Source organism: Microcebus murinus, chromosome 3 (genome assembly GCF_040939455.1).
Source record: "Microcebus murinus isolate Inina chromosome 3, M.murinus_Inina_mat1.0, whole genome shotgun sequence".
Lineage (NCBI taxonomy): Eukaryota > Metazoa > Chordata > Mammalia > Primates > Cheirogaleidae > Microcebus > Microcebus murinus.
Window position 1 is genome coordinate 100,697,050 of NC_134106.1, and position 111,258 is coordinate 100,808,307.

General features: G+C 48.4%; 1 protein-coding gene and 2 pseudogenes across 4 annotated transcripts; 1 reads left to right on the forward strand and 2 right to left on the reverse strand.

The window, feature by feature from the left end:
* Nucleotides 1-35,725: 35,725 nt before the first annotated feature.
* On the reverse strand, nucleotides 35,726-37,109 carry LOC105856045 (leucine zipper transcription factor-like protein 1 pseudogene; annotated as a pseudogene).
* Nucleotides 37,110-38,499: 1,390 nt separating this feature from the next.
* Nucleotides 38,500-39,404, reverse strand: LOC142870083 (CCR4-NOT transcription complex subunit 7 pseudogene; annotated as a pseudogene).
* LOC105856044 (sodium-dependent phosphate transport protein 2B-like) lies at nucleotides 38,928-91,274 on the forward strand. 4 transcript variants are annotated; one of them, XM_076001147.1, is made up of 14 exons: nucleotides 38,928-39,093; nucleotides 57,991-58,078; nucleotides 74,529-74,628; nucleotides 74,723-74,857; nucleotides 75,856-75,984; nucleotides 78,040-78,183; nucleotides 79,577-79,688; nucleotides 81,634-81,829; nucleotides 82,527-82,622; nucleotides 83,358-83,478; nucleotides 85,080-85,247; nucleotides 86,302-86,418; nucleotides 86,512-86,636; nucleotides 88,071-89,510. In XM_076001147.1, the coding sequence occupies exons 2-14, from the start codon at nucleotides 58,052-58,054 to the stop codon at nucleotides 88,698-88,700; spliced, it is 2,100 nt and encodes a 699-aa protein (XP_075857262.1). In that variant the 5' UTR covers nucleotides 38,928-39,093; nucleotides 57,991-58,051; the 3' UTR covers nucleotides 88,701-89,510. The 4 variants fall into 4 exon arrangements, 3 of the variants coding, with proteins under 3 accessions (XP_075857262.1, XP_075857261.1, XP_075857260.1); XM_076001146.1 differs by lacking the exon at nucleotides 38,928-39,093 and adding an exon at nucleotides 50,862-50,957; XR_012918644.1 differs by lacking the exons at nucleotides 38,928-39,093; nucleotides 57,991-58,078 and adding exons at nucleotides 63,465-63,523; nucleotides 89,546-91,274 and having other exon boundaries at nucleotides 88,071-89,438.
* Nucleotides 91,275-111,258: the final 19,984 nt, after the last annotated feature.

A 111,258-nucleotide genomic window follows, 5' to 3' on the forward strand; every position in this document is an offset into this window, starting at 1 on the left:
GGTTTCAAACTCCTGACCTCGAGCGATCCACCCACCTCGGCCTCCCAGAGTGCTAGGATTACAGGAGTGAGCCACCGCGCCCGGCCGAAAAGTAATATTTTATTTTAATTTCTTTGGTTATTAGGTTAAACACTTTTTACATATTTCTGTTCACCTTTTGATATTTGTAAAAGATTTATAAGATAGTTTCAAAGACTTATTTTTATTCTCTCAGAGCCAGTAAATCATATGAGAAAAAGAGTTAATATATTCTACAAGGGCCAGGTATGGTGGCTCATACCTGTAATGCCAGCACTTTGGGGCGAGGCGTGGGGGGTGGGGTAGGTAAGAGGATTGCTTGAGGCCAGGAGTTCAAGACCAGCCTGGAATATATCCAAGTATCTGTCTCCTAACTGCTGACATCCATTCTTAGGGCTGTGCTGCAATGTCACTTATCTGTGCTGCAGTCTTTAGCATCTCACACTCTGTTCATTCCTGTTGTTGGTTAACACTTATATCATTTTAGTCTATTAAGATTAGGCTAATCTTAATAGTAATACTAATAATAGTATACTACAGCCATAATGTTTTGTGCTCACATAGTTTGTTTCCTAAGAAATCAAAGTACTGTGATGGTATTATTTTAATGAATCATCTCTGCTAACCTGCCTGTTATTCCATTGAGTGGAGGTATATGTTTATACTAAAAAAAAAAAAATCATTCCTTGTGTATCTGAAATTGGAATTTAACTGAGAGCTGGCTCCTCGTTACTGGTCCCTGCGTTTGAACTCTACGTGTCTGGCTCAGGAGGTGGCGTGTCTGAGGGTCCTGCTGGTGTCCTGGAGGCTGAGTGGGCACAGCTCTGTCACTCCTGTCCCCTTATTCCATCCACTGAGATGTCTGAAGCAGAAAGAGTTTTGGAGGCACAGTCTTGGGTTCAAATCCCATCCCTTCTTTTCATGAGCGTCAAGATTTGTGGCAAGTTGAGCTTCCGTTTCCTCGTTTGTGACACGGGAAAAAACTGTACCCAAACTGGGGAGGTTGTGAGGTTTGCACGAGATGATGTGCGCAAAGCTCCTCGCAGGTTCCTTTTGACTTTGCAGAAGCCAAAAGCTGAGCGTGAGCCTGAGGCAAGCGGGCGACTACTCTCCAGTTCATGTTAGCGTCACGGAAGAAGTGACAGCAACAACAGAGAGACCGGGAATTCTAGTTTTTGGTGGCACAAGATTTGAAGCCCTCTAAAGGAAAGTTATTTCTGGTTTTTCTCTGTCTGTGTTTTTCTCTGGGGACAAAACTAAGTCTGTGAAGGTGACGTCACAGGCCTGCGGCTCCACGTGGGCAGCTGCGGGAGGCCGTGCTCCGTGCACACCGCGGCCCGGCCGGCTTCCCAGGCAGCCCGGGCAAGAGTCTGAGCCGCCCGAGCCCCCACGTGCTTTGCTTCAGGGGGAAACACTAGCCCAGAGCAGGGACTTTTTTTTTTTTTTTTTTTTCAGACAGAGTCTCGCTTTGTTGTCCGGGTGAGACAGTGAGTGCCGTGGCGTCAGCCTAGCTCACAGCAACCTCAATCTCCTGGGCTCAAGCAATCCTCCTGCCTCAGCCTCCCGAGTAGCTGGGACTACAGGCATGTGCCACCATGCCCAGCTACTTTTTTCTATATATATTAGTCGGCCAATTAATTTCTTTCTATTTATAGTAGAGATGGGTTCTTGCTCTTGCTCAGGCTGGTTTTGAACTCCTGACCTCAAGCGATCCACCCGCCTCGGCCTCCCAGAGTGCTAGGATTACAGGCGTGAGCCACCGCGCCCGGCCCCAGAGCGGGGACCTTCACAGATCTGCCAGAGCCTCCGCGGTGCCCGTGACTCAAGATGTTGAGTTAATGCTGAAGTTAACTTTTGGTAAATATTTTCAAGGCAGGTGTAGCCAGCCCTGCCAACCCCTTCCTTCTGTCTCCAAGAGCTCTAGCCAGCAGCTCAGGGGGCTTTGCCAATTTCCCGGAGAAGGGGCTTGTTACCAGTGAAGGGGGGATTGATCTTAAAGGGTCAGAGCAGCAATTAGGGCTGCAGGCTGGCACGGCCCTGTCATTACTGGCACAGGTAGTGTCTCCTCGCTTCGTTCCTCACCCGGGTGGCAGTTATCACCTGCCCACCTGACCGGCGCAGTCTAGGGGGAGCGCCCTCCGCCCACCTCCAGATCAGGGTGTGGGAAACACACCCTTGGCCTCGTCCTGAGGCCACGGCCTTGGCCCCTTGGCCGGGAAACAGCCTGAGCTGGAAAGGACAGGCTGGTTTCAGGGAGGAAGTAAGTCGTGCCCAGCCGACCTCTTTCTTGTCTGCCGGACCCGACAGAAGTGGGCTCATGTCAGGGAGCTCAGCAGGGAGAAGACAGCCACTTAAAAGCAGACCCTATTTTGGCTGTTTGGGGTCTATGGCAGTATCTCCCAATGTTTGGGCATTTACTTTCCACCTTTGTGAATTTTGCTGAATCTCTTCAATACCTACGTTATTATGAACGTAATTCTTTTTTTTTTTTAATTGACTGTATATTTACTTAAATGCCATGCTTATCCTCAAGTCAGGCAACAGTATCAATGAAATCATGGACAAGGTGTATGATTTCTTTCCCATATGCATTTATTTTTATAAATGCACATCTCTGGACCTAAAAGTGCTGTGCGACCTTTAAAATCACCTTATGTAATACTAGCTAAGATGTATTGAGTGTTGTGGGCCAGGACCTGTTCCAAGTCCTTCCTAGGCATGAATTTTGTTAATCCTCACAGAGAGGAAGGGAGGAGGAGGAGGATGGTAGTGCTGACTTCCACTATCGCCGTGTGAGGGTTAGCCGGTCAATATATGCAAAGTGCCAGAACTGTGCGTGACGGGGACAGGACAGACACAGTGTTCGGGGTTGTTGTCGTCATTATCGACATTTTGCAGATGGCAGATGGAGGCAGCACTGGGATGTTGACTTGCTAAGGACCCCAGGTGGTGGGATCAAACCCAGACACGGAGCCGGGAGCCCAGACTCTGCTCCGGGATGCTGCTCACCTGCCACCTCCTGTAGACACCACCTAGAGACCAGGTCCCAACTCGCCTGAAAGACGTGCAGACTGCACCTGGATGCAAAGGAGTGGGCGTGGCGCCAGCTTCCCTGGCCAGCGAAAGAGAAGTGGGGTGTTCTTAATGAACTGGGGGATGGAGGAGCAGATGTCTACTGGGAGATCCCAGGATCCCACCTGCCACGCTGCCCCACTGAGCCTGGTGAGGGGCATCCAAGGAAGAAGCTAAGTCTTTGTCCACTCTGGACACGGTCTCTAAGGGAGGGGCATCCTGTTGCACTTCCCGCTCCCTCAGTGCAAACCGCCTGTTCCAGCTTTGAACAAAGGCACCAGATGTGGGTTATTTGCTTGAATATTCTACACACCTAGCTCTGAAGGAGCCAAGATGGGCCTCTGGAATCCAACCTGTTCCGTAAATGTATGACATCTAATGGCTCGAAAGAGATTGCAAAGGAAGTGTTTGATCGTTCTGAGAATAATCTGGTTTTGACCACCCCAGATGCCTTCCTTTACATGACAACACGTTGATCTGGTGAATAGAACCGTCCCATCTCTTCCTCACTGCAGATCCCTATAGGATCTCAACCTGGCAAGTGGACCCAGTTCCAGGGCACCTGAAAGTGCCTCCCTGCCCCTTTCAGAGAGTCAGAATTTGAGCTTTCCATCAATTCCGATTTCCAGACCACCTGAGACAGTGCGCAGCCCATGCCGTGTGTATCTTTTAACCATTCAGAAAACGCTTTTGCTGTTGGAAACCTCTGCCTTCTCTCCCCTGCCTTTCAGAGAGAGGGTCGGCTGTAAATCCTCATTTAGGACACGATTCTAGGACAGATTCATCTCAGCCTGTTGAGTGGATCATGTCGCCGGCTGCTCCAAGCGGGGCTGTGGCACCGTGAGGCTCGCCGCACCCTCCGCCTTCTTCCCAGAACGTCCGAGGGCTGGCCCGCGCCGGCGTGCTGCGCAGCGGCTGGTGGGAGCAGCCTACCCTGCCACCCGGGCGCCGTAGAGGAGCCACGCTAGTTCTCTCCAGGGGCCTGTGATGAGGGTACTGTCTTCTCCTTTCCCAAATAGGAAACTGAGGCCCTCTGCCACCCAGCAAAGTGAGAGGCTGAGCTCAGATGAGAACACACCCAGCCCGGAAGCTCTAGCTCCTGCCTTGAGGTCTCTCGGCCCGACGTGGTGAGAGTCTGCGAAGGGGATTCGTGAATCCTTGAGAAGCGCCCTGCGCCGGGACTCGGAGGCCGGGCCTCTGCTCTGATCTCACCAGTTAATCTGCTGCCCGGCTGGGACAAGTCCCCGCATCCTGTGGCCCAGGATAAGCACGAACACTCCCCTGATGGCTTCCTGACAACGGATTCTCGTTTCTGTGTCTAATTTATTTTTTTTTTTAATTTTTATTATTATTTTTTTCATAGAAATGGGGTCTCACTGGTCTTGAACTCCTGGTTCAAGCGATCCTCCTGCCTCAGCCTCCTGAATAGCTGAGATTTTTGTGTCTAATTTAAAAATGCGACCCATGGTGGGACCTGGAGCTCAGGTAAGAGGGCAGGGTGGCCCAGTGGGAAGCTGGTGGCACAGAAGGTTGTGGCAAGTGGGCCTCCGGGGAGGTCTTCCAGTCTCCCTGCCTTTCCTGATGCCCAGAAACCAACACCCCTGCCAGTGTCTCCGTTTAGGGGATGCAGCCCGGATCTGGAAATCTTCCTACAGGTGCCACCCTGTGGACAACTAGCTCTCCTCCTGGCTTTGGTGCCTCTGAATTTGCTCGCTAAGTGCTTTTTGTTTCACCCTATGTACATTTCTCTATTTGCACTTGTCTCAGCTTTCTTCCTTGCTTGGAGTGAGCACACAGTTCTCTGGGCAGAAGGACCCCCTTCAAGCCAGGTGGAAGAAATATGTGCATGATGCTTAAGACCAGAGTTGTTGTCATGTGCTTTTTTAAAGCCGAGTTTACCGAGGTATAATTTTCTGGCATGTACAGTTCTAGAGTTTTGACAAATGCAGGCAGCCATGCCACCCCCACTGCAATTAAGGCACAGACTATTTGAATCATCCCCCAGAGTGGCCCTCTGTAGCCAGTCTCCTCCCCATCTTCAATCTCTGGCAGCCACTGTCCTGATTTTTGTGTCTTTCTTAGAGCAGGTATTTTTTACTTTTAAATGGCAAGGTAGCTGTGACTTTTTTTTTTTTTTTTTAATCACACTTTCACTGTCTCTACTAAAGATGTCTGGAAAGGAGCTGCTACTTTAAAATTATCGACACTCCACACTCCTTATTCCAAAAAGAACATAAGGCACTAATGAAGTCACACGGGGAGAGAAAACACTGCAAGGACTTCTGGGCAGAGGAGACTGGTTCAAGGATCACCCCACCCCAGCTTAAAAAAAAAAGTGTTCAAATCTTCAAATAAATTGCCAGAATAGGACAATGAACACCCGTATACCCTTCACCTAGACGTACCAGTTCTTAACACTTTTGCCACATTTGTGCTCTCTATGTATACGTGCGTACGGGCTCTATTTATGTTTGTTCGGCTTTGCTAAAACATTTGAGGGTTACTTGCAGACATCATGATAGCGGCTCCCTAAACTCTTCAGCACTACCTCTCCCCGACAACGGAGGCGTTCTCTCTCGGAACCATAATACGGCCGTCACTCTTAGTAAATTTAACATTGATAGGGTGCTATTACCCAACACAGAGTCCATAATCGCTTTTCTCTAAATGTCCCAACGGTGTCTTTTATAGCTGTTTTGTGTTTTGTTTTGTTTTGTTTTGTTTTAAAAAATATCATCCAGAACCCAGTGAAGGTTCAGGCGTTGCATTTTGTTGTTCTGTCTTTTCAGGCTCATTTATTCTTGAACGGTTCCCCCAGCCTATGTATTCTTTTGTGATGTTAACATTTTCAAAGAATCCAGGCCAGCTGTGTTGCACAGTGTCCCTCAGTTTGGATTTGCCTGGTCGTAGGCCCATGGTTAGACACAGAGCAGACATTCCTGGCAGGGGAACGGCAGAAGAGAGGTTGTGTCCTTCTCGGTGCGTGACATCAGGAGTCACAGGCAAGGCATTTCTGAAAGGCTCCTTTAGCAAAAGGAAAACAAGCCCCAAGTTTTTCTTGCAAGAAGAAGATTTTAGCTCTGCATGTCTCCATAGCTGCCACCATGTGTAAAATCTCTTTAGCAAGGTGTTCTCGGGAGGGACTGATTAAGAATTATTGTTCAGATTTTAGTTAAATGCCGTTACTTAGATTTAAACATATGTTTCCATCTTCCTTGCATCAACTATGATTTCTTTTTTATTATTCTTTGAATCACTGTTTTCCCTCTTTGGGGACATATATCTTGTTATCACGTAACTTGGTGGGAAAGTAGAATCAGACTCATAAAATGCGAGTCACGTGCCCACTTTTGATAAGTCTACATCAGTCCTTCCCCCTGGCGCACACGTGGCTGACCCGTTACAGCCCCCAAGTCTAAATGCTCTCTTCTCGACTGGCGAACCCCAAGTTCCCTCCTAAAAACACCAACCCCTCCCTGCCTGTATTCTCAATCCCTCTCACCCCACATATTTATCCACCATCTCCTTTTTAATTCTTACCGCTTGTCATTTCCAACATCCTGTATATCGTATTTAATTTATTGTGCATGTATTACTGGTCTCTTCCTGATGGCATATGGTCCCCGTGCGGGTAGTGATGTCTGTGTGTCCGTGTCCACCGCTGTAGCCCCAGCACTGAGGACAGTGCCCGACACGTGTGTCGTAGGATTGCTGTGCATGTTTGTTGAGTGAAGGGAAAGATGAATGGCTCCTTGTCCAGTGAGCAATTGTTTCGTGTTTAGAATGAGAGAATCACGAAAGTTATCGATCTTGTAGGTGTTAAGAATATCCAAGCACTTGGGTTATCGACTTTTAGTGGAGACCGTTGCAGAATCTCAGGATTAAGTGGCAACGAGGCGTGGTGCTAAGAGGCCCGAGAACGCTGACCTGGTGTCGCGGCTCCACATATCACAGCGTTGGCAGGCTCTGTCAAACTGGAGGTCTCTTCCCTTGCCTTAGACCCTTTTTGATCCCTTTCATTTCAAGGAGATGGACCCAAGAGATAGGGAAGGGATTTCTCTTGTCTTTTTTTCGCTTTCATGCCCAAATAGCACCTTCACTGCTGTCATCCTTCCTACTGAAGTTCCTTCCACCCAGCACTACTCCTGAGTGTCTGGGGTGACCATGGGGGGCCTTGCCTCCTGCCAAGACCCAGTGCGCTCCCACAGGGCTGAGGTTTGACGCCCTCGATTGCTGCTCATGGGACAGAAATGGCGGTGGGGCCGTGCAGTCACAACTCTCTCACATCTCGCTCAGGTGTCAAGGACAAAGGTCTTCTTGTTCTTTACTAGAAATAAACAAATCCAGCCGGAGAGATTTCTAAACAAAGAGCGAGCTGTAACGTGCAGTGCGCAGACAGACCACGTCCTTTGCCTTTGCTGCACTGTGTGGCCTCTCCCACCTAGGGACACACCGAGACCTCCACACACCTTGCTTGGGGACAAAGGACAACAAGAGTCACAGACTGCTACCCACACGTGCTCCCCTGGAGAAGGGAAAGAACTGTGAGTGCAGTCCTGGGGACCCGCAGCCCTTGCGAGACTTTCCTGGGGCTGCCGTTCCTCTTGGACAAGTTCCTCAGCTAGGCCGGGCGCGGTGCCTCACGCCTGTGATCCTAGCACTCTGGGAGGCTGAGGCGGGCGGATTGCTCAAGATCAGGAGTTCGAAACCAGCCTGAGCAAGAGCGAGACCCCGTCTCTACTATAAATAGAAAGAAATTCATTGGCCAACTAATATATATATATATAGAGAGAGAAAAAAAATTAGCTGGGCATGGTGGCGCATGCCTGTAGTCCCAGCTACTCGGGAGGCTGAGGCAGGAGGATTGCTTGAGCCCAGGAGTGTGAGGTTGCTGTGAGCTAGGCTGATGCCACGGCACTCACTCTAGCCTGGGCAACAAAGTGAGACTCTGTCTCAAAAAAAAAAAAAAGTTCCTCAACTAGTCCAGCTGAGGGGTTTTTCCCATCTGTATTTGGAGATAATAACATGGTTCTTGTAATGGATAGAGGTAATATATGCAAAATGTTGGGTAGAGAGTAGGTATATAATATCAATAATAGTGATAATAATATCATAGCAGCTACCATTTATCTGTTCTGTGCAGGGATGCTGCTAAGCACATTATCTTCATCATGGCAACCCCATTCCATAGGAACTGCTGTTAGTTCTGTTTTGCGGATGTGAAAAGTCTTTTTTTTTTTTTGAGACAAGGTCTCACTCTGTTGCCCAGGCTAGAGTGCAGTGGCATCATCACAACTCACAGCAACCTCCAACTCTTGGGCTCAGGCGATTCTCCTGCCTCAAGCTCCCAAGTAGCTGGGACCACAGAAGCACACCCCCACACCCAGCTAATTTTTCCTATTTTACTAGAGATGGGGTTTCGCTCCTGCTCAGGCTGGTCTCGAATTCTGACCTCAAGGAATCCTTCTGCCTTGGCCTCCCAGAGTGCTAGGATCACAGGCATGAGCCACAGCGCCCAACCTTGAAAACTAAGTCTTAGAGGAACATGTTTCTACCTAAGCCACACAGAGACAGTAAGGAGGGTTCAGGCCAAGGGCTGGGTGTCTAATTTAAGAACAGAGTTCTTAAATTCTTTTTTTCCTTCATTTTGTTTTTATTCTAGCATGTTTGCTTAATTTACAGGAAGTAGAAAATAAGCTAGGTCTTGTTTTGATCCAAACATGGATGTTTTAAAGGTTATACACAACATTTGTTAAAAAGAACGTATAAAAAGTAACTTTTTAGAAGCTTGTGTAAGAAAGAAAATACAAAGCTTAACCCCACAACTTTCTTCTTTGCTAGAACTGCAAACTACTGCTACAGTTTTAAATAGACTTTTTGTTACATCCAGGAAAATCTAAAAAAAAGTAATGAAACATGCTGTAAGCATCAAAAATCAGTTCTTTGACACTAAGCATAAACACACAAAACCTATTTTGAAACAATTTACTTATTTCTAACAGCAGTAAGAAAACTAGGTAATATATGTTCAACAAGTTTCCTAATTTTCATATAAGTACATCGGAACATTCTTTTCCCCTTAAAATTATTTCTGCCATGGTTGACCTGCTCAGATTTTTTTTTGAGACTGAGTCTTACTCTGTTGCCCTAGCTAGAGTGCCATGGCGTCAGCCTAGCTCACAGCAACCTCAAAGTCCTGGGCTCAAGCAATCCTTCTGCCTCAGCCTCCCAAGTAGCTGGGACTATAGACATGCACCACCATGCCCGGCTAATTTTTTCTCTATATATTAGTTGGCCAATTAATTTCTTTGAATTTATAGTAGAGAAGGGGTCTCGCTCTTGCTCAGACTGGTTTTGAACTCCTGACCTCAAGCAATCCGCCTGCCTCGGCCTCCCGGAGTGCTAGGATTATAGGTGTGAGCCACCGTGCCCAGCCAGGGGCCTGCACATCTTGACAACACATAAATGTCCACCCTGAACTTAAAAGTGAGCAGTCAATGTTGTACTGTGACTACAACTTCATTTTTGTATATTCTATCTTATTAGCAAACTACATTTCTAGGTTAACAGTTCTACCAAATATGAATATGAAAGTTGATTTTCAATAAGACAATGTTGCAAATTTTGGTCAGCCGACATCTTTTGACCAAATACTTTAAGCAAAAAAATGAGAATCTTGGCCATGTGCAATGGCTCTCATCTTTAATCCTAGCACTTTGGGAGGCTGAGGCAGTAGGACTGCTTGAGGCCAGGAGTTCAAGACCAGCCTGAGCAAGAGTGAGACTGCATCTCCACAAAACATAGAAAAATTAGCTGGCTGTGGTGGTGCATACCTGTAGTTCCAGCTACTCAGGAGGCTAAACCAGGAATATTGCTTGAGCCCAGGAATTTGAGGTTACAGTGAACTATAATGATGCCACTGTACCTTAACCCAGGTGACAGAGAAAAACCCTGTCTCAGAAAAAGAAAAAAGAAAATAAAAGGGAATCTTTAGAAAAATATACAGACACTGCAAATTAGTAGCTGCCCATAACACTAAACAAACTGGACTCTTAAGAGTAGCTTCTCAACAGCATATCATTTTAATTATAACCATTGCCTGGTACAGGGAAACTATTAATATTAATAGCAAGTATTTTTTAAGCATCATGGCAACACTGTATTCCTGATCATTTAAGTAAACCAAACTATGAGTAAATGAATGATATAATAATTGCCTGAAAATTATCACGGTTTATACTATCAGTGGCCACTGGACTTAGGACTAGTCCAAGACCTTTATCTAGATGTTGACCTAGACCTAAACTATGATCTTGACTGAGATTTGGATCTAGGTGATTCTTTTTTCCTTCCTTCCTTTTCATATTTGAGCCAGACTTACAATGTGTTTTGGAATCTGTTTTAGAGATGTCTCTAGTTTTCGTCTCTTCTTGGGCTTGGACTTGGACCATGATCTTGAACTGTATTTAGATCTTGAAAAAGAAACTGCCTACAACATTCGGTACAGTTACGTGCTGCTCAGGTCTGTAGCCTAGGAGGATCAGCTATAGCATATAGCTCAGGTGTGTAGTCGGCTGTGCCACCGAGGTTTGTGTAAGTACCCTCTGTGATGTTTGCACAATGACAAACTTGCCTAATGATACCTTTCACAGAATGTATCCCTATCATTAAGCAATGCATGACTGTGTGTGTGAGCATGTGTGTGAGTGTGTATGTGTGTACCTACATAAATACCTCTTCTAGGCAAGATGAACAGAGGAACTAGGCATAAACTATTGAGATCTCTGCTCATTCTGATAACTTGGGCAGGTCATTTTCTTCTTTGAGTCTTGGAATTTCCATCCATAGGATGACTCAACACCCTGCTTAGTCTGGGACATATTCTGTTAGTCTTTTTGGTTTTTTCTAAGACAGAGTCTTGCTCTGTTGCCTAGGCTAGAGTGCAGTGGTGCCAGCCTAGCTCACAGCAACCTCAAACTCCTGGGCTCAAGTGATCCTGCTGCATCAGCCTCCTGCGTAGCTGTGACTACAGGCATGAACCATGATGCCCGGCTAATTTTGTCTGTTTTTAATAGAGACGGGGGTCTCGCTCTTGCTGAGGCTGGTCTCGAACTCTTGACCTCAATGGATCCTCCCACCTCAGCCTCCCAGAGTGCTAGGATTACAGGTGTGAGCCACCAAGCTCAGCCAATCTGGGACATATTCTGACTGCTCTTGCCACTTCATTTCTTCTGGGAAGTCCCCTTGGCTCCCTTTGAGACAGTCTTTGGCAACAGCATCAAGAGGCACCTGTGGAGGAGGGTCCAGAGGACCCCGGCAGGCTCTAGGCCCAGGGGACAGTGACAGTGAGTAGAGAGAAGATGAACTAGGCTTTGAGTACTGGATTTGGACGTACAAGCAAGTTTATTCTTGGCTTATGTGACCTTAGGCAGTACACCTGTGTGACCACGCACCCGTATGACCTTGGGCAAATCCCCTACTTCTATTCACCTCAGTTGTTCTTAAGGTGTTAAGGGGCGCAGTCTTACCTCACCAGATTGTGAGGACCCATGAGATTGCATATGTAGAAACACTTCCTGACTACAAAGTACTATATAAATACAAGCTGTTCTTAATCATGTAGACATTATTTTCCATAGGACAGAAAAACCAGCTGGGTCTGCCCTAAGTCTGGAGAGCCACAAAGGGACTTTCAAATTCCTTATGACTCTGATTTGATCTCAGCAGAATAATTTGTGCTCATGCTGCAGACTCACAGACCTCTTTGCTCTTGCTCTTATTTGAACTAACCTCAGGGCCTTTGCACAGCTGCCTGAACACTCTTCCCCCAGAAATTTGCATGGCTTGTCCTCTCCTTTCATTCAGGTTCTGCTCAAAGATCTCCTTACCAGAGAGAGGCTGTCTCTGAGTACTCTATTTAAAATCCACCTACCCACCCTGGCCCCTCTCACCCCAGCCCTCTAGCTCTAGTTTTGTGTTTCTTCATAGCAGTTAGCCCCACCTAACACATTATAAACTATCCATCACTCCCCTGATCCTCCTCACTGGAATGTAAGCTGCATGCGGGCAGGGGCTGCATTGGTGCCTTTGCTTGTTCCCAGTGCCCAGCGTGGAGTGGAATTCTCTCTCAGTAAATGCTTGTTGGATGAATGCTTGATGAGACAAAGGAGCCGATTCAGCCCTTCAAAGGCATCAGAGCAAACAGGCAGGGCCGGTTTCTCAGATCTGGTAGGACCGCTTGGGCGCTCTTCCCTCATTCCCTCCCTCCCTCAGCCTCGCTTTCTGAAACCAGATGGCCACACTGCACTTGGAAAACCGCGGCTTTTGCTCCAAAGGCGTTGACCCTGCACTTGCTTTTGAATGTCCCCGAGACATCTGTGATCTCTGACAGTTGGCCAGGCCCTCCCGGCTGACTGCTCACGCAGTGACTGCCCACTTAGTAATCAGTCATTTCCTCGCCCTGGCAACCCCTCCTCCCCTTCTGTAGTTACCAATTAACACAATATTTGTCGGTGTCCTGCTGTGTCCGTGGCACTATACCAACAGCTGGGGATGGTTCGCAGGAACGTATAGTGACTCTTCACCCTCAGGCCGGGCAGAGGCAGAATGCATGCGCAGCAGGTGAGGTGGGGCTGGTACTGATGACAGCAAGTCTGGGTTCAAGCCCCGGTGTTACTGTTTCCCAGCTGTGTGACTTGTACAAGTCACGAAAACTCCCTGTGGCCCAGTTTCTTTATCTAAAAAATGGGGATAATAACAGTACCTACTGCGTAGGGCACCATGAGTTTATTATGGTAAGCTCCCCAAACCACGCTAGGCACATGGCCACCACTGGGCGACCTTCAGCTGTTATTGTTGAATCGTGTTACGAAGAGCAGTGGTGCATCAGTGAAAAGTAAAACACATGGATCGAGTGACTCAGTGCAGTGTTTATATGCACTTATACTCAGGGTGCACCCGGTATAACAGAAAGGACACGTGCTCTGGGCCAGGCTGACCTAGATAGGAATGCCCACCTAGCTTTTGCTCGCCGTGAGACCTTGAGCTAGTAACCTTACTTCCTGGAACCCCAGTTTCCTCATTTGCAAATCATGGACCTGAAGTTTTGCTTATTTGGAGTATTTGTGAAGATCCGCTGAGACGCTGCTTCCCTTCCCTAGCGATGCCCTTTGCTGTCCAGGAATCGTGACGGGAAGGCAGAAGCGGTTCTGACTGAGTTGGGAAATGGGTATGAAGTCAGGACCTCCCTTGGCTAATCAGAAAGACTCCTTGCGGTAAGAGGGATTAAGGAAAATCTGCTCTGCCAAAACAGAAAAAAGGAGGATAATGACTTAGTCAAGGAATGTGGTGACCTCAGCAATACGAAGACACTGTCTTGCAATCCATGTCACAGAACCCTAGAAACCGACCTCTGAGGGGTGCAGGGTGCTCCGTGGCTTATCGCAGAAGCCCCTCCATAGACAATGTCTCCCCAAAGCGGGCATCCTACCTCTACTCAAATACTTCCAGGATGGCCAATTCATTGTCACATGAGGCTGGCAATTTTGTTTTTGATCAGTTCAGCTCTTTCTAAGGTTTGTCCCAAATTCTTCCTGCAGCTGACCTCCACAAGCCTCTAGCAAAACATTTCCCCACCTCTTCCCTCTGTGATTGGGCAGGGATTGGATTTTCATGGTTATCTACTGAGCAGAGTACAGTCCTTGATAACAGCCCCTTGTTCAGGCAAATCAATACTAGTAACAGTTTTAATGAAAAAAATTCACAGGACACCTATCTAGGATGGTTTAGCAGCAGGGCATTTGTAATTCCCACCATAGCGTGCAATGCGGAACGGCAGAGTTGGTGGTGAATGCTGGCACTGATAACGGTGATAATACATTTTGTAGTTAAGATAAATTTCTTAGTATTGCATATCAAGTCCAGTTCATTTCATCGGCGTTATTGATCCTCTTACCAGGCTGTGCAAGGCACTAAGTCTAACAGAAACCTGCAAGTTGGTCTTCTCTTTCAGCTTCTGTCATCATTGTTGAGAACCACATTCATGGCCTCGCACAGTGGCTCATGCCTGTAATCCCAGGACTTTGGGAGGCTGAAGTGGGAGGACCGCTTGAGGTTGCCAGAGAGTTTGAGACCAGCCTGAGCAAGAGCGGGACCCCGTCTCTACAAAAAATAGAAAAATTACAAAAATTAGCTGGGCGTGGTTGTGCATACCTGTAATCCCAGCTACTTGGGAGGCTGAGGCAGGAGAGGATTGCTTGAGCCCAGGAGTTTGAGGTTGCAGTGAGATATGATGACACCACTGCACTCTAGCCTAAGGTGACAAGGCAAGACCCTGTCTCAATAAATAAATAAATAAATAAATAAATAAATAAATAAATAAATAAATAAATAAATAAATAAATAAATAAAAGATTGATGCTTTTAACAAAGCCATGGAAGGGGCAAGGTGGTGGGGCAGGGAGCTTAAATGTATGCTAGGAAATGTGGCCAGGATAAGAATGAGGAGAGTGAGTCTAAAGAGGTTGTCACTCTCAGGCCCCTGTCCCCCTAGTGTGCACTCTGTCTCCATGGCTCTGCTACGTCTGGCGTTTTGTGACTTAGTGCACACGAGTGAGGCATGTGGTTGTCAGAGTCTCTACCCTGGAAAGCTTCACTATCAAACAGCGTTTCCATTGTTCACACCTTAGCAAATGCTCTTGAGAACGACCTTCACAGCCTGCAGTGCGTTTTTGATTTCAGGTACATCCTTGGGGTTGGCAAATCTTAATCTTTTTAAGGTAGATTTGATTTTTAGAAATAGACACACACCATTCCTGGCTAAATCTGGGGACTAGCATGCAGTAGACAAGTTGTGGAACGCTATTAGGAGTCAAAAGTAGATTTTAACTTAAGTCCTGTACATTGGCCTTGAAGGCAACCTTGAAAGAGGAGTTGCAGAATGTATTTGGAGCTAGAGCAACACTTTCCAGGTTGGAGCATACTCTCTGACGGTAACCACTCTGAAGCCATTACTTGTTCTATTATGAAAGTGTTGGAGTGTTTATTCTAAAATTCACCTTGATTACTTTCTAGTTAAACTTTGTATTATTGAGTTACAGTAAATAGAAACCATTAAACTTATCTCCTACTCTTTGGCTTAAAGGTTGGAAGTCTGGAGAAATTACATAAGAATAACATATTATAAAATACAGATATATTTGCTTTATAATTCCAAGAGTTGACCCTCAAGAGAAATCGAATGGAACCGAGACGTCTTAAGTCCTCTCTTAACCTCCCAAACATCTCAACCTCTCTTCAGGTTCAATTCAAATATTTAGTGTTGCGGAAATCCAAAGTAGAGAGTCTTTGATGAATCATCTTAATCAAAGAATTGGCTCAGATACTCTGAAGGATCTCAGAAACAGCAGGGAAAAGGGTCCTTCCAATATTTCCACTTCTGATTCAAAAAACTCTTAGCTGGCAAAGAAATGAGGGAAGAAGGCCTTGCCATTCAGATTTGTTGGCTTCTAGTGTGGCCATGTGCCTTGGGCCAAAGGTTTAAAAACGGAAATCTTGGCTTCCATTCCTCAAGACCATCCTGATATTGTACTGGGCTCTTTTTTTTTTTTTTTTTTTTTTAATTTCACAATATTATGGGGGTGCAAACATTTTGGATACACATAATGCCCTTGCATCACCCAAGCCAGAGCTTCAAGCGTGCCCATCCCCCATACAGTGCACTGTGCATCCATTAGCTGTGCGTTTACCCACCCTGACCACCCCTCCCACCTGCCCGGCACCCAGTGAATATCACTCCCATGCGAGCACCTAAATGTTGATCAGTTACCACCAATTTGATGGCAAGTACATGTGGCGCTTGTTTTTCCATTCTTGTGATACCTTACTTCAAAGGATGGGCTCTAGCTACACCCAGGATAATACAAGAGGTGGGCTCTTAGTCTCTGCAGATTTCCATTTACCCACTTACAAGTGCTTGCCCCTCCAACCGTCCAGAGAGCTTTTGTCCTGATGAGAAACCAGCAGCTTCAGATGTCAGTCACCACAGTCCAGTCTCGACTTTTTCTGGCCCAAGTCCTGTTGGCCACTTCCTGGTGACTTTGCCTCCAGGTAGAAGTGGCCTCCAGCTGTGCCTTCCAGCCACTGGGTTTCCAGGAAACCTTCAAGGAACTGAAGACTTCTAAACTCTCCTATTGGTCTGCAAGTTGGAACCTTGAGCACACATTTACACTCCCTGGTAATTAATTGTTTGACAGCAGAGTTATTACTAATTGTTTTATGGTTTTGCAACTCTGTGTGGTGGCTTAGAATTGGTTCTCAGTCAAGATCAAAGAATCATATGCCTTCAGGATATCCTTAGACAAGGAATTATCCTTGAATGGAAGGAGTGATAGAAGGAAGGTCCAAAGGTTTGTGCTTGAGAGGGAGAGAGGAAGGGGACAAACACCCTCTGAGCACTCCCATGAGCTGGGCACTGTCGCGCTGTTGGGTGAACTTCTACATTATTCTATTTGATCCACTGCTCTAAGAGGTTAGGGCTACCAGCTCCCTTTTAGCAGATTAGAAGGTGGAGACTGCGAGAGGTTAAGAAACTGCACGAAGTCACAGAACCAGTGGGTGGCAGAGCCACAGCTTTGACCCAGCGTACAGCGAGGCTGGGAATTGGGGGAGAAGTTGGGAAGGAAAAGAACCGGGTGGTGACGGTGGACAGAGAGTGGAAACGAAGAACTTCTGCTGAGGCAGGAAGTGTCCTGGGAGACAGGATGCTTGGAGGGAGGAACCAAAGGAAAAGGTGAACAGTGAAGGAAGATAGGCTCCAGAAAACTCCCGTTCGGTCACTACTTCATTCAACAAACACTTGCGATTCAAGCAGTCAGCTCTTGCTGCAGAGCCGCAGCTGCACAAAGAGAGAACTGTGGAGGCAGCAGTCCACGCTGCTTAGCACGCAGGCCCTCCCCAGACCCTGCTTTCCCGGGGTGCTGTCAGGAGGCCCAGCTGTGCTGAGACATGGGCTACCCAGAGGGACTTGCAGAGATGCAGTCCTGACCTCTAACCCTTGACCTCTAGGGGCAGAGTAGAAGAATCCACATCTCAACTTCCTTACTTCCTAGCTGGGTGACTTTGGACGAGTTACTTGACCTCTCTGGGTCTTGTTTTCCTCATCTCCCTAAGGGGGTAATAATGACAGCACCTTCCTGGCACACTGCACGTGACGCCCGGATCTCTTTCGGGCGCAGGTTGGGTTCTGTGTGCTGTGGCCTAGGATGGTTCCTGGGCCAGCTTCCCCTCGCTGGCCTGCTTCCCCTCGCTGGCCAGCTTCCCCTCGCTGGCCTGCTTCCCCTCGCTGGCCTGCAGCGCGAACCTCCGACATTTACAGTACACACTCGGCCTGTTTCGCTCTTTCCTCCGAGGCAGGACGAGGGCGGAGCGTGCGCTGGCCACGCCCACGGCGGTGCAGGGCAGAATCTGAACCCCCTGCCACGCACCTCTTGCAGCATGTGAAGTCCAGATCCCGTGTCCCCCATTCTGGGCTGGCAGGGTGTGTGTTCCCCGGAGGTACATCGGGGAACTTGGTGGAGGGAAGGCCCCTGGGGCAATGTGCCATTGCCCCTCTTCTGGGGGACTCTCGGGGTCCCTGGCCTTGCTTTGATTCCTGACCAGAGATTCCCCGGGCTCAGGATGGAAACGTAGATCCACTCTGAGGAGGAGGATCCGGACTGCATTCTGGGCCCCACTTAGAACCAAGGCGTCCGTGAGTTAGAGGGAACCTGGGAGTGAGTCTCGTGCCGTCTCCCACGGGGCTTCTCCGGGCCCTGCGCGTGTCTCACCCTCATCTGACCACTCAGGGCCCTCTGCCTGGCCTGGCCTCTGCTTGCTCGTGTGCTCGCTCTGCCTCCGGTGCCCTGCTGCCTGCTCCTTCGGCCTTCCTCCCCGCCAGCCTCAGCTTCAGTGCCGCTGTCTGCAGGAGGCCGCCAAGACTTCCTTAAGACAGGAATTGGCTTTGCCTGTTCCGCGGTTCCCTCCACCCACAGTTTCCTCTCTTAGGCCACAGAACATCATAATGTACTTGCTTGTTTAATCGTGCATTTCTCCTTCTAGACTGTGACTCTGGAAGGCCTAGCTCACAGCAACCTCAAACTACTAGGCTCAAGCGATCCTTCTGCCTCAGCCTCCCCAGTAGCTGTACGATAGGCGCGTACCGCCACGCCCGGCTAATGTTTTCTATTTGTAGTTACCCTTCTATTTTTCTTCTTCTTTCCTATTTTTAGTAGAGACAGGTTCTCACTCTTGCTTAGGCTGGTTTCGAATTCCTGGCCTCAAGCAATCCTCCCACCTCGGCCTCCCAGAGTGCTGGGATTACAGGTGTGAGCCACCACGCCTGGCCGGGTCTGTCCTATTTATTCCTGCAGTCTAGGGCATTAGGCTCCTAGTAGGCACCCAGCGAATATTGAATAAATGAACAAATGGCGAGCCAGGGGAGGGCGGGTCTCTGGGTATACACGATAGAGGTGGCCTAGAATAGTGCAGAAATCTGGGGAGAATAAAAACAAACGAGAAAGGACTCCTGGCTGCTGCTCACCGTGACACCCACCTTGCTGTGGCACTCCTGTCTGTCCCCTCCAAATGCTGTTTTCTCTAAGCAGACAGAGCTTCAAGAGCAATGGGTTGCTTTTGTAGTTCACTACTTGGGGTTCCCAAGCCTTGGCCACTGTGAGTTGGCTTCGTCAGGGTTGGGGTTGGGCGTGGTGGTTCCAAGGAACAAGGACCCCCTGGAGCCTGGAGCTCCCTCACAACGAAAGAGAGCTGGTCTCAGGGCTAGGATTCATGGATCTTCATGGATCCATGGAAATGGAAATTCATGGAAATTCATGGATCTTCACTTGCGGGTTGCACCATCGGTGTGCTGGGGCCCTTGGCGTGTCTGTCATCTTGTGTCTGGTGTGGTGGCGAGGGGAGGAACTCTCTCCCAAGAGGGGCAGGGCGTTGGTCCAGATCATAATCATGCTATGCCAGACGTAGACACGGGCCTCAGGGCAGCCAACAGAGTGACTCTTCTAGGATGGGGTCCCCTCTCGGTCTAACTGGCGAGGGGCATGCGAAAGGAAGCAGGGCCATAAGACACAAACCATCACCCCACAAGCAAACAGGAGCTGAGTCTGGGTGGGCCCGGGACCCCTGCCCAGGGCAGCCTGTTAGGCCAAACCATCTCCCTGCTCAGGGCTCCCCTCAGGGGCCAGAGCTGCAATTTGAAGTTCACTGACATGGCCCTTGGTCCTGCATCATAAACAGCAGAATGCAATATTTATTGCCCTCCTTCCAGACTGGTGTCAAGATGAAAAAGAAATAATAATTCTAAATCTCACACAAGGGCTTTGGAGATCAATGAGGTAATTTATATGAAATCGTTTTGGCTTCCTGGGAAACAAAGTATGGCATAAATTTAGGCTTTTCCACTGGATGGACCCTCTTGCCAATAACTCATCCCAGTTAATGAAAAGTTCACTTGGCTGCGTAGACAGCAGGACTGTGCAGGCTGCTGAGTTCAGAATGGGATATTTGGACCAAGTGTGGACTTGGTCTCTCTGGTGCAGGCATCTGCCTCAAGTTTCTTTCATCACAGGGCAGAGTCTAAATAAATGGTAGGCACCCCTTGTCTGCGGTCTGCAGTACAGTGGCCCGTCTGAATGGTGCCTGGGGAACACACCATCACATTCAAACCATATTTTCGTGGCTTCTAACTTAACTCTAAACCTCAAGTTTCTGTTTTTCTTGCAAATCCAAACAACATGAGTTATTGAAACAATATGAAAATGCTCAGGTGCCGTCACTGAATGAGGCCCAGCACCCCACACCGGTCTCGTAAACTCTGCAGTCCTATAAAATAGCAGGGCCAGTGCAGTGGCTCGCAGCTGTAATCCTAGCACTTTGGGAGGCCAAGGTGGGAGGATCCCTTGAGGCCAGAAGTTTGAGGCCTGCCTGAGCAAAAGTAAAAACCCAATCTCTACAAAACACAGAAAAATTAGCTGAGCATGGTGGCATGTGACTGAGGCAGGAGGATCACTTGAGCCCAGGAGTTTGAGGTTGCTGTGAGCTATGATCATGCCACTGCACTATAGCCTGGGCAACAAAACAAGACGCTATCTCTCACACACACACAAAATAGTAACAGCTGTATCATTGATCCACTGCAGAGAAGGAATTACCGTTTACTGAACACTTTCTTTTTGCCAAGAACCAAAACTCTTTGAAACAGCTGTTTATGCCCATGCTTTTTTGAGCCTAGTCTTATTGGGCCTTTGCCTTAACCACTCCAGTGAAAGTGCCCTTGTTAAGGCCATTGATGATCTTTGTGTTCCCACAGTCAAATGGCTGATTCTTTTTCTTCATCTGACTCAGACTGTCAACAGCATTTGACACCATGTGTCACTCCTCCTTGCAACACTTCATCCACTTGGTTTCCAGAGCATCACGTTCTCTCGCCACATTGCAGCGTCATGAGGAGCCATTTGCTTCCCCTGGAGTTTGGCAAACTACAGCCCCGCGGGCCAAATCCAATAAAGCTTTATGGACACACAGCCACATCCATTTGCTTCCATGTTGTCTCTGGCTGTTTTTGCTCTATATGGCAGAGTTGAGGGTTGGCAACAGAGACCACATGGTCCATAAAGGAAAAATATTTACTATAGACCCTTTATGGACAAAACTCACCAGCCCTTAGCACAGTCCCCTTGGGGACCTGGTGTTCGCTCCCCGACTGGGCACTCCTAGTCTCCTTTGCTTCTCCTCATCTGCCTGACCTCCAATCCTGGAGTCCTTGAACTCTTCTCTTCCCCTCTATCCTAGTCCCCGCTGAGCACATCCAAACCCATGGGTTTAAAAGCTTCTCTCTAAACTCCAGGTACATGTGTCTAACTGTTAACTCAACATCTCCACTTGCATATGCATTAGGCTTCACCAACCTAGCATTCCCAGACTGAACTCCTGATTTCTTCTCTGCACTCCTACCCCTCCTGTGGTTTTTCTCATTTCAGTGAGTGACAACTTGGTCCTTCCAGGTGCTCAGACCAGACACACTGGCATCATCCTCGACTATTCTCTCTCGTACCGCAGCAAACCCTCCAATAAGTCTCTTGTCCTACCCTCAAGATATATCCCCATCCCATTCACATCTCAGTATTTCCATCCCTGTCTCATTTAAGCAACCCTCATCTCTCCCCTGGGTTATCTCAGTAGCCTCTAACTGGTCTCTCTTTGGAGGCCTTTGCCCCTCCCAGCCTCTCCTCCTTGCCCCAGACGAAGCAATCTTTTCCAAACAGAAGCCAAGCATACTCTTCCCTGGGCTTTCCACCTCACTCAGGGTAAAAGCTGTCCCGCCTTCTCTATTTACACCTCTGCCCTCTTCCTTGCTCCCTGAATCCAGCTACAATGGTCCCCTTGTACTTGAGCAGCTTGAGAAATGGGTTTCTACCTGAGGCTTTCTCTGTCTCTGTTCCTGCTGTTCCTTCTGCTGGGAACCCTGTTCCCCCAGATAGTTGCAGGCGTCACTGGCCCATGTCTCCTTATCAGGAGCTTTCCCTGATCACCCCAAATAAAAAAGCAGCCTCCCCGGCCTCCCTCACCCCCTTCTCACCACCATCTGACGTCCCCTGCCTTTGTGCGTGTGTGTTGTTCATCTTGCCCTTCGGTCATGAGCTCCACGAAGGCAGCCCGTGTTTTGTTCACTGCACGGCCCGTTGCTTACACAGGGCTTGGCACATAACAGGTGCTCAGTAAACATTTAAATCTCTTTTCTCCCTTACAATTCTGTGAACTCTATTTTACAGTTGAGAACACGGGGCCTTAGACAGGTAAAAAGCACTTGCACAAGGTCAAATTGGAGGTGAGGCCAACTTGGAATTTGTGCCTGGGACTACCTGACTCCAAATCCAGTGCTCATTCAGCAGCTGTGTGTTGTTCTCAGTCTCTATGGTGGCTCTGAGGATTGTTTTGTGGAAAGGTAGTTGTTCCCGGGGTGTAAGATATTCTCAGGATCCATCAATAAGTCATTATGGATCTATGTTTTGCTGTCATAGGCTTGTGCCAACGCCCCTGGGGGTTTTGGATACGTGTGTGACTTCTCTAAGTTTATCTTCCAGTGTATTAAGGAGACCTTTCTTTGCTTTGTCCTAAAACACAATCTCCATCGATTCACACCATCATTAACTCTTTCCCCTCCACAGCAACCTGCGCTACCCTTGTGCTGCTTTGGGATTCAGCAGTCTTTCATGGGTGACCAAATGCCTCGAACTTCAAGTTTCTCTGTCCTCTTGCCCCTCCATACTGGAGTTCAGGAGCGCTACACAAATGCTTAGGTGAAGCGGAGTGCGTTCCACGACTCCTGAGGACACCAAAATCTTGCTCAAGTTCCTGATATAAAATGGTATAACCGATGCACGTTCTCCCGTATGCTTTAAAGCATCTCTAGATTACTTACGACAACTATGCAGTGTAAATGCTATGTAAATAGCTATTATACTCTCTTGGTTTTTTATTTGCATTTAAAAAAAATTTTTTTGAGTATTTTTGATCTGCTGTCAGTTCAATCTGAGGACGCGGAACCCGTGGCTATGGAGGCGGCCTGTGCTTTCTTTCTAGTTAAAGCTGTAGAAAACGTGAGCCATTTCTTTGTAGAAACTAACTGCTAATTGATTTTATTTCTAAGCTAAGGCCTTCCTTTTTCCTTCCTCGTTCCCTCCCTCCCTCCCTTCCTTCCTTCCTTCCCTGGTTTCCAGAACTGCAGGAGATTTTTCTGTTGCAATGTTTTTCTCCTGGTTCCTACATAACAGTGGGAAAAGCCTCCTGTTTGGCGCGGCCTAGAGGACCAGGCCCCGGGGGCCCGAGAGGCGAGAGGGGCTGCCCGAGGTCTTCCTGAGCACCCAGGCTGCGTCAACCAGCAGAGGCTCGGTCCTTAGCTCCCGTCACCACTTCCGGTTCCTGCGGTCTCTGTGCAGTTTGGCCAGACTCCTTTCAACCCCGTCAAGTCCATCCCAGTAACTCCGTCCCCTGCTGTCCAGACCATTGGAGTCCTGGGCTCACCGCAGGGAGCCCAGTGCTGTCGCCCCTTGCGGGCAGGTTTGCTCTGTCCCTCACCCCCTCCCACTCAGGAGGCCCCTTCGAGTGTGTCTGACCCAGGGACACCGCCCGAGCAGGCACACCGCCCTTCCAGCCCTCACGCCGCTGGGCCGGGTGCAAAGTGCCCTGCACGAACAGGCTGTCACCGTCAGGCATTTGAATTCAATCCTCCGGCCTTGCCAGCTCCACCCGCTCCCGGCCCGCAGACTCTGCTTTTGCTTTTAATCCGATTGCAAAGCATTTGACTTCTCTGGAGAGTCCCAGAGATCACGAGGATCACATGGAAAAGCAGGATGCCAGCGAGAGATGAAGCCACCGTTGAGCACCTGACTGCAAGTCTCCTCGCTGGTTGTCATTCGTTGGCGCCTGCCCTCGTTTCAGAGCCGGCGTGGAGGATGGAGAGGCAGCTGCTTATTGCACCATTCTTGGAGTGTCCAGACTTTCCTCCTCTCCTTCTTGCTTTCCCTGGCCACGTTTCTGCCTCTGACCCTTTGGCTGGTGTTGGGCATGTCGTGTGGTCGAGTGCTCGCGCCCCCCCCCCCCCATGCAGGCTTGGGTTCGAGTCCCGGCTGTGCCACACACCTACCTGCTCTGTGACTCCGGGCAAGGTGCCTCCAAGCGCCAGGATCTGAGGATGGAGACGGGGAGTCACAGCACCTACTTCAGAGGGCGGTGACGGTTCGGCGAGGCCACGACCACCCACCGCACGGCCCAGGTCCTGACAGCGGCGTCATTTCTGTTGGCGTGGTTGACGTCTTGGTTGATGAAATTTCGAACTTCCCTCCAGGTTAGCAGGTAGAGAGCAGGACAGCCTCCTGCAGGGCCTCCCATGAGGCTGGGTTTGAACGTTTGAACAGAATCGAAGCTGCTTCTGGTTGGGAAAACGCCCCGGCCCAGGGGGAGCAGTTTATTTATTATGTATTTTTATAAGGTATTTTATGTGTCATCATTGGTCATAATCACACGTCTTCTTTTCCTTCTTTCCCTTTTCCTACCTGGAGACTGGAACCTGCAATTATCTTTTGATTAATGACTTCATCTGGAAGTCTTTATTTTTTATTTTATTTTTTTGAGACAGGGTATTGCTCTGTCGCCTGGGCTAGAGTACAGTGGTGACATCATAGCTCACTGCAGATCTAGAAGTCTTATGCTCCCTTGTTCCTTGAGTTTTGAGCTATCCAGAAACACAGGGAGTCCTGGCCCATGGATATGTTATGGGTCACTCACCTGTGCTAAGCATACTACATTCATGATTTCATTTGGTCTCCAGGCTCAGAGAGATCAAATAACTTGCCCAAGGCCACACAACTTGCATAGGCCTGCATCGAGCCCCAGGTGAATGGAAGGGGCTTGGGCCCTTACTCTATTCCACCGCTTCCTGCTCATTCCTCAAGAAGCCCCCAGGCTTGTGCCTGTATTAAATTGGATCACACCCTACTGTCATCTTACAGCCAGGACATATACAAAACATCACTAGAGGTAGATCACTTTTGCATCTTTTTCTTTTTATAAAACACCTCCCAACAAATTCCTCTCAGATCCTTTTTTTTTTTTTTTTTTTTTTGAGATGGGGTCTCACTGTGTTGCCCAGGCTGGCCTTAAACTCCTAGACTAAAGAGATCCTCCCTCCTCAGCCTCTGGGGATAGCTGGGACTAGAGGCATGCACCACCACACTCTCCTCTCGGTCTTGTGTGCTCACACTTTGCTTTGGGATTACCTTTTCATGCCCACCTCAGCATTCCTGTTTTTGGCTGGGTCACAGTACCCTCTTGGGGGGAGGGGAGCCACAGTCTAGGCCCTGGCGATCCCTGGCTGTTCTTGCCCAGACATTGACCCCTCTGGGTGCACACATCTCCCTCTGGTACCCGCCTCGGGCCACCCATCATCACATCTTGAGAAGGAGTGTTGGGGGGAGGGGTTGCCACATCTAGAAAAGGTGCCAGCAGTTACTGGCCCCTTAAATATTTTGCAAGAGAGGATCTCAGAGAAGTATAAGAGCAGCCCCTACATTTTCCAGATGAGAAAAGGGCAGTTCTGGGAGACAGGGTAGGAGGGATTGGAGAAGAGGGCCTGGCAAAAGGGAGGAGGAGACAGAGAAAAAATTACACACAGATTATTTGGAGACAAGACCCGAACCCAGGGCAGGCTGATGCAGCGGGCAGCTTGGCTCAGGGGACTCTCCTGGGGGTGAAATGTCTGCTCAAAACAGGCAGAATTTGGCAATGTGGGGTGAGTTTGTGCTCCAACCAGGAAAGGTCTCACTACTGTGGGCGGGTTCTAGGAGAGGGGCCAGCCCTGGGTCTAGAGATGCGGGGAGAAGGTCCCATGAACGAGCCCATCCTTCCCACGCTTCCCCCGTGCTGCGCGGGGCCTGAACACAGGGGTCTCTACCTCTGCAACATGAGAGCCCCCTGGGCGCTTGTAGCATTCAGATAGCTGAGCTTCTTCTTCAGAGAGTGGAATTTAATACTTTGGGGGCCAAGAAATCTGCATTTTACTGAGAGCCCCTGGCGGTTCTGAAACGGAAGATCTACAGACCGCCTTGGAGCAACACTGGCCTGGAGTGAACGGGCATGGCTTAAAGAGACTTTGAACTCGTTCCTGGCTACCAGGGCCCTTGGCGCTGGGCCAGTCAGCAGTCCCCGTGGGTCACTGCAGGCTTCTGCCCCTGCTGTGTGGGAAGTGGACGAGCTCATCCCTTGCGCTGGCCGCATGCCCGGATGGACAGAGCGTGGTGGAGAAGGCTGGAATGTGGGGAAGGGACACCCCGGGGAACAGCGTCCGCCTGAGGAATGGCCCCTCCTTTCTGGTCTTGGGAGCTACAGCAGGAGGCCCCCAGCTTGGAGACCTCTGATTCTTCCACTCACCTGCCCAAGCCTTCACGTCCTTATCCGTACAATGGGTTGACATATATTTTTAGTTTAGAGGGTTGTTGAGAAGATTCCATAAAGAAGTGTCTGGATGTGGCAGGCACTGCAGCCAAGTTTGGCAAGGGGAAGCGGGGGCTCCTGGTGACAATGGCAGACACATCGGGGCCCTCACACATGCCGGGCAGAGCTCCCCATGCTTCACAAGTATAATTTCCTGCAATCCTCGCAGCATCTCTGGGAGGCGGCTACTGCGCATTATCCATGGTTTACTGTCCAGGAAACAGCACAGAGATGTGGGGCACCTTGCCCAAGATCACACAGCTCAGAGCCAGGTCATCAGTCCCTAAGTTTGTGTTTCTTCCCAGTATGCTGTTCTGACCTTGGGAGACCCTTTTTCATCACTGTCCCCAAACTGTGTTTTGCAAACGCTTGCAAGCCACCAAAACCTTCTCTTCAAAGGAAATCTTTTAAGGAAATCTAATATAAAAACAGGTCCCTAGGAGCGGTCTGGGTTGAAGTGGGGGTGCTGCGAGCCCCTGCCCGGCCCCTCCCCACCTCTGGCCCGAGCTGAACATCTGGAACCTGGAGGGCTAAACAGGACACTGCTTGAACAACAACAGCAGCAGCACCTGAGTGATAACTAATTTGAGCTTTGGTTTAACAAATTCCTGGGATGTGGGATAGAGACACGTGGTGTCTTCCTGACCTCAGGCTGGGATCTTATCTGTCCACCCCAGGAATGAAAACAATCTCTTTTTCAATCCCTAACCCTTTCTTCTCTCCATCCTCACCCCGCTCTGCCCCACTGCGCCCTGCTCCTGTCCGGTCACCTAGGGCCCACGTGGCTGCCAGCAGGGCCCGTGTCCCTCAGAGGGGCGCGTCAGCATCCTGCCGGTCACAAGCCTTTTCATCTCAGGAGCTCTGCAAACAAGCAGCCTCATTAAAGTCCATTTCGCAGATGAGGACACCCTAATCACTGTGATGACATTGCATAGAGAGTGGCCTTTCATCTGCGGATCACAAAGGACTCCTTCCGCATACTAATTAGAAGTCCCGGTGGAGGACGAGGACATTCCTGCCACGTTGCAGTCCTAGAAGGAGGAGGTGCAGGAAGGAGACTTAGGGTCGGGACATTAGAAATGTGGACGTGGCCGTGTCTCAGCCTGGTGGGCCGAGGGGCCACGCGTGTCCATCAGTAACTGGACAGCTGAGCACAGGAAGGGATTTAGGCGCTTGTAATAGCAATACTCGGGAGAGCTGCTCTGAGTAGATGTTTCCTGCAAGATTAGCACAGTCCCTGGAGAATGGCAGGAGGGGTGAGGGAACTGTGAGGCATTTCCCAATGCCAGGGCGCCGGGGCTTATTGCCCCAGGTCCCGGTTTAGGCTTGGGGCTACCCAGAGGGGGCCTATTTTAGGACAGGGCAGCAGCAGTGGAAAAGAAGGTGGCTGTAGAGCTCTCATAAAGCAACCACCAATGGGACCTCACAGTAGCTAGATACTGGGAACATGGGCAAGAAAGGAGCTACGTTTGCTTCCAAGCTTTTGCGCCAGGTTTTCCAGGCATCTGGAAGGCAGGTGTGCCTCCGCTATCCATGTTCTGGCTGCACCTGGGGAGATGTCTTGATTCAGTCAGCCTGGAGTGGGGTCAGGTGTGGCCTCTTCTGTGACCCCAGTGGACGGCTGGAGCTGAGAACCTCTGTTCTAAACCCTGGGGTGTGGCCCACGGCGCCCAGCACGGCACCGTGAAGGCCTGCTGGGAGTGCAGGTCCTCAGGCCCACTGGCCCCGGACCTGCACCCTAGTGCTTTCCCAACTCCAGCGTCCCCACGCATCACCCGGGGATCTTGTTAACAAGCAGATCCGCATTCCGATTTCGATCTTCCCGAATCCTAAATCTGAGATCTGTCCCTGCGCCCAGCAGGTTGTCAGCACGCTAATGATTGACATTTCCACAGTGATTTAGAGCTCACCAGACTTTTGAAGTGACCTTGCTGTACTTCGCCTAACCCCCAACCTCCTCCCGCCCTGCAGAGCTGGCTGGCCAGGCGTCATTAGCACCGCGTTAGTGGTTCTGTTTGGCAAACTGGAGACTGGGGCGCCCTGAGCGACCTCTTGCTCAGACATCCACAGCTAGTGTGGGCCGGGTGGGGACTCGTGACGCCACCTCTCTGGCGCCAGACCGTATGGATTGGAGCCTCCGGGAACGACTTCCTAGTTGAGTGACAGCTTACACCTCCGTGAAGGGGGACGATGATTAGCTTGTGACTTGTGGGAGGGGAAGACTGGTCCCGGAGCAGTGGTTCTCAACCTTGGCTACGCACGGTAGGGAGCTTTAAGGAAACACTGAAGCCTGTCCAGCCCCAGCCCTAGGGACTCTGTTTTAACAGGTCTAGATGTGGCCTGTGCTTTGAGACGTTTTAAAAGCTACTCAGGTGATTTTAACGTGGAGCGGAGGCTGCCAACCGTTCTACCTGCTGCCCCCAATGACACAGTCTTGTCCTTTGAGAGAAGACAGCCCTCTGGCTGCTCAAGTCCCTCTCCCCACGGCCTGGAACTGGTCCGTCATCCCTGGGCAGTCTTGCCGTGGGGATGCCTGCTGAGAAAGCATGTTCTTTCCTTTTTGTTTTGAGCAATTTGGGTGACATTTGAAGCATGTTCTTTCAGACTCCCAACCTGCATCCTCATTTAGCATTGCCACACATAGAAAAAACAAAAAACCCAGAAAATCAAGATGCTGAATTAAATTTGAATTTCAGACAAACAGCAAGTAATTTTTTCTTCTTCTTTTTTTTTTTTTTTTAGACAATGTTATAATGGCGCAAGCAAGTAATTTTTTAATATGAGTGTATCCATTGCAATCTGTTAGGTGTACTCATACTAAAAATGTATTTGTTGTTTATCTGAAATTCAAATTTAACTGGGTGTCCTGTGTTTTTCTCTGGTACCCCAAATTCTCGTTCCCTGTTCCCGTAGTATCTGATATCCAAGTATCTGAGGCCAGGGTGTCTTGACATGGTTTGGGGCATCCAGCTTTGTCAGGCGAAGTTGCCAAGGGTGGTTTGTTTTCAGGTTTCTTTGTTAAAACTTCCCCAGATGGACAGACACAACACCCGCCTTGTCTTCCTGGCTGCGGAGTCAGTTTTTCCTGAATACGTCTCATGTGAGTGAGCAAACCGGTTTCTCCTCTCCCTGGCACCAGACAGTGTACACCAACCATGTAGTCCAACTAGAGGCTGGGAGCCCAGAACTTGAAGATGGAAAGATTTTTTCCCTGGAGCCATGTAACATGAGCCAAACAGTATACATAAAATTCGGTAGAAATGTTGCAGATAGCACATTCTAAGAAGGTTGGACATGAGTGAAGGTCAGGAAGGGGTCTCTAGAGGAAGACCTGAAGCACAAATGGGAATTACTGGGGAGAAAACGATGGGAGGAACAGAGAGTACTCCAGGCAGAGGAAATAGCAGATGCCAAAGCTGGGAGAAGAGAGAGAAAGTGCAAGTTGTAGGGTGTAACTGAAAGGCATGAGATGGGCTCTAAGCAGGGGCCAATGAGGACATTGGTAAGCACAGAGTTTGTAGCAAAGGAGGGGTCTTTAAGCAGAAGAAGGACATGATCATATATATTCTGGCTGTAGCATGGAGGTTAGATTGGAAGAGGCAAGGCTGGCAGCAGGGAGACCAAGTTGAAGGCTGATGTAGGCAACCATGGGAGAGCGAATGATGGACCTGTCTGGCTGGTGACAGAGGTGGAGAAGAGTGGGTGAGCTGGAGAGACATTACTGAGAGACGGTCCGCAGGACTTGGAGAGTCCATAGGATGTGAGGGGTGAGGGCAGGTTAGTGTCTGGATGGCTCCCAAGACAGAAGACACACCTGGCAGTGTACATCATCAAGACAGGAGATGTACCTCCAGACCCAGGCTGGCATCTGAGCCCCAGGTTCAAGGACCCAATTTCTTTCTTGACCATTGTCATTGACAGCTAATAGGCTTTTCCAACTGGGTGTGACTACAGGGGAGACAAAACTTTTCTCCCTACTCTTTTAGGTTCTGTGATAAGGGCCCTGCAAATTAAACTGACAAATGACAGATTAACAGGAGAAAAGGCATCTGAATTTCATTTGATGTCAATATTTTCATTTTTATGTGTACCTGAGGGTCTTATAAAGGAATTGAAAATCCAAAGAAGTACATAGGACCAATAGCTTATATATTGTTTTACCAAAGAGTGATGAATTTGTGGAGAAGTGACAAGACAAAGAAAAAAAAGGTTTGGGCTTCTAGGGGAGGTAAATGCTGTCAAGGTAAATATATGGGAGAAACTAATGGAAGACAAGGGTTAGTTTAGTAGGGTTTGTTTTATGCAGGCTGGGGTCAGTGCTGCTCCAGTGATAAGAAGTGTTTCCTCTTCCTGGTACTGGAGAGGAGAGGAGGGGCACCTTCACAAAAGGAGACTCATGCCCTGCTTTTAGACAGAAAGGAAGATGGCAGACAGCTTGTCCTGAATCTGCTATTTCTCAATTGCTTTCAGCTCAAAATAATCTTCATGCCAAAGTGGCATATTTTATTAAGAGTGACATATTCTGATCCCCTTTGTGGCTGGTACAGATGCCTTGTTCTCATCCTTCTTCTTCCCCTCTGGATCCCTCTCTCCTGTCCCTCCCTCCTCTCCTCTTTCCTTTCCTTCAATTCCAGTTCTGCAGTGGTCTATTTGACCTTGGGTGCTTCATCTGATCCTTTACTAATGCCTTTCTGCATTAGTAAAATGGAGGTACCAGTGGATCCCTCTAGCTCGTCTGCAAGGCATCTTCCTGTTCTAAAGTTTGAAGACTTGGCTGGCCAGGTGCGGTGACTCATGCCTGTTATCCTAGCACTCTGGGAGCCAGAGGCAAGAGGATCTTTCAAGGTCAGGAGTTTGAAACCAGCCTGAGCAAGAGCGAGACCCTGTCTCTACTAAAAATAGAAAGAAATTAATCGGCCAACTAATATATATAGAAAAAATTAGCCGAGGATGGTGGCGCATGCCTGTAGTCCCAGCTACTTGGGAGGCTGAGGCAGAAGGATTGCTTGAGCCCAGGACTTTGAAGTTGCTGTGAGCTAGGCTGATGCCACAGCACTCTAGCCCAGGCAACAGAGTAAGACTCTGTCTCCAAAAAAAAAAGTTTGAAGACTTGGGCCTTGGAGGAAGCAGAATATAGCCGTTATGAGGTGGCCTTTCAAGTCTGACCAGCAGTGTTTTATTCCGGCTGTATCAATGCTAGCTCTTTAATCCAGGGCAAGTCACATCAACTCTGTAAACCTCGTTCTCTGAATACAACGGTAACGATAATAATATCTACCACAGATAGCTGTTGCGAGGAGCTAATCTATTTAGTACAGTTCCTGACATGTAGTTAGCATGCAATACATGTTAGCTATTAAAACATAATTATATTAATATAGCCATTATTATTATCAATGCACTAACAAATGTGGTGAGCAGATAAGTGAGCATCATAATAACTAATGCTTATTGAGCCCCTGGAATATGCCAGGATTTTTTCTACATTTTATGCAATTCATTTATTTTTTGCACAACTCCATTTCACACTGAGGAACCTGCAGCACAGTGAAGCTAAGTCACTTGCCCAAGATCATGCCACTAAGAACGGGTTCCTGGCCTTGGAATCCAGGAAGTCTGACTTTGAGGCCGACACCAGTAGGCACTCCGTGACACGTGGACCTGTTGGAATACACGCGCTCAGCATCTCACTCTCAGTCTCTGCTCGTTCTTTCGCAACACCCTGAGCATCTCCTCATCCAGATAAAAAGACTTGATGTCCATGCAGCTTAGGTTATTTTCTCCACCTAGAATGCCACATAACCTAGATCTGTGTCACTCAAACCGTGTTCCATGGTTTGTCACTTCTGTAGCAGAAGTGATATTTTGACAGAAATCATGCCCCCAAAGGGTTCTATGTGGCCAAATGAGCTTGGAAAAGGCTAGACTAAGCAAAGTTTACTGCAGGACTTCTCAGAGTCTTTAAAGCTGTGGTCCCCAAGCCCCAGGCTGTGGCCAGGTCCACGGCCTGTTAGGAACAGGCCCTGCATTGCTGCCTGAGCTCCACCTCCCCTTCTCCCCACCGTCCGTGAAAAAATTGTCTTCCATGAAACCAGTCCCTGGTGCCAAAAAGGTTGGGGACCGCTGCTTTAAAGCACCAATGGACACTATGAATCTCTGAGTGGGAAATATAAAGCAGTGTTTCTCAAACACATTGAACCATGGAACCCTCCCTCTTTGTTTTCACAAAGCATCTCACGGGACTCAGGTTCCATGAAATATAGTTTGGGAAATACTAACCTAGGTGCTAATGTTGAAACAAGATAACAAAAAGGCTGGCAAGATTGAAGGGGAACAGGGCAATTAAAATCTACAGTTTGCCAGTAAAAGCCAGAAGTTTGAGTACCAGGTCAGAGCGAGCAAGAACCTTGTCTAACTTAGAGATCACAGAGGAAGAAGGCAAACTGGAACATGGATTTTCCTTGATTTTCACTGGTTAAGAAAAAAGGGCAGGGTGAATTTTACCTAAATGCCCAGGATCAGAGAATATGGTAACACCAGGCTCCCATTCCTACATGACAATAATTGGCTGCCCTGCTTGGATTAGGCAAACTTCCTCAGTTTGCTACAGTCCCCTACTTACTATACCTTAGATTGTAGTTGGTCCAATTCTGTCATTTATGTTACATGAAAGTGTTTGAGTTTGTGACCCCTAGTCTAACTGCATCTTGTAAACTTCAGCCATATATTTTTATAACTTGTTCTTTTTTCCTATCATAAAAGTTATTCATATTGGTTATAGAAAACTTAAAAATATAGAAAAGTATGAAAAATAAAACAATGACATGCATACTAACCACAATTCACAGATGATATCTTCTGATATTTTTTTTCCCTCTTTTTCTTTGTATCTAACTGCTACATTTTCATCATAGTTTTGGATCAAACCATATTTGCAGTTTTATATTTTGCCATATTCAGGGGACATTCTCTCAGCTACTAAGTATGGTTTGTTCAGCTGTACTGCAATAGTTGAGTTTCTAAGAAAACTCATTTTATTAAAAATCACTTACAATGGGACCAGAGAGGTTAAGGGCTACAAAGTTTTAGACTCTCAATGAAAAGGATAGTTTTTCCTGCTGGAATGTCTATCTTAGTTTTTTATAGTCATAGGGTACAGCTCTAAAAGTTAAACATTATTGGACAAATTCAACATTATGTGGTTCAAAAGTTCTAATGAAAAGGAAACTTTAGCCAGGCATGATAGTGCACACCTGTAGTCCCAGCTACTCAGGAGGCTGAGGCAGGAGGATCATTTCAGACCAGGAGTTGGAGGTTGCAGTGAGCTATGATGATGCTACTGCACTCTAGCATGGGTGACAGTGAGATCCTGGCTCAAAACAAGAAAAGAAAGAAAGGAAAAGAAAAGAAAAGAAACTAATATCAAAGTGTGTGTGAAGAGCTTGAATAATGTTATTTCATTAAATGTGAGAATGAAAAAAAGCACATTTTCTAAATTCTTTTTTAAGAGAACATTTCTGAAGCCTTTATTTACAAAAGCTTTAAAAATAAATAATACCCTTCATTTTGTAAATAATGTTTTGTTTAAAAAAGACCACCCAGCATTATCATATTATGAATAAAGAATGTATAAGGGAAACAAACCAAGGTAGCTGACATTTGGACATTTGCTAATATTACTGACTGAAGTGTGGATAACACACACTGTAACTTGTAGTCTGTCATTTCAGGGTAGAGCTAAATGATTACCAAAAGTCTTCCTTGATGGTCCGATGGTAGTGGGTTATCAGAACTTATTAGCATCAGTGTCACTAAAGTTGGTATTCAAACCCCCACTGCTAAATTTTTTGATTGGCTTTAAAAAAAAAAATGTCTTCTACACATGCTCTGGTCTGGTCACATATTTTGTATGGCTAAATATTTCACAGTCTCTTTTGTCAATATATATAAAATAGATTGCAAAGATATACACAATAAAGCAAACAAGCATTATACTCTTCAGATAATTTGATCAGCTAGATATATCTGGGAAAAAATACATAGAGTATTTTGTTGTTTTGTACCAAATCTCTTGATTTCTTTTTGTTATTTTTACTCACCACTATACTAATGAGAAAAAAATCTCTTGATTTTTTTTTCCTCTTTAAAAATGTTTTTTTTTCCCAGAAGCACTAAAATGTATTTATATAAGAAAGAATCATCATGTTGATTTATGGCAAAAAACACATCATATTTGTTTATCTAAATGCTGGGCATAATTAGATTTTAAGGCTTCAGAAATACTTTTGAATTTATTAGTGAGCAACTGGAACATACCATACAGAATATTTCAAAATTGCTACCAAAAGCAAGTTGAAATTCTACCAACAATATAGGTTTTTCCACATGTCTTCTTTTTCTACTAGCATCAAACTGGGAAAGTAGGGAGAAAATAATTAAATGGTTTCTGAAGGACACACTAGCCTAAAATTTAGTTAGGAGTTCTGTTTCTGAATTATATAGAACATCTTGGCCTACAAATAATGGAATGGACTTTTGGAGAGAGTAACATTTTGGGCTAAAGAAATATAGGGTAAGACTGAAGCCCTCAGCAAAGGCTCTAAAAGATTACAGAAAGTGATGGGTGACTTATACTGGCTTGTCACTGGATTTTATTCTCTCCCATCTCTGATTCACCTTCTTAAGGCTGCCTTCTGTGTCCTCTTGGAGGGAAGTTATCTAAGCCTTTATCATTTATTCCTCAATATTTTAACATAAAGCCTATAAGAAAAACAATAAATTCAAGGCTAATATTAGAAGCTTGAATAAAAATAATAACGAGCCTTATACTCTGATCAGTAAAGTCTTCTCTAGGAATAAAATCTTCATTGGTGGAAGTGGAATGTCTTAGTAGACAATGTTCATTTTGGGTGTGACACTCTTACTTTTAGAAGTGGGAAAAATTACTAAATATTAATGTATAAAGAGTAAATGCTTTTGTTCTGAGGGATTACTGCTTTATGGACTTGATTTTATTTATCCTTATAGTATACCATTGCATTACACAATTGCAGATATGATGCCCAATTTCTAATGATTTATCCCAAATCACCTGAGAAAAAGCAGGACACCAATGGAAATATATTTAAAACCTCCTAAGAATGGAATTAATTACTGTAGATGCACATAAATAAACTATAATCAAAAGTCCAAACTGAGGTCTGCTAACTGATTTTATGTTGAGTATAAGTACCTTTAAATGTGTTCTTATTTAATGTGTAATTTAAAAGAATATTCTGGAAACAAACATAAAGATTACATTTATTCTGAGACCGGATATAATACTTTCTAAACTGCAGAAGTATAGGATGGATCTGACTTCTCCATCAGCAATACAAACTCATAAGTCATGCTGCAAAAAATGTCTGAACCTCCTCTGATGGATTACATTTAAGAAGTTAACTGAATCCTTAGGTTCACTGCTGTTACTTTTCCTTATAATTGGTAAATATGCTGCCCATAATAGTGTTCACATTTCCAATGAATTCATACTTTTTTTGATACTCAAATAGAGTAAATGAATTAAGATTTCAATTTTAAAAGTAAAAAAGATATTTTAAATTATCTTTAATAACACTGTTTTTATTTTTACCCTTGGGGAATACACAAATACAGACATTATTAGCTTCTTTAACATTTGTTAAAAAGATATACTCTTATACTAATGCAAAAGGATAATACCCTTCTTCCCACTCTTAAAATATCTTCTTTATTGTGAAGAATCCTCACTGCATGCAAACTAAGACTCTGGAGCACTCGGCAGACAGGTGTGTGGGACTACCGGCCAGAATCACGGGGTTTTCTCTATTCTCAGACAACTGAAAGTAAGAACTCTAGTTCTAAATATTAGAAGCAAAATCCAAATATTAGAAAAATACGGAGAGGAAATATGACAAAATGCTTCAAAATACGTGCCTGAGGTGAGAGAGCTTATATGTTCATATTGTGGCAGCTTCGAGATGACATCTTCAGTTTTTAGTCTTCAGGTTCATATTTTGCCAGTCTTTTCCGTAGGTCTTTGATTTGGTCATTCTTCTTGGTAAGAATTTCTTTCATGTTTCGAGAAGCAGCTGTTTGTTGAAATTTCTTCTCTAATTCCTTTTCGGCCATTCTCAGCTGCTCCTGAACCCTGAGTAGATCATGCTTGGCTGTTGCCAGATTCTCCTCCAGTGACTTCTGGTTTTCTGTCTTGTCATCAAGTGTCTTCTGAAACTCACTCTTTAAAGCAGCAACTGTGTTTTCCAAGTCACTCAAGTCTTGGGCCTTTATAAAATCCTTTTGATTTCCTTGATCGAGCTGTAAATCTTGCAGTGCTCTTTCTAGTTTTGATTTCTCATCCAGTGCATTTGTACCCTGGGATTCTATGGTCTTCAGCCTTGACTTTAACTTCTCATTCTCTTCTTGAAGTCTTGAAATTTCCTTGTTTAGGAGTTGTTCCACCTTCATTAAGTGGAACAAGTTGGGGCTTTTATGGTCTCTATGACAGGCTTTTTATTTGAAGATGTGAATTCTGCTTTTTCAAATTCTGCAATTTGTTCTAATAATTCTCTGTTTTCGAGTTCAGAGATGTCTGTCTGCAGTTTAAGGTACCACTTTTCAGCTTGTGAAAACAGCTGCCACAGAAGTAACACATTGGTGTAGGCAGTATTGATGAGCTCAGACTCCACCTCACTGTGAACCACAGCCTGTAAGCCACTCAGGACTTCAGAGACTTCATCTATGGTGAAGGTCTCCTCCACCAGCCTGCTCTCCTTGAGGTCTTGGAAGCAGGAATCTACAGTTTTGAGTCTCAAGCCCCTCTTTGAACAAGCAAATCGCATATAATTAATTACTTCATTTTGATGGTGCTTATTTAGGCCCAACTCTGCCATGGCGGCAGGCGGGAGTCTGTAGCCTAAAGGCTAAAACATTTTTTAATTATTAATCTTTGGAGCAACTATGAGAGCACAATTTTGTCTTCTAATTTAATTTGGTAGAAAATATACCTAAAAGGCCAGGCATGGTGGCTCACACCTGTAATCCTAGCACTCTGGGAGGCCGAGGCGGGTGGATAGTTTGAGCCCAGGAGTTCAAGAGCAGTCTGAACAAGAGCGAGATCCCGTCTCTACTAAAAAATAGAAAAAATTAGCCGGGCATGGTGGCACAGGCCTGTAGTCCCAGCTACTTGAGAGCCTGAGCCAGGAGGATCGCTTTAGGCCAGGAGTTTGAGGTTGCTGTGAGCTAGGCTGATGCCACAGCACTCTAACCCAGGCAACAGAGTGAGACTCTGTCTCAAAAAAAAAAAAAAAAAGTAAAGGAAAAAGAAAATATACCTAAAGACTTGTTATCTTTGGATTTTAATAAAATTGATGTGTGTAATCAACAAATGGAGAGCATCATAAGTATGGCTACAAAAAAAAAAAAAAGCAAGGTAAGCAGTGATAGAAGAAGATCAAGAAAAGAAGCAGATCAAAGAAAGTGCACTATCATAAAATAACTGTAGCTTCTCCATCTTGAGGACCGGTTTCCTGGCAGATGCTAAACAACCAGGCCCACAGGAGTTTTGCTGAAGAATGTGAGGCTGGTTTGGAAATCCCTCAGTCACAGAGTAGCCTCCACGTGCCAGTCAGGACCTGGCGGAGGCTACATGTCTTGGAAGGTGAAACACGATCTCCAGACACAGCAGTTACTAAGCTCCTCAGGACTTTCTTGTCTTTTTTTGTTAGTCTTGCTGAGTCAACAGTTTGCACAATGAATGTGTTTTATTCTGCGGGTCAAATACCGGTGATTACTGTATAAAGTTGGCAGATGGTCATTCTTCCAGCTAAGAATAAGAAAACCCAAAATTTCTGATAAAACAGAGGATCCCCGAGTCAGAATTTCACTCTCTAAAGTGAAAAATTGATGGTCCATAATCTCAAAACAGCTAAAACTCCCACAGAATAGAAAGGAGAGACTTGAAATGGGGAAATAAATGACAGTCAGAGCTACTTAATTTAGGAAAAGAGACAAGGAAACCAAGTTCAAGTAGGTAAAGTTTGTCAAAATAGTCAACATGATATAGCTTTCCCCATTCTGTGGCATACCCTTGCTAACAAGTATATTAAGCCAGGGCCAGCCAGGTGCAGTGGCTTGTGCCTGTAATCCTAGCACTTTAGGAGGCTGAAGTGGAGATTGCTTTAGGGCAGGAGTTCGAGAATAGCTGAGCAAGAGCATAAGCAAGACCACATCTCTACTGGAAAAACAAAAAATAGCTGGGTGTGGTGGCACACGTCTGTAGTCCCAGCTGCTTGGCAGGCTAAAGCAGGAGGATCCCTTGAGCCCAGGAGTTCAAGGCAGCAGTGAGCTTGTATTTGCACCAATGCATTCCAGCCTGGGTGACAGAGTGAAACCCTATCTCAAAAAAAAAAATAAATAAAAGATCTGACATAAGAACGGTCAGACCTAGTACTGAAAGGCAGAAAATATAATGGGCTATGAAAGAGAAAAAAGAAAGATACTGTCCATGGTTCAAGGATTCAACCAGAGATAAAACCTGTGCAACTTGAATCAACTAAAAATAAAAGGACTATCTCATGCGTTGGTGGCTTCTCGTATGTGTCCCTGTGCCACGCTGTACACAGCATGAACCAGAACCAAGGCCACTCAGGTGACCACAGTATATGGCATCAGAGAACATTCCTCTCCTTTGGAAAAAAGCCATTCCTGTGAGCAGTGAGTCGGATCCTGCCTGATGCTGTGGCCCTATCCGTTCCAGTTCTAACTGTTCAGCAACTTCCTGTAATCCACCTTTGAGACTTTTGCAGCTCTTCATGAGGAACTGCACATCATAAAGGACAAGGAAAAACAGTCGAAGGATCTCAAGAAGACAGTTCTTCGGGCAAGTTAGGGTTGGTCAAGACCCCTCCCAGAGCAGCATTCCGAAGTCAGGAGCGGTTCAGCAAGGTACCGGGTCTCCCTTCCTTCTTCCTCCTGCTTTTCAGACTGGGGATACCAGATGCTGTTAGTAGCTCTATAGAGTCCTGGGCATACATACACGTCCTCTGTCGAGTTCAATTTGAAATTAAACTGCCAGGTTGAAGTTCCTGGAGGGTGTTCCCCTTGCTCACGTGTGGCTGTCAGTCCCGGCTGAAGCGTCTTTAACACTGCAGCCGTTGGTGCTGATAGCATCGCTCCTACTTCCCCAAGAGCTCGCACACCGCACCCGGAAACTCGGGGTCCCTAGCAATGTAATTCTATCTTCAAATAACTTGAAGGATTTTCTTCATTTCTGCATCCAGGTTGCAAGCCCGAACTTCACAATTTCTTTGGCTATGGTCTATAGTTGCTGCCGGCATGGTGTCTAGATGCCAAAAAGCAAAATGTTGCACTCGATTGAAGATTTGTTTCACAAAACACTTCATCCTTTTAAACAAATTTTTTTTCAGGTGCCTGTACCTGAAATATATATCCATTATTTCTGTGCTTGTGTCACTGACATAGGCTCCTTATGCTCCTCCGCCCTGCCACCTCTATGGGGCCCTGAGGGCGTCTGCAGGGCCTCTCTGCGTATTGTCACATTGAAAATATGATTACTTTACATAATAAGTGAATGTAAAGATTTATGTAAATGGTATAATGAATTGAAGGTAGGAATAGACATTTAACTATTTCATCTACATTCCCCCAAATTGATGTATTCAAATTGCTCAAATTCATTGGAAAAAATTGGAGATATTGGGGGCAGCATAAATGGCAATCATGCTCGGCACTCCACTTGGAATCCTAGAAGCGAGAGGGGTTCGGCAGTCATCCGGGTAACTGCCCTCACGCACACGCCTCAGAGGTGCAGCCCAGAGCTTGGTGACTAGCAAGTTTTTCTTCACATAGAAACAAGGTGTCTTCTGCTGACTTCCACCCAGTTGCCCAATTCTGCTCCTTTCTAATTCCTTTCCATATGACAGCCTTTTAACTATTTCAGGAAAGCTATTATGTTGCCAAGCAATCTCTCCTTTTCTAAGCTACGCTTCTCTAATTTTTTCATGTTTCTGATACATCATGGCTTCCAGATGTTTCTGGAAATTCAGAATGATTTTAGGATTACGTGGACTTAAAAAGGAGTTAGATGAAAACAGCTTTGGATCGGAATAAGGACAAGGAAGGGAAAGGGAATCTGGCTACTGTAGGAATATTTCATATCATCTCAATTAATCCTCTCAGCTGCGCCGTGAGACAGTGTTGGTGAATACTGACTGTCCAGCCACTGCCAGGAAACCTAACTCCAACTGACTTAAGCAAAATAAATAAACAAATACATTAATAAAAAGCTGAAAAGAACAATAATTTTTTTTTTTTTTTTTTTTTTTGAGACAGAGTCTCACTCTGTCTTCCTGGGTAGAGTGCAGTTGGTGTCATCGTAGTTCACTGTAACCTCAAACTCCTGGGCTCAAGTGAACCTCCTGCCTCAGCCTCCCAAGTCTGGGACTATAGGCATGCACCACCTCGCCTGGCTAATTTTTCTATTTTTAGTAGAGATGGAGTTTCACTCTTGCTCCAACTAGTCTCAAACTACTGATCTCAAACGATCCTCCCTCCCGTCTCAGTTTCCCAGAATGCTAGGATTATAGGTGTGAGCCACTGCACCCCCCTCCCCCAAGGAATCCAGATTTTTAACAGACACCTTGTGGGTGATCAATCTTCAGTATAGTTTATCCCAAGAACTTGTAGTGGCCAAGGGAAACTTCCCCTTCATCCTCTGAAGGTTCGCTGAAAAGTCAACTCACCAAAGGCAGATTAATTGGAGAAGAGGCGTACAAATTTTATTAGTGTGTGATTACCTCCTCCACCCTCCATGGGGCTCAGAAGCTTATATACCATCCTGGCAAAAGAGGCTCAGGGACAGGGGGAGAAGAGGAATTCTACTGAGGGGAATGCTAAGGGGAAGGAATGGATCAAGGACAGAGATTAACTTGTATGTTATCTTGTGAAGGATCTGTTCAGGTGTGGTTACATTCTTTGTCTTATAGGGAGGGGAAGAAAAGACAATTGTTTCTTTGCTTGGGTCTGGATCTTAGGCAGATTAAGGACTTCAATTTCATCCTGTACTTTGGAAGACATGGTGAGGGAGGGAGGAAGGTCAGAGAGTCAGAGAGACCTTGAGGTTTCCTCAGTTCAGCATGTCAAAGTGCCATATTTTGGGGTATCAGTTTCTGATAATAACTCAAATAATGCCAATAGGTCCTGGTTTATTTCTACCTCTCAGCAATGTAATCTTCCGTATTGCCTTCATTCTGGGTCAAAAATTTGGTGACCCCTGCAACTCTAGGCTTCATCCTCCCCAAGTTCAAGTTCATCAGGAAAGAGCACCCGAAATTCCAATCAAAGTCTCACTGTATCTCACTGGCTCTGACCACATCACATGTCTGCCCCTGAACCGGTGGTTGGGCAGAGTCAGCGTCCCATGTCACCTCTGAAGCTAAGGGTGGTAGCACCACCATCCAAAATGTATGGACTATGAGCGGGGGAGGGGTGGTTCCCCAGAAGGAAATCTGGGTGCTGTTACCCAAAGAAGTAGGACCGGAACACCCAATCAGCCATGTTCCCATATTGTTTTTCTAAATTCCCCATTTAGAGACAAGGGAACCACAGCTCAGAGAGAGGAAACTATTTGTTCAAGGTCACTCACTCAGAAAAAGGCAGAACTGGCATTCACGTGCACTTGCCGGCAAAGCCTTTCTTTTTCCTTTCTCCCCACGGTGTCCAAGGAAGTCCTGTGGACTGTAACTGGACCATGGCAAATGCATCTCCACTTTCTATGATTCAGTAACTTTTAGTGACAAAGTAACTAATCTTAAACCCTGGTGATTGATAAACTCTCCTGAATTGTTTGAGCTAAGCTATGCGTTTCATCCAGAATTCCCGGCAAAGGTGTTGGAATAGCTCCATGATTGATCAGTGAGCTCATTGGCATCTTCCCAGAACTCGGGGCACGCGCTGGGATTGGAAGCCAGTCACCCACTTCATCTTGATATTCGCTTCCTGGTAGTGAGCTGGTACTGTTTGTCCCGGGTCCTTGTCTCAAGCAGCCTCAGCAGCATGTGCACAGTCTGGGGACACCAGAGTGGATGCTGGTGCTCCAGGCATGAGACGTGCTCAGGCAGTGCACTGTTTTAAGATGGAAATGCGAATGTCTCTGTCGCTACGGGCACCGGCCCCTATTATTATTCTGCAAAGCATTTTACACGTTTATCTGTCTGTCTTGAAGGATTTGAAATGCTGCCGCCGATAGAGTTCAGAAAGTTAAACTATGCCCATCATCAACAGCAGAATAAACTGTGATATAACCATGCATAAAGTATGTTCATATACAGAATATCATCCAGCTGTTAAAAAGAATACACTGGGGTGACCATTTACGAGTGTTGGTAAATCTCATAAATATAATGTTGAGTGAAAAAGCAAGTTGCAGAAGGATGCATGCAAAGCCATGGGATGTTTGGTGGAGGGCTACACAAGAGGTAAAAATATAAACACATGCATGGGCATTTCAAGATGCTAGATCCTTGGAGTCAGAGGGAGGAGGTTCAAATGGTAAAGAGGGAACAGAGGCATCAATTTTATTTGTAATGTTTTATTTCTTAAGCTCAGTGGTGGACACAGAGATGTTTGTCATGTTACTCTCTATACTTCTTCTTTTTTTTTTTCCTGATAAAACATTTGAAAATGAAACATATCTTCCTCCTCTCTGTCCCAGTCATGGTCAAGTTTCTACCTCTCAGATGTTGTATTGGTCAGGTGTCAATGGCATAATCAATTATGTCATTGACATAATTGATAGACATAATAGATTATGTGTATTATCAGACATAGTCCAAACTAGATCCCTAGCTAGTTTAGGCTCAAAGAGAATTAATAGTGTTTACAGCATCAATCAGGAGGCTGAAGGTACAACTCTGAGCTTTCAGGAATAGCTATGAGGGTCACGAAGAATGGGAGTCAGGCGCTGGGAGAACCACTGATTTTTATGAGCAGGATGGTACCAGCAGCGGTGGGAAGCCACCATGGACCCTGCAGGGACCGCACTTGCTAGGAGTTAGTGGAAGCAGCAGAAGTGTGGCTCCCTCATTGCTTCCTCCTGGCTGGTGGAACCTTGGGTGCATCTGGAACCCTAGAGCCTAGAACTGTAGTTCCTAACTTTCTGGCCTCTGTAGTAGGAAGACACACTAGCAGAAGGTGTGTCATGAGTCACCATATTTCAGGACCTATATGACTTCATCACAGTCTCTTGCAGCTTCTACACCGGCTGGTCCTCTAACCCTTAACCCCCACCACGGCCCCACTCTGAACTCCCACCCCCAGCTTCCCTAATAGATTGGGGTTGGCAGTCAGACACGTTCTTGGTGAAAAACAAGATGCAATTCAGTAGGCACTGTTATAAGATGGCGTGTTTATGCATGTAGGACCCAGGCCCAGGATTGGGACAAACGGATCAGATCTGGAAAGATATCTGGGGTCAAGGTGGACCACGGTCAGCTAGATGGCCCCAGAGGGAGGCAGTAGTGTTGAGTGGCGAGACAGCTTGGCTGCGGCCTCAGACCATCTCAGACCATTTTTGATGGCCTCCCACATGGTCTGCTCTAACCCATCTAACTTCACAGCAATGCTGGAGATGGGTCCTTTTTGTTGTTCTTATATATGAGGAAATGGAAGATCAAACACAGCATGACTCTGTGCTTATGATCGCTACATGATGCTTCTCTTGGGATACACAAAGGGCTTGGGACAGACTAAGCACCCGGTGAGACCGAAGTACCCTCAGCTGTTATTACCAGGTGGAGCCGGTGGAGAGAGAGGAAGGTGGGGAAGGAATAACAATACCCCATTCAGTCAAACATGTGTGACGTGTGGCCCGGGACCAGGGCATAGTTTGGCTGAACCCCCTGAAGGTAGCAGTGTTATCTGCCACCGATATGTCCTACAATGTCCCCACCTACAATGGAAGGGGCAAGGAAAGGAATAAGAGCCTACAGAAAAAGCAGTTTGATTTTTGAGCAATAGGGAGACCCCGTGTCTACCAAAAAAAAAAAAAAAAAATTAGCCAGGCATGAGGACACACACCTGTAGTCCCAGCTACTCAGGAGGCTGAGGCAGGAGGATCACTTGAGCCCAAGAGGTTGAGGTTGCAGTGAGCTATGATGACACCTCTGTGTACTAGCTCCAGCAGCAGAGGGGACCTCTGTCCCACCCCAAAATAAGAAAAACACCAGTAGATAGATATGCAAGAAGTATTTTGCTCAGTCTTTAGATAATGAATGCTTGCTTGGTGAATATATGCACCAGAGGACAAGGGGAGCCAGGAAGGAAGAAGAAGGTTCTGAGCCCCCATGACTTTCATACTCACCCAGCAGGCCAGCCATATAATTTGCAGGGCTCAGTGCAAATGGAAAATGAGGGCCCCACATCAAAAAGTTATTAAGAATTTGAAGAAAGTGACAGGAGAGCATTAAACCAAGTGTGAGGGCTTTTAAAGCATGGCATCCTATGTAACTGGGCAGGTCACACATACCTGAAGCTGGCCTGCCACTAGAAGAGTCTCCCCAAGTAGGAGAGAACTCTGGGTGCTGGACAATGGCTGCTCTACTGGAAGCCTTTTTCATTCTGAGAAGCTGGCTGAGCAGGGTGACAAGAGGTTCTGTGCACTATCACATATATGAAGTTCAATGAGCTGCCTATTGCCCATCTTCTCTCTGTATTTATCGGGCATTTTCTAAGTGTTGGGAGCACTGGGAAAAATGCAGTTTCCATATTCGAGATGCTCACAATCTAGTGAGGGGGATAGTTTAGCAAGCAAACTATTAAAATACCATGCAACCCCTAGTGCAAGGGAGGTATGTAAAGGGTACATTCAGGAAAGGGGCCCCCAGATGGCCTGAGGAAGGCAAGAAAAGGTCCTCGATGGACCATTCCAAAGAGAGTGGACTTTGTACATGGTGGGGAGCTATGGTTCTGATTTGTGTTTTGGAAAGTCATGCTGGCAAAGGGTGGAAGCAGGCCAAGCTCGTGCCAAGGAGCACATTCATGTACTGCTCACTGCTGTGGGGGGGGAGACAACCAAGTCCTGATCTACAGCAGTGGCGCCTGGCATAGAGAGGAGAGGTAGATTAAAGAGTTAATTCAGGCAGGGAACAGAGGCTCAACCTGTAATTCTAGCATATTGTGAGGGTGAGCCAGGAAGAACACTTGAGGCCAGGAATTCAAGACCAGCCTGGGCAACATAACAAGATCCCATCCCTACAAAACATAAAACAATTAGCCAAGGATGGTGGGGTTCACCCACAGTCTCAGCTACTTGGGAGGCTGAGGCAGGAGGATCACTTGAGCTCAGGAGTTTGAGGTTGCAGGAAGCTATGATGCTACTACACTCCAGCCTGGGTCACAGAGTGACACCCTGTCTCCAAAAAAAAAAAAAAAAAAAAGAGCTAATCCAGAGATGGAATCAACTTGGATTAGTGATTGACTGGATGATGTGGAGATGGGTGGGTGGGTAGTAAAGTTAAAACAAGATTCTAAGATGACTAATCGGCTTCCAACTTTGGGCAGATGCATGGACACAAGAAGTGAGCCAATTTGGGGGAAAGATTATGCACATTACTGGTAATTGTATAAATCAATAAAGACATTGGGAGAACTACAAAGCACTAAATGCTTTTCCATTTTCCCCATTGTACCTTCTTCTCTCCCATTTAGCCTGCCCCAATCACCCCGCCCAGATAAAAGCACAAAAGAATCACCAAGGTTTTTTAGTAGAAATATGGCAGAGTTGGAAAACTAGGCAGTGGGATAAAGTGAATAGGACAGTTATTCTACCTCTGAAGCAATCAAGAGGTAGAATTCCCACTCGGGAAAAGGAAATTCAGGACCGATGATTGTTTCCAGTTCTGTAATCAAGGACAATCATTCTAATACAAGCATGTTTTTAAAAAATAAAAACAATTTCCCTAGTTTTTATCACCAGACTATTTAGTAACTTACTTATTTACACCTTTAATAGACTGAACTCAGGTCCTTAAATTAAATGGAGTGAGGGGATGGTGGGGAAAGAGGATCTCTCTAAAGTTCAGCTAAATCTTTTCAATTTGAAAAATAACCTTAATGGTTTAATTGCTCGATAGTCACCTTGTGTACACAACACAGATCCTTGAAATGATTAACAGGGGGGGAAGAAGGGTGGCAGCCCATAGCATTCTCCTTATTTAGAAGCATCTGGAGCAGACTTTATAATGTAGTCTGAAAATAGCTGCTAATCAGATTCCGATCTCAGGAGCTGAACGTGGAGGGCCAGCCTCCTCCCCTGAGCGGTAATTAGCAGTAAGCCACACTGTGTCCATTTCTCATTTCACACTTTATAGGCCCCTTAGTTCCACCTCAGCAGTAATGGAGGGAAACCACTCAGATGTTCATATATGCCAGATCACGCCAGGTGCCCTCGGCGGGGATATATTCCTTTGGTAGAACCTAGCCAGGGAATTCTCGTCTGTTGGCGTACACGCCAGTTTTCGAGGTACCCAGTGCTGGCCTTAAAGCAAGACCTTTCCTTCCCTTCGACGTGGTGACGGGGACTCTGACACACTGGGTGCCACCCCTGAAGCCACGTGCTTGTCTTGGCTTGGCTTTGGGGGACAGGCAAGGGCAACTGCAATGTCTGAGGCTCCTGTCTCAGAGCTGGCTGCTTCCTGTGGAGGGTGCGGCTTAGCAGCTGGAAGGAGCGATGGAGAGGGGTTTGCCCACCGACCGGTTAAATGACGTGTTCACACACTTTTCATATAAGAACCTGCTCAGTGAATTTGGTTTTTGAGTCTTTTCTCCCTCAAGTTTGGGCAGCTGGGAGGATGAATCGTGCAATGACCCTGATGACACAGGTCCTTTCTTCTCTCTGCTTTGGGGACACCAGCTTTTGTCAGAGGCCAGCTGTCTCCTGGAGCTTGTGTCCCCTGGGGTCACAGGGTCTGAGCTGACCTAAGGGACTTCATCTGTGAGAATTGCTGTTACGATTTCCTAGGGGAACCCTCCTCTGCGTGTTTGGAACCAGCCATGCCAGGCTCCTCTCTAGGACAATAGTTGAGACAGAAACGTTTCCGTCTCGTGACAGGCCCTCCGCGAGGGGTTGAGGAATGACCAGATTGATTTAGGCTCTAAAAACTTAATCAAGCATCTTCTTAAATGGGATTATTCACATTCCTGTGGCATGTGAGGCGAAATGGGAATCTGCTCCAGCGTTTCTGTTGGAAGCAGGTGGAAGTTTTATAACCAGCCCTTAGAGAAACATGCCTGGCATTCATATGGACAAGGCAGGACGCCGGCGTTAGAGTCCGCAGTCGGAGGGGGTGAATGGGTGGCAGATTGCTCTTGGGAGCCAGGGTGGGGCAGTTGCTGGTTTGGGAGGCATCACTGACAGGCCGCTTGTCACATGGCTTTGTGTCAAAGTGTCAGACCATGAAAAGCCTCCTCCCTAGGCCACTTCTGGGTGACTGGATGTAGAGCACAGCGGGGCTAAAATGGCTCCAGCCCTTCCGTGAATTAGCGAAGTGATAGTTGGGTCAACAAGTGTGTTGTGTGGGGCAGAGCCCGTGATTGCTAAACCAGGGGCGATCGATCCGCCTTCTCCGCTCAGAGCCCTTAACACGGTGCTGACGTCTTCTCCGGGTGCTGCTGGGACAGACTCCAGATTGGCTGCAGGACCTGTTAATCCACGTACTGCAAAACCCTGTTCTAGAAACCAGGACTCTTGAAAGTGTTTACCAAAGTGTCCCTTCCGCAAAGGGGTGTGATTGGTTTTCTCCTCCCCAGCTCAGGGAAGCTGTCGGTGGCTCTCTGAGGCAAGGACGCTTCCAGCCCGGAAAAGGCACCTCAGGGATTCAGGAGGGTGAGACGAAAATGCAGAAAGTGGGGAAGAAATGGCCTTAAGTGTCCTTCCTCAGTGAGGCCTTTCATGACCACTGACACAGTCCAGCCCCACCCGGCACTGTCTACTATGATATGCTAATCTCCATGTACATCACAGCACTCACTAAACCATTTTCTTTATTTAAGCATTCCCATGCTACGCACTTGTCTCCATCTAGAATGTGAACTCCAAGGATCTCGTCTGTCTTGTTGACCCCTCTATCCTTAGCACCTAGGGCAGTGCCTGTTCCACAGTAGGTCCTCGATAAATATTGTCAAAGGAAGGGAGGGAGGACTGTGTGGGTGTTCTGGGTCTGAACCCGCTACAGAGCCCCATGCTTTCTCTTGTTGCTGCTAATTTAGACGTGTGGCTTAGAAACTTACTACAAAGAACTGTGTAGTTTCCATCTGCAGATAGAAGATACTAGAAAATTAGATCTACTCTGAATGACTCCGGAACCTCATTATGAAGAGCAGTTACCCTCCTGGGCTATCATCCTCTCCGGGGAGCCCATGAATGTTTTGTTTTGTTTTTTGTTCACTTCTACCCAAACCACTGGGCTTGTTGAATTATTGGCTTTCTCTGCCTTTTATGGCTTTTCTGTCTGCATTTTGGCTGGGCTTTCAGCTCTTTCTTTCTACCATGGAGGCACCTGCAATAGCTGTGTTCCTACTGTCCTTGTCCCTGTATCACTCTGATGGAAAGTGCATGGCTGAGCTTGTGAGAGATGGATGTAAAGTCCAAGTGAACAGGATCCACCTGAGAAGGGAGGGAAGCTCTTGGCAATGTATGTGGGTGTCAAAGTGTCCTTGGTGGCATTTATTTAAGTTAATGAAAAAAAATGGGAGGGGGGGCGCACTTTAGTTCCTGCAGGATAAGTTACGAATATTTTGGTTGTAAGAAACAGAAGCTGATTTTGGTTGTCTCAAGAAGAGAGGTGATTTTTTTGGAGTCCTGTTGAAGAGCTTGTAGAAGAAAAGGATTCTATGTCCCCAAGGAAGTTACCGAAGTCCACACAGGGAAGTGGGTGCAATAGTAGAAGAGGCATCATCGCACGGGAGACTCTTGAGTGGAGACTGTTGAGTCTCCACGTTACTTGTACCGACTCTGAACGACACAGGGATTCTGAGGAAGGAGGTCCCTCCCCACCGAGGAGGTCACAGTAGGCTTTAAAGAAAAGTAAAATGGGATTTGGAGCCTCTGGGGGCTTATAGTTTGTGTGGGTGAAGAAGACTAGGGGCAGGGGTGATCAAGGCTTGGGAAACAGCACTGGGAAAAGGATGACAGCCTTTTCAGGATGGCCCCCCTGCTATATGTGTAAGGGCAAATATGTAAACCAGACTGTCTGGAGTGGATGTTTCCAGAAGGGAAGTAGTGGGAGGCAGTGCTGGAAAGGTAGGCCAGGCTAGCTTAGATGGGGCTTTGCATGCCAGAATAAAGACTTGGGCTGCCATGCACAGCTGGGCAATTGACCGGGTGGGACAGAGCAGAAGCCAATTAATGTTTAATCAATACTTGCATTGTCTTCTATGGGTAGTGCATTCATACCTGAACCTTGAAGGTGTGACTTGCCTTCTTTATCTCTCAAAGTGCCCACGGGCAGATCTGCCATGATTTCTTTCCCAGAATCCCATACTTGTGTTTTGAAACCTGTTACCCAATTTGGAAGGTGACTAAATCCTATATCCCAGAACAAGTGAGCTTGGTCTTGAAGGCAGTTTTTGCCCTTTCACATAAACCAGTTATTCCACATAATAAAAACAATAATAATAGCTAAAACTTTTCAACTTTGACTGTGTGCCAGACATGATTCTAATAGCTTATGCATATTTATTTAATCTTCTTTTAAGTTGTTATACTTTCTGGTTTTTTTGTTTTTGATTTTTTTAGAGACAAGAACTCACTCTGTTGGCCAGGCTGAATGGCAGTGGTAGGATCATTGCTCACTGGAACTCCTGGGCTCAAGCTGTCCTCCTGCCTCAATCTCCAGAGTAGCTGGGACTACAGGTGCACACCACCACACCCAGATAATTTTTTAAAATTATTTTTTGTAGAGATGAGGTCTTGCTGTGTTGCCCAAGCTGATTATAAACTCCTGGCTTCAAGTGATCCTCCCACCTTGGTCTCTCAAAGTGCTGGGATTACAGGCATAAGCCATTGCACCTGGCCTACTTCCTAGACTGTAGGTGAAAGAACTGACATACAGGGAGAACACACAGCTTGTCATACATAGAGTTGGGACTCCAGCCTAAAACATGTCACAAATTCCAAATTGTTAATCACCAGGGCTGGTCCCACTGTTGCTTTAGGGTCCTGGGGTAGCTAGAACTCTTCCGTGGAAGTGAACAAAGGGGTAGTGGTTGCCTACTTCACCTCTCTCCAGGGTTTAGAAATTGCCAGAATTTGATCGATTGCTTTGTAGATGCCAAGCAAGTCAAGAGAAAGAGAGAGGTTTTCTGTTGTTTTCAAAGGCTCTGAATCAGATGGATGGATGGGAAGAAGGGTGGTTGGAGGTTGGGGGAAGCTCGTCTAATGTCTCAAGAAAGCACTATACTCTGATTGAAGAACAAACGCCCTACCCACAACAACAATGTTTGTAAAGACAATATGGCCCAGGAAAGTAGGGAAAAATGAGTGACTGGCTCTTTATTTCAGCTAATTCTTAGTGGCCTTCACTTAACTATTTGAACATTTGTCTTTTAATATGTTGACTCTTGACCCCAAAATGACCCTAAAAACAATGTTTTGTTTTTGAGACAGGGTCCGCACTCTTTTGCCTGGGCTGGCGTGCAGAGGCACAATCACAGCTTACGGTAACCTGGAACTCCAGGCCTCCAGTGATCCGCCCACCTAGGCCTCCCAACAGGAAGCCTTACTGAATGTGGAGGTAAAATATTGACTTGTCTCCAAGCACATAAACCTAGCAAGATGCAGCTGTGGTTCAATAGTGGAGAATTCATGCTAAGGCGTCCTCAGGTTGGGGTGGGGTGGGGTGGGCATGTGACAACCCTGTCACCCCTGACGTGAGTTTCTCTGGACCTGTCCTTCTCTGCAGTCACCTCAGGGAGATTCGCAACTCCAACATTCTATGAGTTTTTTTTTTTTTTTTTTTTTTTTTTTTTTTTTTTTTTTTTGAGACAGAGTCTCACTCTGCTGCCCAGGCTAGAGTGCCATGGCGTCTGTCTAGCTCACAGCAACCTCAAACTCCTGGAATTAAGCAATCCTCCTGCCTCAGCCTCCTGAGTAGCTGGGACTACAGGCACGTGCCACCATGTCCGGCTAATTTTTTCTATATATTTTATTTGGCCAATTAATATCTTTATATTTTTTAGTAGAGACGGGGTCTCACTCTTGCTTAGGCTGGTCTTGAACTCTTAAGCTCAAACGATCCTCCTGCCTCGGCCTCCCAAAGTGGTAGGATTACAGGCATAAGCCACCAGACCTGGCTATTCTATGAGTTTTTGAAACCAGCCTCCCTCCTCCCCCAATTGGTAGCCTGCTGAAGGATTCTGGCCAGGTCCACAGAGTGGTATTTTTGGTTGGATTAGTTTTGTCATGCCTGTGAACCTGAAGGCTTTAGGGCAGGACCTGCCCTTTCCATTTTGCCTTAAGCCCTACATTCCCCTATCGTTTATCAGCTGATCATCCATACCTTGTCCTGCTTGCACTGAGTTTGATTTATTGTCAACAAATACCCACTGAGTACCTATTGTGTTATCAGGCACTTGTGAGGCCCAGGAACAAGACAAGCCCCAGCTTGAGGAGTTTATGTTAAACAGACAGTAGATAGACACAATGAAACAAGTAAAACATACATAATAATGTCATGGGGTAATACCTTTGACAAAAAGGCAAATAAGACATAGTAAGGGGCTACAGGAAGCCCTCCCGGAAGAGGTAGCATTGAGCAGAGACCTGAGTGAAGCAGAGCAGCAGGTTGTGCAAATACCTGGCAGATGGGCCAGGAAGGCCAGTGGCCAGGGCGGGAGTATGGGAGCCATGTTTGAGGAGCGTGGTGACTGATGAGGGCTGTGTCAGTGGCATATTGGAGGCAAAAGCCTGGCTAGGAGGGGATGGAGGGAAGGGAAGTGAAGAGGGAAGAGGGACAACTCTTTCAAGGAATTTTTCTGTAGAGAGAACAAGAGAAATGGGAGAGTAGCTCAGAGCCACATGAGGTCAAAGACAAAAGGACAGTTTGTAAAGGTGGGAGCAAACCCAGAAAGTTGTGCCAGTGGGGAGGATTCCAGTTGGGGGAAGAACTGGGAGATGCAGGGGGGACAGGGGGACAGGTGTGGGAGCACAGGAGAGGTGACAGGGGTCTGGTGGGACTGCAAGTGGCCATCTGATAGGAGCTGGGACTGTTCGGCCACGTGCCAGGAGGGAAGGCAGAGTGTGTGTATGGGTAGGAACTCAGGAAGGCCAGTTCATTTGGTGGAAGGATGGCAAGGTCTCTTCTGTGGGCTTCCATTCAATTTCCACTGAGAATGACGAAAGGGGGTTTATGCTCGCTGCTACTTGCTCTGCAAAAAACTGAGAAAGTGTCTGATGGTTTGCAGCCTACCACTAATGCATGCCCCTCCTCCCCTGTGAACCTCCACGGAGGCTCGAACTCTGGCCTTACCCTAGGCCAAAGTGGAGTGCCCGTTCTGCCACCCAGATTTTTCCACGGGCCATGGATCTGTCACTTTTGCATATCCACACTCAAATGGGAGGCCACCACAAAGGGCAATTTGGTTCCAAACAGAAAGAAGCCAGACCTCTGGAGTCAGCATGGTCTCAGCTTCAGTCTGTGCAACTACCAAATACTCCACTAACAGTAGCTCAGGCTTTTGTAGGAACTAAGACAAGATTCCCTGGCCAGGCATGGTGGATCACACCTGTAATTCTAGCAGTTTGGGAGGTCAAGGTGGGAGAATGGCTTGAGGTCAAGAGTTTGAGACCAGCCTGAGCAAGAGCAAGATCCTGTCTATACTAAAATCAGAACAAATTAGCCAGGCCTGGTGGTGCTCATGTATAGTTCTAGCTACTTGGGAGGCTGAGGCAGGAGAATGGCTTGAGCCCAGGAGTTTGAGGTTGTAGGAAGCTAAAGCTATGAGTGCACCACTGCATTATAGCCTGGGCAACAGAGCAAGACCTGTTTCAAATAAAACCAAAAAAACCCAGAAAGGGTTGGACACAGTCTCAGGTTAAAAATAAAACAGATAAAACTCATCCATAGAAAAATTTAAAAACTAGAAGGACACACACCAAAACTATAACAGTGGCTATTTGTCCATAGATTCCCCTCTGTTTTGGAAATTCCATAACTTCCACAATGACTATAGATTTCTTTTATAATCTTCAGTAAACAGTTTTCCCTCCAAATAGAAGGTTCGGATCAGGTTTCCAAACTGCAGCTCAGGAATCCCAGGGGCTTCACACACAGAGGTGCACGCAACCTCCCTACTGCAGGCTACAGAGGATGGGGAAGGGGAGCAGGTCAGACAGCTCTGCTTTCATGTGTTTCACCTGTTTGCAGTGAAAAATCACTGGGCAAGATGATTTCTAAGGTTGGGTCCAACGTAAACATTCTGTGCTTCTGTGGGACCTAGAAATTGTCAAGGTGGCTGCAGCACTTCGATTTGGTTTGAGTCGAGGTTTCTGCAGAATTCCACAAAGGACCTGAGATGCCTGGGAGAGAGGAGAGTGTTTTCATAGCTTTCTGGTAAGAGGACTAGTGTCTAGGCCAGAAGGGTCTGCTCTGGCCTTTCTGGAAAGAAGTGAAATTGACCACACTTAACATAAGGAGAGGGACTATGTGACTTGTACAGTGACCCCAAACCGGGAGGACTCACTTCCTGAAGGAAGATGAGGGCAGTTATGTTTGCCCCACTGTGTTTGTCACCGTGTGCTCCTGCGAGTCACATTCCAGGATCACACCCACTCAGGTCAGAGTGAAGTGAATAGCCGGTGGTGGCAGTTAAAAGTGGCAAGCCTCCTTGGCCTTCCTCGAGGTTATAAAGCAAGGGAGAAAAAAGATCTCAGATTTATTGCATTCCTTTAAGGCTACGGAATTTGCATCACTCTTGCTGGGTGGTGCTGTTCTGGACATGGAATCCTCAGGACACCTGCCCAGTATGGCCTGGCACAACAGAGAGACCAGAAGTCCCCAATCCCTACTCTGTGGTGGGACGGAGTGGAAGGGCAGTAGGTGTTTCAGAGCGTTTGGGCAGCAAATGCAACGCCTGGAGGCCAGGGTTTGAGATCCTGGTAACAGGAAATAAAGGGTATACTATTGACTGAGCCCTTCTATGTACTGGACTCTATGATAATGCTTTACATTCATTGGCTTAAAGGACTACAAACCCTATGAGCTTTATTATAAGAACCTGTTAGTTATAACTCAGGCAAAATGTTCATGCTCTCTCATTAGTAGGAAGAATGATGACCGTGACTGATCTGTATGTCAAACCTTGTGCAGGGCACTGTGTCCCTGACACTGCCATTCACAACGTGTGCTTCTGTCTCACAATGTGGGACTCTGTTACCGTCTGTGACTGTGACCCCCTAGGGCACATTTGTTATTAGGCACCCGTACAGTGTCTGGCAATTATAAGCACTCAGTAAATGAGCCCTTCATGACTTCTAAGGTTTCTTGGTTCACTGCACATAACATCATCTTATCTGAATGCTCAGAACCCCTTGTGGAGGTGGGTTGATCGGGGATTATCTCTTTGAGACGGAAATGGAGCGCCCCAAATCTCAAGACTCAAGGTTGGAGGGCCCTGGGGACAGCACAGAAGGAGAGTCCTGAGCATCTGGTCTGCCTGTGCCTGACAAATGCCAGAGGATGTTAGTGGTCTCGTTTCCCTTTTCTAGTTGGTGACTAGAGAACTGAAAGCCAAAGTGGACTTAACCCCAGCAAGTGCAGATCTGCATTTTCGTAGGAACCATGTGAAATCGCTCTTTCTGACTGTCTTTGACTTGCATCCATTGGCGGTGTCCTCTGGTTCCACCAGGATGTGTGGCACTTGCCTTTCTCCTGCCTCAGTCACTTCCTTCATCTCTCTTTGCCTCTTCCCTCTCACTTACTTTTGAATCAGTTGTGCTTTGCACATGAGTAAGCTGCCTTAAATCCTTTCTGGGGACAGCATACAAATGGGAAAACGCAGCCACCCATTTTCCATGATCAGAAGTAACCACTATGAGCCTTTCTGTGTGTTGCTTTCCAGTACTTTCCTCTGCACATTTATACACGTATTTCAGCAAACTGAAAACAGCCTGTAATGACGTCAGCCCTGTGTTCCGTCCCTTTAGCATTTCTCCATTTGAACCTGATCCTTTGAAGTCTAGTGCTGTCTCATGACTATGCAGCACATCATTTGACATTTCTTGAGTTCCGGCCCTATCTAAGAGGATAGATTCGCTGTCACTGGGTCTGGCTGAGCAATTCTGAGATTGTCAATGCTGCCACAGAGCCCTGAAGAAGCTGCCAGTGAAGGCAAAAGTTCAAAGTGGTTTTGTTCAGGTGTTATTTTTGGATCTGCGTTCTCAGGCTTTTAGGATGCAAGCCACTATGTGGGCCCCTCTCTTGGAGCAGCTGTGGCCAGGAGAGAAAGTGCCAAGCTGCTTGCCTGCGTCCCCAGGGGCGGGCACCCAAGTGCGCTGGCCCAGAACCCTACCGCGCCTCTGTAGCCCCACCTGGGTGGCTGAGATCCAAGCAGGCAGCATTTGCTGTGCCCACGTCTTCTCTGGCTTCAGGAACAGGTGGCTTCTTCCCGCCAAGGACTTTGGAATGAGCAGGGCAAGGCCGGGGTTTTCCCATCAGTCTGAAATTCTTGGTTTTCCCAGGCCGGGTGACTCAGAGTGGGGCGCTGAGCTATGGGAGGGAAAAGGGAGCCTGGGCTCCTGGGCGGGGCACCTGAGTGAGGGCCCTACGGACAAGCCGTCTGTGTAGGTAGACAGGGCACTGGGCACTGGGCCAGCGTCCAACACTGGAGAATGTGTCCGGATGAAGATTGGCAGTCCCCAGACCTGGTTTCTTTGTCCTGCCCATTTCTCTCTCTCTCTCCTCTCCTCTTCTCTCTCTCTCTCTCTCTCTCTCTCTCTCTCTCTCTCTCTCTCTCTCTCTCTCTCTCTCTCTCTCTCTCTTAATACTTTTCTTACATAGAGCAAGTCATAGAAGCCTACCAGTATTGTTTTAATGGTAAAATTTGACATAAAAAGCTGGATACCTGGCTTTTCCAGAAGAGTCCAAAGATTCGGCAGCAAAAGACCAAATCTTATGCAACAACTAGAGCTGAGTCGTTTCTACCCCGGACAGGGCGTTTCCTCCCCAGATTAACCCGGAGCCCCTCTGTGTCCCCACGCGCTGCCCACGTGAGCCTGAGCAGTGTCTGCCCGCCTGCTCCGACCCTTATCTGTTCCCACCTGCTAGCCTGGGCTGGCGCTGAGCTGCTGCTGTCTAAAGACACTTCCCTCCCCTGCCCCTCTCCCCTCGCCCCACCGCCAGGGGCAGGGCCCTGGGAGGGGCAAGGGGAAGGCAGGCAGCTTTGGGGAGGCCAAATCTCCCTAGGCTGCTGGAATCCTAGAAATCACAGCTCTCTTAAGACGGAAACTGTGTGAGAGGCCCCTGTTTTTGTGGCAAGAAGAGTGAGGTGGTAGTGCAGGGGGTGGGCTGACGGCCCGCAGAGTCAGTAGGCAGAGGGAGGACAAGACTGTCCTGGTACAGGCCACGCGTCCCCTCAAACTGTCACTGCTGCATGTTTCAGTACACGGAGGTGCACTCCTAGAAATTATATGGGGGATGGGGATCACCGTGTGTTCTACATGTTTAACATCACTGCATGTGTGCATACGTGTATCGTGTGTATGCATGCATACTGTGTGTGCATATATACATTGATGGAGTCCAACTATCACATATTCATGTATCTTTACAGATACAAAGCCCTTTCCTTATTTTATCTCACAAAATTTTCATTGCCTATGAGTTGGGTGAGGCAGGTCTGAATATTGCCCCCATTTAACAGGTGAGAACGGAGGCTCAGATTAAATGGTTTGTCTAAACTCATAAGTAGCAGAAGTAAACGGATGGGTGAGTGAGTAATTTTGAATGTTTTTTTCTGATTCTAAAATTAGTGTGATGGATATGTATATATCCATAACAGTTAAGGTGGGTAAATGTCCTATAATCTTTTTTTTTTCTATCCAAATAAAACCTATAATTATCCTCTGCTTTTTCAGTGGAACCCTGCTGGCTCATGGTTGGCTGGATGTGAGGCCAACCATCTATGAAATAGTAAACGCCTTGTTTAGCTTGTATTATAGCATTATAATATCTCGATGTGAAAAGGGTTGTGAAGTTGGAAGTTGTTATACATTCATTTAAATCGTTTCCAGTTGCACACCACCGTAAGCATTACCTTTATCAGCATCTATATACAAAACATTTTAGGGTGGGGCGTTAGGCACTCTAGGAGCTAAGGCAGCAGGGAAGACCATTCTCAAGCACTGTTGTCACACAGCCAGCTTTGCCTGTACAGACAGCACACTCACACACACACACACTCACACACACACTCACTCACACTCACACTCACTCACACACACTCACTCACACACTCACTCTCACACACACTCACACACACACACACTCACACACACTCACTCTCACACACACTCACACACACACTCACACACACACTCACACACACTCACACTCACACACACTCACTCACACACACACACACTCACACTCACACACACTCACACACACACACACACTCACACCCCTACCTTTTTTCATAACTCCACCCACATTGTGTCTGTAACTGTTCTTTCTTTGGTGGTCGCACATGGTGGGAACACGAGGCGCCCTCAAGGCTGTCGGGAGATCTGTGTGTGGCAGGTGCTTCAGAGTCACTCGTGTCTTCCTTTAGCACCTCCCCAGGCCTGGTGGACCCGGACCCAACAGAGGACGGCACTGAGGTTCCAGCCTGGATGGCTCTCGGAATTAAGTACAGACCTGTGAGTTCTCCCTTCTCTTTACATCGTGCTCCCTTTCGATTTTGTTTAGTTATTTACTGTCATTACGAAATAATCTTAAATAATGTGATCAAAAGTTATATAGTCTATATTCTCATGGTTAAAACTGTTTAAGTGGAAAGTAAAATAGATAGTATCACAGTAATTTGGACCCCAAATCTGAGTCCCTCAAACGAGGAAGAAACCATTTCTTTGGAGGTCTGTTGTTGAAAAAGAGATCACACTCTAACTTATGAGGCTAATAAACAGGGAGACGGTGGCTGGGGGCAGGGAAATGCTCAGCGAAGCTCTCTTAAGACCCGGCTGGTAAGGAGGGTCCCTGTGAAAACCTGGGAGGAGAATGTTCCAAGCAGAGAGGAGGCAGAAAGGCTGGACTAGCAGAGGCAGCTGCTCTTCTCTGCACTGGACGCGCCGCCAGGACCCAGGCTCTGAGGCCGGGAGTGAGAGCTGCTCCATGTGGGTTGCCCCAGGGCTCCATCATGGGACGTCCTTGTGAAGTGGGAGTTTAGTGCCAGTGGCCTCAACTGTTTAGAACGAAGCCCAGCACTAGGTAATAAGAAAATGTTTCTGATGATCCAAAGCAGATGTTATTAAATCCAGGCCGCCAAAGAAAATAAAAGATGAATAGACACACTAGACCTCTCAGGCTTTACTTACTTTGCTCACAGTTTTAATGACTTGCTTGAATGAGTAAATGAGGAACTATCTTTTTGATCCACAACAGATGAGAAATAACAAAATAATACTGATGCTAGATGATGATGATGATAAAAGAGAAGAAGTTATTGGCCCATGAAAGGCCTAACTGCTAACGCTATGCAGCAAAAAAGCGGGAAAAGGACACACACACACACACACACACACACACACACGCACACACACACACACACAATTTAACAACAGCATAGCTCCCTGGGTCCATTTAGGATAGAAAAACAGCTTAAGGAATTTTGGGATTGTCACTGGATTTTGTAAAGTGATCATAGGTCACTGGGAGGTTGTTAAGTTCACTTTGGTCCCAGCAGGAAAATGTGTGTCCTCTATTTTAAGAGGTTATCACAGAATTGGTTAAACATTCTCATGCCACTTAAAAAAGTTCAGATTATTCTGGAGGGTTTTCCTGTAGGAAACTAAATTCTAAAGATGGTGACAGAGAAGGTAGATTTTAGTTGAAAGCACAGGTGCTGGAGCCAGACCAGCTGGGTTTAAACCACTCCCTGCGTGACCTTGGGCAAGGTACTTAGTGTCTTTGTGCCTCAGTTTGCTCGTCAGTAACGTGGTGATGATAAACACATGTAGCCCTCAGCGGGCAATATGTATGTGTTCGCTGGGCTAAAGGCTAACATTTACCTGATGGAGCCAGGAAGCAGCTCGAACTTACTGGCTTCCAGGGGCTTCAAACTCGGTGGTATAACAGAGCCTACGCTCTTCACTGTACATTTCTCCCCCACACCATTCGAATTTTAAAACCGTTTAAGTGAGAAATAGTCATAGGAAAAAAGCACACAGAGTTAGTACCATTCAGGGATTCACCACAAAGCAAACGACCGCAGCTGAGGAGGACCTTGTTGGTGCCTCAGAAGTCTCTCCTGCCCCACAGTCTGCCTGGCCCCCCCCAGTGACTTCTGTGGTAAGCCCTTCCTCCTCTCCTTCATCGTCTGACCACTTCAGCATGCGTTTCCTGGATACTGAGATTTCATTTTGGCTGGTTTCGAAATTTGATATAAGCGAAATCAAACAGTGTGAAGCCTTACATCTGGCTTTGACTTTGCATGTGTGAGAGTCATCCGTTTAGTTCCGTGCAGCAATGAACTGTTTGTTTTCATTGCTGTATATTATCTGGCCACTTTTGACTCTAGAAAATGGTGATTTCATAATAGTATTTCATTATGATACGAGTGTTTCACAGTTAAGACTCCCTCTCTATTAAGGGAAGTGGACATCCGAGCAGTTTCTAGGGCTCTGCTATCCCAGGCATTCTCCTGGTGAATATACGTACACATTTCTCTTGGGTATGTGCCTGGGAGTGGACGTTTATATATCTCTTTCCACTCTGCTCTGCCATTTCACTTTCTTAAAAGTGTCTTTTTCTTTATGGTTAATATGCCTTGTATCCTATTTAAGAAATCTTTTCCTATCCCGAGTTTATGAATATTTGCCCATATTGTCTTCTAGAAGTTGGATTGTTTTGCCTTTCACATTTGGATACTTTTTGTGTGTGTGTGTGTATGGTGTGAGGTAAGGGATCAAGTCTCATTGGTTCCCACATGGCTAGCCATTTATTGTAGATTACCTTTACCCCACTGCTCTACTGCTCTACCCTACCCTACAGTGATTCTTATAAAAGTAAGCATTGGTATATGTTCTGGGTTCTCTATCCTTTTTTGTTCCACTCATGTAAGTCCTTTGGGTAACAAAATATCCTTTCTATTAAAGAAAAGGGTATGAGAAAATAGGGAAAACTTTGATTTGTGTGGGTGAAATTGGTAAGATTAGTTTGGGTTAAGATCTTAAGTTTGCTACCTACTAGTCCTGTGGCATTGGGGTAAGTTGTTTAATTTCTTTGGGGCTTGTTTCTTTGCCTTTATATGTAATTCATGGAGGAGCTACAAATATTAATGAGTTTATGTGAGGTGTTAGAATAGCATTTGCACATAGTAAGTACTCAATGAGTCAAAGCTCATTTGGTACCAAACCTTAACCTGAATTGATACAAAAAATCAAATTTATTACACTTAGTATCAATATCTATACAATTGTACAGTAAAAACATCAATGAGTTTGATTGTAGGGTGCTGTCCCTGTTACTTTCTAAAAAATTGAAAGTTCTAAATAATGAAACAAATCTGACCCTAGGGACTCAGTAAGGGATTTAGGGGCTATATTAGTTCATAGCATAGTTATGTAGCCTCGGGCAAACTCTCAGTGGCCTCTGAGTCTCAATTTCCAGACTAATGACACCATTTGATCTATTAAATTCTACCTTATAGAACAATAGACATAAAAAGTATGCTGTAATGAATTGGGAAAATGATATGCATTTCTGATGAATGAAAATATTTTAGAAGTTTGCATGTAAACATTGGTTGTACATTTAATATACCAAATAGTGGGAGTATTTTATATCTGAGATGAATTAAAATGGGAAAATATTCTTCAGCAAATCATGTTCCTCTAAAGGGAGAGATTTATAGAATGATAGACACATATACACATACCATGTACCTTTTCTCTACACTTTGTACAAAAAGTAAGACAAAAACTATAATTCAAAACTATAATCAAACATCTGGCATTTATAATCTATTAGCAAAATCCATACACATTAAGAAAAAGTCATCTAGATTGAAACCTCTTTTGCCTTTTTCATAGGAACATAAAAGGGATACCCTTCTCTTTCCAAGTTTTTTGAAATTTCAGTCTCTCCATGTCAGCTCCCTGTTGGGAATGATGGGAAGGCAGTTAGGCCTTTGCCCCACATGAAAGCCCAGAGTCACTGGGGGAGGCCCATCTGGACGGATGTCCAATTAATACCTGCTCCTGTGAACCCGCAAACTCAGGGCAGAGCAGGATGTGAACTAAAAGCCGTGGTTTGCCAAACCTGGGACCGGCTCACAGAGAGAGCGGTGGGAGCAGACCTCTTCCCCTTCTCCAGCCTGGCCACTCCAGCCCTCCCCCATGCAGGCCTAGGTGGTGTCTACAGTGCACCTTGCCCAGGGCTACAGTAGAGCTGAGCTCAGTGAACACGGGCCATGCCGGTGATTCCTGTCACTAGTGCAGACTCTGCTTTAGAAAGCACTCATCGTAAAGGTGCTGTTGGCCACTGTCTTCCAAGGGCTGGCACTTATGTCCAGCACCCACTAGCAAAACCACCATCCCTCTAATAACAGCAGCCCGGGCCGATTCCATTTGTCCAACGCCCACTCTCCCAGTAGTATGTCTTGGCCGTTAGGCTCATGTAAACAGCACCCAAGGCTGTGGAATAAGGATTCCCAAAATTCCAGAAGAGTCTAATCAAGGCTTCCCACCCTTCTTCTGCCAAACCAGAGAGGTTCCCTGTGAAAACTAGAATGGTTTTACCATGTACTGAGTACTAATTATGTGCCAAGTACTGTTCCGTGTGCTTCAAGTCTTTGAGCTTATTTTACTCTAACAGGGACCAGTATTCTCATTTTGCACATGAGCAGATGGAAGCAGGGAAAGCAAGTGGGCAGAACAGAGAATTCATTTTGTGGAGTTTGGCCCCAGAGTCAGTGTGCTTAACCGCGGACTCTTCAGCCCCAGAGAGGGCAGGACCCTGCAGTTCCTGGAAGCAGAGTTCCTGCCTTCTTCCCGTTGCACAGTGGAGAGAACTCTTGGTTTTGGAATGAAACCAGCTAGTTCCGATGAAGCACTTCTGCCATTAGCTGTGGGCAGCTGGGCAACTCGTAAGCTGGCCAAGCCTCACTTTCCCCTGGTATAAAACCAGGGCAGTGCAGCAGAGGGAAAGGACCCAGCTTCCAGAATGAGCCCCAGGTTTGCTGCTCCACCAGCTAATCCTGTGTCATGTCCCTAACCCCTCAAACCTCAGCCAGAGAGGGAGGCACTCTAGCCCCAGGGAAGGATTTGTTTGAGCGGTGGAGACAGTGTCTGCCCAGCAGTGCCCAGCACTAGCGGGGCGGGGTAGCTGTTGTGATAAGTAAGCATCAGCGTGGGCTCCTCCCCGACAGAGCCTCTCTCACAGCCAGGACAGAGAAGGAAGTAGGCACACACAGCGCAGGGCAAGATGTGAAATAAATGCCCAGGTTTGCCAAACCCGCACAAGCCCCAGGGGACAGCGGTGACAGCAGCCCCTTGCCCGAGCCCAGCCTGGGCAATCCAGCCCTTTCCCATCGCAGACCCAGAGCCCAGCTTGCCAAGTGCTGACTGCGGAGTCCAGACTCCCAGGGCAGAAAGCACCCCAAAGACTGATAAGGCTGAACAATCCTGGCTTTGTTTTGGAAGGATTTATCCCTGAGTTTGCAACTGGCTTTTATCTGTGTCTCTACGTCTCTGACCTCTTAGAAGATTCAGGTCCGGGGGCGAAGGAGGCAGGAGCCCAACCAGCCCCTGCTTGCTGGGACCTCGCACAGCCGGATTTGGGGCGGGGCAGGTGCGCGCCAGCCCCGGCCAGGGCGACGGGGCGCAGGACCACCCCAGCTGCAGGGACCCTCAGCTTTCCCCCCGCCGGCCGCCAGTCCTTCCTCCGCGCAGCAGGCGAGGTCACGATGGTCTCATTAAGCAGGCAGGTAGGCAGTGCCCCGGCGGCGGCGGCAGGCGGTCCTGGAATGTGCGAGGGGCGTGATGACAGCGGCCGGCGGCCGCTTTGCGCAACACCTTCGCCATATATACCCGCGGCGCCGCGCGCTACCTGGCGCCGCCACTCCAGCACCTGCAGAGGGAGCGCGGGTGAGTATCGCCGCCGCCTCTCCTCTCGCTCTTCCGAGAACCTTCATTCACTTCTAATGGGCTTGGTTCCTTTCGATAGCCCTCCATGCTGACCTCAAAGAACTTGGCTAGTTTGGGCTGTAAAAGAGAAAAAAATAAGTAAATATACCTTTCTGCAATTGTCAGATTTTTTGCTCTTAAGGGTACTGCTGTTGCTGTTAATTACAACTTTTATTCCACGGTCGCTACTGACAGTGTTACTCATCAGCCACACCAGGGGAGTCTAGAATTGTAGATGTCTGGAGAGTCGTGGTTCGGAGAGGAAGGCCCAGGGGATAGAAGGTGCCACCTAGGGATCAGGACCCCTGGACTCTTTTTGGCTGGGTCACTAACGAGCAGTCTGATTTCTTGCAGGTCCCTGTGAGCCCCTGGGCTGCAGTTTCTCCCTCTTTACAGGACGGGGAATGGGACCATCTCAGGGTCTTTCGAGACCTGAAAATTCTAGTTCTTTGTGGCTGCCCTGTGATGTGATGCACCCCCACCCCCAGCGGGGCTTCCATGTGCTGTGGTGCTTGTTTGCAGAGTTGTTTATCTAAGGTGACTAAGAGACAGTCCGAGTGTGCTGTTCCCATTAGGGCAGGTGGCCATCAGCAAGGTCCGGGGAGAGCAGAGTGCACATTTCTCTGCCTTCATAGCCAGAGGGCACCAGGGGTTGGTCTGGGGAGATGGCTTTCAGGGAGAGATGCACTTGGAGATTGGGGGAAAGAGCATCCTCAGGCCAGAAAGAAGGGGATGCCTGGTATGGAGTTAATTCAGGCTGCCTGGGGCAGATGCCTGCCCCAGGTGACAGCCACTGTGGTGCAGAATTGCGATGTCTGGTCTTCCTTGCTGAGGAGACAGCTTTCTCAAACATGTTGGCTACATGGAGGCAGCTTGTGGATTTCAGCACTTAGAATCCCCTCTTCTCCCTGTTTGGGTTCACCAGGAAATGTCCGTGGTAGCCCGGGTTGCTCCGGCCCTTGTTTGTCTTTTGTCCCTTCTCTCCTGTGCTTGCAGTCCTTTCATTTGTTCTGTGTCGGGTATTCTTGGAAGCGCAGTGTCTGTAGAAGAGACCATTCAGAAGGACAATTCAGATTAAGACTGAATTGTCCCATGCCAGCTAATAATAATCTTTTCTCTTTTTGTAATTTTGGAATGGGCGGCAAGAAGGGCATGCTCTGTAAAAGGTTTGGACAAATTGCCCTCTCCTCAAAAGCCCTCCGCAAATCACTCAACTGTCTCATTGAAACAAGTCCCCACTGCTGTGAGGATGGGCATCTGGGTTATTGCTGTTAGACACAAAGTAGACATAAAAATAGCCTGAACTCAATTTAATGAAGAAAACAGCCTCTCAGGATTGGAGTGATTTGGAATAAACTGGATTTTAACACCATTTCCCACCATCTTCCACCCTGCCATCCTCAGCCACACCCTCATAATGGGGGTGCCAGTGGGGAGCAGTCGGGACCTCCCCGAGAATGAATTTATCTCAGTGGATTAAAAAATGCAAAAGTGCAAAAAGAGGGCCACAAAAAGATTGCAATGTGTTTAAGATGTTTATATTTCCAAATTTTACCCCTTTAACACCCCCAACACAATGCCAAATAATTGATATAGTTGCAAATTAATTAGAGCATTTATTTTAAAATATCATAAATACAAATTGAAGGTGCATAGTGAGGATGTGGTATGGTATTAGGGTCCAAGTTTAAGGTGGTAGAATAATATTTTTTTTTCTTCTTCCCCTCCGCCCTAGAATCATATTTTTAAAAAAAGAATTAGTGCATTTCATCAAAAGTCTAAACTACGGTTGGACATGTGGCTCATGCCTATAATCCTAGCACTTTGGGAGTTTGAGGCAGAAGGATCCATGGAAAGCTAGGAGTTCAAAACCAGCCTGGACAACATAGCAAAACCCCATATCTACCAAAAAAATGTCTAAACTAAAATCATCTATCGATGTGAGTCCCAGGCCAATTGCATCCTTGTCTCCTCTGTTTCTGACTCCTCCTTTCCATTACTACCACCACCATGTCCTTAGGACATTATTTTTTCTTGTGCTACAGAGAGCTAAGGAAAAAGGAGTTTTTGAAATCTTAGGTCTTTCTCTGAAAGTACAAGAAAATTTCTTGGGCATACTGAGCATTGGACTGCATGAGTTTGAATTGTCTCTGAAGGTGTGGTGTCATGTGACTTTAAGCAATTAATTTCCCTGTGCCTCAGTTTCCCCCTTTATACGGATAATGGGGAAAATGTTGGTACCAAAGGATAAATACATAAAGTATTTACATGGATACATAAAGTGCTTACAAGATTAAATGAGTTAAAATTTGTGCACGGGACTTAGACCAGTGGCTGGCACAAAGTTCCCAAACATTTGGTGGCTATTGTGTGCCAGGCACTGTCCCATGTGCTGGGGGTACAGTGATCACCCTCCCTGTGCTCGTGGAGGCCACCACCTCGCTGGGAAGTGTGTGTGTCCTGCCCCCCCCCCACAGGCCCATTGCCCTGGTCCTCTTCCCACCTCTTCAGGTGGCCTTGGGCTGCTGCTTCTCTGACCTCTTTGGAGAAGCCCAAACAATGCGAACGTAGGGGCTGGCTGACTGCCAGGTGCCCTCCGTTTCCCTGCACCCCAAGTCCAAGTCCAAGACGAGCCAAGACGTTTCTTCTCCTCGGCCCTCATGTAAGAATAAGAGCTCCTTTGTCAGTGGGTGCCCACGCGGTGCAAGAAGTGGAGCCCAGAAGCTCGGGAGCACAGGCAGCCCCAGCGCGGAGGCCGGCGCAGGGGGCAGGGACACACGTGTGGTCCCTCAGGACCCAGGGGCCTGATCTCCTTCCTGGGCGTGAGGACAAAGATGCCAAACGGATGACTTTGCCCTCTGTGCTGCTTCTGGTAGGTAGCAAGGATGTGCTGGGGTGTGCCCTGGGGGCAGGCAGGGAGAAGACGCAGCAGGCAGCAGCTGCATCGGCACTGTGGGGCTGGGAGGGGCCAAGGTCTCCTGGGGCCCCTGCGGTGCCCAAGCCTCCTCCCCCAGGAAGCAGGTCCAGTGTCTACCTCGTTCTTGGGAAGAGTGGCCTCAGATTTGTGCTACATCCTCTGCACGTCCCATTCAGTGGCACCTCCCCTGCACAGCTGAGACTCCTAAAAAGGCTTGGGACAGGCCGAATCCCCGTCCCCGGTTTGCCCGAAGCCTTCGTGGGAAGCCAGCAACCTGTCATTACAGCATTCGTGGCTGGCATTCCCAGGCGTCTGGATGAGGAGGCAGAAGTGACCCCTGCAGACGGGCCAGCCCAGCCAGCTCCCCCAGAACCAGCCGGAGCCCTCAGTGAGCCTGGGCGGCCCCTTGCTGCCCGATGATCTGATGGGGGCTGGAGGATTCTTCCGCCCTCTGCCCCTGGCTGTGAGGTCTATGGAAAGCGTCTGGCTTTGGAACCAGCAGTCCCGGGTCCAAATCCTGACCCCATCCCCAGGTAGCTGTGGGGCTCCAGGAAAGTTCCTTAATTTTTCTGTGCCTCGGTTTATTTTCCAGTATGCTGGAAGGAAACATGTCCTTCCTCGTTATAAGATTTAATGAGGTCACAAACCACACAGAACACTCCCCTATCACAAAAGAAATCACAAAACAAACGTTAGCACCTCTCTCTCACAAGCTTCGGATTCCTTTATGGGACAAATGTTTACCGAGGGTCTAGCACCGCGCCGAGCCTGCGCACGGAGAGCTTGTGGTCTGGACGGCGCGCAGGGCAGCCGTTCCTCGTTCCGTGCCCGACGCCACGCATTTCAGAAGTCCCAAGTGTTTACTCTGCCCGGGGCCGTGCTCCGGCCTCACCTGCATGCATTAATCCGTTATTCCCCATCGGTGAGGGAGATGGTTTTGTCCTCACTTTTGAGTTGGTGAAGCCGAGGCTCAGAGACTCGGCATGCAAGGAGCCCGCCCCGCCCCGCGAGCAGCGCTCTCTGGGCGCCCTGCGCCAGGCACTGCGGCATGGCAGAGTCGGCAACTGTGGGGACCTGGAGGGATGCTTGGATGGTTGCCTAGTCCCAGGGTTGACCCCAGGGTTGACTGGGGCATTTGCTGCAGGTCTTCCCCTTATTCCAGAGCTCCGGAGCCGTAGCGGCAGTCCCTCTGCAGGGGACTGTCTCCGTGTCACCCAACAGAGAGCTGGGGCTTTGCCGGCTGGGAGGCCAGCTGCATGGAGACTGTGCCCGAGCTCTGGAGTGCGGTGGTTGGGTGGCAGCCAGGTGCCCTACATCTCCCCACTCCTAGGTTCCAAGAGCTGTGGGGGCGGAGAGGGTCAGGAAGGGAGTGACTGGCAATTTCAGAGAGCTCTGGGCTGGGCTGGACAGTCCTCCTGTCCCCTGGCTGCCTGCCTGAGAGACGACGTGCCCAGTGTGTGGCTCCGCAGCTTCGGTCCTTATCTGCCAGTGTCAGCACAGGAAACGCCCACAGGTGACGGTGGAGCCCATGAGTGACCAAAGAACGATGCGCTGAGTGGGGGCCTCAGTGACCGCTTCATCAGGGGAGCGTTTCTAAAGAGGAAACTTGTGACAAGTGGTTGAACTCGGAACAGGGAAAAGAAAGACTTCCACGAAGGAGAAAGAGCCATCCCGTACACATCTGCCTTTGCGTTTTGGTGGCACTAACAGTAAAGGAGGCCTCGGAGCTGAGTGGAGCCAGCAGGGGCCCAGTGCAGAGTAGGCGTTCAAGGCCTCATGGCAGGTTGGGTCCCTGGCCACCGTGTCCTCTTCCCTCCTGTATAGTTCAGTGCAAATGGGCGTCCATCCATTGCTTGCAGTAGTATTATAAACTGCTTGCGTGGTGGGCCATGGAGATGTCTGTTTCCATATTCACTAGACACGTTTGGTTCCACCCCTGGAAAGAAAATGATTGTGACAAGTCATAGAAATCCAGTCACAGAAAACCTAATTTAAATAATAGGCAAAGAATCGTCCTTCTAACACTTTGCTGCAGGTAAGAGTTTCCCGGACAGGGCGTGTGACACCCGGATGACAGTTTCTCAATGTAGCAGCTCCGTGCACCAGATCTCGGCCAGCCCAGCTGGTTTATGGTGATGAGGGACAGCCAGCTGTCAGCAAGAGCCAGGCTGGAGCTGGTTGCCAGTCACAACCGACACAGCCCCGGCGCGGTCCCGCGGTGAACCCTCACGTACGTTGATGTCTCCATTAAAAACCAGAAAATGTCTGCCGCGCATAGTCTCCGGGCACTGGAAGAAAAAGCATAACAGATGGTTCCTGCCCTCTAAGAACCTGGGTTCTAGCTGGGAAGGTAGTATAAATGTGCGTAAGGGACGGGAGAACAATCCTAGAATTTGAGATTATAAGAGAAGGAAAGTAGTAAGACATCACAATAATATTCAAATTTTGCCTCCAAAGTGCCCGCAAAAGGAGAGAGCCAGTTGTCTGAACCTGGAGTTCTGTGGGTAGCTCTGGACAGCTCATTGCAAGCTCAAAGCAATATTTTGTATCCTGTTTTTAAAACTTTTAATTAGTTAATCAATTTTTAGAGACTGAATCATACTCTGTGCCCCAGGCTGCAGTGCAGTGGCACAATCAAAGCTCCCTGTAACCCCAAACTCCTGGCGTCAAGTAAACCTCCTGCCCCAGCCTCTTGAGTAGCTAGGACTACAGGTGTGCACCCTCATGGAAATTTTTAATTTATATAAATGTTGCATTCTATGCTGTAATATAGCCATGCTAGCTTTAGTGTGATAACTGATAATCACTCAGAGTTTACAATGTGCCAGGCACTGTTCTGAGACCTTTCCTTCGTAGGTATTGTACCTCATTTTGCATATGGGGAAACTGAGGTAGAGAGGCAAAGGAACTAGCCCAAAAGTCACACAGGAAATGGCAAAGCTGAGACTTGAACCCAGGCAGTTGGAATCTAAAATGTCCCGTCTCTTAACCTCTGGAATAGTAGCTCTCAGGCCATGAGGGGTTTAACAATGTCTGGAGATGTTTTTGATCTTCGAAGTGGGGTGTGAGTGGGTGATTTTGGCCTCTGGTTAGCAGAGGCCGGAGCTGCTGCTCAGTGTCCCTCGGTGCACAGGACAGTCCCTCACAGCTCAGGATTCTCCAGCCCCAAATGCCAACGAGCTTAGGAAACAACTTGCTCCATGTAAATATCATGTCTCTAATGTAAATGCTCCCAGTCACATTACTTAATATTACCTTTCCCAATTATCTGAGTGAAATCAGTGCTCCAGGAAGACAAGTCATGTGTGTGTCATAGCTGAGGATGTTGAGGGTAAGGGCTCCAACCTCCCCGACGGGCAGAGCTGTGTTTAAAAACTGACCCTGTCACTCACCTGCTGGACGACTTGGGAGGAGTCACTTCATTTCTTTAGGCTCCCGGTTTTCCTGTTTCCAAATTGGTACGATCACCATCCCTTTCTTGCATAAAGGTTGAATGACGATACACGTCAGGCACCAGCACAGCAGCTGGCACTGTTTGGTGCTCATGAAATAGTATTTGTTATTAGAAGTCAATTCAACAATGTCACGGTGTCGTGTGGTGGAGGAGTGCCAGGTGAGTCAGGCAGGTAGCAGGTGCCAGGAGCGTGCAGAAGGGCAGGATCAGAGAGGGCTTGGGCTGAGCCCAGCGGGTGGGTGGAAGGATTCCAGCAGGGCCTTGTAAAGGGGGCGTTGCCTGTGCAAGGGCAGAGGTGGGACTCTTGGAGCGTTCAGGGTCCCGATTTTAGGGACTGGAGAAGAGGTATCATTTGGGGAGCAGTGAGGTATAAAAGATGGGGAGCCAGAGACATCCACACGACAGCTATGTGATAGGAAGGCCAACCTTTGGAGAGACTGGGGCTCCAACCAGTTAAACAGGCTGCTGGGTTGGTCTAGGCGGGAGTTGCGGAGGCCCAGGCAGGGGAGGTGGTACCAGAAACCAGAGATAAGAGAGCCTTGAGATGTTCCCTGGTAGAACCAATAGGTTTGGTGCTGCTTGGACCTGGGGACATAAGAAATGACTCTGGGGCACTGGGACAATGATGGCAGGAATCACAAACAGGAGAGTGCCATGGGGTGATGAGGAAGCCATGAGCTAGGTTTAAGTTAGGGTGAACTTGACTTGATGGCTGTTGCAAATCACCCATGACCACGGAGAACAGAGGCCTTGAGGTTTGAGTGCAGGTCGAGTGCTCGTGTGCTGGTGTGTGAGGCAGGAGGTGCCGCTCTGAGACCTGGGTCATGGGGTCCCCCTTCTTCCCTCCTGGCTTCTGTATATTCCGGGTGGGACACTGGCCCCATCCTCCAGAGTGAAGCACCTTCCCCCTTTGCCTGGCATTGAGACTTTAAATCAGAACCATCTCAGTTTTGATGCTATTAACACATGACCCACTCCCTTCTGCCATTCATTCATTCATTCATTCATTCATTCATTCATTCATTCATTCAGGAGTGTCCGCACGGTACATGGCAGGAGGGGTCTTCATATGCTCCAGCTCACATAGTCATTGAGAGGCAAGCAGAGACTCTGGGGTCAAAGAAATTCTCGAGTCATGGCCATGGCCTTGGGCCAAGCAGCTTTGCCCCCTGTGAGGACCTCAGCTTTACCATGTGTAAATTGGGAATAACACTAATCCCTCATAGGTTGCTAAGAGTGGTGATATAAATCAATTCATTTAGCAGATTACTGTTCTAAGCATGCTAGGGAAATTAACTCATTTAAGCTCCCTAGTGACCCAGGGAGGTAGACGCTGTTTAGTAACCTCATTTACTTATGGGAAACTGAGGCAAAGAACAGGCAAGTGACTCACCCAAGGTTATAGTGCGTTTGGGGCAGAGCTGGAGCTTGGTGTCGAACCTCTATGGTAAGTAAAGCACCTAGCATAGCGGCTGATTGAAATTGAGAGCTCCAAAATTGTTGGTTCCTCTCCTTAAAGATCCCCGTGCTGGGAGAGTCACAGAGGTAGTCACCGAAGCACCCTGGGCCCACCTGGGTTCTTTTTAACGTCTGTGCTGCTGCACAGGAAGGGGCAGGTGGGCCGGCTCACCGCATGGCGACCTTGAGCTGGGGCTGCAGTTTGCCCAGCTCATCCCTGGCCTCTCCTCCCCAGCCAGCCGGCTCGTCCTGCTCCCCGGCCCAGGCCCCACCGCCCAGCACAGCCAGCCAGCAGGCCTCGGGAACAGCAGCCTGCGCCGCGGCTCTAAAAACCTGGCTTTGCGTTGAGCCCATGGGAGGACTCAGACCCCAGGGCAGGCACAGCGAGTCTGGGGAGCAGACGAGAGGAAGCAGCCCTGCCCCCGGGAACCAGAGAGCATGCGGAGGACACCCAGCCCCGCAGCCGCCGTGGGAGAAGACTGGGTCCCAAGCAGACCTGGGTTCGAGGCTCACCAAGATACTTACTGTCCTCGTGCCTGAGTTTCTTCGTCTGTGTAACGGGAGAGTCACAGCGCCTCCTTGACGAGTGGCTGTGCGGCCACACGGGGCACACCGGGCTCCGCTGCAGAGGCAGCCCCAGCATTTTACTCAGGAAGCACGTTAACCACTTCAGTGCAGCGTCGACCATAGACGGCAGCCACAGACGACACGCACAGCCGCTGTAGCCGACAGCCGTGATACGACTTCTCTAATTTTCCATTTACCAAAATAAAATTGTGAGCATTTAAAAATAATGTAATGAAAACATATATGTACATGTTACCTATTCTGACTTCCATTACAAGTAAAGCCGCCTGTAGAGTAAAACAAGCTCTCAGTGCTTTCAAGCTCTCCTCATCACACAAGAGCAAGGCGGACCCGTCGTCAATGCACGGCACAGGCTGTCCTGCGGACTGTGAGCCCGGCCTTGGGCGAGGTTTCCTGGCCGGTGAGCCGCACGACAGCCTGTGCTGTGCATTGACGACGGGTCCGCCTTGCTCTTGTGCGATGAGGAAAGCTTGAAAGCACTGAGAGCTTGTTTTACTCTACAGGCGGCTTTAGGAGAAAATAACTATAATAACCCCTACTAAGGACTTGTTAAAAGGTCACAGATTCGTAGTAACTTATTAGCTGAATGTACACACTGCAACCACAGAGATAAAAGCTGTAAAAGTAAAAGCTTTTGGCTGTCGGCTGAAGTCGACGCTGGGCTGTGCGCGTTCATCTGTGGCTGACAACTAGAGCGACACTGGAACCCAAGTGGTTAAGGCCTGTCGTGTGCTGAGCTAGCAGAGCAGAGACTGGAGACGCTCAGCAGTGGCGGGAGCCTGTGCGGTGCCCCGAGGCTGTGCGGGGAGGCCGCCAAGGCTTCCTTGGGTTTAGCAACTTCCTGAAAGCCCCTCGTGAGGGGGACTCACGGAATCAGCCATCCTAACCTCCGGCTTTGTCAATATGAGGAGCAGAAGCAGCATAGCCGGCCCTGAACCACCTTGCCTTTCCCATTGGAGGGTTGAGCTGCATCTTTTCTAAAAGACTCTTTTAAGAATTTGGAAATGTTAGCAGAAAACTATGATCCACTGTCCCACTGTGAACCCCACAGAACGTTTCTGGGTCTTGTTGAGAAAATGCTGTGAATGGGACAACAAGCACCTTTTATTCAGTTTATCTAAAGTGTTTTCCTGTGTTTTCACTGAGTCACTGGGAAATTTTTAATGGCCTGCTAATACACTGCCTAGATGTACCATAGTTAGGGTGATCATTTCCCTATTTTTTAATCTTTCAACTCTATAAATGATAGCAGCAAATGTCTTTTTGGTCTATATCACATTCATTTTATCAATAAGTATGTATCGTGCATTGTACTGTGCCTGGAGGAGATCTAGACCCCAAGGATGTAGTGAGGAACAGGACAAAGCCCCCTTGCTTGTAGGGCCTGCATGCTGGTGAGCTGGACATAGGTTGATGTAAGAAAAAGAGGAAGGGAGTCACACAGACTCAGTTCTAGGAGGCTCTTTGGGAAGAGGTGATTAGAGCAAGTCAGATGTTTCTAATGTTCTGAGAGCAAATATTCCTAGATTCCTAATTCCTAGAAGTGGAATTACTGGGTCAAAAATGTGTGAGAAAAGTAAGGCACTTGAGACATTCTGCCAGTTGTTTTCCAGAGCGTCCAGCATTGCTTATCTTACAATATCTTCTCCAGCATAGCGTATCATACTTTAAACTTTTTTTTTTTGCTTCTTTGATAATTTGTCACTGTTTTAACTTGCATATCTTGGATTGCTAATGAGGCTGAGCTCATATTTTTAATAGGCATTTTAGCCATTTGTATTTATTTTTCTGGGAATTGCTCATTCTAGTCCTCTGGACTGCTTTGGCTCATGTGTGTCAGAGCGCAAGGGCTGCCAGAACTGGACTGTCAAGGGTGTCCAGAGCCACAGGACTGAGAGAGGCTTTGTGGAGAAATGGGTTATAAGATCTTTACAGAAGTCTGGAAAGAATGTGGTTCCAACAAAGGGTCATTAATCCAGGCAGCATGACACAGTAATAATTGCTACTATTTATGGGATGCGTGCTTGATGGCAGTCACTTTCCAGACCTTTAATCTCACCATTAATCTCATGTCACCTTTAATCTCATAACCCTGCGAGGTATTATACAAAGAATCGTTGCCTTTTTATAGATGGGAAACTGACCCTGTGTGCTCAGGCCCACACACACCCACTCAGAAGTAGCACTGCTGGGTTTTAAACCAGATCCAATGAGTCATGCTTTCTACACAATAGCCTGGTGGTAGGGAAAGCAGGTAGGATGTGCAGGAGCAGATGCATTAAGTTGTACGGGTATGTTGAGGCCACTGGAGGGGGTTTGCGTAGATTTGCGGTTGGCTTATCTCAGTGGTTTGCTGCAGTGACATCTCGGGTGAGCGGCTGAGGGAGAACCTTGGAAGAGTAAACTGTGGCATGCCAGACTACACATCAGAAGGCGTAGGCATGGCTCCTTGCCCTTCCTGTCACTCCCCTCCCGAGCTTCTCTCTCTCACGGCAATGGGGCGCACCCTCGTTCCGCGGCTGCTGCTCTAAGCTGCTTTCCCTCCACAGAACATGGCTCCTTGGCCCGAGTTGGGCAACGCTCAGCCCAATCCCATCGCAGAGGCCGAAGCTCAGCAGCCCCCCACCGGTGACAAAGGCACCGACAAAAGTGAGTACCCCTCACCCGGTCCTAGTCCGGCCTCCCAAAGGGCCTGGGAGTCTCAGGTCTGATTCTTCATGGCTTCTGTTGCTTGTGTGGGCAGATGACACCAGGACCCCTGTCACCAAGATCGAACTCCTGCCGTCCTACTCCATGGCCACGCTGATAGAGGAGCCCACGGAGGTGGATGACCCCTGGGACCTGCCTGAGCTCCGGGACACTGGGGTCAAGTGGTCAGGTAAGAGTGAGGCCCGCCAGGGCAGGTGGGAGGGGCACTGCCTGTTCCACATCGCCTCCTTCCTGTCACCCTGGCCATCCCTCCTCATCCTGGCGAGGATGTCAGCCCCGTGGTGGAGGGTTAGAGTCACAGAACAAGGCAGTGAACAGGGAATCTTTTGTCCTTCCTTTCAACAACTGCGCCGGCTCTGGAGTTATAACCAAGGCAGACCAGGTTCCCGGTATGGGGGACAGTGCCGTGGATATGCTGGTTCTCAGACGAGGCCCCGCTCTCAAAGAGCTCCTTGGAGGGGTCCCCGCCCCCAAACACGACGCACAGTAGGGCCGAGTGCCCAACACTCTGCTCTTTCCCTGGCGTCCGCAGGGCTCCAGGTCTGTCTGCAGCAGACAGCTAGAGGGAAGGAGGTGGGAGCCGAGGGGAGGGAGGAGGAGAGACTGTTTTGAAAGTAAGTGGTTCAGGATGATGGAAATGGTAAGAAATAAGAAAAAAAAGAAAAAAGAGATGAGAGTAAGTGGAGAAATGAGCAGTCAAGGACGCAGCATCTCAGGATGTCTGTGGGCCCGAGCCGTCCGCAAATTGAGGCTGTGATAGCTACTGTGCAGCTCACTCTAGAAAACACTCAGTGCTGTTCAGAAGGTGCTTTGGAGAGCCATTACCTCCGACCCTGCACGCAGCAGGCGGCCTGCGCTCTCAACGGCCGGCTCAGTGGCACTGCGGTTCTGCCCAGCACGGAGCCCCATCTGCTTTTCTGTGTCCCAGGCCACATGGAGCCCCTCCTGCCACTTGGGGATCCCTTAGAGACGCCTCACCAGGGTGGCAGCTAAATGGGCCACAGTGGTGACTGCTGGAGGCCCGCAGCAGTGACGCGTCCGTCTCTGAGCACGGAGACAGAAGAGCCTGCAGCCTCCAGGCTGGGAGGGGGGACGGCCGAGCTCACTGCCAAACCTCAGAGTTTCAGACACTAAACGTCTTCCTGCCCCCTCTCCTCTCCCCCACAGAGAGAGACACCAAAGGGAAGATCATCTGCGTCTTCCAAGGGATCGGGAAATTCCTGTTGCTCCTGGGGTTTCTCTACTTCTTCGTGTGCTCCTTGGACGTCCTCAGCAGCGCGTTCCAGCTGGTTGGAGGTAGGGATGGGATGGAAGGCACTGGGGCCGGGGCTGAGGGGTCCTATGATTCAGTTTGGTCCCAGAAAAAGTCAGCAAAGCCTTCTCCAGCTGCAGCCTCCTGAGTGTTTTAGGACTGGAGCCCACCTCGGATCATCTTACAAAGTCTACGTCTCCCACTTTCTAAGTGAATGAATTAATATATTTTTGAGGCAGAGTCTCACTCTGTTGCCCTGAGTAGAGTGTAGTGGTGTCATTGTAGCTCCTTGCAGCCTCAAACTCCTGGGCTCAGGTGATATTCCTGCTTCAGCCTTCTGAGTAGCTGGGACTGCAGGTGTGTGCCACCACACCTGGCTAATTTTTCTATTTTTTGTACACTTTTTTTTCACTCTTGTTCAGGCTCTTCTAGGACTCCTGACCTCAAGCAATCCTCCCGCCTTGGCACTCCCAGAGTGCTGGGTTACAGGCATGAGCCACCGCGCCCGACCTATGTCTCTCATTTCATAGAAGAAAAAATGGAGGCCTGGGCTCACATGGTCTAGGCCGGGAGCCAGGGCTGGAGCCTATTCCAAGCCATTTGTCCGCACACCCCAAGCAGGATGCTGTTTGACATAAGACTTACTGAGGGGTCCCTGCTGTCTTTGGGCCCCTCCCCATCAGGGGGGTTTGTGGAGTAGGAGAGCAGGCTCAAGCCAAATCAGATTCAGAAATAAGAGCTGGCCGGGCACGGTGGCTCACACCTGTAATCCTAGCACTCTGGGAGGCTGAGGCGGGCTGATTGCTTGAAGTCAGGAGTTCGAAACCAGCCTGAGCAAGAGTGAGACCCCATCTCTACTATAAATAGAAAGAAATTAATTGGCCAACTAATATATATATATATATAAACTAGCTGGGCATGGTGGCACATGCCTGTAGTCCCAGCTACTCGGGAGGCTGAGGCAGAAAGATTGCTCTAGTCCAGGAGTGTGAGGTTGCTGTGAGCTAGGCTGATGCCACAGCACTCACTCTAGCCTGGGCAACAAAGCGAGACTCTGTCTCAAAAAAAAAAAAAAAAAAGAAAAGAAATCAGAATTGGGCCCTTGCTGGAGAATGGACAGGGGTCCCCAGACTAGGGGACTCTGTATTCATTGCAGTTGCCTACAGCTCTTAGGACTGAGTGTGTCTATGCAGTAAGTGGCCCCCAGGAGTGAGGTCACCATGTGCACGGTGGCCTTCAGACTGCACTGGGTGACCACGGCAACTCTGAGTGCCTACCGAGTGTGAGCTTTCCCAGGGTCCTCTCACTGACATGCCTTCCCGAAGCCTCCCATTGCGGAGGGGAGGACTGCGGCTCAGGGATCACTCAGTGGCCCTGAGAGTCACAGCCGGGAATTAGCGTGGTAGGATCCAGTCTCATATCTGGGAGACACAAGTGTCTGTAGACTTCTGTACCCACTTAGTGCCTCTCCTGAGACCTATCTTTGTGGCCCAGAAGCGTTGGGGAGAGTGGGAGTTCCTGCTGGGGCACGAGGGGCAAACTCTGGGCCTCCTGGTCCATGGCAGGGTCAGCAAGGGACTTTGCTCTCCGACCATCTCAGGCAAGTCAGGTGTGTTCTCTGGGCCTCTGCCTTCTTTATGGATTGGAGAATAGATGGGTGGGCCCAGAGGCTGGGGCTTGGCTGGGGGATGAGAAGACTCACTGTTGGAGGATAAATCCTCTGAATTGGGAATATATCCCAGAGGCAGAGGAATTAGGGCATAGTGGCTCACTGGCACCCCCTGAGCGCAGGACAGAGTTGAGGCCGGGTTCATGGTCACAGAAGGCTGGAGAAGGGCTTGCTGATGTAGGGAGAGGTTCAAGGAGGGGAGGGTGCGGGTGCAGGGTGAAGGGGCAAGAGCAGCCAGGGGCTGGTGGTGGGCAGGGGAGGAGGTCAGAGAGGCCGAGCTGGGCAGAAGCACAAGGAAGCACAGTCCCATAGGTGGCAGCAGGGCGGGGGCCAGGGTCCCCAGGCTGAGGCCAGCCAGCCTCCAGGGGCTGCTGTTTCCTCAGCTCCCACCTGACCGCCCCAGTCACGTGGCCATTGGTTTGTTTTTCAGGAAAGGTGGCCGGACAGTTCTTTAGCAACAACTCTGTCATGTCCAACCCTGTGGCGGGGCTGGTGATCGGGGTGCTGGTGACTGTCCTGGTGCAAAGCTCCAGCACCTCCACGTCCATCGTCGTCAGCATGGTGGCCTCCTCCCGTGAGTCTGGATTTGCTCTGACACGCCCACTATCTTCCTGCCTGGGCCAGCTCCAGTGTGCTCCACTCTGGACCCCAGGCAGCTTCCTGTTTGCATTTGGCTGGATCTGGAAATGCACCGTGATGCTTGAGGACTCAGTTCTGAATTCTCTAGACCTGTGCTGTCCAGCCTCGTAGCCATTGGCCATATGTGACTATTTAATTTCATTGAACTTTAATTGATTTAAATTTAAAATATAAAAATCAGCTCGTCAGTTGCACTAGCTGCATTCCCAGTGCTCAAGGGCCACATGTGGCTGGCAGCTGCTACACAGTACCATGTAGCTATAGGGGAACATTTGCATCATTGCAAGAAGGTCTCTTGGACAGGGTCACTCAGTGTGAAGAATAAAGACATCTAATCACATAGCACATGGGCTTGGGGACAACTGAGCTTGGAGAGGTAGCACTCAAACTTGTATCTGCCTGATCCTTGCTCTGGTTAAGTTGTATAGACCCTCTGAAGGGAACCAGTTTGAACTGAATATTTTTCATCCCAAGCCAACATTTTAGCAAAAAATTAACTAGACTCTCTGGGTTCAATTAGAAAAAGATATTTCATCTTCAAAATATTTTACTTGCATATGTCCAAGAATTGTGGCAAGATACCAATTTTATTAGAAAAAGAGTTATACTTGGCCTAATAAATAAACAGGTGTTTAATGTCTGGCAGGTAATTGACGTTTCCTTATAGATGAGACTTTGTGCTGTGCACAACTGACTTGACTGTACATGTGAGCCCTGGAGCTCATCCACCTAAGTCCTGAAGCATTGACTGCTTCATGGTCTCCTTCAAGCTGCCTTACTTTTCTGATAGGGTGGGGAGAGAAATTTAGAAAGGCACTTTTAAAGTGAGGCCAACAGAAGCTGAGGCTTTAAGGCAGTGGTCCTCAAACTTTTTAAACCGGGGGCCAGTTCACTGTCCCTCAGACCGTTGGAGGCCCGTTGGAGAGTGCGGTGCACATTCCACACTTGAGCACTGTGGGCCCAGGATGAGTTGGCTGCTAAGCAGGACTGGCAGCGGCGGCAAAAACAGCCAGAGGGCTGGATAAATGTCCTCGGCGGGCCACAAGTGGCCCGTGGGCTGTGGTTTGAGGAACCCTCCTATAAGGGGTCTTTGGATTCCCAAACTTTGTGCGGGAATTTTTTTTTTTTTTTTTTTTTTTGCACACACATGTATTTCTATGGTGACACACCCTAGATTTTATCACAGTGAGGTGCATGACCCCAGACAGGATAAGAACTGCTGCTTTGGGTGATTACCAGCATGAGTGAGTCTAGCCTGCCCTGGGCCATGTGGGAAGGTGGCCAGGCTGCCTCCCTAGACTTGCTAATGGCTCTTTTCCACCCTCTAGTGCTCACCGTGCGGGCTGCCGTCCCCATCATCATGGGCGCCAACATTGGGACCTCGATCACCAACACCATCGTGGCGCTCATGCAGGTGGGAGACCGGGGAGAGTTCAGAAGGTAGGAGGCTCAGAAACCAGCCTGTGCGGGGAAGGGGGGAAAGGGCATTTATTGAAACCTTAAAATCTGTACCCCCATAAAATGCCAAAATAACAATACAAATAAAAGGAAAAAAAAAGGAAACCAGCCTGTGCTCGATCAGGCCCGCGGTGATCGGCCATGCTGTTGTAACTGCCTGTAACTAGCTGGTGAGAACATGCTCGACACGCTCACACTGGAGCGCCTAGAACTAGCCACAGGGGATGCAGCTAGGATTGAATCACATACTTCCCAGCCCATGAAACCCAGCTCCCTGATCTGCACAGCGGGTTAGTGATGATACCTGTCACCACTGTGCTGTGCTCAAGATGATACAAGCACGTACCTAGGTGTTCAGCAGAGTGCCTGGCACGCAGCCAGGGCTAGAAACTCACCTGTTGGGTGGTGGAGTTGAAACAAGGCGAGTTAGGGTAGGATTTATTGTTTTTGCTTAGCCATAAACAATTACAACTTATTACACCTTCCACTCTTGGCTTGTACAACCTGTGCCATTATTTTCTTTGTTCTTCACTTACATACCAATAAAAGGCAAAATGGAGTTGTCATGTGCGCTTAAAAGCTGAAAATAAAGCAGATTGACTATTGGAAACTCTTTCCAAAAAGATTAAGGTGAAAATTAGGTACATTTCCTGGCCTCTTCCCTACTGTGATGGGCTCTTTCCAGAGCTTATTAAATACAGAAGCAGTTCCCAGCTTGGCTATGTATGGGACGCGACCTCCCTGCGGATCAGGCAGGCCCCTTACCTTCCTAGAACAATAATTACTCTCACTCGAGGCTCTAAAAACACTTTGACAAACTACTAACAGATATTTGTGTCATTTTACATGACACCAGCAGTGTTTGAAAGTGTCTTAAGTCATTCTCTCCAGGAAGAATACAAATACTTTAAAAAATAAATATTAGCTAATATGATAAGTGAAAATGTATATAAGTAAATACATTGCAAATGTCTTTTATTACTAGTGAAGTTAAGCATCTCCCCACATATTTATTAGCTTCTTCTATCTGTTCCAGTCCCATGTTCTTCTTGGTTTAGGGTATCTTTTGACATGCAGATTTTTTTTAAAGGAAACCTTTATCATTGAGGGAGGGGGCAAAAAAGTCTGTAGTGGAGTTTCTTAATCTGGAGATAGGATGTACCTGCGGAGGAACCTTTGGACCTCCTCAGATAGATGCAAAGAGAGGTGTATATTTGCCTTGTTTCCTGTGCAGACTATTCATGCATTTCATCAGACTCTCGAGATCTTAAAAAAAGGTTAAGAATTCATTTGCATAGAGGGCTTTGATGGTTACCTTCTTACGGATCCCCACCCTTCCGAAGGAAGGTTGCACTCAATACATGTGATTCAAAAGTAGTCTTTTTTCCTTTTTTGAGACAGGGTATTCCTCTGTCCCCTGGGCTAGAGTGCAGTTGCATCATCATAGCTCAGTGCAGCCTCAAACTCAAGTGATCCTCCTGCCTCAGCCTCCTGTATAGCTATGACTAGAGGCACGTAACACTACACTCAGCTAATTTTTATTTTGGTAGTGACAGGGTCTCACTGTGTTGCCCAGGCTGATCTGGAACTCATGGCCTCAAGTGGTCCTCCCTCCTCGGCCTCCCAAATTGCTGGGATTATAGGCATGGGCCACCTCATTGAACCGAAGAGATGCAATTCTTCAACACAGCAGTTGCTGAGCTAATTATTCCAGCTTGTTCCCCTCGGGTTCCGCATCTGTGGAAAGGGAATAGTCATGGCGCTCCCACCGGGGATTGCTGTGAGAGAACACAGATGGGAGCTGTGCACATGGGCGCCCACATGGCTGACCCTAGCAGGTGGTGGCCGATGGCACAAGGAATGATCCACCTCCACTGGTGCCCACGCACTTGCCCACTGACCCGGCTGTGGGGTCCCCTCTCTGCAGGGCCTTTGCAGGAGCCACCGTCCACGACTTCTTCAACTGGCTGTCCGTGTTGGTGCTCCTGCCCCTGGAGGCTGCCACCCATTACCTGGAGATCCTGACCAGCCTCGTGTTGGACACCTTCCACTTCCAGAATGGAGAAGATGCCCCGGCCCTTCTCAAAGTCATCACGGATCCCTTCACAAAGCTCATTATCCAGGTACCCCGGCTCCTGCGAGAGGGAAAGCCACCAACGTCCTACCCGTGCATCTCCCACCCCTCTGCACTGATAGAGGCCGGCAGGGTCTGCAGACACTGCTCTGCGGCACCGGAGCAGACCTCTAGGGACACTTGACAGTGTAATTGCCTTTGTTTCCTTGACAACAATGAAGGGCCTTTTTGTTGGTTTGGGGGTGCTTCCAACAACTGGAGCCTTGGGGCCACTTTGTTTCCACGACTGTCCTCAACACCAGGGGCTTATTCATGATCAAGTGGCTTCCCACTGCTGGCCAACAGGGAGGACACTTCCCTTTCCTGCCAGGAGCCATCTCACCCACCTGCTCACTGGGCCTGTCTGCATGGTCAAAATGGAAGACAGCTTTGTGGATGCTGCCTTGGGGACCTTGTGCATTCACTTTTACCTTCTGGTTTTCTGTCATTCAGTCATCCGGCAAATACCTTCTGCCTGCTTCCTAGGTAGCAGTGCTTTGGTGACACAGTCAATCATTTGTCCTGCACCGTTAAAGTCTAGGCACCGTGCTCCACCGTGGGGGTGCAGATGCAGTGGGAGCCCCCTCACCTCTGCAGGAGCCCCGCTCACCCCAGCCCCCTGCATCTCTGCCCCAAATGAGCTCTGAGAAACTTGACTGCTCAAGCTCAAGAAAACTTGACTGTTTTCTGTCTGTTGCTTTCCTCAGCTGGATAAAAAAGTTATCAACCAAATTGCAATGAATGATGAAACAGCCAAAAACAAGAGTCTGATCAAGATATGGTGCAAAACTGTTACCACTGTGGTGAGTGTTCAGGAATACTGGTGTGCAGGTAAACCCTTGCATCCGAACTTGAAGCAAAATCTTGCATTCAAGATGAGCAAATAAGAAGTCAGGGAAAAGAAAAATGCGTGGCCCCCAAAAAATCAGAACTGGGCAGTGAGATTCCTTTAGGAAATGAGTCTTTGAATGCAGGATATGCTCACAGTAGGACAGAGGCCCCTTGCCCCGTTCCACCCTGTGGAGACATCATTCCTGCCTTATCCTATTTCCATGTCTCTTGGAGAAGGCTGATTCCTTGCTGTCTTTCTGTTCTCAGTTTTGGAGGAACCCATCACAGGCTACAAGTGCTGGCAGCAGGTGGCATCTCTCACTTTCCAGACACTTCCAGAATATTCCTCTTTGGAAGCCCACAGCATCCTGCCCTCCCATGGCAGGGAACCCAGCCAGCCTCCTCTGCACTGCGGCTGGAGCTCACGCTGCCTTCTAGGGTGCATGTGTTGGGTTTCCGTGGAGTGCTGCAGACTGAGAGACTACATACAACAACTAGATGTTTTTGAGTAGAGGAGGCTGGTTTTATTTGTCCCCAGTTGCTTTAAGAGCTTTCTAATAAAGATGAGTAACGAGTCCCCAGAGAGAAGAGACACACTACAAGGGAGCCGCTGCACACGCCAGTGTGTGTGGTGTCTCCCCTGCCCTCCCCCACCCCATCGCCCGCCAGAGCCAGTGTTGTGGACATTTGTCACGTTTGTCATCCAGACGCAGATGAACGTCACTGTCCCTTCACCTGAGAACTGCACCTCCCCTTTGCTATGTTGGACGGATGGCAGCGACACGTGGACCACGAAGAACATGACCCACACGGAGAACCTTGCCAAGTGTGAGTGGGACTCTCCAGACTGGCCACCGGGGCGGGACTGGGGTGTGGGATGGCATCTCCTACCTATGTGGCCCTGGCCAGGAAAGAAAGGACAGTGACAGTCACTGAGCACCGAGCCTACCTCAGGCAACGCGTGGCATGCCTTCACAGGGACTGGGACAGCCCCAAGGTCCCGTAGGAAGGGGCAGAGCCAGGACTTGAAGCCAGTTCCTCTGGCAACTCCATGCCACCTCAGAACTCTACAGTCCAGAGTACTCAATCCGTGTGCCTCAGTGTCCCTTTCTCAAAACCTCTGGGGAGATGACAGCCAGACTTGAAGGGAGGCGTGGGACATATAGGACAGATGCGTTCAACAGACACAGTGAGTCCCCACCGCACAGCAAGCCCCATTCAAGGCCCTGGGCTGCAGCACTGCACAAAGCAGGGAGCCCACGTGATGCTCTGATTCCTTTAGAAGCTATGATTTTGCTCCTGGAATCTTTTCCAACCCAGAAGTCCTTAGTTCTTCTAATTATTCCTTATATAATCTTTTGTGTGTGTGTGTGTGTGTGTGTGTGTGTGTGTGTGTATATATATATATATATATATATATATATATATATATATTTCTCTCTCCCTCTCCACCTTCCTGGTATTAATTATGAGAGGTATACCTTGATACTCCAGGTATACTTTACCCAATAGAACTTAATCACCTCCCATGTTTTAGGTGTAATGCATTCATTAATTAACCAGGGCTTGCTGGAATTATCATAGGGACACAGTACTTTGAAAAACAAGAGTTTTGTTTTACGATTAGCAATATTCCTTACTCTGACTTGCCCATCCTGCTCCTCAAACACCTTGACAGTATCATGCATAGAGAAGAGCATGGGCTTTAGAGGTAGAAGAACTGGGCTGGATGCCTGGGTCTGCCCCTGACTAGCTGTGTGATTTTAACGACCTCAGCTCATCATCCAGCCTCACAAGCTCCTCCTGGCCAGAAGGTAGTCTCAGGGGCGACACTTAGCTGCAGGGGAGATGGGAAGGCACATCTTTACTTTTTGTTTGTTTGTTTGTTTGTTTTTCTGGACACCAGTAGTTTAATAGGCAAACTCTTTCAAATAATTAAAGGAATAGATAATTCTCAAACTACATGATCTGACCTAGGTTTTAGAGAAACAAAAAGAACTTTCCATTTTATCTTATGAAGCTTGCATAATCCTCATACCAAAATCTGACAAAACAGGAAAATAGAAATTGTAGACCAATCCAACTTTAAATTCTTGATATTAATATCTTCAATCAAATTCCAAGAAAATGAATTAGAAGTTCGATTTCAAAGTCATATGACATAGTAATGTTAAAAATACACACAGTTTTCCATTATATATTAGAAAATCTATTAATGCAAGTTTCCATTACGCATGTACTTCCAATAAGAAAACCCACATAGTCATTTAGTGGGCATTTTTTTTTCACATCTTTACTTTGGGCTGCCAGGGATTGAGCCAATGACCAAGATCTATTAGTAGGAGAGGGAAGGGTGTTGGGGAGTAAAACCACAATCTGTAGCTGCCGTGGCTCTACACCCTTCTAACAAGGCTCCCATGATCTCTCAGGCCAGCATATCTTTGTGAATTTCAACCTCCCGGACGTCGCTGTGGGCATCATTCTGCTCATAATCTCCCTGCTGGTCCTCTGCGGCTGCCTGATCATGATTGTCAAGCTTCTGGGCTCAGTGCTCAAAGGGCAGGTCGCCTCTGTCATCAAGAAGACTCTCAACACTGGTAGGTGCACTGCCCCCAATTCGGGGAATTGAGGGATGGCATCACCTGGAGGAATGGTCACTGAGGGCGGAGGAACCCTTGGATTCCTAACTTGCAAGAGCCTCTGCATGGAGTTTCTCTGTCAGATCTGATCAGCTGAAGAAGATAAGGTGTCACTCATCCTGGGAGTTTTTCTTGGAGTCCTGAGTGGGATCTGGGGAGCAGGCACCAGCTCCTGCTGCATGGTGGCAAGGTCCTGAGAAACAGCCAGCCCAAGACCCAGGTTGCCAAGAATTAGGTTGTCCAAAGCCCTTCCTGGCAGGTTGTCTAAATGCCTAGGACTTTTCTGGGTCTGTGAGGACCCCTTAGGAAGAGGATAGGAGGTGTCCATTCTTTGTCCCCAATTCCCTCCACTCTATAGAAGACAGTGAGGTTCTGGATAAATACATCCGCACCCTGAGTCAGCCGAGGAGACCCCACTGGCCAGGAGCAGCTCCTGCCAAGCACGGCGTCCTGGCCCGTGAGAGCACCCCGAGCCCATGATACCAGCACCCTGGGAAACTCAATAAAAATCTGCATCCTGGGATGTCTTGAGGGCGAGCTGAGCGACTCTGGGTGCCTGTGGGTACGGGGCACTGATGAGGTGCGGTGGGGCGGAGGGCTGGCTTGGGAGGGTTGTTCTAAGCTGCCCCATCTCCATGTTCGTGAAGTGGAGGGATGGCGGAAGGTGTGAAGCGATGGGTGACCAGGGCAGGGAGGAAGTGAGGGCTAAGCACTCTAGGTGCTTTGTGGGGTGGTGGGTCCCCTGATTCTACCTGACCTCCAGGGAATCTGCACTTTTGTCTTCCCAATGCTCACCTGCATTCTTGGTTTCACCATCTGTGTATGCAGGATGAAAGACTGGATTCTAAAAGTCCAACCTGCCATCTCAGACCACGTATGGAGTGGGGAGGTGTCTCCACAACCTCACGCTCTAGCCCTGTCGCCGTCCCGGGGTCCCCTGGAGGTGCCAGCTGCACCTCCAGCCCCTGCCTTACCCAGAGGCACTGAGGTCTCTTCTCCCCTTGTCTTCCAGATTTCCCCTTTCCCTTCGCCTGGGTGACTGGCTACCTGGCCATCATCGTGGGGGCAGGCATGACCTTCATCGTGCAGAGCAGCTCTGTGTTCACGTCCGCCATGACCCCGCTCATTGGTGAGTTTCTTCTCCCTGGCTTCATCCCCTGGCATCCGTTGCCATTTCTTGTCATCCCCGGGCTGATGCCACGTGCCTTGTGCTTTCCCGCAGGTATCGGTGTGATCAGCGTTGAGAGGGCGTATCCGCTCACGCTGGGCTCCAACATTGGCACCACCACCACCGCCATCCTGGCCGCCCTAGCCAGCCCGGGCAACACGCTGAGGAGCGCGCTCCAGGTCAGGACGTGGCGCGGGGCAGGGGCTGCCTGCGGGTGGGAACCGCCCCCATCCCTGGTCTTGCAAACCAGCTTCTGACAAGAGCCAGCCGTTTCCCTCGTGTCCAAACGGTGGAGCTAGGTGCGGAGGAGAAGCCACAGGGAGACAGATTCGAGCAGCTCGGCACGAGCACAGGCAAAGCCGTTCTCCTGAGAGAGGCAGGCAGACCTGCACACTGGCTGCCCTTCCACAAAGGTGGGGTGGTCACGTGATAAGACACAGAAAGAGAGTGTAGGAAGCGCAGAGGGCACCTCCCAGCTTCTCAGTGCTACCTGGGGAGCAGGCAGAGTTCACCTGTGCCAAGGGCCTGGCAGCTAAAGGAATCCGGGGGACCTGCCTTGCCCAGCTCAACAAGGTGACTTTGGATAAGACCTTGGGATTGAATCCTTATCCCACCATTTGTATACCAAGTGACCTTCCACAGGTGACCTAACCTCAGCATCCACACAGGGATCTGAATCGCACCTCTACCACCTCCCGCCTGTGTGACTCTGGGGACCGAGCTTAACCACGTCGTCCCTCCGTCCCCCTCTTTTTTTTTTTTTTTTTTGAGACAGAGTTTGTTTTGTTGCCCAGGCTAGAGTGTGTCCCGTGGCATCAGCCTAGCTCACAGCAACCTCAAACTCCTGGGCTCAGGCAATCCTACTGCCTCAGCCTCCCTAGTAGCTGGGACTACAGGCATGCGCCACCATGCCCGGCTCATTTTTTCTATATATATTAGTTGGTCGATTAATTTCTTTCTATTTATAGTAGAGACGGGGGTCTCACTCTTGCTCAGGCTAGTTTCGAACTCCTGACCTTCAGCAATCCACCGGCCTTGGACTCCCAGAGTTCGAGAATTACAGGCGTGAGCCACCACACCCGGGCCCTCCATGCTCTTACATGTCAAGGAATGAGGGTTGCCACTTCATAGGATATATTTGAGGATTGAAATAATTCACATAAAGTACCTTGCATGTAGCAAACACTCTAGACGTACTTGCTGCTGCTTTTATTTTTAGTAGCTGGAGCCCTGTTTCCTTCTCGCTACCCTTTTTAGAATGGACCATTGAGCCAAGGAAGCAGTGGCCCTATAAGCTCTTCTTTCTGCCCCTCCAACTCTCGGCTGCTCTGCCAAGGCCTGGGCAGCAGTGGGCATATCCCTTGTTAGACTGGGCCTACAGGATGGCAGGCCCTTGGCCACTGAGCTGGGATTCAGCAAGTCTTGCCCCCTGCTCCCTCCTCCTAGACACCAGTAGGTCCGCAGGGGGTGCAGGTCCTCCTGGGCTGAGCCATAAAGACACAGAAGGGCCGTGGCCCCGTGGGGATGCTTGCTAGCTGGCCTGATCTCACCCCAGTCCAACTCAGTCCAACTCAGGCAACAGACCCTGACCCGCCCTCCCTCTTGCCTTGCAGATCGCGCTGTGCCACTTTTTCTTCAACATTTCGGGCATCTTGCTGTGGTACCCCATACCGTTCACTCGCCTGCCCATCCGCCTGGCCAAGGGCCTGGGCAACATCTCCGCCAAGTACCGCTGGTTCGCCGTCTTCTACCTGATCTTCTTCTTCCTGCTGACGCCGCTGGCGGTGTTCGGCCTCTCGCTGGCCGGCTGGCCGGTGCTGGTGGGTGTGGGGGTGCCCATCATCCTCGTCCTCCTCCTGGTGCTGGGCCTCGGGCTCCTGCAGTCCCGCTGCCCCCGCGTCCTGCCCAAGTCGCTCCAGAACTGGAACTTCCTGCCCCTGTGGATGCACTCGCTGAAGCCCTGGGACAACCTCATCTCCTCGGCCACCAGCCTCTGCCAGCGGCGCTGCTGCTGCTGCTGCCGCGTGTGCTGCCGCGTGTGCTGCCTCATGTGCGGCTGCCGCTGCTGCCGCTGCTCCAGGTGCTGCCAGGACCTGGAGGAGGGGCAGGATGCGCAGGGCGTCCCCATAAAGGCCCCAAAGGCCTTTGATAACGAAGCCATGAGCAGAGAGGCCCAGGAAGAGGTCAAGGCCCAAGGCAATGCCCCAGGCCCAGAGGTCGTGTCCAGCAGCACCGCCTTGTAGGGGCAGCCCAGGGGTCTGGGAAGGAGCTTGGGTCCCACAGCTCTGCTCCCTCCCCGTTCTGCCCACCTTCCACCACCTCCAGGAGATCCCGTCCCCATTAAGTGGAGTTGGCACCAGACCTAGCTCCTTCCTGCTGGCCCAGCATGTCAGCCCCAGGGTGGTTTTATCTCAGCCTCTAGTCCCTCGGGTTTCCACTCCCAGGAGGGCAGACAAGCCTGAAGGAGAATTAGACAGTGAACGGCTGGACGGATGATCACGTCTGCTCCTGCACATAACTGGGTTGGTCCATAGGACCTATTTTTCAAACTTAAACCGTCCTTTCGGAAGGAAAAGGCCCAAGGGAGGATGTATGGAAGGTTCTCAGAGGTGGATATAAGTGTGTAGGTGGGTATGTGCACACAGCTCAGGCGTCTCTCTATCAAAGTCTGGCTGCCCCCAACATCCTTGCCCCAGACCAGCCTGGGTTAGGGGACATCGTGTAATGGTTTGGAAACTTGGCAACCGCAGGTGTGGGCCTTTCCCACTGCCCAGTGCCCCACCCACCCCCCATCAGGGTTTCCTCCCCTGGGCAGGGATATGAGTCCAAGCAGTTCACCTGCAGTGTCTGTCCTCAAGTGTCCGGGATGGAAGCCGCAGCTGAGCTACAGAGAGAGGCTCAGGATCCACTTCGGCTCACTCCTGTCTTCGTAAGAGGGAGAGGATGGTCCTGCTCCTGAGCTGGCCAGATGGAGGACAGGGGTAGGGATGGTCGGCATTTGGGGAAGACGGTTATCTGCCCAAAGAGCCCCGGGCTCTTACTAATTTCATGAAAATAGAAGCCATATTGACTATCGTTTATTTGTCAGGTAGAGCCATCCTGTTGGAGCTTTTAGGATGAGCCCTGCAAGTTCTCCAGGCCCCTCCCAGGCACGGCTCACTGGAACCCCGGGACATGTCTGTGGGCGGAACAGGTCCCCCGCCCTCCCTGCCGCCTCTCTTCCCTGCAGCACGACTTCCTAGGTCAGACATAGTGCTCAACTTCCTTCCTTCCATTCACCCATCCACTGGAACCTCTTCCCAGACATTTTTCCGTTTTCCCGTAGTAGAGCTTTGGCTTTCTGCCCTTTCCGTGCCTTAAAGCTCCAGACTTTTCCCAGGGGAGGAAGCCAGGGCCGGGTGACCTGCCCAGGGACCTTCCCGTGTAATGGGCCGCACATGCCCGAGAGTCAAAGGGGTGTGCTCCCACTCAACCCAGATGCCTGCTCTGTGCCTTCTAGAGCCCCTGTCCTAGTGACACCACTGCTACTGACCCCAGCCATCCCGAGTCCCCCGGCCAGGGCCAGCACCTTCACCTTGTAGAGGACAGGGCAGTCGGTGCCAACACGCTCCGTGACCCCGTCCCCTCCTGCCTCCCTTGCCAGCTTCCCCATCTTCTTAACAGGTTGGGACACCAGGCTGAGCCCTCCCTGGACACCCCCACCCCAGGTAGATGCCCTTTCCCAGACAGAGCCATTTATGCTTTATATTTATAGTCACGCACCTGTACAGCATTTTACCTAAGTTATATGGGAAAGGATCAGGTGATTTGTGCTGATAGTGCTGTCATTTGGAAGTAAGTCAGGGTTCTTCCATGAAATGTAACGGAAGGCCACCTTTGTATATTTTGTGATACTGCCTTTTAGATACGCCCCGCGGCCACGCCCTCGCCACACACTCTGTAAATATGTAAGTTAAACCCGGGATGGGGCTCTGGCCATCTCTGCACTCCGATGATTTTTACAAATTGAATCCGTGTACTTGTGTTGATTGTATTTTTTTACTGGTTATGGGAAGGGAGAAATAAAGACAATCAAACCCCCAAGGGAGTGTGTTGCATGATCACTTGATCTCAGGAGTTTGAGGTTGCAGAAACCTGTGATGCTACTGCACTCCAGCCTGGGTCACAGAGTGACACCTGTCTCAAAAAAATAAAAATAAAAAAGAGCTAATCCAGAGATGGAATCAACTGGGATTAGTGATTGACTGGATGATGTGGAGATGGGTGGGTGGGTATTACAGTTAAAACAAGATTCTAAGATGACTAATCGGCTTCCAACTTTGGGCAGATGCATGGACACAAGAAGTGAGCCAATTTGGGGGAAAGATTATGCACATTACTAGTAATTGTATAAATCAATAAAGACATTGGGAGAATTACAAAGCACTAAATGCTTTTCCATTTTCCCCATTGTACCTTCTTCTCTCCCATTTAGCCTGCCCCAATCACCCCGCCCAGATAAAAGCACAAAAGAATCACCAAGGTTTTTTAGTAGAAATATGGCAGAGTTGGAAAACTAGGCAGTGGGATAAAGTGAATAGGACAGTTATTCTACCTCTGAAGCAATCAAGAGGTAGAATTCCCACTCGGGAAAAGGAAATTCAGGACCGATGATTGTTTCCAGTTCTGTAATCAAGGACAATCATTCTAATACAAACATATCTTTTAAAAATAAAAACAATTTCCCTAGTTTTTATCACCAGACTATTTAGTAACTTACTTATTTATACCTTTAATAGACTGAACTCAGCTCCTTAAATTAAATGGAGTGAGGGGATGGTGGGGAAAGAGGATCTCTCTAAAGTTCAGCTAAATCTTTTCAATTTGAAAAATAACCTTAATGGTTTAATTGCTCAATAGTCACCTTGTGTACACAACACAGATCCTTGAAATGATTAACAGGGGGAGAAGAAGGGTGGCAGCCCATAGCATTCTCCTTATTTAGAAGCATCTGGAGCAGACTTTATAATGTAGTCTGAAAATAGCTGCTAATCAGATTCCGATCTCAGCAGCTGAACGTGGAAGGCCAGCCTCCTCCCCTGAGCGATAATTAGCAGTAAGCCACACTGTGTCCATTTCTCATTTCACACGTTATAGGCCCCTTAGTTCCACCTCAGCAGTAATGGAGGGAAACTACTCAGATGTTCATATATGCCAGATCACGCCAGGTGCCCTCGGCGGGGATATATTCCTTTGGTAGAACCTAGCCAGGGAATTCTCGTCTGTTGACGTACACGCCAGTTTTCGAGGTACCCAGTGCTGGCCTTAAAGCAAGACCTTTCCTTCCCTTCGACGTGGTGACGGGGACTCTGACACACTGGGTGCCACCCTGAAGCCACGTGCTTGTCTTGGCTTGGCTTTGAGGGACAGGCAAGGGCAACTGCAATGTCTGAGGCTCCTGTCTCAGAGCTGGCTGCTTCCTGTGGAGGGTGCGGCTTAGCAGCTGGAAGGAGCGATGGAGAGGGGTTTGCCCACCGACCGGTTAAATGACGTGTTCACACACTTTTCATATAAGAACCTGCTCAATGATTTTCGTTCTTGGGTCCTTCCTTCCTCAAGTTTGGGCAGCTGGGAGGATGAATCATACAATGACCCGGATGATACAGGTCCTTTCTTCTCTCTGCCTTGGGGACACCAGCTTTTGTCAGAGGCCAGCTGTCTCCTGGAGCTTGTGTCCCCTGGGGTCACAGGGTCTGAGCTGACCTAAGGGACTTCATCTGTGAGAATTGCTGTTACCATTTCCTAGGGGAACCCTCCTCTGCGTGTTTGGAACCAGCCACGCCAGGCTCCTCTCTAGGACAATAGTTGAGACAGAAACGTTTCCATCTCGTGACAGGCCCTCCTCGAGGGGTTGAGGAATGACCAGATTGATTTAGGTTCTAAAAACTTAATCAGGCCGGGCCCAATGGCTCACGCCTGTAACCCTAGCACTCTGGGAGGCCAAGGCGGGTGGATTGCTCGAGGTCAGGAGTTCAAAACCAGCCTGAGCAACAGTGAGACCCCGTCTCTACTATAAATAGAAAGAAATTAATTGGCCAACTGATATATATGGAAAAAATCAGCCGGGCATTGTGGCGCATGCCTGTAGTCCCAGCTACTCGGGAGGATGAGTCAGAAGGATTGCTTGAGCCCAGGAGTTTGAGGTTGCTGTGAGGGTGGCTGACGCCATGGCACTCACTCTATCCTGGGCAACAAAGAGAGACTCTGTTTCAAAAAAAAAAACAAAAAAGTAAAAACTTAATCAAGCATCTTCTTAAATGGGATTATTCACATTCCTGTGGCATGTGAGGCGAAATGGGAATCTGCTCCAGCGTTTCTGTTGGAAGCAGGTGGAAGTTTTATAACCAGCCTTTAGAGGAACATGCCCGGTGTTCGTATGGACAAGGCAGGACGCTTGCTGACAGAGTCCGCAGTTGGAGGGGTGAATGGGTGGCAGATTGCTCTTGGGAGCCAGGGTGGGGCGGTTGCTTGTTTGGGAGGCATCACTGAGAGGCCGCTTGTCACACGGCTTTGTGTCAAAGTGTCAGACCACGAAAAGCCTCCTCCCTAGGCCACTTCTGGGTGACTGGATGTAGAGCACAGCGGGGCTAAAACAGCTCCAGCCCTTCTGTGAATTAGCAAAGTGATAGTTGGGTCAACAGGTGTGCTGTGTGGGGCAGAGCCCGTGATTGCTAAACCAGGGGCGATCGATCCGCCTTCTCCGCTCAGAGCCCTTAACACGGTGCTGACGTCTTCTCCGGGTGCTGCTGGGACAGACTCCAGATTGGCTGCAGGACCTGTTAATCCACGTACCGCAAAAAATTCCTTCTAGAAACCAGGACTCTCGAGTTTACTCAAGTGTCCCTTCCGCAAAGGGGTGTGATTGGTTTTCTCCTCCCCAGCTCAGGGAAGCTGTCGGTGGCTCTCTGAGGCAAGGACACTTCCAGCCCGGAAAAGGCACCTCAGGGATCCAGGAGGGTGAGACGAAAATGCAGAAAGTGGGGAAGAAATGGCCTTAAGTGTCCTTCCTCAGTGAGGCCTTTCATGACCACTGACACAGTCCAGCCCCACCCGGCACTGTCTACCATGCCACTCTAGTGTATTTCCATGTACATCACAGCACTCACTAAACCATTTTCTTTATTTAAGCATTCCCATGCTACGCACTTGTCTCCATCTAGAATGTGAACTCCAAGGATCTCGTCTGTCTTGTTGACCCCTCTATCCTCAGCACCTAGGACAGTGCCTGTTCCACAGTAGGTCCTCGATAAATATTGTCAAAGGAAGGGAGGGAGGACTGTGTGGGTGTGCTGGGTCTGAACCCGCTACAGAGCCCCATGCTTTCTCTTGTTGCTGCTAATTTAGACGTGTGGCTTAGAAACTTACTACAAAGAACTGTGTAGTTTCCATCTGCAGATAGAAGATACTAGAAAATTAGATCTACTCTGAATGACTCAGGAACATCATTATGAAGAGCAGTTACCCTCCTGGGCTATCATCCTCTCCGGGGAGCCCATGAATGTTTTGGGTTTTTTTTGTTCACTTCTACCCAAACCACTGGGCTTGTTGAATTATTGGCTCTCTCTGCCTTTTATGGCTTTTCTGTCTGCATTTTGGCTGGGCTTTCAGCTCTTTCTTTCTACCATGGAGGCACCTGCAATAGCTGTTTTCCTACTGTCCTTGTCCCTGTATCACTCTGATGGAAAGTGCATGGCTGAGCTTGTGAGAGATGGATGTAAAGTCCAAGTGAACAGGATCCACCTGAGAAGGTGGGAAGCTCTTGGCAATGTATGTGGGTGTCAAAGTGTCCTTGGTGGCATTTATTTAAGTTAATCGAAAAAAATGGGGGGCACTTTAGTTCGTGGAGGATAAGTTAGGATTATTTTAGTTGTAAGAAACAGAAGCTGATTTTGGTTGTCTCAAGAAAAAAGGGGATTTTTTTTGGAGTCTTGTGGAAGAGCTCACAGAAGGAAAGGATTCTATGTCCCCAAGGAACTTCCCGCAGTCCACATAGGGAAGTGGATGCAATAGTAGAAGAGGCATCATCGCACGGTTCTTTCTGTGGAGTCTCCACGTTACTTGTACCGACTCTGAATGACACAGGGATTCTGAGGAAGGAGGTCCCTCCCCACCGAGGAGGTCACAGTAGGCTTTAATGAAAAGTAAAATGGGATTTGGAGCCTCTGGGGGCTTATAGTTTGTCTAGGTGGAGAAGACTAGGGGCAGGGGTGATCAAGGCTTGGGAAACAGCACTGGGAAAAGGATGACAGCGGGCCGCCCTGCTATATGTGTAAGGGCAAATATGTAAACCAGACTGTCTGGGGTGGATGTTTCCAGAAGGGAAGCAGTAGGAGGCAGTGCTGGAAAGGTAGGCCAGGCTAGCTTAGATGGGGCTTCGCATACCAGAATAAAGACTTGGGCTGCCATGCACAGCTGGGCAATTGACCAGGTGGGACAGAGCAGAAGCCAATTAATGTTTAATCAATACTTGCATTGTCTTCTATGGGTAGTGCATTCATACCTGAACCTTGAAGGTGTGACTTGCCTTCTTTATCTCTCAAAGTGCCCATGGGCAGATCTGCCATGATTTCTTTCCCAGAATCCCATACTCGTGTTTTGAAACCTGTTACCCAATTTGGAAGGCGACTAAATCCTATATCCCAGAACAAGTGAGCTTGGTCTTGAAGGCAGTTTTTGCCCTTTCACATAAACCAGTTATTCCACATAATAAAAGCAATAATAATGGCTAAAAGTTTTCAACTTTGGCTATGTGCCAGACATGATTCTAATAGCTTATGCATATTTATTTAATCTTCTTTTATGTTGTTGTACTCTTTGGGTTTTTTTGTTTTTGCTTTTTCTGGAGACAGGACTCACCCTGTTGGCCAGGTTCACGGGCAGTGGCAGGATCATTGCTCCCTGAAGCCTGGAACTCCTGGGCTCAAGCCATCTTCCTGCCTCAGCCTCCAGAGTAGCTAGGACTACAGGTGCACACCACTATGCCCAGATAATTTTTTAAAATTATTTTTTGTAGAGATGGGTTCTTACTGTGTTGCCCAGGCTAATTATAAACTCCTGGCTTCAAGTGATCCTCCCACCTTGGCCTCCCAAAGTGCTGGGATTACAGGCATAAGCCACTGCACCTGGCCTACTTCCTAGATTGTAGGTTAAAGGGAGACCTATAGGGAGACCACACAGCTAGTCATCCTAGTTGGGACTTTAACCTAAAACCTACTTAGGTTGGGACTCTGTGGGGCGCGGTGTCAACGCCATTACAAGTTGGCGCCTGTTTCCGGCTTTGCCTAGAGCAGCTAACAAGTTCAGCGCACGCATAATTGTCGGTTGCCCTGTGGCTCGAGAATGCAAACAAAGGGTCCTGATATGGGCTAATGCTTTGGTGGCTCGACAGTTGAGCGGCCTATCGCAGCTTAGGGGTTGTACTTCTGGGGTATATAGCAGCTTGCACGCTGCCGGGCTGGGTCTTCCGCATCATGTAAGTCTAAAGGGAACCCCATTAAAGCACGGTCAGAAGAACTCCTGTTGCCGCGTCTTCCTTGCTGGCGAGGCGGGCGCGACAAGTGGTGCCGAAACCCGGGACCTCGTGCAACTTTGAAGCACCAGCGGAGACGACCTCGACAGAGGTGAGTTCAGAACTGACGTGTGGGACGGCCAAAACTCCCCTGCTTCCAAAAAATGGGTAATATTCTGCTGCGGCGCTTTTTGTGGCCTATTATCATAAAATGCCTGTATGATGAGACTTCAGGCCCGCGCGTAGCAGCTAGCCAAAGTGCACTGAGTGACTTGCAAGAAGCAAGCTCAGAGAGAAGCAGTAAGGGAAGGACCGCGGTAAAAGGTGGAAAAAAGGAATATAGAGCTCAAAAAAGGAAAATGCAGGGAGGGATAGCGCAGCCCGACCTGCAAAGGGAGAGAAAGAAGAAAAGGGAGAGAAAGAAGAAAAGGGAGAGAAAGAAATGTAAAAGTACCAGGAATAAAAATAACAAAGGAAAGGACAGGACAGAAGACAGAGGAGATAGCCTTTTTCTGTCAGAATTTAAAAAATTAAATATTTCTGAGGATGATTCCTCTTCTTCCTCTTCTCTTACTTCCTCAAGTTCAGGGGAGGAGGCGGGGGAGGAACTAGAAAAGAAAGAGGAACCGGTTTTTCAGGAAGCGGCAGGTTGTGAGCGGTACCGCCCACCTCCGCATGCCCCGCCTTGGGAAGGGCTGGGTTTTTCTTGGGGGCCGCTCGCCGCTGGGGATCCTCTGCCCATACCCTGGAAAACAGAGGAGCCAGTGTGGGTACCTCAGTGGCCTTTACCCTCTGAAAAGTTACTTGCGGCCCATAAGCTAGTGCAAGAGCAGCTTACTCTTGGGCATCTTGAACCCTCTCATTCTCCTTGGAATACTCCTATTTTTGTGATTAAGAAAAGGTCTGGTAAATGGAGACTGTTGCATGACCTTAGAGCGATTAATGCCCAGATGCAGCTTATGGGGCCTGTTCAAAGAGGACTGCCCCTTCTCTCAGCTTTGCCTAAACATTGGAGTCTAATTATCTTGGACATTAAAGACTGTTTTTTCTCTATTCCCTTGCATCCACAAGATAAAAGCAGATTTGCATTCACGCTTCCTTCCATAAACCATGAACAGCCTGATGCAAGATATCAATGGCAGGTTTTGCCTCAGGGCATGGCTAACAGTCCCACTATGTGCCAACTTTATGTGGCCTCAGCTATCCAGCCGGTTAGGCAGAAGTTTTCAAAGGTAAGAATTATACACTATATGGATGATATTCTCTTGTGTCATTATGATAATGGCGTACTTCGCCATGCTTATGCGTCCCTTCAGGCTCACTTAAAGGAAAAAGGCTTGCTGGTCGCTCCAGAAAAGGTGCAAGAGGGAAAAGTAGGTGCGTTTCTTGGTAGTAGCATTCTCCCTGACAAAATTGTGCCTCAAAGACTGTCCATCCGAAGAGATGCTTTGAGGACCTTAAACGATTTTCAAAAACTGCTAGGGGATATCAATTGGCTTCGACCTTTTTTATGTCTTACCACAGCAGAACTGAAGCCATTATTTCAGATTCTAGAGGGAGACTCACACATCACGTCTCCTAGAACTTTGACTCCTGAGGCCCTAAAGGCTCTTCATAAGGTAGAAGAAGCCATTCAAAAGGCGCAACTAGTGCGCATTCAACACCATGATCCTTTCTCCCTCTGTGTACTCCCTTCTCCCACGCTCCCTACGGCAGTGCTTTGGCAGGATGGTCCACTTTTATGGGTGCATCCTCAAGCCTCTCCAGGAAAGGTGATTGGCCATTATCCTACCTGTGTGGCCGAGATAGCTTTAAAGGGTATTAGTTTGGCTGTGTCCCATTTTGGACGTCACCCTGATAGCCTGATTTGTCCATATACTGCCAATCAGGTAAACACCTTATGTGCCAATCTTGATGCATGGGCCATATTGAAATGCACCTTCCCAGGGAGCATTGACAACCATTATCCCAAACATGCCTTGTTGCAGTTTGCAATGCAGAACGAGCTTATTTTCCCAAAAGTAACTTCACTGCTACCTTTGGTTGATGCCTTGAATGTGTATACCGATGGCTCTAAGACAGGTATTGGGAGCTATGTCATTCAGGACAAGGTGTATACCAAACAGTTTAACTATTCTTCTCCTCAGCTAGTAGAGTGTGCCGTAGTCGGTCTAGTTCTCAGTACCATCACTGAACCTATCAACATCATCTCAGACTCCTTTTATGTGGTCAACGCAGTTAAACAGTTAGAGAACTCCTTTCACATTCTTGCCAAGAGTACAGTCTTTTCTGTATTTACAGAAATTAGGAATACTATTCAAAATAGGAAAAACCCATTTTCCATTCAGCATATCAGAGCTCATTCCTTGTTACCTGGACCTATGGCTGCGGGAAATGCTATGGCAGATCACGCCACTCGCGCCCTCTGGGTGTCTAATGGCCACGCCGCCGCCATAGACTTTCATAAACTTTATCATGTGCCAGCTGAAACCTTACGACTTAAGTTCAGCATCACACGTGCAGATGCTCGTGAAATTGTACTGCAATGTCCAAATTGTGCTCCTTATCGCACTATTGTTCATACAGGCGTAAATCCTAGGGGTTTGCGTCCTCTACATATGTGGCAAATGGATGTAACTCATGTCCCATCCTTTGGAAAGCTTCAGTATGTTCACGTGTCTGTTGACACGTGCTCAGGCGTCCTTCATGCCACGCCTCTGGCTGGAGAAAAGGCAAGTTACGTTATCATTCACTGCCTAGAAGCTTGGGCAGCCTGGGGCAAGCCCCGGGTTATTAAGACAGATAATGGCCCAGCTTATACCTCAAAATCTTTTCAGCAGTTTTGCACTCGCTTGGGTGTGGAGCACCGTACCGGTCTTCCCTACAACCCTCAAGCGCAAGGCATCGTGGAACGTGCTCACGGCACACTCAAAATGTACTTACAAAAACAAAAAGGGGGAGATGCCCTACAGCTAGGGCTATCACCCAAAGGACGCCTCTCCTTTGCTCTCTTTACTTTAAATTTTTTAAATTTAGATGTCAAAGGACGTTCGGCAGCAGACAGGCATGTCACGCCTGCTCCGCCACAGAAAGAATTAGTGAAGTGGAAAGATGTGTTGTCTAACCTATGGAAAGGCCCGGATCCAGTGTTAATGAGATCCAGGGGAGCTATTTGTATTTTTCCACAGGACCAGGACAATCCCATCTGGGTGCCCACGCGGCTGACCAGAACGGTACAGCAGCCTCTGGAGCAGCATGAAGACGTGCTGGCTACTCCTCCTGACGACAGCATAGATGATCGCGAGGATGGCAGCAGAGCCACGCTGGAGGATCCTGTCAGTGCCTCCCCTGCCGATGCCTGTGACACATAACTCACCAATTTTCCCTCGCTTCTCTTCTACTAATGTTTCCTTGGGCACTGCGTACATGCCGTTGGACACGCAGAGTAGTAAACGGGAGGGAAATAGATCCTTCTCCTTGAAGGGGACTTTGTGTTTTGTGTGGGTTTAACGGAAGCTGCACAGACTTGGCCCCCCTGTCCATTGGTGGCTGGGGGTATGGCAAGGAATGCTAGTTTCGCATGGAATCTTAGCGACTCTTTTAAAGGTTCTGTGAGGGTGATTGCGGGAGGGCAAAACGCGACCTTTGCCCCTACACCTGTCTGGGTTTGGCCCCCGTTTATCTGGGTGGTATCCACGGAAAAACCCTCTGGTACACATGTGAATTGTTCCTCTAATACGTGCAATTATACATTGTGTTGGAATGCCATGTCTCACCCCTCTGCCATTGTTACTTGCTTGCCTAGATACATTCCTGTTTCTGTTGAAGCTCCTAGCTCTATGACTTTGTTTCGGTCTTGCAGCCACGGACCATGTGGTATTGGCACAGACATTTGCTGCGCTTGAACTGAGACAGTCTGCACAGGTGTGGTTGACCATGCTAAAAGGTTAGCCTAGTTTTGGGTTGCACCCGCTCCTACCCCCAGGTATTTTAGCAGACATGGCCTTTGTACTCTGAGGGGTCTCTCCCATTGCACCAAATAAGGCATGTCTCCTATCCCACAGCCAGCCTTTGCACACCTCCGAGTTGTGCTCATTGCACGAGGATAGGTGGTTGCTGGTGAAAGTGAGGCTCTGCAACCTTGATCGCACGGTCGAAGGATGGTGCTGAACGGTTGCTCAGCTCTCATTAAATTAATAAAACAGGGGGAGATGTGGGGCGCGGTGTCAACGCCATTACAAGTTGGCGCCTGTTTCCGGCTTTGCCTAGAGCAGCTAACAAGTTCAGCGCACGCATAATTGTCGGTTGCCCTGTGGCTCGAGAATGCAAACAAAGGGTCCTGATATGGGCTAATGCTTTGGTGGCTCGACAGTTGAGCGGCCTATCGCAGCTTAGGGGTTGTACTTCTGGGGTATATAGCAGCTTGCACGCTGCCGGGCTGGGTCTTCCGCATCATGTAAGTCTAAAGGGAACCCCATTAAAGCACGGTCAGAAGAACTCCTGTTGCCGCGTCTTCCTTGCTGGCGAGGCGGGCGCGACAGGACTCCAACCTAAAACCTATTCCAAATAGGTTGTCACAAATTCCAAATTGTTCATTACCGGGGCTGGCTCCACTGTTGCTTGAGTTTCCCAGGGGAACTAGAACTGTTCCTTGGAAGTGTACAAAGGGATAGTGGTAGCCCGTTTCACCTCTCTCCAGGGCTTGGAAATTGCCAGAATTTGATCAATTGCTTTATAGATGCCAAGCAAGTCATCTCAAGAGAAAGAGAGAGGTTTTCTGTTGTTTTTAAAGGTTCTGTATTGGATGGATGATGGATGGATGGATGGATGGATGGGAAGAAGGGAGGTTGGTGGAAGCTCGCCTAATGTCTCATGAAAGCACTATACTCTTATTGAATAACAAATGCCCTACCCACAACAAAAATGTTTGTAAAGACAATATGGCCCAGGAAAGTAGGGAAAAATCAGTGACTGGCTCTTTATTCCAACTAATTCTTAGTGGCCTTCATTTACTATTTGAACATTTGTCCTTTAATATGTTGTCTGTTGACCCAAAAATGGGCATGTATCATTTAAGGGCCAAGTTTTGAGTGCCTTTGCACAGTGCTAGGTGCTAGGGAGACCGCAATAAGTGAGACAGGCATGGCTCTTTGTATATTTTTCATATGTTTGTACAGTGAAATAAGATATTTCATGAGAAAATGCTTATCAGAATGCCCAAAAGCTAGGACATAATCAGTGTTGGTGGAATGAATAAGTGATTAAATGAATGAATGAAAATGATAAAACTAGCATTTCTTTTTTTCTTTCTTTCTTTACCTCTAAGCCTTAGTATGTCCATTAAACAACTAGCAATTTCTATGATGGCTTAGTAGGGAGCTCAGAAATCCCCTCATTCAGCGTTTCCCAATCTTGTATCATTTGCATACCATCATCATCATGATTTCTGACATATACACCAGCTAGATTACTGTCATTTATTGCATATTCATTCTTAAAGCCTAATCATTTATTTTTTGCCTAAAAAATTTATTTGAAATGAAAACGTGCTATTACTGGGACAAATGAAAAATCTCTATCACTGCTATTAAATAGAAACAACCCTAAAAATATATATATAATGGAAAAAATAAGACAGCAATGTTATTTAATTCTAGCCATATATTTCTGCTTGGGGAAGATTCTGAGCCTATGGCCTCCTTTCTATTGCTTACAAAGGGAACTTAGCAAGTGTTAGAAAAATGTTAGTACCCAGCTGAGATTTTCTTTAGTACAAAATATGCATACTGACAAAATGCCGCTTAGAATTCAAGGAATCTTTCCATGAAGGTGTTTTTTATTAAATTTACAATTAACTACATAGCTTTGAAAAATAGCAATAGATAGTCATACGAGAAGTATTCACTTGGTCCTCAGGAAATGAATGTTTGGTGAATAGATGCCTTAGAGGACAGGGACTTGGTCTTATTCTAGCTGTGTGTCGGTCTGCGAGGGCTGCCAGGCAAAAGATCACAGAAGCGGGATGGAAGTTTGAGATCTAGGTGTTGGCAGGGTTGATCTCTTCTGAGGCCTTTATCCTTGGCTTGTACATGGCCGTCTCCTCCCTGTGTCCTCACATGACCCTCTCTCTGTCTCTTTGCCCAAATTTCCTTTTGTTATAAAGACACCAGTCATATTGGAGTAGGGCCTACCCTGATGACCTCATTTTAACTTAATTATCTCTTTAAAGACCCACCAAATACAGCCACATTTCTGTATTAGGACTTAGGGCTTAGGACTTCAACATGGGAGTTTAGAGTGGACACAATTCAACCTGTAACAAGCTGTCTCCTCTCTAGCACCTAGAACAATGCTTGGCACATAGTAGGTGCTCAATAAGTGCTTGATAAATGAGTGAATGGGAGAATGAGTGGGTGACCCTGTAGCCCCCCTCAGGGTTTATGATATCATATGGTTCTACGAGTTTATTTTTTAATCTTTTCAGAACTTTTTCTCATGTTTGCTTATGAGTAATACATAGTCTGCTTGGATTGTCTTAACAAAATACCACAGACTCATAGACTAGGTGACTTAAACAACAGAACTCTATTTTGTCACAGTTGTAGAGGGTAGAAGTCCATGACCAAGCTGTCGGCACGTTCGGTTTCTGGCGAGGGCGCTCTTCCGGGCTCGCAGATGGCTGTCTCCTAACCGTGCTCAGCCGGGCCGCCCCGGGCACCCCATGGCGTCTCCTCTTATAAGAACACCACTCTGGTGGGGTCAGGCCCTACTTGCACGACCTCATTTAACCTTAATTCCGTCCTTAGAGGTCCCATCTCCAAAGACAGTCCCATTGTGGGTTAAAAATTCTGCATAAGAACTTCAGGGGGACACAAACATTTAGTCCATTGTGACTAGCCTGATTGTCCACAAAGAAATCTGTTCCTGGTGAGTTCACAGAAGTACAAAGGACTTGCTCTGGCCCATTGTAGATTTATTTATTCCTTCGTTCATTCCATGAGTGTATATCTAGGTGGGAAGGGGAATTGGTCCTAGATTCTTTCTCTGACCTCATCCCTTTGGTTTTTACCCCTGATTATGTCATAAATCTCCATCTGCATCAAATATGCAGGAGAACCTGGCAGATCACCTGCACATCTGCAGACCCACATCTGGCCTTATAGATTCCAGGAGGTCCCACACCTGCCCAGCCCTTAGAGGCTCATTAGAATCACCAGGAAAGCTTTTGAAAAACATTCCATTGTCCAAGCCTCAGCCCAAGGCCATTGAATTGCAATCCCCAGGGGACAGATTTTATCAGCCTCCCTACAGGAGCCCATTGTGCAGCAAGCACTAAGAAACTCGTGCCCTCTGGAGAATAAGCAGGTCATGAGATTGTAAATTCCAGGGCGCCCACACTTGCCTCAGTTCCTGAAGGTGCTGCCTTTCAGCTTCCACCATCCTTCCCAAGCCTCCTTTTCCCCACGTGGAGACACGCTTGTCCACCCATTCTACAAGACTCATTAATACCAATGTGGTAGCTATTGGGAGAAATGCATAAATACGACATGGTCTTCCTTGTCTTGGGGAAAAACCAGAGGTACGAGTATTTGCTGAACATAATGCTGTTCATTCTTGTATTCATTCATCCACCAGCTCTTTTTTGATTGTCTAATCGAGTGTACCAGGCTGGCTGCTGGGGACAGGGGGCCCATGCCCAGGGGCTGGAGCAAGGAGAGGCTGCGCGGCTGTGAGGTGTGGTGTGCTGTGGCAGAGAAGGGCAGAGTTCTCTGGGGACCCACACCACGGGGCTTAAGGGACGAGGGAACATTTCCTTGAACTGGTACTGAAGTCAAGATCTCAAAGATGAAAAAGAGTCACCCAGACCAGAGTCGCCCTCATAGGAGCAGAAATCGTGTTTGTCTTGGACCCCTAAGTGCCCGGCTCAGGGCAGGGCTCAGCGAGTGCTTGTTGGTGAGTGATTAAGTGACTGAGCGCTGGGACAGGGGAGTCTGCCCACTGGAAAAGCGAAGAGGAAAGTTTACTGTATCGCAAACAAGGAATGTCAGAGGGAAAATCTCAAGGTGGTGAGGGGAGGGGTTGGCAAGGCCTAGATCAGGGAGTCTTATGAACTTTAAAAAGAAGCCTGGCTTCTGCAGCGGGCTTTAGGGGGAGCCACCGAAGATTAGGAAGCCCTGCCGGATTCGTGTTTCAGAAGCGACGTGTTGGCTTGTGGAATCGGACTGGAGAGGGGAGGGGGGTGGAAACCAACAGCTGGGTGATGGTTGTCTGCTCTAGGGACTGGGGAGATGAGGATTATCCCCCAGAATAGACGGGGTGTCGTGGTTGACGGATGGATTAGGTTTGGGGTGAGGCAGGAGGCAGGGGCGGCCCCTGCACAGCCAGTTTAGGGGGACTGGAGGACGGCCACGCCGTTCACTAGAGCGGAAGGCACTGGAGGTGGAGCAGGCGTGGGGTGAAGACGCCGCGACTGTCCTAAGCCATGCTGGGTCTGAGGTGCCCAAGGGCCATCGAAGCGGGGATGCCCGACAGGCAGCTGGGTGGCTGTGCGGGGAGCCCAGGGGAGAGGCCTGTGCGCAAGGCAGAGTTGTAGGAGGACTCTGCACTGCCAAAGAGGGGACAATCCAAGCCGAGAGGGACAATCCAAGCCACGGGAGTGGTCAGTTCACCGGGAGGCCTGTGTAAAGGGAGAGAGACTGAGTTATCCCCCGGTTTGCAGTGGCCTGAGCTGCAGTCAACTAGCTCCTGGTATGGGCAGGCCGCACGGCGCCTTCTTCATACTCAGGGTGCAACCTAAGTCACAGAGTGACTTTCTGAGTGTGTCAAATCTTCTGATGAGCACAATGATAGCCACCATTTACTAACAATTGAATATGCATGAGGTACCCTGGCATGTATTCGCTGTGCGGTTTGGGGGAAATTACTTAGCTTTTCTGTTCCTCCAATGCCTAACTTTTAAAATGGGGAAAGAATTATTTCCTTAAAGGGTTTTCGTGAGGACGGAATGAGTTACTCACCATACGTGGCCTCCTGGGACAGTTCACAGAGCATCGCAAGCACTAGCATTTGCTCTTCTTCATCTTTACTACTGTGGCTGCTGCTTTATCCCTGGAGTTAGTAGCATCGTCTGTCCCTCTGAAAGGCTTAGGGGGGTCAAATAACTCGTCCAGAGTCCACCCCTAACTCCTGATGGCATGAAATAAGAATCCACTGGCTCTCACTTCACGGGGACGTAGCCAGGGCTGTCTCGCGGAGCCCGGGCACCTGCTGTAACTGCACGTATCAGTCAGGGCCTCTTAGTTGCAAATAAGAGAAACCAACTCTGGTTTTGCTAAAAATAAAAGGGAACTTAAAGCAGAAGGAAGGGGGAAGAGAAGGCTGAAGGCTGTTGGCAGATGGGGCAGCGCCCAAGACAGCCTGGAGGGACAGGCAGGAGGCCCACAGGGACAGCCTGGGCAGCAGCCACCGCTGCAGCTGCTGGAGTGAGTGGCCCCTTCAGTCCCTTGCCATGAATCATGACCTGGGACAGGCCAGCTCAAGACACGTGCCTGTATATGACAGTCCTGGGGTAGGGGTGGGCAGAAGAGTCTCCCCCCAAAGTACGGAAAGACGGATACCTGGAATGGCTCCTCCCTGAAAGATAACTCACCATTCTAATCCATTTGGCTGCTACAGCAAAATGCCACAGGCTCATAAACAACAGAAATGTTTTTCTCACGGTTCTGGGAGCCGGAAAGTCCAAGACCCAGGCACATTCAGCATCTGGTGGGGTCACACTCCCGGTCTGTGGACAGTACCTTCTCCCTGTGTCCTCACAGGGGGGAAGGGTGAACAAGCTCCCTCGAGCCTGTTTTCTAAGGATGCTCATCCCTTTTGTGATGGCGCTGCCCTCACGACCTGATCACCTGCCGAAGGCCCCGCCTCCTGAAAGCATCACCTGGGGAGTCAGGATTTCAACATATGAATCTGGGGGGATGTAATCGTTCAGCCCACAGACCACACAGTGGAAATGGGGCAGGTTTGGGGACATGGTGGGTGGTGGGCAGCCCAAGACACACACCGGCACCACAGCAGGCCTTGACCTTGGATGGACCAAGGATGGGAAAGCCCATAGGGCTGTCTCCCAGGCCTGTGTTTAGCCCTTTTTGTATTTGTGCTTCATTCTTCTCTCTCTCTCTCTTTTTTTTTTTTTTCTGAAAACTGACTTTCTCTGCGTCCTAGATCATAGGATAGAAAAGGCCTTAGGATTTCTTGATTGGTCCAGCCACAGGGAAACTGAAATCTCTTAGCATGGTTCCAAAGTTCCAGGCAGGGGACTCGTTGTCCACCTCAGGTCAGGTGTCAATTTCTGGTCTAATCAGTTAAGATCAGGGGGAGACGATCTGAACCCTCTACCAATGGGACTGAGGGAAAGGGGCACTGTGCAGGACAGCGTTGGTGACTTCTCATGGGGTGTGAGCCCCAGTGTCTGGGATTTTAAGTCCCTGCATGGACTAAGCTGCCTCTCAGTAGTGGTTCAATGTTCCAAAGTCTCTGTATCAATCTTGGGTCACCCCCAGGATCAAGGGTCTTCAGAGACTCTAGCAGCTCAGCAGGTCGGAGGTGACAACAAGATACTTGACATTGTCAGGCAGGAAGCAAGAGTGATCATCGCTGGTCAAGGCAACCCAGGAGATGTTGGAGGAGGAGGGTGGGAGGGGGAGGCAGTGTGTGCAGAATTTGGGGCCGTGTGTTCTGTGGCAAGAGGCACAAAAGGAACAAACATCTGGTTCGCTGCTGCCAGGGCGTGTGGCCCTACACTGCCAGTTAGCCGGGGGTCCAGCTCGTGGGGTTTGAGGCTGAATCCACGGAAGGAAGAAAGCGTTGGAGGACAAGCCTGGAATTGGGGTGTTAGGCTCAGGAGGGGACCCAGGGAACACCATTTGGCAGCTTCAGAGGCTCAGTGATGTGAAGCTTTACCTGGTGTCCCCGGTTGGTGGCAGAGCTGGAACCAGCACTCAGGTCTCTGGATGCTTCATTGGGGCACACCACACCCCACCGAACCATCCTCGTGTTCATTGTTAGAACGATGTTTTATTCTGAGCTCTGTGACCCAACCAGGAGGGAGGACGTGAGCTTCTTTCAGAATGGCTGTGGGTTCGGTGTCGCCTGGGTGTGACAGCCAATGCCCGGTGTGAGCTGCTGGCTGTGACATCACTGTTTTCCCTCCAGGGGACCGAGAGAGGATTAAGGGTCCGTTGGTCAGGCCGGTGATCCCTCCTCAGCACATTGTCGGGAACTGTCCCGTGAAGATTGTTCTTGGGTCTCAACCATTTGGGGCCCCAAGGAAAACCTTCCAGGCCAGGCGCTGCTCCGGGCCTAGCCCAGATTAACGGGAAGTCACAATCCGGGGAATCTGGACTGCGGGCCCAAGGGGAGAAGTGACCCTGGGGAGGCCGGCCCACCTCCACGGCCAGGGAAGCCCCTTCTGGGGCCCGCGGAGATTTTGCTGAAAGCAAGCGCATTTCCTGTCTAATTCACTCCAGGGTTCTCCTGAAGATAATTCGTAAGTCCTTCTTTTTTCTCTTGTTAAGTCTGAAATCGGTTAGCATTTATGTTTGAATAGGTAACACATGTATTCAGATGGCTGCAAGTTCAAAAGTGCAAATGAGTGTGTAGTAAAAATCCCCCCTGCCCCCATCTTCCCCAGAGCATCACCTGAGAGTAGCCCGTGGTAACTGGTAAGTTTTTGCCAAACTTCCTCTTGGGAAGAAACTGCCTGATGAACACATCAGGTGCGAGGAGTTTTCTGCAAGATGGACTGTTAGCTGGAGCTTAGTGCTCCCGAATCCCAGCCACATGGGCACCTATCAGAACCGCCCAGAAGCAATGGGCAGAGGACCAGCTCTGAGTGCAGACGTCAGATCCCACCGGCTCCCATTCTTTCTGGGATCCCAAGCAAGTCCTGGCCTCTCTCTGAGTGGCCTCATCTGCACTTTGCAAACTGGTTGAGAGGATTACTTAAGACCACACATGTTCCTGGCCCCATTGCATTGCACACATAATTCTTTTTTAAAAAAATTGATTATGAATATTATTTTTCATTGATAAATCATAATTTACTTATGATTTATAATAATATCTAATAATTATATGTAAATTAAATTATATATAAATAATCATATACATTTATGGAGTACAATATGAAGTTTTGACATATGTATACAATGTGCCACAATTAATCCAACCTAATTAACATATCTATCACCTCACTTAACTGTCATTTTTATGGTGTGACAGTTGAAATTTGCTTAGATATTTTGAAATACATAATACATCATTATTGACTATAGTCACCCTGCTATACAATAGATCTCAAAATCTATTCCTCCTGTCTGTCCGAAACTTTGTACCCTTTGATCAACAACTCTCCATTCTCTCCCTCCCCCGCCGCCCTGTCTAGTTCTCCTCCCCATATCTACCAGTTCAACTCTATCAGACTCCACACATGAGTGAGATCGTGCTGTCTTTTTCTTTCTCTTCCTGGCTTATGAGTTAGTGCAATGTCCTCCAGATTCATCCATGTTGAAAATGACAGGATTTACTCCTTTTTAAAGGCTAAATGGTTTTCCATTGTTTATATATATATCACATTGTCTTTATCTATTCATCCGTTTTTGTGAGTTTGTTTGTTTTACACATAGGGTCTCATCTTTCACCCAGGCTAGAGTGCAGTGGCTTGATCATAGCTCACTGCAACCTCCAACGCCTGGGCTGAAGCCATCCTCCCACCTCAGCCTCTCGCATGGCTTTGACTGATGTGTGCCACCATAGCCAGCTAATTTTTGAATTTTTTTTGTAGAGACGATTCTCTCTGTGTTGCCCAGGCTGGTCTTGAACTCCCGGCCTCAACTGATGCTCTGGCCTTGGCTTCCCAAAGCGCTGGGATTATAGGCGTGAGCCACCGCATTCATCTGTTGATGGACACTTAGGGTGTTGCCGTATGCTGGCCATTGTGAGTAATGCTGCAACGAATGGGAGCGCAGCTATCCCGTGGGCATGTTGATTTCAGTTCCTGTGGATATACATATATCCCCACAAGCGGTCATATGGGTCATACGGTAGTTCTATTTTTAGTTTTTTGAGGAGCCTCCATACCATTTTCCTTAATGGCTGTACGGATTGACATTCCCATCCACAGTGTATTAGAGCTCCCCTGTTCTCCCATCCTCTCCAACACCTGCTACCTTTCATCTTTTTGATAAAGGCCATTCTAAAAGTACACATACTTCTTGTTATTATCTGTTCATGGTCTGACTTACCCACTAGAACCTGGAGATCTCTAGGGGCGAGGCTGTGCCCATGGGAGCCCCGCCCGCGCCCTGCTGCCACTCAGCGCCCCGCGCCCCGCCCCGCGCCTGGCATCGCGTCAGCAGCGCGTGGCAGACGCTCAGTCCACCAGCATCACAGCTGACGTCCTGAAGCACATGCTCTGTGCCGGGCACCGGACCACACTCACTACAGTGGAACCCACTCGATTCTCACAACCGCGCTCGGAGGGAGTTGCTACCCCCCCTCCCCCACTCCGCAGATGAGGAAACAGCAGCGCAGGGTGTCCCCGGCTAGAGAGCAGCAACCCCAGGGTTAGATTTCTGGCAGTCTGGCTCTAGCGCCCAGGCACTCCTGGGGTGACCGACTCTTCCAGGTGTTCCTAGAACTATCCTGGTTTAATTTAATTTGTTTTTTTTTTTATGATACATGTGGTACAATATTTATTTTTTGATACAGGATCACTTTAGGCTAGAGTGCAGGGTGTGATCATAGCTCACTACAGCCTCAAACTCCTGAGCTCAAGCCATCCTCCTGCCTCAGCCTCCCAAAGTGCTGGGGTTATAGTTGAAAGTCCCACCTTCCAGGAAGGTCCCCAGGCTAGGGTGAAGGGAATGAGTCACTTACCTTAGGCACAAAATTTAAGGGGGTGGCAAAAACTGGGCAATGTAAAGAAAAAGTATTTTAATGCAACGTGTTAAAAATAATCAAAACAAATGCCAAAAAATGTATGACGAGCAAAACAGCAAAATTTAAATAAAGAAAGGATTGGTGCCAGTGTGTCACCATTCCCTGCTCCCACCCTGAGAACACGTTTGGGTGAGAGAAGGGGGTCCCCTTCCCTGAGCCCACCTCCTAATATCACCGCCTCGGCGGCTGTTAGGACTTGGGCCTGAGAGTTTTGTGGGGACTCGAACCCTCGGTCTGTAGCAGACAGGGAGAGAAAGCAGGTGGGCACTCCACCCAGAGCCAGCAGCACATGCAAAAGCCCGCCATGCCAAGTTCTGAGGAACTGAGAGAATTTCTCCTCAGCGGAAGGGTTTGAAGGAGGGCGAAGGCCAGCGAGAGGCTAGAGGCAAGGTCATGTGATAACCTTTCACAAAAGCCGCGGGCTGGGCCTGTTGGAGAAACACAAGAGCTGGAATTCCCCGCAAGGGAAGCTGCCCAGGGACAGGTGGCGGGAGGAAGGCCAGCACCTGGGGCAGGAAGGCGTTTCTCTTTGCCTCCACAGGAGAAAGGGCAACTCTGGCGGGAGATGCTTGGAGAAGCCCATTTGCTGTAGAGCCTGCAGACCCAGGGCTTCCCTGGCAGCTGGTCCGAGGAAGGAGAAAGCTGGGGTGTAACAGAGGACAGAGAACCAAACTGGAGCTGGTGGAGGATCTTGGGTGGGGGCTCGAGACAGCAAAGATGCGACTGCAGTAATGCGATGTGACCCCTCCCTCGTGTGCCTCCCTCCCCACTTTGATTTAAATTCGATGTCATCACAGATTGCTGGGGGGGAGGTCTGTAATGACTGCAAGGGGCAAGGTCAGCACGGCCCCCACACCTCCTCTGGAGTTTGCTCACATCATACCTGCAGGAAACGGACGCATCCTCTCCTTCCGGGAAAGGTGGCTCACTCGTGACTGTTGGCCAGCAATCATGAGATCCCGGAGTAATTTTGCTATTGATTAGATGTCTATTTTTGTATTCACTTTAGATCTCTGTAGATCCGAGAGAGCAGAAGGTCTCGCTCAAGTGTTATAATTGTGACTTCGCCATTAGGCAGAGAGTTTTGGAGCTCACTGTGGGGACCACAGAAAGCTGAACTCTTGATTTTCTCCCTGAACCTGCTTCTATCTCATTTCCTGCATCCCAGTAAATGGCACCACAAAGAGCGCTCGGTTGCTCAAGCTAAATGCCTACCGGGCGTCGTAGATTTCTTTCTTTTCCTCCTATTTTATCCA

Excerpts from the sequence above, each read along its gene's own strand:
- LOC105856044 (XM_076001146.1), top strand. Across the intron at positions 74,629-74,722 it reads TGACAAAGGCACCGACAAAA|ATGACACCAGGACCCCTGTC; the intron begins GTGAGTACCCCT and ends TTGTGTGGGCAG. Across the intron at positions 74,858-75,855 it reads CACTGGGGTCAAGTGGTCAG|AGAGAGACACCAAAGGGAAG; the intron begins GTAAGAGTGAGG and ends TCTCCCCCACAG.